General features: G+C 41.1%; 1 protein-coding gene and 1 long non-coding RNA gene across 2 annotated transcripts; both read right to left on the reverse strand.

Annotated features, from left to right (window-relative positions):
* Positions 1 to 47,537: 47,537 nt before the first annotated feature.
* Positions 47,538 to 92,230, reverse strand: CERK (ceramide kinase). Its single transcript, XM_042815967.1, has 13 exons — positions 92,092 to 92,230; positions 82,301 to 82,414; positions 81,086 to 81,208; positions 77,942 to 78,067; positions 77,487 to 77,550; positions 72,339 to 72,484; positions 64,450 to 64,524; positions 62,975 to 63,127; positions 61,371 to 61,476; positions 58,533 to 58,603; positions 53,181 to 53,386; positions 51,012 to 51,220; positions 47,538 to 50,232 (listed from the first exon to the last, which is right to left on the reverse strand). Exons 1-13 carry the CDS (start codon positions 92,228 to 92,230, stop codon positions 50,133 to 50,135), a joined length of 1,632 nt encoding a protein of 543 aa, XP_042671901.1. The 3' UTR covers positions 47,538 to 50,132.
* Positions 92,231 to 96,763: 4,533 nt separating this feature from the next.
* LOC122158912 lies at positions 96,764 to 100,569 on the reverse strand. The gene is made up of 3 exons (XR_006168343.1): positions 100,509 to 100,569; positions 99,608 to 99,663; positions 96,764 to 98,251 (listed from the first exon to the last, which is right to left on the reverse strand). It is a non-coding gene; the product is annotated as an uncharacterized LOC122158912 (long non-coding RNA).
* Positions 100,570 to 107,869: the final 7,300 nt, after the last annotated feature.

Below are 107,869 nucleotides of genomic sequence, written 5' to 3' on the forward strand. Positions count from 1 at the left end.
CTTCCCTTCCCTTCCCTTCCCTTCCCTTCCCTTCCCTTCCCTTCCCTCTTTTTGTGCAGGGAAGGAGAGATTATGCTTTACATTTGTTTGTTGTATTTGAGTGCTAAGATCTGTGTTCAGTGTTCCTGTGTGAGCCTGTAAAGTCTGTTCAATATTTCTCTACCAGTAAGTGGTGCTAGCAGCCCAGTTTTGCACAGCTTTGCAGCCCTTCCATGCAAATTAAAGCTAAAGCTAGAGCAGCTCCCATTTTAAAGGGTTATGTTCTTTGATGAAAATATGCAAATATAAACTGTTTGAACAACACAGCTTGGGAAATCATCCTCTGATCATTTTAGAGCTGCGATAGGCACGTTTGACTGAGCACTGCCTGATTCTTTGGTCATTTTAAACATCCCTGGCCATGGCATGCGTGCAGGCTCTAAACATGAAGGGCAGTTTCACCAGCATTTACCTAACTCGTGCAGATATCTGCTGAGCAAGCACACACTGCTGTTATGTAGACTTATGTAGAAGTGCCCCGATGTTTCCTGCATAGACACCAAGCACTGCAGCTCTGAATTCAGGTGGGAACACCCCGTTACTATGGGGATGGGCTCCGTGGGGCTCTGTGACAGCCATGCAAAGGGACACATCCACTGGGCAGGGGAGGGTTAAGAGACAGAAATCTGTCAGGATGGGGGGAAGCTCAGAACCACCATATTCACCTGCATGCTTGAGCGGCTCCGAAATAGGGAGAAATATTAATCCCATCACCTGAGTGGCACTTATCAACCGAGGAGTCGCTTAAGAAGATTTTCTGCCTTGGCCTTTTGGAGTGGGGTGAAGCTGCACTGCTAGCAGGGAGAAATGGAAGTGGAGCTCAGCTCTGAGAAAGCTGTGAGCCAACAGCCCTAACACTGGTGCCCAGGTGGGGATGCACATTCCAGCACACTCTGCCTGCATGGGGGTGGGCACTTGTGTCTGGTTTGAGTTGGAAGGTGTTACAACAGGGATGAAGGGCATGGAGGACTACACGAGGTGGTAATCTGCATGTTTTGAACCATTCACTTCAGTGTACTCCTCACCACAGCAGGAGAGGGAGCAGTGCTAGGGTCCATGGCGCTCTTTAGTATGGCAGGATCATAGTTTTTCTTCCCAGCAATAGAAGGAAGCCACTACAAAAGCAAAATTTACCTGAGTTTTATGTAATCAAATCTCACACCTATATTCTTTGTGTCTCTTTCTCTTGTGCTACAGTTTGATGTTCTCCACAGATGGATCTATCTCTCTGGACCTGATCCTATAAGGGGACAGCCAAGACTAAATCCTGGTCTCCTAGCCACTAAATCCTGGCCACCTCCTCCACTCAGTGCTCTGCTGCAACACAGGGACAGCCACAGAGCAGGCTGAGCACTGCTGAGTCAGCCAGCAAGGTGCATTTAGAGGGCTGTGGCCTTGAGGCTTCTTCCTACAACCTGAAAGCATTTCTATGGGGTAGTGGCTGCTGAAAAGATCTAGGGCAGAACCTACCAGGGCCCAGGCAGGGCAGTTCTTGGACAGTGTTGGGAGGAAAGCTTTGGGAAAGAGCCTTCCTGTCCCATGTTGCCTGGGATTCAAGTTCCAAAATTTCTGATTTCTACTGCAGAGAATGGGGGAAATAACCAAAAGGGAGAGGAGTCGTCCTCTGCAGAGCAATCCCCAGGGGTTCTCTGTTCAAGGCTGATTTTGGGAAAGATGAGGGAGGAGTCATCGCAGCAGGAGTGAATTTTTAATTAGAGCTACTCTGGCCCTGGAGAGTTGCTTACAAGGAGCAGGTGGAACAGGCTTTTAACCACTGCAATTGAACCGCCTTAATCAGAACAGCTGGTGGTTCTCTGGAGGATGGGAAGGTGCTTTTGAAGGCAAAAGAAGGATTCTTCTTTCTCTGCTGCTGCTTTTCCCGAGCACTAAATGTGAGGCAGCAGTCCTAGAGCCCCAGCATGCAGGTGCTGTGTGGAGCAAGAAAAGGAGCAAGTGCTCAACAGCAGCAAAAGCCTGAAAGGTTGCCCAAGGAAAGGGACAAAAGACTCAGGAAATTCAGGAAAACCTCCTTAAGGGTTTGACACCAGAAATCTCATCTTTTGTCATGCTTGCAATAGAAACTGCTTTTTTAGTGTTGTGTGGTTTCTTTGGTAGGAGCAGCTCTGGTTCCCTGGGCTTCAGATGGGCCAGGCCTGGCTGGGGCTTGTCCTGCATGGGCATCTTTGGCATTTCAACAGCAGTGTTTTCTTTTATGCTCGTTCCCAGCATAATGTGCATTTATGAAGGTGGCTGAAAAATGGGCTGTGCAAAATGATTAGCAACATTGATTCTCATTACTATAGCATATGCCGGTGCAAAAACGTCCTGTGTCCATAAGACGGATGGGTTGCACCAGCATAATTAGTTAAAATACACAGCACCATAAATGCCAGCATTGACAGTTGTGGCCCTGCAGTGTCAGCGTGGTGAGCTGTGTTCATCTCTGCTGACATCGGATCGCTCCCTGCATGCGGGTGCCAAATCCTCGCTCTGTGCTACGTGCTGAGGGCTGTGCCAGCCCAGGGCAGTGCATGTTTGTGCAAAGCACGTTAAAGTTGTGGTGGCAGGGAGAGGCAGGAGAGCTGCATCAGGGGCAGAAAAGGCACATAGGTGCTGCGGGAAGCTGGCTGAGTGCTGCAACATCCCTTCTTCTTGGCCTCCATCACCCCCAGAGCTGTGGGGACACGCTGGCTGGGACCCCTGCTGCTTGCAATGCAGCTCTCCTAGCAAGGGGAAGGTCGGCTCTGCCTTCTGGTTGCAATTAAAAGCCAAGATGAAGATTCAGTGTGAATACATGAAGTGCATGTATGTATCAGCACACCGCATCCCCTTGCTACACTGAGCTCCTCTGCAGTCGTGCATCCTGACATCAGGCACCAGGCTGGGGGGTGCTGCCCCTGGTGCCCCCCAGCTGCTCTCCTGCTTCCCAGTGCTGTCAGTGGAACCTCTGCCAGGCAGAGCCAGCCGTGGCTCAAAGGGCACCGTGCCAGCTGATCTGTGAACAATTTAACCGATTTTTCATTAACCAGCAGCTTATGGAGAAGTTGCTAAATTTTATGGGCCATTAGCAGCTTCTGATGCTGCAAATGACTATGAAATTCAGGGTCTTGCAGTTCTGAATCTTGTACACTTGATAAATAGCCCTCATTGCCAGTGTAGCAATGTGAAGAAATGCGCTCCGTCAGTATGGTCCCATTTCTGCAAGCTGTCACAGCGTGGGGAACCAGGTGGATAGGGAGTGACTGCACCAATGTACAGAACTGGCTGTGCCTCCCCCCAAAATGGGGAGCTTGCATTTTTGGAAAGCTGATTCTGAGATGCATTATCCTGGAAAGACGATCCACAGCAGCACTGGAGAGTGGGAATGAGGCAGAGGAACAAATGTAGACACAGCCATTAAAACACATGTTAATCATCATGATGGCCAGTAACGCTGAGTGCTATTTATGTGCATGCAGCAGGATACTAGCAAAAATGTCATTTATCCTTATGTTGTGGCTAGAAAAATCTCTTACAGAGAGGCAAAATAAGGATCCCATGACCCCACGCTGACCATGAGCTGAGCAGGTTTGGGTCCCATGGTGCAGGGCCGCACTCTGCACTGCAGCAAGGTGATTTTCCCACCTTGCCCAAGGTTGTTAGAGACCAAATCCATGGAAACTGGGAGGGTGTGCCATGAGTGGAGCTCAGCCACCACAATAGGTAAAATAGTGTTCTACCCAAAGAGCACTGTTAGCATTTGACCAGCCTCTGTGACCACCTGAAAGCAAATACCTTTCCAGCCCAGTTTATTCCAAATTTGGATGTGAGGAGATGGGTATGGATAGGAATATGGGGAAGGGGGAGCTTTAATTGCATTCAAGGCAAATGCTGAACCAGAATCTTTACGGCTTGTACAGAGTGAGTCTGGTTTGGGTGCTCTGAAGAAGCACCTGCCCCAGGCTTTTTGAGCAGCACTGATGGCGATGGCTCCTGACAAAGCTTGGCTGGTGACACGGATGGGTGGTGATGTGGAGAGACAGACGGCGGCACATTTCTGAGGGGATGTGGCATGGGCAGGAGCTCCCCAGGAGCATGAGGAAAGCCAGGGCTGGCCCTAGTGCAGGTGGCGCCGGGTGAAAGCTGAGCTTACTCTCACATGTTCAATCTGTTCGGTGCATGCCTGTGGTCTCCAGCTTGCCACTCACTGTGCTGCAAGGGGCTTAGGTTTGTTTCCGCTCCTCAGTATTGTACAGAACTTGCCATCAGCAGCCCAAGTGTATGTAATGAAGCACTGGAGAGACCTGAAAAATGGGGCACCTGAGCCACAATGGATTGCCACCACAACCTTGAACTATTGGTGATCCTAGAGAGATAATTAGAAAAGAAGGAAAGGAAGAGCTGAAAGTGCAAAGAGATGGATGCTGGGACTCCATTTGCTTACAGGGAAATCAAATTTACAGAAAAATGCAGCTGGCCAGAAAATTAAAGGAAGCTTAGGTAAGAGTGAATGCGGGTCAATAACAGTGGTAGTATGCAGTCATTGTTTATATGTGGTGAGGACTTTACTCACGAGTGAAGATTCACTTCTACCCCACATTGGTGCTGCTATCTGATATTGATATTTCAGTATCTAAAAAACAGAGAACTATTAGTGCCTGTGTTCTTCATGATCCCCCTCAAAATACAATGGTCCAGAGTAGTGAGCCCAATTTATTAAATGGCTGAATTGTAAACCTACTCATGTAGAGTGAATAGGGGGCGGACACGAGGCAAGCCTGTTCTGATGGGAGCACGCAGCCATCAAGTCCTCCGTCTCTAGGTCTGATGAGCTCAGGGTCTTTCAAGTACAGTGAATGCAACCTCAAGATTGGTTGGGAAAAAAAAGGATGTATTTAGTGGAGAAAGAGTAGGGGAAGATCAGATTTGGTGACCTGAAAGGATGTACTTGTATGTATCTGATCTACTCAAAGCACAAGAGTGCACTCAGCACATAATGTGCGTGCTGGAGGTTCAGAAGGAGATTGTTGAGGATATTGTTACATACATTTATCTGTGCTTCTTTGATCCATTTTTCTTTTTATGTTTCCTGACTCAAAAAAATATTTAGGGAAAGTATTTCTCTCTGTATTTTCATACTTGTGCTTCTAAACAGTTATTAAATGTGCTGGTTTGTGAAATATGAGGACTGAACTTCACCATCCACGCACACTTGTGATGAGCCACATTTGCACTGCCCATGTTTCCTGTTTCTTCTTTAGTGCAGGTTTAAGGGGGTGGTAATAGAGGACCCTTTAAGAGAAGTAAAGGCCTGGAGAGACAACATAGCCTGGGACAAATGTATTCTGCATTTGTGACAGCACTGATATGTGTGTCTCTCACCAGGCTGCCACGTCCCAGTGCAGCTGTGGACGTGAGCAAAAGCTTAAATGGCAGCAGTATGCCTTTGGGCATCACAGTACACGTAGATCTGCAGTCAATATCAAAATGCCCATGGGGGAAGCGATGCAGCACCTTGGTTTGGTAAGTATTGTCACTTGCTTTGCCCTACAGCTGTTTCTTGTATCCACAGATCTCTTCAGCGCCCACTGGCAAGTATCGCGCTATGCCGAACTCCGTGCCGCCTTGCAGATAGCATAGGTGCAGTAAATTGAACAGAGTTAAGCCTGTACAACAATGTGCTCCTCTCAAAGTTTATCTATTATCATGCAATATTAATAAGCCGGTTCCAGCCTGGCCGCCGGCAGCACGAAATACTTCTGAATCATCAGAGGAATGTGATTTACAAAACGCTCATCTCCCGAGGACAGCCTCAGAAGAAGGAGCACTGTATTTCTTTCATGTTCTTAAAAAATGATGGTATGGAATTTTCATTACTTTAATGTCCAATATTTCCCCCTCTTTGGGCTCTACTGTATTATTTTCACAGCAAGTTTCTCTCTATTTTTATTTATTATGAAGAAGCGCTAGGTGAGGTTAATTATTCATGAAAACATGGGACAGTTTTGAAGCAACAGGTCTTTCTAGGCTTAAAATACACTTAAATGATGTACAAAAAATCCCACAGAAACACAATACTGCAGAAAGCTGGAAAGCAAACAATTGGAGCAAAACTTTGTATGCATTGTTGGGACTATCCACCATAACCTGCTTTTACAATTTGCCTTTGAGCAGCCAGAGATTTAAAGGGCTTGATGGGTAATCGGAGTGTAAAAGGACTTTCATTCAGGGTGATGACGCAGCAGAAGAGCGAAATGGATTATTTCATCAGTTTCCTATGGAAGGGGATGGAGAGGTTCCCATAGAAGAACTTTTCCTCATTCTTTCTCTTTTTAAAACTAGATAATTGTCTCACATTGAAATGCTAATCGAGGTGATTTTGAACGAAGCTGGCAGAATTAGTGGCAGCAAATCACCAGGATCACAAAGTGCTTGTCCAAGAGTTGTGCAGTAACTGTAACAAATCGTCCATTGTACAGGAGAACGAAAATGCAGCAAATATGTTAAAGGCTCTGGGTCTTTAGAACAACCAAATCTCATTTCGCTACCAAAGAAAACCCTCTGTGAAAAACATCAAATGAGGCATGATAAAACCCAAGCTGCTCAAATTTGTTCCAGTAAACACTGACAAAAGACACCTGTATGCTTCCTTTCACATCCATTCTATGCTTTATATGAAATATCCAACACTGATATAAATCTAACGCTGTTGCTAAGTGTTAGAATGTTAGATAAACGACATGACTGCCTTACCTAATGACCTTATTATGATAATTCTGTAAGCATCTAGTTTTTCTTTGAACGAAACCAGGAGCAAATGAATGCCCACACGCATGATACTAATGGGCTAGGGTGAAATCCATGAATCCTACTGTCTCGCCGAGTGCAGGATCTGGTCCATCATCACAATCTCTGCTTACTGCCTTTAGGCAGAGCTGGAAACGGAGTGCTGCAATGCTGTCTTCTCAAATCAGAGTGCTACACGTTAAGCCTGAATTAGAGATATTTTAATCAAGCTTTGCAATGCTTCAAACATTCAGTTTTTTGTTGCCCACATAAAGCAAATAAAGCAAATCAGAATTACAACAGGGCACAAGTGACACTAATCCAGTGATGTGGTTTAGTGGGCATGGTGCTGATGGGTTGAAGGTGGTCTTCGTGGTTTTTTCCAACCCTAATGATTCTGTGATTCTGTTTCACAGAGCTGGGACTCAAGACATGTCTTACCCAGTTTCCATATCAGAAAGATTTAGTTTAAGATTTTCTTAAGAAAACATTAGATTTGGCCTCTGCCTCCATTGCCAGGGCTCTGGATTTTCCCAGTTCTTTACTGCTCTCTTCTTTTCAGATCTCCTTCCCAGATACGGTCTCCCCATGATCTCCCCAGTGGACTTTCTCCCTTTGCTGAGTGTCCTTAGCTTTGGCCAAACTTCTGGTCTGCATAGATGAGATCAAGCCACATCAATTAAATAGAATCATGTGTTGCTTCAATTGTGATGACTAATACAGAGGTTTCTGAAGGCAAGTTAAAGCATTTTGGGGCTAAAATTAAAGGAAAAGAGCCAAAACAGTACTGGAGATGTTTGTGGCAGATTACACTAACAGCACTTAGCTTTTGTTTACTGTCATCTTCAGCAGGTCTTTTTTTTTCTTCTTTTTAAATTACATCTCTTCTACAAAGTCTTAAAAGTATTTAAACCCTAATAGAATAGAGCCCCTTTGGAGTAATTATTATCACTTCTGTATAACTATCACTATTATCTCTTCCCTGGAGTATGATTTAATTACTGCCATATCACATGCATTGTATTTTGTCTAAAGTGAAATGACTGCTGTTGATGAGCAGGCATTGAAAGCCGATAATGAGTTCGGCATCTGAAATCTCACCCAAACAGAGGTTAGGAATTGGTGCTGGTGGTGATGATTAGCTGGTCTTTATTTCACAACTATGAATAAAACTCTACTTTCTAATTGTCATCTTGCAGAATGTGCTTTCACTGTCTTTCAGATTTAGAATAATCAGCGTTTCTGTGGGTCTGTGGGTTTTTAGTGCAAGAAAGCAGTTTGCAGAAGTGTTTGGATGGGAAGCAGTATGTGCACCTGAGCAGGCAATTCCAGCACAGATGTTTTTGTAAGATTAATCTGTCACGTGATTCAAAGCCGCCTCGAGTACACTTTGCAGGGTTGGGTATTTGGGGTGGAGAAATCATGTGAACTGCATTTGTGAAGAGAATATTTAGTGTATGCCACAAGGAGCAGCACTGAAAACATCACAATAACTCAGAGAGGCCCCACTGTGGCTGAACTTTAGGAAATGAAAGACTTGAGTAAGCGCTTGGGGCATGGATGACCTGATGTCCTAATCCAGCTGCCATTTGTTATTAGAAAACAAAAGTCATTGCTTGTCATGATTATTCCTCCCTGGTTTTGAGAAGGTTTTATTTAGAACTTCTCTTTTACTCGTGCCACAAATGCTTGTATTCCTGGATCTTGCAAAGTCAAAACATTTCCACTTGTCTTATTCCGAAAGAAAGAAAACATACAGAAATTCCACAGAAATCAGAGCTTCTGGTGGCTACAAACCAGTGATTGGCAAGTATATATATGTATATATGAGAGAGTCACCACTGAAGAAAACTTCCATCTCTATTCAATCTGAAGTGAATATTCAGCATGTCTTCTTCAGAATCCCAAACGAGATGATACCTCTGCTAGAGGGGATATCCCAACACATTTTGCAAAGGCAGGTGAATAAAAAGTCCCCATGTGTCCCTCTTTTCTTTTTGGTGTTGGAACTTCTCCTGAGGTCATTTAAAATTCATTAGCCATAAAATTATAATGACGTTCTTTTTTCCTGAGAGGTTTGGTTACAATAGATAGATTTTGTTCTGTGCTTACTGCAAGCACATGTGTGAAATGAACACTTGCTCAGGAAATGAGTAGGCTTTGATGAGAAGGGAAATAGTGAATGAGCATAAGCAATACCCAAGCTGTGCTTCTGCCTGACATTAAACAACACATGCTCAGCGTTTCATGACAAACTGATGTACAGCAGAAAGTTACCGAACAAAATCCTCCTGTGTGAGATACTTGCCAGAGTCACCCTCATGCCAGAAGGTGCACTGGTAGAGATACTAAGAAATCATCCTGTGAGGTTGTGTCATTGGTAGATATTGCAAAAAGTCATGAAAAATGAAGTTTCATTTTGAGCTTTGTGACCCTAAAGATTGCTTTTCCTGCGATGTCCTGGTAAGTATTGATACTCAGCCACCGTCAGGGCCAGCCCTGCTTGTGGAACAGAGAAAAGGAATGATGTTGACACAGCTGGGAACAACCATGGGATCAGCCAGCACCAGCAGGGGTCCTTGGTACCTTCCCTAAATGAAAAGTGTTCCCTCATCTCTAAGGCGACCTCCGTCACTGTCCTGTTGAGAGCTCTGCCAGGCAGAATGCAGCAGCAGCCAACACCTTGCTCTGGTCCTGACAGATGGACACAGGAAAGGATGGCAGCAGGAACGTGGTGTGGTCCGCTCAGACTCGTCTGAGCCTCCTGCGCTTCCCCAGTTGACATCCAGAGCTTGTCAAGGATCTCTCTGCCATCTTTTTGGGCAATCATAACAAAGCGTCCTTCAATACATAAACAGAAATTAAAATGTGGAGAAATTATGAGCTGTGGTGAGTTTCGAGGAAACAGATAGGAAGATGACATCAAAAAGTGAAAAGCTATTTGGAAGGAGGAAGTTTGGTTGTTCTCCACCCCAATTAAAGAAATGCAGCATTCAGGTGATGAGACCTTGGCACCACCTCACCCAGTTGTGCCTGCGTCCAACACAACAGACCTGCTGGCAGCCTTTCCAGCCCAGATGTTACGCACAGTCATGAAACTTCCTCTTATTTTAAGCCTGTGTAGTTAGACAGCAGGCAAGATCATTACAGAAAAACGGCAGAGTGAAAAAGCAACGTTGAAAGCACTCCGTCCTTCATAGCATCTCTCTGTGCCTGCAACTTCTACCGCAATAAAATAGAAACAAAACAGATTCCTACTTGTCACCATCCACCTCTGGGGTCAGGACAAAGTTCAGCTGAGCTCCCGATAGCCGGCACCATCCCCATGGTGCTAGCTGGGTCCAGCAGCTCCTTATTTCCTTGGAGAAATCAGACGTTTGTGGCCATTTGGGGCTGTGCACTGCTGGCTGTCACTGCAAGGAAGCCTGAAGCATGCATCTCAGCAGTGTCTGCCTGTGTGCCTCTGTCCTGCCTCGTGAGCTCAGAGGTGGGGTGTCCCACCACCCCCACCCACCCTGCTCACAGCTGGCTGGCCAAACACTCCCAGCCCCAAATGAATTGAGGCTCTCACTTCAGCCATAGGTTTTATCCGAACGCTTGCCCTAAATACATGAAAATATATAGCTTCATTTCTATCTGCTTGTCCTCAAGCCTTCTAGCAAACTGACATAGATCGAGAAATCAAGATGGCGTTTTGCCATCTTCTTACCAGCCAGGAGAATCACATCATATTTTAAAACTACCTTTCAGCAAAACAATAGCCAAGTGTACCCAGCAAGGCAGCAATGTCTCTGTGGCTTTGTCCGTGCAGTGCCCAGCACAGTGGGGCTCTGCTTCCAGCCAGCCCTGAGCACTTCGGGAACAAACAGGACAACGGGTGGCTGCAACCTTTGCTTAGAAATGTTTGTGAATGGCTCTGTAAGTATCATAAAGCTGCACAGAAAGCCTGCTGCTATCGGGGAGGTAGGCTGAGCTCTGAGCAATTCTGACATTCAGATTTACAGCAGACTTTTGGCATCCTCTCTCATTTAGAAATGAATAAACCACCTTCGTGCATTTGAATGAAGCTGTTGTTTTGTTATCTTCAGCCTCTGCCATGCTATGTTTCCTTCAGGTGTAAGAAGTGACTGCACAAAAGGCAGGCGGGCTGGGGAAATGCTAAATGCTATGATTCCCCAAACAGCCACTCTCTTTCTCTGAGCAATGTACTGCAGAGAGAATGTTCTGCAGAAGGAACAAGGCAAAGATGGTGGTGATTTTGAAGACTGTAAAATATCCATGCAACAAATCTGCTAATAATTTCAATGGAGAACAGCTGAAAAAACAAAGGCAGGTGTTTGTCCCCCAACACTGATCTGGTCCAGCTGCTTAATTACTACTTTTAATTAGAACAGCTGAAATATTATTGTTGTCTATAATGTCAACAAAGCCATCCTCATCAATGTGCAAATCTCTTTTAACCTTTGCTTGTTTTTTTGTCTCTTTGGCTTTTGGGGTCCCACCTTCCACCCATGTGTCAGACCCAAAGACCTGAGTCAGCCAGGTAACATTGCTGTGGCTCTGTATGGGCAAGACAGTCGTGGCTGTCTCCTGTGGCATCATCTCAAGGCACCACAGCCCTTAAGGACACTACAGGGCAGGCAACAATTGCAAAAAACTCAGTCTTAGGCAACAGTTATCTCTTGCCTACACTATGGTGATGCCTATCACTGTGATATCGGAATGCCTTCCTGAAAAACAGTGCATGATATAATCAGCATCAGTCTATCATGGATTTCCCAGTGTCTCCAAACAAGCATTTGGTCATGGCACAAACCCAGAGTTACTTTAAATCACTTGAAACCTTAAATAGCTTTGGAGTGAAGAGAGTAGATTATGGTTTACCACAAATGGCCAAGAGCAGAAATTTGCCATGACTTCATTTCCCAGAATCACATAATAATTAAGATTGGAAAAGACTACCAAGATCTTCTAGTCCAACCATCCACCTACCACCAATATTGCCCACTAACCACGTTTCTCAGTGCCACATCTCTGCATTTCTTGAACACCTCTGGGGACAGTGACTTCACCACCTTCCTGGGCAGCCTGTGCCAGCGCCTCACCACTCTTTCTGAGAAGGAATGTTTCCTAATATCCAACCTGAAACTCCCCTGGTACAACTTAAGGTCATTAACTTTTATCCTATTGCTGCTACCTGGGAGTACAGGCCTACCCCCAGCTCTCCACAATGTTCTTTCAGGCAATTGTAGAGAGTGATAAGGCCTCCCCTGAGCCTCCTCTTCTCCAGGCTGATCCACCCCGGTTCCCTCAGCTGCTCCCCATCAGACCTGTGCTCCACACCCCTCACAGTTTTGTTGCCCTTCTCTGGACACGCTCCAGAGCCCCAAACCAAACACGGCGCTTGAGGTGCAGCCGCACCAGTGCCGAATTTGGAGGGATAATTTTGGAGTTGGAAGGGCAGAATTAAAGTCAGAAACTTGAAGCTGTAACACAAGGAGCATCTCACCAAAGTAACTGCTGTTGACTAAGAGGTGAGATGGAGGGAGGGAATGTGTGGGCTGAGAGCTGAGCAGAATGCAGCAGTTTCAGCTGATGATCTGCCTGAGCGATGTGTTTGCAGTGTCTCATAATTAACACCTAGCAGTTTTTAAGCTGATAGTAGGCGCTAGTATCGATTAGGACAATTTACTAATTCTATGTCTGTGTCAGCTATCTTTCCCTAAAAAAACAGGATAAAACATTTACTAAAAGACTATAATTAATGTGCCTGAATGCTCTGAATCTTTGCAGCCTTCGTGATGTCTGGAACACTGCTCAGCGTTCTACAGACAGCCATCAGACACACCGTGACACTCTGAGATATCCACCATAGACCACCAGCTGCCTCCACAGAGGGTCACAAATCTGTATGGGAAAGGAGATCCTATGCCAACTCCATGAACACCATACAAACATTCCTCAGACCCATAGGTTTTCTATGTGGTGCTGGCTACCCGTGTTTGGGCAGCCATAATGATTCACTCAACTTTCAGACTTCACCTTTGGTACTCTTTCTTCAGTGTGGGATGGTTTTCTTCACTCTGTGGACAGTGGTCTTTGTGGACAGGCTGACATTCATATGAGCAGCAGTAAGAGCTCAGGTTCCAGAGACAATTTGCTGCTGCACACGCCATGCTTAGATACCAAAGCTTAGCTGACCTCTCAGTCACAACTTTGTTTCAATCCATCGCCAACGTACCTGGGCTTGGAATATATTTCTACAGGTGAAAAAAATCCTTGAAAACTAAAAACAGTTAATTACAGAATACACTAAGGTTATGAAGAGAATGATATAGGAGCTCAGCTTTTCCTTGGAGAAACTTGCACGCGCTCTGAATTTACAGGAAAGTCACTGATGTCATGGAAGCAGGGCACATTCATCATTTGTGAACTACACATCTTGGTTCCTGTCCTTTCGTTAACCAAACGACATTTTGCCATATGCTTTAAAAAGCATATATTTTATTTTGTTTAGGAAGTAGGACTCATTTTTGAAACACTAAAGGAGTAATCTTTCCTTTTTTCTTTTTTGCCAGTTGAGAGCAACCCTGTCTGAAAATCAGGTGCTTAGAATGAACTTTCAAAATCAATTTTCAAAGTCTCGAATTACTTTATGAAAGTTAATATGTATTGATGCATGCCAGATGATTTTGATTTCGCTTTTAGAATAAAGTTCTAATTAGAGAGAGAGTAAGCTTAGTAGTGTTTCTGTAGAGCAAGTAAGGAACAGCTGCTGGTCAGCCCCAACGCTCTGTCCTTCTGCATTAGAAATGCAGTTGCAAATGATGAATTTGAGAAATGGTTATAATTTTCTATCTCAATTCATCTGTTCTAACCTCAGTCAGAGACCAAAGTAGTAATTGTTGTTATTCCTAGTTGAATGATAGAGATTGCTGTGCTCTAATTCCTACCAGCATCATAATTGCCCAGAGATAATAATGATGAAGAATTATAGATTTTGTTCAAACGTTATCAGAATGGGCCGAGGGATCACACAGTTGCAGTACATATATAACACACATTGGAAACACTAGAAAACAAAACCACAAACAAAGAAAGCAACAAAAAAACCCCAAACAAACAAAAAAAAAACCCAGACATTCTAAATGAAATCAGTTATTAATTGGCTGCTTGCGTTTGCCCTTAATGTGTGAAGCCATTTGTGGCAATTCTGCTAGAGTAACACTGTGGTAGGTTTAATTTACATGTCATAAGGAAACATATGCTATGAGCGTTTGTCTAACCCTGCCCAGCACATTTCAGTTACAGAGAAATGAATTAAATTGTCATTTTTCATTTCTTTGTTATTTACTTTGGTAATAATATATTTTAAATTTTAAAACGGCACAAATGATGTGGGTAAAATGACTTAGGCCTCCCTGCAATTACATCTATGGAGGCCAAGAAATCTATAATGTTTTCTTATGAAGAGGGATTTTTAGCAGAGCATTTATAGCATAATAAAGGTTTCCCTTTTTCTTTTTTGACTGTGTAATTGACTTGGCTCCTAACGGTCTTTGGCAAAAGCGACATTAATTAAATTTACAATGTACAGATCAGGCTAAATTGTGAGGTGTTGCGAAATCCAAGATAGCAAAATAATAAAAAGAAAGCCACAGAATTTAGAGATATAAGTACGTAGTAAAATGAGATTCAATCTGGAAAAGAAGCAGGTAGGGAACAATGAAAGCAAAATTCAGAAATGTACAGCAATAAGCTACATGGAAAGCAGGAACGAGATTAAAGGCTGGCCCTCCACCACCACCACCCCCCTCAAAACAAACAAAGACAAAAAAACTCACCAAACCACAGCTTGTTGGATGTGAGGTTAGAAACTGCAGATGTCATCTGTAAGTAATAACATGAGTACAAATCCATTGATACTTGGGCAATTGTAGTTCAACCTAAGATCCATTTCATTAATTGTATCATTCTTTATTGCCACATATATTGCTGCAGTGCCTTAAATATGCTGAATATAAACACTGTTCTTTCTGAAGTAGCTGGCTCCATAAAAAAAGGTACAAGAAATAATGACTGTAGACTGTGAAGGCCACTGCAAATGAAGACTACATAAAGAAAATGGGAAAAAATACACAGTATCATCAATAGAAGAAGATTAGAAAGTTTAATATCAGCAGCATGTACTGTTATAAATAAGAATGTACAGTTAGATGAAGGCACCAGGCTTATGGCTCAGCTTGAGAAAATGGAGACAAATATCTGCACCAAGAAGATGAAGGGATCAGAGCAGCTCTCCTGTGAGGAGAGACTGGGAACTGAGCCTGGTCAGCCTGGAGAAGAAGGGGCTCAGGGGGAAATTCACCAATATATACCTGAAGGGAGAGTATACGGGTGTTGGAGCCATGCACCCAGCAGTGGTGCCCATTGCCACGACAACAGGCTGCAGGCTCACACAGGAACATAGAGGTGCTGTCTGAACTGGGACACAAAGGCAGCACTTCTGCGCTATGCAGGTGGCTGAGCACTGGCACAGAAGCTGCCTGGCCATGGCCCTGGGCACCCTGCTCTGGGTATCCCTGCTGGAGCAGGGATTGGGCAGAGTGACACAGAGGGCACTGCCAGCCTCAGCTATGCTGTGATTCTGTAACAGGAGGATGGGTACCACACAGTGCTGTACTCACAGTGCTGGACTGTATTTAGAGGTCACACATCAATTAAAATACTACTATTGATGTAACTTTTAACATTCAGTCACAAGATGTGATCTCTGAGTCGCCTGATTTTCAAATATTTCTGCTAAAGCTCTCATTAAAAAGAGGTGTTTATATGTGTGTTTTGAATATCAAATTTTTAATCACAAAAAGTAGCCAGAGCAGGATTATCTTTCTTATCCATATCCAGGATACCATGAATACAGTGAAGAAATGCCCACCATTTATTCCAAGCACAACACGGAGGCTATTTTTAAGGATTATTCAAGTAATCTCAGATACATTCTCTATATATATAGGGAATCAGGGTCCATTCAGATTAGTGTATTTTGCTACCGTACCATTTTTTCATACACAGATAGCTATCATCCTCATAAATGCCTGAAAATAGATTTCTTTAAACCTCTGCATATCCAGTTTCACCAAGCATTTCAATCCTCTGATAAACTTTATCCAAGCTTCCTTCCATTCCTATTAGAGGAAGATTGCAGTATATCCATCTTTGGGGGGGAAAAAAAAGTAATTTTTATTTTATACTGCACCATAAAATTTCGTCAGTAAATTTCTTCTGTGTCTGGGAAATATGCTGATTGCACACACTGTGCTAACCGCTTTTTGCTCTGTGTCTGAAGGGCTCTGTGCTGCAAGCTGGGATCTGCTCCATTTGGGGAGATGGTAGGTGGCCCCAGCTGCCTCCCAGCCTCTGCCTTACCCCGCACCGAGCATCCCCTGGGAGCCCTGAAGCTTCAGTAACACCACTGCTGCTTAAATAGCAGCCATTTATTTCTCACTTTCCTTGCCAGCTGATGTTTTAAGAAGCAGGAATGAGGAGAGCTGTAGAGTTTTATAGCATTAAGTAAATTGAAAGACAGATAGATTTACCTTTCCTACAGTACAATGTTTCAGTCTTTTCAAATCAGAATAAATTTCCCTCTTAAGAACTGTTTTAAGGAGTCAAGCAGGAGTAGTATAGCATAGTGTTCCTCAGAAAATGTACTCATTGAAATGATCGCTCTCTTTGTACTGTCTGGCGTATATCATTAATTTTTTTATGAACAGCAGAAACATATAAATAGAACTCATACCCAGAAGTCTTTGGATTGCCTTCAAAATTATGACAGCGGAATAAACCAGAACCTAAAAAGGCTCAAAACCAAAATGTGTGCGCTTCAGCTGTAGACCACTTCAGCAAAATCTCAAAAATCTTCAGAACAAAACTCTTAAAATCCAAAATCACATCTAGATTTATTCTTCCAGGAACTTTATTTTTTCTTTCCAGCAAAATGAAACGCAATGAGCCTCCATTTCATCTAGAGAGAAAAGAAGTGTTTCTTCTACATGATGGAAAACATAAAAAATAACAAAAAACTACAAAGGACAACTTCTTCAAAAATGTATTTCTCATCCCAGTTCATTTGGTTCATTTTGAGAGAATGTAAGTCAGCAATGTGCCCTTGCCACAAAGAAGGCTGATGGTATCCTGCTCTGCATTAGGCAAAATTTTGCAGTGGGTTGAGGGAGGTGATCCTTCCCTTCCACTCAGCCCTGGTGAGGCCACATCTGGAGCGCTGTGTGCATTTCTGGACTCCCCAGTACAAAGAGACACGGAGCTCCTGGAGGCAATCCAGCAAAGGGCCACCAAGATGATGAAGGGACTGAAGCATCTCTCCTGTAGGAGATTCTGAGAAGACTGGAACTGTTCAGTCTGGAGAAGAAGCAGCTCCATGGACACATTAATGCAGGCTTTCAGTACATAAAGGAGTCATGAAAGAACAAAAGAAAGTCTTTTTACATGGGCGTGTAGTGATAGGATGACAGGTAATGGTTTCAAACTGAAAGAGATTAGGCTGAGATTAGATATAAGGAAGAAATTCTTCACAGAGAGAGTGGTGAGGCCCTGGCACAGGCTGCCCAGAGAAGCTGTGGAAATCCCACCCTTGGCAGTGTTCAAGGCCAGGTTGGATTGTACCCTGGATAACCTGATCTGGTGGTGATGTCACTGCACATGGCCAATAGGTAGAAAGAGATGGCCTTTAAAGTCCCTTCCAAAACAAACCATTCTGTGATTTTATGATTTCTCACAGTATGTCATGGAAAATAGTATTGCAAACCTCCCTGACAAGAGGCAGCAGAGGATGAGAGCCGCTAACGTCTACATCTCCCCCTCCTGCCAGAGAAAGGGAAAGATGTTTTCCAAACCTGAATGTTCTCTCTGAAGGATGAGGTGCTTCCAAGCACAGCACCACTGCTGAGGCACATGCATCAGACCAGACAGTGGAAAGCCCTCCTTGAGAATCTGTCTGGCTAGAGTCTACAAGTGAACACGCTGAGTTCTGTTTGCTCCCAACTTCTATAAATGAAACTGCAGCTATCGTAATCCGTGACGTGCGGGTGTCAGGCAGTGTCTCATCTCCGCAGGGGGAACAGGCATGCAAGGCAAATTCTTAAGCGTTTGTGGAAATTATGTACGTACATCATCCACACACCGGTGGGAGAAACATCCCACCTTCCTCCTTCCTGCAATCACTCACACAAATGCTTCCTAGGGCTCATAGTCACTGTAATTAATATTAAGGCATCACCAAGGAAAGAACAACTGAAAAGTGGACAGAAACCTTAAAATAAAGACAAATTTGAGATGTAGCAACACATACTGCAATTCATTTTCACTGAACGAAGAAAAAAATATTGCTCATTCTTTTTTTGCTGTAGGTCTGGACGGTGCCCCTACATAAATCACTTCTTCTGAGGAGCAGCCTGGAGTAAAAGAGCAGACTGGACAAAGTGTGGCTCTGCTCCATGTTTTGGTACATCACTGTGTTGTAATCGCTTCACACAGGCTGCTAAAGCCAGTCCTGCAGATTGCCAGATAGCAGAATAGAGATTAGCTCACCATTATTAGTAGATAACATTATTTTTCCAAATTAGCTTCTACATGGGTGAACAGAGAATAGCAGGAGGGGGAGAGAGTCATTTTTATAGATGTCATTTTTGGAATATACCTGCTGACACTTCAATAGAGGCTTGAGGCAGTGCAGGCTTAATTTAAAGAAACAGCGAGTTAAAGTCTCCTTTGAGGCTTGAAGTGGATTTGTTCATTTCATTAAGCGACAGAGCTTGTGTGACAAAAAAGTGAAGTCTATCTACAGTATCAGCTAATCAGGATTATTGTGGTCCCGGGGAGAAGGCTCAGGTTGAGCTGAAAGCTATTTTCCTGGTGTTTGTGTCTATGTGCACTTAAAGACATATGTTGGGTAATGGGCAGGACCTTTGAGACAGCCCCACTTATGACAATAATGAGGAGTGCTTTATTGCTTTGCCGTATGTCAGACCCAGTGTAGGAATTACAGTTTTCCAAATCACAGTAGTTACCCTCCAGGGCAGAGTATAACCAGAGCCATGTAATACTGCTGTTAAACATACCCCTGGCACGTGGCAGATTAGTGCTTAGCAGGACAAAAAACATGAGGACAGCAGCGGTGGGAGATGCTGTGCACAAAACAAGCCCCAGGGTCCTCAGATCCATCAACATTCGCCACACCGCACGCTGCCCATGCTCTGGCGATGCTCTGTGAGTAAAGTCGAAGGCAGTTGGCCAAGGAAGAGAGATTTGTCATTTTGTATGCAAAGTTCTTCCTCAGCACGGACAGCCAAGCAGCTGCTCTGCTGCACCCTGGAGGTTGTTTGTTGGTGATGCTGAGCTGGAATGCTGCTGGCAGAGCACAGTCTGGGCTTTGCAGCTCTGTCCACATCTCTGTGACTTCCTGATGGCTGTTGGCTTCAGCACTTTGCCCTCCCAGCTCAGAGCAGCCCTGCTCATTAGCAGTGACAACATTTATCTGTCAAGCATTTTTGCATCTCTCTCGCTCTGAGCAACTGTGGCTCTGGAAGGATTGACTCTTGGAGTTGATGTCAACTGCGTCAGCTGCTCTGAGATAAGAGCTACTGCCAGGCTGTCTATGCTCCCTTTTCCTTGGTCACTTCCGCTAACTCAGTAAAAAAGAGAACCACCCACTGATGATGACTTCCGCCCGCAACTGTGCATGCTGACTGGATTTGAAATACATGACGTGTTTGATGAGGGCTGGGCCTTACTCCTCGCTAACAGCTCTGAACTTCCATGGGCAGCAATGGGCTCAGCATCAGCTCCAAAGTAGTCATTACTGTGCATGCACACTGATGGGAGCTGCACACCCCATCGCACAGGTACAACACAATGTTCCTGGGCACGTCTGTTAGAGGAAGACTGCTGCCAGAACATCTCCTTGACAAAATCCCAGAAATAGACCTTTTTTGGGGGAGAAAAATCATTGTGGAGGTGGCCACACAACTTGCTTCCTGGTTTATCCATTCCTTGGACTCATGGCAGTACCAAATACTGAACTCGATAACAGGATTTTTCTGAGAACCAGTCAAAATTGGTAGCCAGATTTAATCCAAAACTTATGCTAAAGTAAGAGAGAAAACAGAGCTAGGAAATGTTTTTGCTTTTTTTTTTTTTGTGTGGGCTCTCAACAGCCACAGAAAGGGCACCTCTAAGAAATGGAGAAAACACAGTCAGGTATCAATGCAGATACACACCAATCAAATGCAGATACACACCAACAGCTAATTGTAGGGCTCCTGCCATCCTGCTACGTAAATAAAGCATCCACTCTGCCAAATAGAACCTGAAGGTTTTGAAGGGAAATGAGAGTGATTTTAATGAAAACAAAGGAAAAAAAAAAAGAGGGAACTGAGAATGTAGAGTCCTCTTAACTAGCTGTAATTGAGCATACACGATGAATTACAGGTTAATTCATTTCCTGAATTAATGCTTATTATTTTTTAAATGTCCATCTGGGTGAATTATGAGGCTTTTCTCTGGTGCCTAATTTTTCTGTGGTAAAAATTAGGATGTAGGCAGTGTTGGAAAGAATGCAAACTGCTTATTAGAAAACTTTACATCAGAGCAGTTTCATTTTAGTTTTCATTGATAGATTCACAATTTCCTCAGCTTGTAAGATAAACAAGACTATAGTGAGCTTTCTTGAATACCAGTCTTGCACTAAATCCAAGGGACCAAACCCTCAGTGGCTTTTCAGAATAGGTTACTTTATTCTATTCTAAGTATATGAACTTTTCAGATTTCAGTTTCAATCTGTGCAGTGTTGGAGTTGATTCCTGATCACCGTGACACTGGCTTGGACCTGTGCAGCATATAAATCTGTTACAAAAACACTACCATGAGATAGTAGCTGCTGCTAAGAATTCAGTGAAATTTGGGACCCTTTAGAGGTGTGGAACAGAAACCAGAGTCTAGGCACTGACAGGAGGTCTCTTAACCCCAGTGTATGGGGAAGGAACATCCCTGACCATCCCAGGGCCTCCAAGGACATGTATGTGCTGTGTGTGCAGAGCACTGCAGATATATTTCCCTGGAGAAAGACAGAGCAAACGTGCCAGAGAGAGCAATCAAATTGCTTCATGCACTGTGTTAAGGCTTTGGATTTTACAACACTAAGTAAGATGCAAAGCCTGATATAGAACAATATATTTATTGAAATGTACTGACTGAGCAGTCACAGCTGGTTTGATAAATGGAAAGTGCACAGAAAGCACAGGGAAATGGGAATTCTGCCAAAGTAAATTCACTCAAATATGATGTAAAGAATTTCTATGGAAAAAAACCCCACACAATTCGATATCTTCCATCCATAGGAATGGCTGAATCTTTATCTCTTTTAGATCAGACAGTCCAAGTATAGAGGAACACCAGATTCCACCAAGATCCAGTCCTGTGGTGCATTACTATAGAAAAACAGTAGAATTGCAGGATAGTTGCATCCAGCACTACACCAAGAGTTGTCTGCAATGTCCTGTGCACGATACAAATCAAGGGTGATTCTCATTAACAAGTTTCTTGTAGCGTTCAGAAGTATCAAAAGAAACATCCAGAAAAAGGCAATCAGGTAAAAATCTCCTGCAGAAGACACCTGTACTGGGCCATTCAGTGCCCTTAAGTTGCACCAGGGGATGCTCAGATTGGATGATGGGAAAAATTTACTCTCAGCAAGAGTGGTGAGGCAGTGGCACAGGCTGCCCAGGGAGGTGTGGAGTCACTGCCCCTGGAGGTGTTCAAGAACGTGTGATGTGGCTCTGAGGGATGTGGTTAGTCAGCAGTATTAGTGGGGATGGGTTGATGGTTGGACTAGACGATCTCAGTAGTCCTTTCCAACCTTAACAGTTCTATGATTCAGATGTCTGCCTTTTCAAGTAGAGATTCTGGTAGTTTGGCAGATGTGATCCATGCGTGATAGTCATTCAAAAGGAAATGGCAGAGGCAGGTTTGTTTTGTAATGTACTTTGAAGATGCAGCATCCATGAACATCTTCTCATACTTATGAGATATGGCCCTATGGCATTATTTTTCCTATCCAAAAACATAAAGAATTAAAAAAATAACTTTTTTTTTTTTTGTGCTTGAGAGAAAAAAGATTATCCTTTTCTTCTTTAAACTCACTGTCACCTCTCACCTTACCTCTCCCAATTTAGTAGTTCTTGTCCAGTCAGGTGCACCAACAAGCATCAAAATGGAGATGAAAAGTTCCTCCGTTTTAACTGGACATTCCCTTGAAATTGCAACCATAGTGCTCATTTTCCCACAGAAGTCACATGCACAGCCAGGCAGTCCACAGCCAGCTCCCACTGCGTAACACATGGCTTATTCACTGAACTGCCGAAGAAGATTTCAGTCTATGGGACTGGCAAGCCTTCCTCTGTGACCTGCTTCATTCACATGAAAAAGAGCTTGGTGAAGGTTACTGCATTAATACAGATCAGCAGCTCTAAGTGAGCTGGAATTGGCAGACAGTGGTTTTAGATTTTGGCGTGTCAATCAGCAGCAGCCTCTCAACAAGACAGAAACCAGACTCTGGGAAATTAATACGGAGGAGACTAAAATGTTGCTGGTAGGGGCAGAGGTGGGAATATCCTCAAGTAGAAAGGGGTAATAAAGAGATGCCTTTCAAAACTTTGGTTCTACCATGGTTTTTGTAAAACATATCATCTATGGTTTCATATATTTTTTCCTCACATAGTTGTTCATATTTTTTTTATCTCACTGTACTGAACAAGAGGAGAAGATGGATATAATGCCAGCCACGCTTAGAGCACTTCAAAAATGCTGCTCATCCCAAGAGAAAAAAGAAAAGCTGTTCTTTCTGTTAGGAATTGGAGAGTCCAGGTGGTAGCTATGTGACAGTGATTTTGTATTTGTTTGGCACAATGGAGCACAAGTCTTGTCTTATGCTTCTGAAGAATTTTGTTTTGATTATCATCGTTGTTACTATTATTGCATTAATCATCATCATTATTAATAACTGTATATCATCATACAAGGCTATTTTGACCCTGCCACAAATCATCCCAAAGACCATAGAGCATTGACGTTGCTCATTTTTAGCGCAATGACGTTCATTTCCACAATTCAGATCTGGAAATAGATCGCTTTTGTTGTTGTTGTTGTTTTCCCCATGCAGTTTTTCACACTCCTGTGAAGAAATTACAATCGGTTGTTCTTATCACTTCATGTAAGCATAATTTCTTTTTTTCAAATAAAATGTATCAGTTATGAATTCCCAGATAGAATTTTCTGCAAAAATATTATAACAAAAAGCATCTATGTACTCTCTGTGCAGTATGTTATGCAGAAAGAACTTCTACCATGCAGTGACACCGAATGTTCTGAATATCAGCAGACAGTATTCTGCATGTGACATCTGATTGTCATGTTGTCATGAAAAATATCAGGATGGTACTATGAATACATTTATGTGGGGTTTATTTGAGGAGTTAGGATGACAAACCCATGTTCCTATTTTACACTGTGAAATGAGCAGTTCTGTGCTCTAAGAAAACAAATGGAGGAAAATATTTTAATATCCTACACAGATTTTCTTCTGTTTAATAGGCAAAACATGTTTATTTTTCTTTCTGGTTCTGTGGAACCCAGGAAAATCTTTTAACCTTGCAGTTCTTTACAGCACTGCATATTAAAGCTGTCAAAAACCAGACTAATTAAACCGAAAAGCTGCTTACTTCTCCTTCTGTATAAGGTTAAAAAAAAAAAGATATAGTTACTGGTGAAATTAGGGCGCTGAGCAGATTTTGGAACTATGTGCAGCCTAGAAACATTATGAACATGGAATCTTTGTTGTACAAATTACAGCTTGCATGCAGGCCTGGACACCATCCCACCAAGGAAGTTACGAGAAATTAGAAGGAACTTTACGGAGAATAAAATGTCAAACATAAAGGCTACAGCGAATGATTTATGGAAAATGTAGCTGCTAAGTATTTCAAGATGCCCCATACAGTGACCAAAAATGCTATGACTGTTTACATGTCTTGAATGATATAAACCATGAGGCATTAGGGAGATTGTTTAGAGTGCTTCTAAGGAGCATAATTGCACATAAAGTTAGGAGACTGAGCAAAGGGAGATTCGAGTTGACTATCCAGACAAAATTTTAACAAGAGGTCTAATAGACTGTGAAATAGCTTCCCAAGAAAAGTGCTAGGAGTCACATCTCTAAAATAATTTAAAAGCAGACTGGACAGATCATGTGATAACCTAATAGGAAGAGAATACAAAAGCGGCTCAGGGTCTGTTTCTGGCTTTCAGTTTATGTGATCCCTGCAGCTTTGATATTTGTGGCACTCATCAGGTGAGTGAGTAACTCAGTTATATGGGTGACAAACTTCCTGTCTGGCTTCACTTAAATGATGGCAAGTCCTTGAAAATCATTCCGAACCTTCCCCTCACAATGCTTTAATCCTAAGTCTACTGCGGCTCCACTGCCATTATACTGCTATGGAGTGGGCTCCACTTTATATGAATAGTCAAATGCTTCCTGTCCAAAGATGATGACTGTTTTTCACAAGTATGGGGCAACAGAGTGGAATATGGGAAATTCTCTGTGTAAGGGGAGCTTGTGCATCTCATTCAAGGCTGGGTAGTGCCAAGGAGGGCAGTGCCTATATTTTCGCCTAAATGCAGTAGGACCCAAATAGGATCTGGTCCTGCCTGTCTCAATGGTTGTTCTGGTGGCTGATGGATGTCTCCCATCTGTGAGGAACCACGGTGTGACTTCTTGTTTCCTCTTATAACTTCCCCACTCATTAAAATGACTGTAGGTGGATATGTACACAGAAAGCAAAAAATGAATCCTGGAAAATCAGTAAGAACATGTCAGTTTGAAGTTTTCTGTCAATTCTCTTTGTTAACATTTCTTATATGTCACTCCTGCAAATAGTCTGCTATCCAGAAGTTTCTTCAGTGGAAACGTGTAGGGAAATATCACATGGAATGAGGGTTACAGAAATGAAAGCTTGTCATTGTGAATGCTAGGTGGATTGTGTTATACATTTTTGGGACAGGTGCTCTTCAACGTCTTTATTAATGACATAGACGATGGCATCGAGTGCATCATCAGCAAGTCTGCAGACAGCAAGCTGAGTGGTGCAGTTGATAAATTGAAAGGAAAGGAAGCCATCCAGAGGGACCTGGACAGGTTGGAGAAGTGGGCCCATGAAAACCTAATGAGGTTCAACAAGGCCAAGTGGGTGCAGGGTGCAATAACTTGGGTCGGGGCAATCCCAGGTATTTATACAGACTGGGGGATGAGCCCCTTGAGAGCAGCCCTGCGGAGAAGGACTTGGGGGTCCTGGTGGACGAGAAGCTGGACATGAGCCAGCAGTGTGCGCCTGCAGCCTAGAAGGCCAACTGTGTTCTGGGCTGCATTAAAGAAGGGGTGGGCAGCAGGGAGAGGGATGTGATCGTCCCCCTCTACTCGGCTGTTGTGAGGCCCCACCTGCAGTACTGCGTGCAGGCCTGGGGCCCCCAGTACAAGAAGGATGCAGAGAATGAGTCCAGAGGAGGGCAGCTAAGATGATCAGAGGGCTGGAGCATCTCTCCTGTGAGGAAAGGTTGAAGGAACTGGGATTGTTGAGCCTAGAGAAGAGAAGGCTCTGGAGAGACTCTCTGTGGCCTTCCAGTGCTTGAAGGGAGCATATAAACAGGAGGGGGTACAGTTGTTTATGAGGGTGGATAGTGATAGGACCAGGGATAGTACTTTTACCTCCAAAAATTCTTTCCATTACATTGTACAGAACAGAAAGCAAAAGATTTGCAGACAGACCACTTTGGAATCTCAGGAACTTAAGAAGTGCATCAGTTGAAATAATGCTATTGGCAGCAGTATTAGCAATACAAATAAATCTTCGAAATAAATGGAAACGATCAGTCTATCAATAAGAGACAAAGTAGGGACACCAGAAGATTCACAATTTCCCCTTATGATATTTTGCATAAGATTTTGTTTGAATTTCTTACTTCCATCTAGTTTTGTACTCTTTGATCTGTAAAACAGGGATAGGAGGAAAACCCATTTACTGTATTGGACTGTCATGAGTCTGCAGTGATTTCCCACTTGCTTGACCTCAGCAGAGAAGGCTGAATATCTGAAGAGAGGAGCCATGACTGGTTGTTAGTGTAGGTATGATGCTGGACCTGATAAATCATACTGAAAAGTAAATTTTCATCCTTGAAAGCAGCAGATACTCATGGTAAGAAGTGTTCAGGTGATAGAAATTTGGTCCTGCTGTGTTCACTGACATGCAGCTAAAAATGAAATTAACAAAAAAATTATTAAGTAGTTAGTCTTAAAACCTTAGAATAATCATTGTCACACAGAATAGTTATCTCATTTCACTGAAACTCTCTGGATCTAAACATGTGAAAAGCATGAAGTGCCGTATTTGAAACAGAAAAGCAAATTAATGATAGTAGCAGTTGAGGAAAGCAAATAGCATGACTATTTTTTGTTATGAAGCTGCGAAAGTGAGGCCTGGTGAGTTTTGTTTAAAAACAGAAATACAAAACCAATTTTCAATTCACTTACAAAAATGAACTGCACCCTCACTTCAGCCAGCCAGAAAATATGAAAAAATGCTGAGAAATTCTCTACAGATGATCAATACTTGGCTCCACTTGATAAATATGCTCAGACATTGGAAATAATTGCCTAAGCTCTACAGTGCTATTATGTGTTTGAAAAACTAGCTATAGAAAATGTAAACTAGTGGGAGAACAAATTAGGGAGTACATCATCATTAAGAGCAGTATGCTTACGTAGGAGAAAGTAAAGCATCAAGAACTTGGCTGTGAAGTACAGCATGTGCAGAAGTCAGGAGAAATGACTGGTCGGTGTTTTATACTCTCACTCTACATGTCGACTTATTTTATACAGCTACAATTCAGTAATCTAAGTACCCAATGTTAAAAACCTAGACATATTATGCATGTATTTATTGCTCAAAATATAAATTTCACAAAAACAAACAAACAAAAAAACCCTCTCCCATTCCTCTCTGGCTCTCATCAAAAAACCGCATCAGACAATCAGTAAGAAAGCCCAAATGGGCTATTCCCCTCCCCTTCACAGTGGAAGCACATAGTTGCAGGGTAAAGAAATAAGAAATAAAGCAATGGATTTCTCTTGAGTGTGACTTGGAGCAGGGGCTGTGTAGTTCAATAAACTCTCCAAGCACTTCAGTGGTGCTTAGTGAACAGCTGTTGGTCACAGGAGCTCCTCTCCAAACAAGTACTCACCACCCAACCAGGAGCTCATGGGGCAGCTTCATCTAGTTTAAGATGCTCCATGATCACCTTCTTGGCTGCTTCAGATTCATCTGCCATAACTGTCCACTGTTAACTTCTTCCTTAACCTTTGCCCATGTGGAAGACCTGACCAACTTGAAAGAGTTCTGTGTCCCATCCTTCTGCTCTCACAGTAACCAAGCTGTACTGACATGGGAGCCAGTCCCAAAGTGTTTAGCATATTCTGCCTCTCCCATTTCCTTGAAAATTGATCAACTGAGCTCACACAGAAACCTGACTGATGGCACAGAATGGTGCATTCAGAGATGGGGTGTTCAATTATAGTGATTTATTGTATGTGAATTTATCATACACCTTTGACCACTTCATCTGCTTGTCAAATCCTATCACCTAGGATTTATCTCAACGGTGTCCAAAAGGGAACAGCTCCTTGTAGCTAGTACTTCTTCTTTTTTCATTGCAGACATGGAGTTTCTCCCAGAATGACACCTGTGTGAGCTATTGGAAAGGTAAAAATCCATGCTTCTACAGTAACAAATTTTCTATGTCTAGAAATGCCAGAACTGTAATGCCCCATATATAGTTTATTGGGTATGACTAGAAATTGAAGTCTTTACAGAAAGGAAACACTTCCAGTCTCCCAGGTTTAGAAAGCTTAGAGATATCTTGACTGTTAAAGTATGAATTATTTTTAACAAATATAAAACCTATTTTTGAAATGTTAGAGCTCTTTCTAGGCTCAAAATATCTGGACTAGCTGGAAGGTGCTTGCCTCTTAAAATGGGATAGAAAATATACCTTCTAGTCTATCAAAATCCCACCAAAACTTTCTTGGTAGATTGTTCTAAGTTTGTTTTCTCACTGATGATTTCTTTGTAACAAGCTCGTGGGCTTACCTAGTTCTCATAACCAGAGGAACAAAACTTAGGAGGAACTTCCTGATTTTTCCTGAAGAATGTAAGTAAGAGAAAATACACTGATGTTTCTTCCTCAGACAACAGGAAATCTCCAAGCTTCTTTTCTAGACTTCCTGTTCTTGTTCCAGATAAAGTGGAACAAGTAACAACCCACAATGCTCTTAATTTCAATTTCTGCATTGTGGATACACAAAAACACAAAAACCTGGTAAACTTGCTATAAAGATGTACATGCCTTTCTGCTTCCCAGAATCCCTTAATCCACTTATAGTAGATAGCAGTTGGAAAATATTTCATCCTGCTGTATGTTAGAATCACAGATGAACCGATCAAACTGATGAGGTTTTGCTATTTATTTATTTATTCATTTTCAGCAATGTGATGTTTAGTCTACCAGTATCTCATTAGTGACCTCCTTATCAGTGTATGGCCACGTCTTGTTTTTATGCTCTAGCTGCACAGCACAAATATGGTTTCAGGATCTTTCACCCATGGAACACTTTCATTGTTCTGCCTTCCTTGTGCCCTGCAACAAAAATTAGGCCAGTTCATCCTATACACTGGAGGCAAAGTAGAGTGATATTAAAACAAACATTTCTACACAAAACAAAAATGGGAAAATACATTGGTGCACGCTGGCAGATCGTTACGTTGTGATTTATCTGGAATAGGAAGCACCGTGCTGGCACACCTTGCAGTTTCACACCATGGCAGCCATCAGCTCGTCCCGCATGCTTCAGCTGCGTAATGAAGCACGAGCCCATGGGCCCCCTGGGGCAGCCTGGTCACGCACAGGAAGGGGAGCACTTCAGCAGTAGGGCGGTTAGATAGCAGTGCACCCAATATCTTCCCACTGCCACCAGGCCCGCTGCAGCACGGAGCCCATCACAGCACCTGAGTGACACGCACCCGCCTGCACAGCTCCTGCATTTGAAGGAAGTCTTCTGTGACAGAAAGGGGCTGTTTACTTGGGTGCTTCTGCTGCACGTTGTTACACTTTGCACGTCTTGCCACATATCTGTGATGTCCCAAATGACAGGTACACGTCTTACCAAGTTCTACCGGGGGCAGAGATTCATAGATGAGGGAGCCCACAGCAGTGGAAGCATCTGGTAGGATGGAAAAATGCTGTCTTGTAGTCTGTCATGTGTAATTAGAGCTGCCGGTTGTCATCGCTGCTGGCATTTGGTTAAGTAAGTTTCTCTGATGAGAAACTATCTGACAAAAGCCAAAGCCAACTGAAGTTATGAGCAATATAATTACAGAGTATCTTTTACAGTCTTATTATTTAAGTTTTATCTCTAGTCCTACTAAAGATGTGAGGGTTTCAGCAAGTTGCATAAAGTTCTGTTAAAAGTCAACTCAAAATTACTTGCTTCAAAATCAAGCACTGGGGGTGGTTGGTGATGAGTTTTCTGCAGTCTAATTAAGAAGGATAAATATTTTATGTTTTTAATCGTGTCTGGCAACCTATTAAATTTCTCCTTTCCTGGAGCACAGCACAGGGGAACTGTCCACACTTGGGCATCCTCTGAAGATCTCCTTTTGCCAAAACTTTGCTTCTGAAGCGGAGTTTTGTGCCTCCCTGTTACTTCTCAGGGAGCAATCCTGAAATGGGGTCCATCTTCCAGAGCCATCCTGAGAGCTGCAGCAGGTGAGAGCTGGGTTTGCTGGCAGCACATTCTGCACTCACACCTTATTGGCTCATTTTAAGTCAGACTTCTGGGTGCCTGTGACAGAGCCAACCACAGACCAACCAGAGCTGCCAGGCCAAGGGCATCACTACAGCCAGCCTGCACAGCTGCTGGCACCAGCACTTCAGCTTTGGCTTTGAATGACCTCTATACTCTAATCCTTCCTTTGTTATTTTCCATTATTTACAAATATTTGTTGCTTTGTTTTTAAAATAGCGTGGTATTTTATAATTATTGCTTTATTTCATGACCTTCTTAATGTGGATGTATTCTCAGTATGGCTCATAGTGCCATACTATGAAGACTTAAGCTTGCTGCAAAATGAAGCAGCTCTTCCTGAAATCAGTAGATACACTACACAACCATATTATGGCTGAATCTTGTCCCTCCATCTATTTGTGAATTGAGCTTCTCCCTATCATTAACTGCATTGTGTGTGTTTGTTAATTAACTGCTAATGGGCTCTCTGCTCTATCTGCACAGTAGGTACCAGTACATAAAGCAGCTAAGCTTAAAGTTTCCTACTGGAGATATTACAGAAATAAACAAATATCTATATGCCTCAGCTTTTTTTTCCTTCTCATGTACCAAATACCCACCATATGCTATATGCTTTAAATGACACAAATCTCTGTGCTTCCAAGATAAAGATGGAAATCAAGGATCTGAAATTCATGTAAGTGTAAATGCCTATTCAAAGCTGTATTTTGTACCACATAGCAGCAAAGTATCCAATAAGCTTGCACTATCAAAATAATAAGATACAGACATTTTGATGACGCATTTTTTGGTATCAAGAAATCAAGAGATATCAAGAGATGCTGGGCAGTCTCAGGAGGCTCTCCTTGATATTCATTTAGGTTATGAACAAATTGGATCTGCCAAGTTCAGGAAGGCAAAAGAACAACCACCTCTGAAGACAACATTCTTTGAGCTACAGGAATAACTTGAAGGTTCTCAGAATAGAACCCCATGGTCTCATGAGGAATTGGGGTAGGAAGTATTCAACTACATGCTGTCAGTAACTGTTGGGATGTTTGCACCCCATCAGTGGCAAGAAAGGCACATGCACAGGGAATAATTTAATTAGGCCATACCTTCTTTTGGACTCAGCAGGGGACCTTGCTTGAGTGAGCAAATATTAACTTCTGACCTACAGGCAGCACTTTCTGCTCAGACCTGCAACTGGTCAGAGAAGAGCACCTGAAGAAAAAAGGCCTCTGTTTTCTCTTAATGATGAGGTTAATTCTCCTCCTGTTCTTCCTCAGAGCTGTGGGGAAGGCACAAAGCACACACATGCAGCTGCTCGAACACCCTTGCAGCACTGTCCATTGCCCAGCTCTTAGCCTTCCCTTCCTGACCTCACCAGCACCTGTTGGCTCAGCAGAGGCAAGGGAAGCACTTAAAAGGTTCAGGGACAATTATTGTGAACTCAATGTTTGTGTGCAACAACTGAACAAGCGGAGGGATGAAAGAGGGGGTTCATGGCTAAGGAGCATACTTGGCTTACTGCACAACACAGCTCAAAGCAGGAACCAGATCACAAGTAATCAGAGCAAAAAATATTAAAGAAGCATAAAAAATGAATAAAGAAAGGTGAAGTAGTGAATGCTAACCAAATAGCATAGACGGTAAAGAGGAATAGTAAGTTTTTTAACACGCAGGAGCTCATCCGGTGCCAGTACTGAGGCATATAAGGCTTTGAAACAAGTTCAGATCTTCTGTTAAGACCCAGGGAATATTTTTGAAGGGTAAAGGAGTTGTCAGTTTTTAACCAAAGAAAAGTTGGTAGCGCAGTCTTGAAGATTCTTCACTTCCTTGTCCAGAGAGCAATTTACTAATCACATGGAAAGAACAGAGAACAGAAAGATATATACCTGCATATATATATAAGTAAAGTAAGACAGTACAGTAGGATAAAGGCTTTGTTTCATAAGTGTGTACTGAGTAATGGCTGAGCATGTATTCCCATCCCTTGGGAACTCTGCTCCCATCTGCCAGCTGACAGCTCATGGAGATGGAGCACAGAGCCCCTCAGAACTGCTCTGTTGTGCACAGGTACTCACAGAGATGAAATTGGATTGCAGGGTACTGCTGAGGGCTATGGGAGAGGAAGGTACTTCCCCAGGCAAGCTGGGAATTAGGGAGACATAAGCCTCAGTATGTGAAGGCTTAATTATCATTGTAATAGAACTAAAATTGTGATTGAGGCAGCAAAATCAGCTCTCTGTCTTTGTGTATGAACAGATATATCTTGGGAGAGAGAGATTTAGAGTAACACGGTATGTACATCCACAGAAAAAAAACGGTATTATCCATTTTAAAAGCTATTGTGTGAAATGCTTTGGGAAGAGTAGAGCCAACTCCTGCAGGAACGTCACTGATCCCTCAGTGCCCTTGGGAGCATTGGGGTCACAGATGCCATAGGACACAGCCTCATGGTGCTTACAGGAGAGATTTCCAAAAAGAGAAAGCAAAGTCTTGTATCAGGACATCATAGGAAATAACTTCATAGACCGTCCACGCCTGAACTTTAGCTTGCAATACAGCACATGCAGACATCCTTGACAGTCTTTGGTGAAAAAAATAACAAAAATAGAAAAATGCATTTTCCACTTTCTTGACTAATTTCAGTAACTGTTCTTACTCAACACAACCCAAAGTTGGAGATCTGTATGTTCAGCAGAGTCCACTGGGTTCCTGTCTGACTTTTGAGAACTGGCCTGAACAGCAATTGTGAAACAGAAGGCACGGAAAGAAACCCCTGAGCACACTGCTTAGGGAAGGGGAACCCTGACACATTTAAAGCATGCTTTGGAAGTGGTAGCCATGGAGTGAAATTTGCATTGGCCAGATGTGTACTCAAGTAATAAACTTTCACAATAATTACAGAAAGCGGTTCCCCTCCACCCACCTCTGAAGCCACAGGGAGTAATGCAGGCCCCTGTTTATGAGGTCAAAACACTCACCCAAAACGTTTTTAAACAACAGATACAAAGTTGTGGAAGTTAATGAGTGAAAATGACATAATACTCCCAAAACAGGGAGCAAAATACTGACCCTTTTGCCTTCAAATGACCAAGTGCTCTCAGACATCACAGGTAGTACAAGGAAGTGACTTCTTTGCCAGCCTTATAAGAACTTACAGAATCAATCAAAGGCTGAAGAATTTGTAATTTTTAAAGGGAATATAATTCTACCTCTCCTAAGGGCAGGCAAAGTGCATGCCAGGCAGATACCAGCAGCTTCCTATGGCACCAGAGCTGCATGCTCAGCATCAAGCTGCTCCTGGAGCTAGAGGCTGCCTTTATGGAAATTCCATCAAGCCAGATCGACAGTGAGAACATAGCAGAAGCAACTGACTCTCTACATGAAGTAATTTTAAAGTAAGATAAGAAAATGAATAAAATAATAAAAATATCTGTTCTGGAATGAAAGACACAGAGAGAAATGGCCTAATTGCATTGCAGATATCATTCACTGTCTATAGACTCTATGGCTGAATTTAATCTGCTCTAGTTTAGGCTTCCAAAATAGAGTATACTTCTCCCTCTGGGTATGAGTCTGCATTTAGTCAGAGTGCAATTGCCCCAGACCGCAGAGCCTAATTCCCCTGGATTGCTAATAGCCCCCTGTATGTCTGGGCACTCCCTTCAGGCAGCTCAGCTCCATTTAGGCTCATTTGCTGCCCAGCACCCTCCTGAGAGGTGATCACTGGGCGCACTCAGCCCTAGCAGAAGGACAGGAGGCACTGGGAAGAAGCTGGATTAAGTGTGTGTGCAGTACAGACGCTCACGGTGACTGGCCAGTGCCTAATGGTGGGAACAACACCGTGGGGGCAGCTCACAGGTACCTCCCAGCCCTTGGCCTCAGGTTAATGGGAACAGAAGGATCTCATGGGCTAATTTTGGCCTCATGTTAGAACATAAGCTAACAAATTAATTGCTTGATGTTCTTGCAAAACACGTTCACAAATTCCCCTGGAGACTCCAGTGTAGCTGATCCTAGTCATTAGCCTGGGCACACACAGAAAAGAGCCAGTGGCCAGAATGCTTACAGTAGGTTTCACAGAACTCTCAGGAGAGGTTATGACAGTAATTCTGCTGACAGCCTGCCCAAAGATCATTGCAAAGGTATTGCATAATGCACATGCTATGCTTGGCCTCAGGTATTTGATGCAGGCCTTTGTGTGTGACAGTTAGATGCTGGACTGCAGATGAAAGTCAAAGGATTTAGAAGGAAGCCAGGTTAACTCCACAGATACAATTAATTTAATTTGCTCAGAATATTTGTTTTTATATTTTCTCCAATACTTTCTAATCCAGGTGACCTGAACAGATCAGGAGAACAGCAACTGAGACTTCATCTGTGCACAGGACTCAAAGCAGCAGCAGTAGTTAAGGCTGTGGACTGCAGTGCTGTATCTTCTACCTGGCTATGCCTCTGCGCCTGAGCAGCCAGGCTCCGCAGAGCTTACGCTGATCTGCAGTACTGCTGAAGCATGCGGAGACAACAAATTGATTTGCAACAGAGTGCAAACCATTTATGTTGACTCTAGATGGTGGTCATGTGTTTTGTTTGAAAAATCTAAGAACCTAAGAATGACCCGGATGGTAAGCATCACTATTTTTTGCTTTGTCATTGTTTTTCATTCTGTTTTGTTTTGGTTTAGTTTTGGTAAATGTTGTCATGAGAATATGGCAGTAGCACAGTCTTACTCAATTCCATTTTGTGGATGATATTCATCTACACTCTTTGCTTCCAGCAGAAGGAATATATTAATTATTCAGAATGGCAAGAATTGAGTGTTCAAATGCCTCTGGTGAATGTATGAATTATAGATTGATCTGGCTATATGCATGTTTTGTTCTTATGAGATGGGCTTTTAAGACTGTCTCTTAGTGGACTGTTTGTCAATATGAACCTGATGCATGCCAGTAATAAACTAATAGTGCAGGTGCAAGCACTCCTTTTAATGAGGCATCCTGCCTTCAGCTCTGTGGTCCTGCTCCCTTTGTTCCAGCGTCAAGGACTAGTCCTGCTCAGGAATATATATGTACAACTGACACAGCTGCTGTGGCCATCTATGGTGTGGCTCCTTAAAGTCTCCTGGTTCTAACGCTCCTGCTCAGCCCAGAGTACCAAGAGGGGAGCTGGTAGCATCTCAGTCTCCTCAGAAGGTTAGAGAAACTTGGTCTTGGGCAAAACGATGTGTGGGGAGCCTGAACACATTCTTGCTGCTTGTACTTTTCCATCAGGGCATGACTCAGCTGTGGAGGAAGGGCATTATGACAATAATAGAGAACAGCAAGCAGAACTGTGATGCTGCTGCCTTGTACTGATCCAAACTTTGTCTGCTGGTGGTGGTGAGATGAGAAATGGGGTGTCTGGTGTGGTTGTTTTCATGCAGCCAAGTGTATCCCTTGGCAATGTCACGTGAGCACTAAGACTTTCTTAGGAAAGCCCAAGGATATATGGAGATGGTAAGCAGTCTGAGTTGGGAAGCACATAACAGAGGATGGGCTCTTGCGTCCAGAGAGGACTTTTGCCTTAATCTGCCTTCTCCTGAGGTCAAGAGATCTTCAATCACAGAAAAGCTGAGTTTATGCACACCAGCCATCAGCTTGACCCTTAGACCAAAACCCCAGAGAGCTCCTTTTCAATTATTGTCCTGTACAACAGCTTTTCCAAACAAGGTCCTGCTGCCTAAATGACGGCATCATGACCATTTGTGTTCATCTCCCACTTCAACTGACTATATCAGACCCCAGCTGGATGTGCATTTTCCCAAAAGTGTTAGAGATAAGTGGTGACGTGCTTCTGAGGCTGTGCGGGTGAGAACCACAGAGAAGTTAGTTCAGGAGTCCTTTAGAGACAGTGTTTCTCAAATCCAAGAAACCATAACAGACTTTTAAACATCAGGCGCTTGATATAGCTGAAAGTAATTGCTCTGGTGCTGAAAAACAAAATTGTTCCCTAAGGATGATAGTGTACTTTAGTTAAAATACCAGGCAAATAAATAACTTACTTTTCTAAAAGAAATCCAAAAAAATGTCACTTATAGCTGAGCACTCATTCTTAAAAGGCAGCATTTGTCGGACACAGCTACAGAAGCAGCGCTCTTCGCAGGAAGGAGTGTGTGGTTATTATTGTAATTTGTGCTGGTCCGGCTGCCTTGCCAGCAGAATGCAGAGCAGCTTTAATCACAGCTTTAAACTAATGTGGCAGATATTTATAATAAGAACAGTGGTGTCAGCAATGTCAGATACTGTAAAAAAAACTCAAAACAATCAGCTGTCAGACTGACTTATAAAGAAGTAGTTTCCTCTCAAAGAGCTGAGGTAATTTAAAAAATATAGAAAGTTCAAAATTAAATTTAATCAAACCACTGCAATGATAAATTGCAGTCAGGGAAGTCTCCAGAGGATGTAAAGAACATGTTTATAATGTCAAGTAGGTCAAAAGGAGGATTAGAAGGAGACATTGTAGTGACAGACAAAAAGCATGGACGCTCCTTCTCCCCACATCTCTGACACTGTACTGACCCAGAAGCACCATCTCCAATGTGACGTGGCCCAGTGATGTCCCCTGGCTGCCTTCTGTCCCTCTCAAATTTGCTGCAATGAGAATACTTATTACAGAATCACAGAATCATGTGGAAAGACCAATAAGATCATCTAGTGCAACAGTCAACCCACGTCTGTGACTACTCTAGACCATGTCACCCAATGTGACATCCACCCTTTTCTTGAACACATCCAGGGATGGTGACTCCACCACCTCCCTGGGCAGCCTGTGCCAGTGCCTCACCACTCTTGCTGAGAATAAATGTTTCCTAATATCCAACCCGAACCTCCTCCGGCACAACTTAAAGCCATTTCCTCTCATCATATCGCTGTTACCTGGGAGCAGAAGCCAACCCTCATGTCACCACAACCACCTTTCAGGCAGCTGTAGAGAGTGATAAGGCCTTCCCTGAGCCTCCTCTTCTCCGTACTGACCCATCCCAGTTCCCTCTGACCCAGCCGCTCCCCATCACACCTGTGCTCCAGAACCTTCACAGCCGCCCTTCTCTGGACGTGCATTCTGCAGAAATGGATTAAAGAAAGCATAAAGTCACCTGGTTTCTGGCCTCTGAAAGCCTGCCCCCATCAGACAGCTGTGGGCACAGCGCTGCCTGTCCTGTTCTGGGGCTGCAGGGCAGCGTGCAGCTGAAGGATCGGTAGATTGAAAAGGATGTGTAGGGAGATGATCACAAAGCCCCCTGCAATGGTTTTAAATAAATAAATAAATAAACACCTTAAATTAATCTCCTTTGCTGTTTCTGTAATTTTTAATGGCAAGATTAATACGGGAAAGCAGTAAATGAAATAGGCCAATCATTTAGTGCCATGCATTACCTGCTATCATTCAAGAAAAGTGTTGTACGCAGAGGACAGCATATATCACAGACATGTCAGGGAAGATTCAATGTAACGGAAATAACCAGAGAACATAAGCTCCCCTTCACACTGCCAGAGGAGCCAGAAGTGTTTGATTCAGCTCATGCTGCCGCGCAGTGCCGCTCTGCTTTATAAGTCCGCACTTTTTCTGTTAACTCCTCAATTCAACCTTACAATTGGGAATTCAGATAACACAGCCCTTCACTTCTGATCTTCGCTGAATACCAATGCCATAATTTTATGCTTCCCTGCCTTCTCTACTTCCTGACCTTTCATGTTTCTTGAGGGACGTCTCATTTCCTCCAGCTTTCAAACACCTCCACGTTTATTTCTTCTTATTGGTGATACAATTAAGTACACACCCTTAATTGAGTTACAAGCAAATACATAGAATAATAGCAGGGTGTTTATCTTTGTCAACCCCAGACAGGTAATTAAATAGTCTCCTTCACACTCTTCTAAGCAAACAGAACCCTTTAAACCGATATGCCTCCTTTACATAATGTCAATAGACTGTCTTCTCCTTGCTGTTTAGATGAGCTTGTGTATTCACTAGAAAATGCAAATTTTCCTTATTCAACACTCGTCTGGAAATGAACCTCATGCTTTATTAGTCTGGTTCATCAGGTACAGAGTATATTAAAGTAGACAAAAAAGGTAGTACCACAGGCACAATGCCTGCTCACAGTTCTGGTGAAACGCGTGCTGGGATGTGCCTAAGTTAAGCACATATATTGGCAGAGCAGAGCAGCAGGTTTTCCCCTGTGGCTTCTTCGCCCTCAGCATTGCTGTGCTTTTGCCAAACTCCAGGAGCTCTGCTGACTTTCAAAATGCGACATGAGGTTGTTCAAGTGGAATGGCCACAAGCCAAAGGCAGCTGGTTTGGATTTAGTAATCAGTGTGCTGCTGGTGGAGCCTTCAGTACAGGCTGGGATCACAGAATAATTGGATCATAGAATCATTAAGGTTGGAAAAGACCTCTAAGGTCAGCCCGACCAACCATCTACTACCAATACTGCCCACTGAAGCACGTCCACACGGTTCTTGAACACCCCCAGAGTCAGCGACTCCACTGCCTCACCACTCCTTCTGGGAAGAATTTGTTCCTAATTCCTGATATCCACATGAACCTCCCCTGGTGCAACTCACAGCCATTCTCTCTCATCCTATCACTACTACTTGGGAGAAGAGGCTGACATCCACCTTGATACAACCTCCTTTCAGGTCATTGTAGAGAGTGATAAGGTCTCTCCTGAGCCTCCTCTTCTCCAGGCTACACAAATAGACAGAGGCCTGGCTTTTGGCTTGAACTGCTCTGTTTTATATCATTCCCCATTCTGTATCATCTCTCCCAAGGGCAGAGGGATTGGTACCTCTCCTGTCACCTTTTTGATAGTGCCGTGTTCTCTCTCATCATTTTCCACTGACAGCCCCAGGGATCTTAATACTCCTGAATTTAAAAGATGACCACAGCCAGCACAGAACACACAACCCTTTTGGCTGTAGAAACAGGCATTTTCCTTTCTGCAGCTTATAGTTTCTGATGAAATCCAGTTACAAACATTAGGATGCACTTCAATCAAGTGTTGTTTGGATTATGGATCCCATTGTAAACAAGCCAGCTCATAGCAATAAATGCTAAGAACATTTGCACTGAAATCGTTCTATCCTATTTTCTGCAAAATTGCTTTTACACATATATCATCGCTCTGCTATACAGGAGAAAATATGTAGGGCATGAATATTGACATTCCTATCGTCCATACCTGTACACGCTAAAGAAATCATTACTTTTTTTGAGGCTTCCGATAAAGATGGCTGTTGGAAGGTTAAAAGAGGGAACAAACATCTTAGCAGTGCCACACAGTACTTCTGTTTCCTTGGAGACCCCTTTTAATGTAGAAATAAGTACGAGAAGCTCACTGCTCACAGCGGCACGGTGTATTTTAACGGTCTTTTAGAAAAGTCTGAGCAAGGCAGCGGATTGCTGTGATGGTGCTGTATGAACCCTCGTCAGTGATACGCAGTATTTAAATGCTTCTTTTGTGAGTGTGTGCCTATTGGTAACTGAATTTCAAACAATGAATAAGAATTTCACATTGCTGTTGTCATTCATTTGTGATACATCAATATTTTCCCTTAATAAAAGCAATTTTGAAGAATTTTCAAATAGACAGAAAGACTCACAGAGCCAGAAATCCAGAGCTGAGCAGTATGGCCTGAATTTGCCCTAACATAAAGCTCCTGGATGCCCAAGGCTGCGTCCAGGCACCAAACAACTTCTTGGTGATATAGAAGTCACAGAATTGCAGAATCACAGGGGTTGAAGGGACGTCAGGAGATCATCGAGTACAACCTTGCTAAAGCGGGTACCCTACAATAGGTCACACAGGTCCAGATGAATCTTGAATATCTCCGTAGAAGGAGACTCCACAACTTCTCTGGCAGTCTGTTCCTGTGTTCCATCACCCTTATCATAAAGAAGTTCCACTGCATGTTAGTATGGAATTTCCTGTGTTCAAGTTTTAGGCCACTGCTCCTAATGGCCACGCACTGAGAAGAGCCTGGCCTTACCCACTTGCCTCCTACCTCCCTTTAGGTATTTATAAACATTCATCAGATCCCCTCTTCTTTTACCCATGCTAAACATACTCAGGTTACTCAGCCTTTCCACATATGGGAGATGCTCCAGGCCCTTTATCATCTTGGTGGCCCTCTGCTGGACTCCCTCTAGGAGATCTCTGTCTTTTTCGAACTGAGGAGCCCAGAACTGGGCACAGTAGTCTAAACGTGGCCTCACCAAGGCAAAGAAGAGGGGGATGATCACCTCCCTTAACCTGCTGGCCATGTTCTTTTTAATGCACTCCAGGATGCCATTGGCTTTCTTGGCCACAAGGTCACACTGCTGACTCATGGCCAAACTATTGTCTGCCAGGACCCCCAGGTTCACAGAATCAAGCAGAAAAGTTCCAGAAGAGAACTCACACAGACTAGAGCTCGAAGGTCTCCATCACTCAAGCAGTGAGCAGCCAGACCCAGGGAATATCAAAGGCCAACCAAGGGAGATCAAAGGATAGTACTGCAGAATCCACAGCTCCACTTGGAAAGGACATGGTAAAAGAAAGCAATGTGAATAGTGAAAGGATAGCAGTGAGGAAGAGAAGGAAGAAGAAACTGGGAGAGGTGATAGCATGTATGCCTGGGTGTGCTGGTGAGCAAGGGGAAAAGCTAGGGTAGAACAGAGTACCTAGAAATGCTGATATGGCATAAAGGATCAAATGGACTGAGCTTGGAACTAAGGACTGAGATGGGGAGGAGAAGCAGCACCAACCTACTGAGTCATGCCTCAGCCTCTACTGCACCACTTACTGACAATACAGGACAGAGTGAGGTGGTTGTTTTCTGGATTTGTTCTTGTAGACTGCCATCTTAACATATGTGGACGCCTATTTTCATTGTTTATGCTGCAGCTGACATTCTTCCTTAGCACAGAGAAGCACAGTGAATCCTTATTCACCAAGAACTAGATCTAAGAGCCGAGGGAGAAGAAACTTTAAGACACATTTATTTGTATGATCAACAGTCTTATATTGCAGAGAAATCATGGGCTTAAAAAGTTGGTAGCTCAACAGGAATTCAAGGATCCCAGACCTTAACTGTTATATTTTCCCTTTTCTTTCACATTCTTTTTTTAATGAAGACACTGTCCAAATTATTCAATTATAAGGACAAAAAAGCAACACTGCAGCATCTATCTCTGTTTGAACACGATGAATCCTGCAAAGCAAATTAAAAGTAGAAATTGCCACTGTGAAAAAACAGGAAACTTGAACTGAAGCATGTTACTGCAGATCTCACCAGGAGAGAACCCACAGGAAATAGATTTGCCAGACTACCTTAAAAATGAATGCTGCATGTTGAAATGCAGCTATTTTCAAGAGAAATAATTTTCAGTAGAGGGAGCTGGAGGACTGTTGAACTGAAAACACTGAACAGCAGTTACCGCAGTAAGGCAGATAACTAAGTATTTACAGTAACACATAGAATTATTAAACAATGGACTATGAAGTTCAGTGTCATAACATGATTTAAACACTAGACCTCTCCACTTCAGCTCAGAGTGTGGAGAAAAAAAGTGACATGTATATAACTGCATGCAAAGGCACTGCCTGATAGATTGCTGAAAGATATTATTTTCCTTTCCTGGATTGGAAACTCTGATTTGTGATACAAAGGCTCTACAAACAAAACAGACATATTTCTTTCCTCGTTGGAAGTCAATGGCAATATGTCTAAGATGGTGACTTTGGACTGCAGGTTCAGAGATTCAAACAACATATGCACCAGAAAACAACAGGCAGAGTTATCTATGCTGTCTCCATCCCACTATATTTGTATGCAAAATAATCTGCTTCTACCCAAAGGCAAATCTCGTGTGTGTGCAGTCTTCTCTAGATGTGTTATTTTCAAACTCAGCATGCACTAAGCTTCTTTTCTTTTTTTTCTTTTTTTTTTTTTAATTGAGGCTGCACACCAGCACAGGCCAGTTAGCAACATTTGAAGCACTGTTTCACATACAGCTGTATAGAGCCCCTCAGTGCTGGTGAGCCTTTCTGTACTGACACCACTGTGTAAGCAATGCCAGTGAATGCTGAAAAACAAGACTTTGACAGGTGTCTGAAACGAGGAAAATGAGGTTGCAGTGAAATATCTGATGTTATTTACAGGTCTTAATACATTCATGAATGTGAGATTTTTTTTGGAGATGATGGTTTCTCTGCAGCCTCTGCTGCCAGTTGCCTCAGGCCTGCGAGCTCCATTCATGTTCACAGCAAGACGTCAGGAGTCCCCTGCATGCCATATCCATGCCACCAGGCATATGGCATAAGCCCAAACAACACCATGCTCTTCTCCATCTTAACTTTACACATCATATAGACTCTGCTGACCTCTATAGCAGGTCTCAGTGAGGTAATCTCTCACAGAACCACAACACGGCAGGGGACATCTGGGTCCCTCTGCCCAGCCCCAGCAGAGTGACCCAGAGCAGGGTGTCCAGGGCTACGGTCAGGTGGCTTCTGGAGATCTCCAAGGAGGAGATATGCAGCCTTTGGCCAGCTATGTCAGCACTCAGCCACCCTTTGTGACAATCTTCCTCCTGTTCATCAGTCTGTTGGTACAGGTTGATACTCATGAGAGAAGGGCAAAAGAACAAGCAGGAGGCTGCAGAGAGCTTTAAGTAGGAGTCACCATGCCTAGTGCACAGTGTATCTCCAGACAAACTGCATTAGCTATGTTCTAAACAAGGGATGATGGCTCAAGTCCTAAGGCCATCACTCATGAGAGCAGGCTTGCCATACTCTAAAGACCTGGGACTTGTGTCAGGACCTTAAAATCTTCTTGGCATAGCATAACCACCTGCAACTGGACAACTCTTAGGCAGCTGGCCAAGAGCTGCCACAAGATGTGCAGTGCCAACGCACTTGTCCCAGGCCCTCGCTCTCTCCTCAGTGTGTGGGTATCACCTTCAGTCAGGTAGCTCCGCTCAACCCCTGCAGCTCTGTAGCTTGGCAGTTCATAGTCAGCAAGTAAGAAAACCACATGGTTATCAACACTCCTGCTAAAATGCCTGCGGTCTTATCCCAGAGATAATGGCAACGTCAATTTCATGATATAGGTCTTCTGATTTCACCTGCACATGGGCCAAACCTGGTTGTAAGACATCAGTTTGATGTCAGTAGAAGTCACAGAATATCCCAGGTCAGAAAGGACCCACAAGGATCACTGAGTCCAACTCCTGGCTCCACACAGGACCACCAAAAATTCAAGCCCTGCATCTGAAAGTGTTACTCAAACATTCCTTGAACTCCAGCAGCTCAGTGCTGTGCCCACTGCCCTGCGCAGCCTGTTCCATATCCACCACCCATATATATCAGTGCTGTGCCCACCGCCCCCTGGTGCAGACCCTTTCGCTCACCCCCAGCTTCCCCTCCCCTGACGCAGCTCCATGCCGTTCCCTCGGGCCCTCTCGCTGTCACACAGCAGAGCTCAGCGCTGCCCCTCCGCTCCCTGTGAGGAGCTGCAGCCACCATCAGGCCTCCCCTCGGCTCCTCAGCTCTGGGCTGAGCAAACACAGGGAGCTCAGCTGCTCCTCACACACCCTGCCCTCCAGACCCTTCCCCATCTTCATATCCCTCCTCTGGACGCTGTCTAATAGCTTTATGTCCCTCTAAAGCTGGGGCACCCACACTGCACCCAGTGCAGGAGATGAGGCCGCGCAGTGCAGAGCAGAGCAGGACAAGCGCTCCTCTTGCCTGCTGGCAGTGCTGGGCCTGCTGCAGCCCAGGGTATGGTTGGCCTTTTGGGCTGCCAGGGCACACTGCCGACTCAGATTCAACTTGCTGTCAACCAGAATCCCCAGATCCCTTTCTGCAGGGCTGCTCTCCAGCCCCTCATCTCCTAGCTTGTACGTTTGTCCAGGGTTGACCCCATCCTGGGTGCAGAATCAGGTTCTTGCTCTTGCTAATCTTCACGCAGCTGCTGGTTGATCACCACACAAATTTGTGAAGACCTCTCAGTGAAGAACCTTTTCCTAACCCCTGACATTGCTCCACGCCATTCCATCAGGCCCTTACTGTCACCAGAGAACAGAGTTCAGTGCTGCCCCTCCACTCCTCTTGTGGGGGACATTCCAGAAGTCATTGAGACTTTATGTGTGCTTCCCAGTGGAGACCTAAGCCCACCTGAGTAGCATCAGGGGAAGCATTAAAAACACAGTAAGTGTGGTGCATTTCAGTCAATGCTTTCCACTTAAGAGAGCAAGGAGGCCCAGGAAGCTTTGGCCATCATCACTGAGAGATGGGACTGAAAAGCATTCAAAGTACAGAGATCTGTGCTTTTAAAATGGTATAGCATTAATTTCCTTAGCCGTCAACTATGTCTCAGCAATAGTTAAAGTTGGACATTGGAAATCTCTGTAGAAATCTCTAATAGTACCAATAGTGTCCTATCCTCCTTGCATTTCTAACATCAGATGCACCAAATCAGACTGTCAGTTCAGGATGGGCTGTCAGCAAACCTTTTCATCTGCTTTACCCTCTTTAAATTCAGGTGATAAAACTGAGCACAATCCACTTTGCTAACAAAGTCCTGCTGTGTGATTTTACAGCAGCGTTGCTGAATTTATCCAAGACCAGCAAGGTTTACCTGGTCCAGCACATGGAGCCACAACAGCCAGCAATGGCCTTCCGTCCCAAAACTTGAGCAATTTAGAGGTGTGGGCAACATTTTCGTTGACTGTGAGGATGAGAATGGACTGCTGAGTGTGCACAGCCACCCATCTTTCAATGTGTGGTCGTCTTACCCTCCCCTTCTGCTCTATGCCACTCATGGGAGGACTTACAATGAAGCACAGCCCCTGCCTGCTGCTCCCATTCAGAGCCTGGGGACAGATCCCTCAGCACAGACGGCAGCAGGTGTCTGCTTTCTGCTTCCTCCCTGCCTGGCTTTCCTCCACTGAATCTGTACAAACTTCTATCTAGGAAAAAAATACATATTCTTCTGTTAGCCCAAAGCTTTGCCTACGCACAGAGGAAAGAACAAACAGCACAATCTGCCATTCCAGAGAGCGAATATGCCCATGTTTACTCTTTCCTGGTCCCCGCTACCAATGACCAGAGGATTTTCTGAAAATCTGATAGGAACTTGCACCTAAACCAACAGCATGGTGTTGGTTGTGATGTCCAGCATTACAAGACAAAATGAAAAAGAGAAGCACCTGAGAGATGTTTTATTGGGTTGATTCTTCTTAGGTTGGGCCTTGCAACTCTCAGAGTAGTTCTTTCTTTGATAGGTATTGCTAAGGGGAGATACCTGTCCTAAATACATCCATCACAGCTTCTGACAGCATTCTATGAAGACATGATCTCTAGGAACTAACAGTACCGACTTTGATTGAAGACTATGCAGATACGTGTTGCTTTTCCAGAGTGAGCCTGCCAGTTCTGCCTTTCTACAGTCACTTCTTTGGTGGTAAACAGAAATCAGCTTCAAGCCTTTTTTCTTGATATCGCTATTTTGCTCAAACATCGTTCTTTTCCTGCTCTGTCTGCATATTAATCCTGGCTAAGCAGAAAACAGCAGACTGAGAGGGAGCACAGCAACATATGCATGGGAACTCCCTTGGAGGGAACAAGTCCCTATGTCCACTCTGAGCAGAACCAGCTTACAGTAACAGTACTTCAGAACAGTGCAGTAACGCTACTTCAGTTAAGCAAGTAGCCGAAGATTTTTAGCTACAAAAATCTTTAACCAATCTGTTCTAACAGCTAAGCTACTTCACAGAACTCCCATCACTGAATGCTTTTAAGAACAGCTTACATAAATACTCAGGCATAACACAGGGCTTTATGTATGCAGTCATTTTCTGTGGGAACTTTGCCCACAGAAATTACACAGTTTATGGATCAGCCCCTTAGCTGTGCAAGTTGCTGTCCTACAGCTTTAACCTCAGCATCACTGCCATGCTAACACAGCTCCCCTCCTTGCTTGCTGCCCAATGCCCCCCTTTCCTAAAATAAAGTTACTAAATATTAAAATGAAAAATAAATATTCAGCAGATTAAACTCATCAGCCATTTCAGATTACTACACATTGCTACACGGAGTTGCTTTTACAGTCGTCCTTTAGCACCTCTCTTTGAGATGCTCCTCTTCTGCTGAAGTTTGCAAATATAGAGTACAACTTTTCAGGATTATGTCTTCTCAAGAGCAATAAACCTTTTATTCTGTCTGCCAGTCATAAATATTCAGCTTCTGGTAATCTATCCAGGTCTTTATTGCCCACTTCTCTCCGCAGTTAAAGTACAAATGACCAGGCAATGCTTTCCAGAAAAAAAAAAAAAAAAAAAAAACAACCCTAAAGACCTTGCCATATCTGTATTTTGTATTTTTCTTCTACAAACTTTTTTGCATTTTCTTTTTCACCCTTTCCAGGATTGGTCCCTCTCCTTTTTTTTTTTTTTTTTTTTTTTTTTTTTTTTATTTAAATTTGCATCACCTCTCTTATTCCTTCAGTACTTTTCCTTTATGGATTATCAGTTATTTCTTTTTTTTTTTTTCACCTTGTTATACACTATGAAAATCTTTTATTACCAAAAGAAAACCAAACAAATCAACCCCACACCTTAGGTGAAACAGAAGCAAGCTCTTCTCATGCAAGAGTCTTGAAGAAGCAAACACCTTCTGAAGACAACCTCTTGTTGGCAAGTCAATACGTGCTTGCTAGGAACTATTTCTAAACAGTGGGAAAATGAATGAAAAAATTGTTCATCCTCTCATAGCAGAGCATCTGACAGGACTAAAAACAGACCAAATGCCCCACCTCCTTTAAAGCAATGGGACTAGTCACATGTTAATTGAGAATATGCATAAGCCCTGGCAAGATGTATGCTGCATGCACATCAGTGGGCGAGACATGCCTGAGGAAACTGCTGCTACATTGTGGGCAGAATTCACTTGCTAGAAATTAAACACCAGCTAGAATCTATTGAATGTACTTAACAATCTGCTAAAAATTTGAAATAAGCAATGTGACTGATGAGAAAGATAAAATCCTATCATACATATTAAGGCAGGAGTTCAGCAAGGAAACAGCAAGACAAGTGCTGGGAGAAATCTCTGATTCTAGATACATCTTTGTGTTCACAAATACAAGAGTGATATGGTGACATTCTTGCAAACACTGACTTGCTGCATAACTTCAAAAGTGAAATCTGTGAAGTGCTGAAAAGCCTACTCTTACTGTGCCCACCATTTACATACAAAGAATGTGTTTTACTTCTTAGTAGGAAGAGTACTGTATCAATAATTTCTGCAATTAAAGTCTGAAAAGCACCTTTTTGGCATATAGTAGGTATTAATTTAGTATAATACATAGTCCATGCTTCTTACAACGGCAGTTGTCTTTGACATTTTGTAGTTTACAATTTTCCAAAGCCAATAACTCCAAATACTTACAACCAAGATTTTCCTTCCCCTTCGATCTTTACTTTCTCTTAATGGGATTAGTAGTTCTAGGGGCAATCCAGCCTCGGGAGCTGCTTTTCTTCACTCTCAGTACTGCCTGCACTCACGCTGCCTATAAAGTAGTGGTCAGTGCTAATGAAAGCTTATAAATTACTTCTCTGCCACTTTAACCTACCCACATCCATTACAGCGTGTGCATTTTCTACGAAAGGCAAAGATCTCAGAACAGATATTTTCTTTCAAATCAATTTGTAAAAAGAAGAAAACCACAGTATCGCTGTACATCATCATTTTATTATTACTTTTTTTTTTTTTCCAGTGAATTCCTTTAGCCTCATAAAACAGAGCACATTTTCTAATCTTGAAGCCAGCAAGATTGGGAAATAAAAAACAAAACAGGGAATCAAACTTGGTTTTCCCACACATGATTTTCATTCCGAGACTACATTCAGGGAAAAATACTAGAATTAAAATGAAAGCATATACTGCTTACACAGCTCTCTTCTTAAAAATGAACTGGATGTCGTACAGCTCACCTTCGCTAATACAATATGCTACAAATAGAATTATTCAATTCAACTATGCAGCTTTCCTATTTTCTAAGATATTTATTTAATATGTTGCAATACCTTCGGCATTAACTTAACACTTCATTACGATACTACTGAATGATCTTTTCCTCCTCCTTTTCTGGCAGTTCTCTTTCAGAATGGAGGCCTTCCCAGTGGCCTTTTTTTGGAAACACCAGGCACAGTTTCAGACATTACAAGTACTCAAAGCACTTCAACATCACAACCAGATTAATCTACCATTTTTTAAGTAACAGTCTTACTAGCAAACTAATGGAAAAAAGCTGGTTAGCATTTCTGCTGTTCTCACAAATGAGAAGTTGATCTGGATAGCTGTAACACTTCATCTGTTGGTGAGTGGAGTTTACACTGTCATACCCTGGCCAAGAATTACAGTAATTTGAAATCTCAGTTCTTTTACAATATTCAGCATAGACCAAGCTTTAGCACTTTTTAAACTACTTATACTTTCAGAAGGTATCTGCATTTGTATGACTGCATCATCTCATTTTCAATAGGGTTCTTTATTCAAATGTACCATTTCCCTTGCTAAACATGGCTTTAAAAATATACAGCATATTTAACATTTTCGTATTACAAATGTTGAAAAGTTGATTTACCCAATGTTTTTCAGACTCAGTACAATATTGAGAAAAGTAAACAGTACTACTTTTGGAAAAGTATTCAAGTATCTCCCTGACATTTTATATAATGAAAAACAGATCCTAAACTTTGTATGACTGTACTTAAGTAATTATCACTCACAAAATCTTTTTGGTTTTCTGTCATACGCAATGGTATGAATAATACTTGTAGCAACAATATAGCACAACTTCTGATATTACAGGAAATTGGAATGTTTCAGCAGAAAAGAAAATAAATCAGCCATATAAAAGAAACTTCAAGTGCTTCAGAAATAAACTGACCGATCACCATGGCTTACACAGAGCAAATATACACGAAACCAGTAGAAGCTGAATGACAGAAATACCAATAAATATACATGAATAGAGAATAATTAGCTGTTCAAACACACACACACAAAATCTGAGATGCAGTAAGCATTAACAAATGGAGGTTAAGTTCTGATCCTTACCAAACAGGAAGTAACCTGCTTGACAAGTGGAAAATTTTGCCCCAAGACTACACACTGCATGTGTGTGAGCCACAATACATAAATTCAAGTATAACTTAAATAATCGCTCCGTAGTCGTACTTGATAGTCTAAGGTACTTGCTGTAAAAATAAGCACAGTGATTTGTGATTTATCAGATGCCAGTTTCTTCCTTTGACTTCACATCACACATTACTCTGCTTCCTATTTAGTTAAATAAAACACTGTTTAAAAGACATTCAATCATCAAATAATATTTTCAAACTTAATATTCCAACATCTTACTTTGCAAAGACATTTTAACATATCTCATAGAGTCTTCAAAGAATCCTGTACTGAAGAGGAAAGCTTTTCATATGTTAATTTTAACCATTTTTAGAAATGTAAAATTTGCTGGTGTTTTATAAGATATTTTTATTTTCCCCTGCCTATGCTTTCCTGGTATCACACATCCCTGTGAGTTGCTTGCAAGACATTTCAATGCAGTACACAGTATTTGGTATAATCCAAACAGTCATTAGATGCTTTATAATCCCAAACAGCAGCATGCAAGGAAGCACTTATAAATAGAATATATAGAAGTTATGATCTGTCTACAGATGTGCTTTTGTTTTTAAAAATATTTCTAGACTGTTATTGTTATTACTTAAAGCCAGGAATGTGTATCTGAATTGCATTGATAAGTTGCAAGGTATTGTCAGAACTACAAAGGAAAGATTTAAAAAAAAAATATGCCAAGGACAACACTGTTGTCCAGCACTTAAGCCACATGCAATACTTCACACTCCCAGCAGAACACATTCTCTCAGATACTGAAAATATCTTGTCTTTGTATCTTGGTTTGATGGCAATATAAAGTTCAACGTTTTATAACAATTACATATTATTGCAACACAACTGCTAAATCAGCTCTCTAAAAAAGCACAGTATTTTTCAGTTGTTGTGAATACATACACATACGCCAATTCTCTCTTCTCTAACATAACTTAGATGACATTACTCCAAGACATATTTTAATGACTACAATGTAAAAAAAAAAAATAGTGAAATAAAAATCTAAAATTATACTGAAACTATCACAAAAAAAATCCTAAAACTTTAAAATACTTGTCAATTTGACTAAAATGCATATATACTCAATTTCCTTGAGCATTTACTTTTTTCTTCTCCTCATCGGAGGAACAGTACTTATAGTAATTGTTCAATGCTACTGTGGCTGTAGGCAGCTTCATCTTTACTGTTTTCCTCAATTCCCCTTGCAAACAGTTTCATTAACTGGCAGTGAACCCTGAAAAAGATGGAAGTCAATTAATCATACTTTAAAAACAAAAAAAAAAGGAAGAAATGATAATGTATATTTAGTTCTAACGATCTGTGAATCTTGGGCACTTGAGCAAAAGTTCCTAACTTCAGACTACAAAAACAGCCTTCATTTCCCATACAATCTTTCCCTGCAGAGAAGGCTGGTTGCTTTCACCCTTCCATCATTCCTGCTAGTGATTTATTCCACACATTAAGTTATTAAATTAAGAGAAGCTGACCTTATACATTATACACTGTATACACCAAAGAAACTTAAATACAAATATTTCGTTTTGTATTTTTGCTTCTCTTTGATCTGAAACAGAAAAACACACAAACCATACAAAAAAAGCACTTCAAAACAAGATACTCTTGTCTTCTAATTTGATTATCTGTAGAACTACAAACTGCTTTCTCCATCTGCTAAGGCTTAAGACAATACTGGACTTATCAGACATAAAAAACATACAGGAATACTGAGCATGTGCCATATTTTGTAATACCAAGATGTTAGGTGAGAACTAAGCAGGACTTCAGGGGTTGGGTTCTCTCTCCTTCTCTCAAAGAGATCATTTATGAGAGATGGTTGAACTATTTACTGGAAAGGACCAAAACAGCAAAACCAAAGACAAATTAAGTTTATTATCAAAACACTCAAATATGCTATGTGGGGATGTGTCTTGAAAATATCTTTAGGAGCACAATTAAATCAATGAAAAGGCTCAATACCTTTTATGGTACACACAGGGAAAAATTGATGCTCACCTCACTTCAATTGCTGAACTATCCAGAGTTTCTCCATCACAGTTCCAAGTGCTATTAGCAATATTGCAGCAGCAGGCTGGATGATCTCTGCAAAATTGGCCAAAACGTTTCTTTCCTATGTCTGTGACACTGCTTTCATTGTCTTCTGAAAGCTTTGATGTAAATTGAAAACTCTTCACCCGATAAACATCTACAAATGAGAAGTCAAACTACAAAGAAAAAATAACCAGAAAAGGCAATTACAATTATTTAAATATGCTTGATGCGTAAAGCAGCTCAGCATGTAGTATTCTGCATTCAAGAAAGTCTGTCATTTCCAACTTTTTTTTAGAGAAGATTACCTGAGGCACTGAATGACTTATCTTTTCTGATTTGCGCAGCTTTTTAAAACGAAAAGCAAAACTGGAATCTTACTTTCCAATGGTGTTCTTCAAGTAGCAGCAAACAGCCACTTTTTGGATAATGAGGTAAAAGGTTCTGAGATTAGAAGGAGATATAAGAACTATAAAAAAACCCTATAAAAATAGATTATAACGTGGAATCTAAGTCAAAAAGGTTTGGCTTGGATCCCTGTACCATCCTTAGGAATTATTCAACTACAACTCTAAAGATGAGCTTTTCTGAGCCTTATCATAGAATAATGAGGATAATCATAGAATAAGCAACGTTGGAAAAGACATCCAAGATTATCTAGCCCAACCATGTACCTACCACCAATATTTCCCTCATTAAACCATGTCCCTCAGTGCCACATCTCCATGTTTCTTGAACATCTCCACAGATGGTGACTCCATCACCTCCCTGTTCCAATACCTCACCACTTTTCCTGAGAAGAAATTTTTCCTAATAGCCAACCTGAACCTCCTGTAGATCAACTTGAGGCCATTCCTTCTAGCTACACCAGAGCTGACCCCCAGCTCACCATAACCTCCTTTCAGTCAGCTGTAGAGAGCAATAAGGTCTCCCGTGAGCCTCCTCTTCTCCAGATTGAACAATTCCAATACCCATAGCCACTCCCCAGAAGGCTTGTGCTCCAGACCCCTCACAGCTCCATTACTGTTCTCTGGACACAATCCAGGCCCTCAATGTCTTCCTTGTAGTGAGGGACCCAAAACTGAAAACAGTACTCAAGCAGCAGCAGCACAAGAGTTGAGTACAGGAAGTTGATCTCCTCCCTGCTCCTGCTGGCAACACTATTTGCCATTGGCCTTCTTGGTCACCTGGGCACACTGCTGGCTCATGTTAAGCCAAGTGTCAACAGACACTCTTGGGTCTCTCTCTTCCACACAGTCTTCCAGCCACTCTGCCTCTAGCATTGCCTGGGGTTGTTGTGGCCAAAGTACGAGACCCAGCACTTGGTCTTGTAGAAATTCACTGGGCCTTACCTCAGTGATTCAGAATGCAGCTGAGAAACACAAAGCACTGCCTTGATCAAAGAATTCCAGATTACATTACAGAAGTGGGTGTAGAGGAAAACAAGAGTAAAGAGAGATATTAAACGCCAACAAAACAATTTCAGATAGAAATAAGTAGGATCAGTTTGAGACCAGTTCTATTTGATTTTTTTTTTATATATATATAAATAATCTGATTTCAAGATTCAAATGCATACTAAGTTAGGAAGAACTTCGACTCTTTCAAAGATAGAGAAGTACTGCACTGAGGTCTTGACAGATTAGAGGGTTGATCAATCACCAACTATATGAAGTTTAACAGGAGCAAGTGCAAAGTTCTGCAACCAGGACAGGGTTAATCCTGAATATATGTACAGACTGGGAGCCGAGAGTGTGGGACACTGTGGGACTGAGAGCAGTCCCACAGAAAAGAATCCGGGGTTCTGGTTGATGGCAAGTTGAATCTGAGTCAGCAGTGTGCCTTGGCAGCCAAAAGAGTTTAAATATCATCCAAATATTAAATATATGGAAAATGTTATAAGACAGAATTCAATTAGCATAAGTGGAATTTGGTTAGAACGCTACGGCCCAAGACTTGGTTTAGCTTAAGTGATTTTTGTGATGATACACATATTCAGGTTAAGTCATACAAAATGCATAAGCTTTTTTTTTTTTTTAATATATTTTGTAGGTATTCTTTTTTGTCATGTATAAATATAAGCATTCACACCTCAAAACTTATTCTGGAGAGTTCACTGCCAAAGGGAATACATACCTGGTCATGTTGGTTTGTATGTCTGACAAGATAACGCAGAAAATCAAATCTGGAGCATTTACGAACTAGAATGAGGTCAGCTGAACCATCTGCTAAATGAGCTGCTGGTGAAAGACCTTTTGGACTTCGTGGACAGGCACAGCTCATGTTTACTACATTGATGGCTAGAAATTTTCCTTTAATAACCTTCCATTCTTCTTCATCTTCTGAAACAATCAATAAACACATGGATATCGGATATTACTTGATCTACATATAAGAACAGTAAGAAGCAATCTTTATTGGCATTGTACAATATTTTACTAGGCACGTTTATGCACTGTCAATACATATCTAAACAAAAAAAAGACTCCTAGATCTCATATATTAACAGAAGAAGTTGCTTCCCCCTGCACACACCATCATTATAGTGCTGCTAGTGCTGCTTACCATTTCTGAGATAACATATCAAATTCAGGATCAATGTTCTGGAGGTAAAATCACTAAGTTTCAGGCAAGGAAAAGACACAGGCAGGTTATAACTCTTGCAGGTTAAAAAATTCAGGGGTTAAAACATTTTATTCTTACTGTTCAACATGTTATTCTTAAGCAAGCAATGATGCAGAGACAGTGGCTTAGTGTCTGCTTTCCAACCCACTCCTCTGTCAGCCTCAATGCCACAAACTATATTGAAAAACAAACAAAACCAAACTAAAACAAAAAAAAGATCAAAAGAGAGAAGATGACTCTGCAGGCAGGAATGGCCAGCATGCAGCAGATCAGCAGCCTGTTAGGAACTCCTAAAAAACACGTCTGCAGATGAACAGTAGTAACAAAGATACTGCAAAAATATTCAGGGACTGCTGGGAAGAAAAAGAGTTTTCAGTAATATAAAACTGTTCTATTAGACCTAAACTGACTTTAAATGTGTGATGAAGTAGATACTAACAGGAAGCAGAGGAAATTTCTGGAATGAAAATTGTTTATACTGGCACCGCTTCTTGTATGAGGATAAAAATAGATCAGAAAAGCCTTTGCATTTTTACATTAAACATGATTGCCTTCCTTACTACAATAATAAAAAAAAGCCATAAAGCAGCTATACCATTATGCTTCATAAGTGAGCTCAGATATATCAAATGAAAAACTCCACAGAACTAATGATCTAGAATAGTCTGTGCAGATGCACAGTTTGAAAACTGTAGTCCAAGTGCCACTGTAGATGATGGGGGTAAAAATTAAGGAACAAACAAACAAGATAAACTTTGTTTATGAAAGTCTGTTTAACCAATTTGATCATCAAACCACAGCCAGGCAGTTTTTGAGCCACATTAAATAATTAATAGCAACTTAGAAATCTAATATTATTCAGTTGCTCATGTTGGGGTTAATTTGTAATTAATTATTCAAGGTGGTTCATTATTGAGACGATGGATGATTTGTATATAGATATTTCATGTCCTGCAATTTCCACTATTCCTTACTATCTTAGTTCTTAAATCTCAGCATCTCATCTGTTACATTTACTTTACAGAGTCATTACCACCTCCGCCCAGGTAAATGGTGGACGTAAATTCTATAACACACTTATTTTGAATTGACCTCTTCAAAGCTTTATACACCAGAAGAAGGAAAAAAATTAACGTAGATGGAGAAGTTGAAAGAACAAAGATGAGCTTCTTGAACTTTTCTTTTTAATTATTTTTAAAAATTCTTTGCAACTTCTTGCCATTCCCCCTTTTTTAGCACTTAGAAAAATTCAACACCAGGAAAACCAGAGTAGGATTGTGATATGACAATATGAGAAGTCTCAAAGCAAACTAAAAACAACTTTGTATTTTTTCCATTTAGACTATCCTCCATATGTTCTGATAAACAAATCAGTAATAAAAGAAATGCAGCTCTGTTAGATTCAACATTTTTGCATCATTTGCCAGAGTGGTTTTAGTATCAGTTGTGTTTGCTTTACTGCTGATCATTTTTTACGTGCTTTCAAAAAGGACATTACAGAGAGAAATCATTTAAATTAGTTTTAAAATGTGTATTTTAAGAGAAAAGAAAGACATAAATCAAACTACAGAATGACTTTGTTCAGGCTGCAGGCAAATGATGAGCCTGTTCTGAAACTAAGGCAGCCAAACAGAATGTAAGAAACTACTGGAAACATGAGATACTGTGCGACCCAGCAGTTCTCAGTGTGCAAAAGTGAGAAAAGTTACAGACTGCATCACGTAGAATGTCTGAATTTCACAGGTGGTAAAGGGAGTTACTGGAAGGACTGTAAAGAGAACTGAGGGAGACCACCTTTAGGGGTGATGAACCTTGAAAAGCCAACAGCATCTACTTAATCAGATGACCTATGCAATACTGGTACAATCAGCAATAATCCAGGGCACTGATGTAGCAAAACTGGAAACAGTGAAATTCAGCTAGAAACAGCTGTTTATTTGGGAGAAGAAAAGGCTGGAGAAAGGGAAGAAGTGGATTAAGGAAGGACAAGCATGGAGAGATAGCAGGGCGTCACTTGAGCATGAGCACGAACTGACCAGAAACCTCCCTGATGTGCATGTCACCTGCTGAAAACTTCAAGTCACACTAACCAGAACTTAATTTGTAAAAACTCCCAGTCAGAGCTGGAAGCTAGCTAACAGTGCTTGGGGTCTGGATTCTGGATGTGCCAGAGTGTGAAGGACCCCCCCCTTTCCCCCCCCACACACAGAGATCACAGTTCGATAACTAAGAGTATCTGTAGGTTTTGTTGTAAACTAGGCAGAAGACCCAGGATCTGGGCACTGATAGTAGAGAGACTTAAAGTACACACTAATATTTGAGGGATCCCTGAATACAGGCATCACTGTGAATCAAGACAGTAAGGGATGTGTATGTTCTATTAGCAAACTTCAATCCTGATGAGGAGAGAAAGCAGGATTGGGATAGTTACAGTGCTCATGTTCTGTGTGGTCAGTATCTATGAAGATACTGACATCCTGTCTGCATTGATCTCTCTGTGTCCAGCCACAACTGTGCTGCGTCCATGTCTATATCTGCATAGGAAAACATGTTCAGTGTTGTTTCCTGGCTTCATCTGGGTACCTGCACACTGAGGGGGGAAGAATGTTCCTGAATCTGAAAGTCCACAAACTGTAATAGATGTAACAGACCATATTAATCACTTCAGAATCTCAACTAATGCTAATACTGAATTTTACTTCACACACAATGCTTATCAGTCATCTGTGTCCAGAGCTTTACAAGCACTTACTTTAAAAGAAAAACAGACCTTCTCTTGATATAGAAGCAACAAAACAGAAAACAAAACAAAACAAACCCCCCCTTTAACGATGCAACTTTTAGCTGTTTATCTGAGAAGTATTAATAACTTGGTCCTGAATGCATCTAGATGTATTAACTTTTTAAGTAAGCTCACTGTAATAATCAAGTCTCAGTAGAGGGTAGAGTGCCTATATACATTTTTACCTGGTGGAAAAGCACTGTTCAGTAAAAATTGAAGCATGTCACTCTCTAAAGAAGCTTACCTGCTCAGTAACAACAAAATCTGGGTATTTATCACATCTTAAATAACCAGCTGTTCTCCTAACCATTCTGCAGAGTGCCTCCTGTAGTATCGCAACATACCTAGGCTACCTTTTATACAGTAGGGCAATCATAAACAAGGAAGAAGGTAAATGGCACTCATTTCAACTGCCTATGGTGTACACATACTGCCAGTTGCTGAAATCAGCCTGAAGTGCTAGCACTGAAAATTTGCTCAGCAATACACAGACTTTATCACAACTGTAATGAAATGTTAAGCGATGGTCAATGCAAGCATCCTTCTAAACTCATCTGAACTGTACACAAACCAAGTATGCAAATGAAAGAGTTAGCTAATACATCTCACGAGTAAAAGCCTACACAAAGAGGTAGTTTGAAATCCTTCTTAGTGCAAATCAGGAATAACAAATTGTTCCTGTTCACTTACCAGTACTACATGGAGAAGAGATACACGGCAAAGAAAAGCAGCTACTGAAAGTAAAATCTAGGACAATGTCCTACAAAATCATTTGCATGTCTCATGCTAAGCAGACTAAAGCAGTCAGTTGTTCACTAATGTATGTATTTCACTTTCTTCAGCCCTTGCTCCTTTGCTGGATCAAAGCTATTAAGAACAAAAATCATGAACAAAAAAAAAAAAAAAAAAAAGACAAAAGGCAACTTCTAACTACAATTATTTCCTCCTACTCATGAGATTTTCTTACTGAAAAGAATCTTGGTATCACATTTAAATCCTAAAACGATATTACGTCAAGTCATTTATTTATGCTTTGATTCAGTTATACAGGCTTACAGGCTATCAATGAAGCTCTACAGCACGATGATGCTCTTTGCAAACAAATGGCTAGAAGCACACACAGAAACTGTGCAAAGTAATTGTGATTACAAGACAAACTAGGTCATAAGAACCAACTGTTGTGTTAAGAAAATTATAATATTATGCACTGGGCTCTGCAAGAAAAAAAAGAAAGGATAAATAAGCCCTCAAAGTAAAGGATGTTTGAGAGCGGATATTCAAGAAGACAAACTGAGACCAGAGGCTAAAGTCAGGCAATTAAAGTTCCATATTTTCTTTCTGCAAAGTTAGAAGTGCATCAATGCCAGTGCTTCCTACTAGGAGGCAGTAATTAGGCATAAAGAGATAGGAAGACTACTGCATAGCATCCAGCGTGTAAATTGTTGCTTTAACAAAACAAAGGAAAAGGTGTGCCCATATGAAAGTGTAAACACAGGGCCTGAATGAGGAGAAGAGGATATATATGAGGTAACATATGTTACACAATATATATATGTATAACAACGAGAGAAAAATGAGAAAAATCTCATTTAAATTAGATTTATTCCTCCATGTACTTAGAAATACTTAAATTTGCTAGCTAGGCTAGTATTTTCCATATTCACTGTCTCACATGTATTTAGCAACTTAAAGAACTTGTGACTTGTGTGTAAACAAACACTAAGCTGAATTCTCATCTATTCCAGAAGTTCTCTCACTAAACTTCTTCCCATACTGACTCACAGTTTATCACTCAAATCCTACTCACAAAAGCAAGACAAAGTCCCAGCTCACCGAACATATCTTTCTTAAGGAAGCCCAACACATCAAAATATGTAAGTAATTAATACAATTCCACCAGAATTGTCTGAGGCTTGGGTGGAAGTGATGCCTTAACATGCTTTTCATTTATCTTTTTTTTTTTAACCTTAAAAGAAACATCATTCTAGCAACCTGTAGCAACAAACACACCTGAGCTGATATACACAGAAAAACAGTAAGTTCCACAATACTCCATCATTTTACTTCTTATGATAAGTTACCTTCATGTTTGAATCCACTCTTCTTGCGTTGTTCTGCCAGCTGTTGCTCACTTTCCTTGCAAACGTAACATCTGAAAACAGAAATGCTATTCAGTGCCTGAAAACAAAAATACTCAGTTATGTGCTTTACCTAATAACTGTAAGAACTTCCCCCTCTATAAGATGGAGCATGGCACCAACAGCCTTGATGTGGCACAAATCACTATAGCCCTGGAGACCCTACAGGTACTTAAAAACATTGCTGAAGATTATCAGAGGTAAGAAATAACAACCTAACTCCAGGTTCCCACTCCTTCTCCCGGACTTCACAGTGTTCCTGTCAACCATTTCTTCAACCTGCCAAGATGCACCTCAGCAGCAGCCTTGACATTCAACACACTGACCACTCCTCCCAACTTGCTACCATCCATAAAACCACTGTCAGCTCACTCTGTACCACCATCTCAGTCTTAAATAAAGGTGCTGCACAGTACTGGCCTCACAATTGTTTTCTGAGGCACACCATTAGTAATTAGCTATCTGTTGGACACAGCACTCAAAACATTTCCATATAGCCTAACCAGTTTTACACCTATCTCCTAATGTACTATACACCTCACTGACTGAATTTTAAGAATACCACAGAAAACACTATTAAAGGCCTTGCTAAAATTAAGATATTTAACACCCACTGTTTCTCTCTCATCCACAGGCAAAGGAGGCATTTCCCCTATCTTCTGTCAGTGGGTCTGCTGCACTGCTAAGCAGTAGGTCCTCATTTCCTTCCATCTTTTATGATCAACATCCATAAATAATCCCTTTTACGACGTAACGCTCTTCATATCCCTCACTCATTTCAACTCTACCCATACTCTGGCTTTCTCAGTGGCATCCCCACACGTTGAGCCAATGTGTCTGCGCTCCTCTGAGGCAACCCATTCCACCTCTACCTTCTGTTTACTTCTCAGTTACATTTCGGTTTTGGCCAAGAAAGATCTTGGATTATCACACTGCTCTTTTTGCATATTTACTCAAGTTTCTGCATATGAACAGAATGGTCTGTTCATGTACTACATACATCCTTAAAAACCAATGAACTCTTCTAGACCTCTTTGTCCTCCAATGTTGCATGGGATCTTGCCAAGATTCCTGAATAAACCAACATCTGTTCTTCTGAAATTCAGGGCTGTAATTCAACACTTTGCCTTGCTTGTTTCTCTGGGGATTTTAACCTTTGTAAGCTCACAGTCACTGCTGCCAAGACTACCATCAACCACCACATCCCCATCTTCATTTCCTCCAGGTGTCTAAAGGCATGGAACAGCTTGGGTCAGAAGGGACTTTAAAGTCCATCCATTTCCAAACCACCTGCTGTAGGCAAGGCTGTCACCCACTAGATAAGACTGCCTCAAGTCCAGAGAGTTCACATGCATACAGTACTCACATGGGCAATCTTACCCTTTCTATGCAACCTCAAGGAGACACTAGCTCTGCAATTATGCACTCAGCAATTGTGCTGAGGCACTTGAAATAGACACTCAGTCAGGTTGGTATGACAGGGGGGAAGCTCTCACTCTCAATGTAGTTTCTGCACACTTTCTCAGTACCTATTATGGCCTTTTTTTCTTTCCAAGTTATAGAAAGCCTCTTCATACCTATAATCTGACCCTCTTTACAAGGCTAGCCATTCTGTTTGCAGAGGTTGCTCCAACTTGACAGATGGGTGCCACTCCTCCACAAAATTTATGTTTTATAAAGAATGTTCTTTAGTCATAAAAAAACATCAGTCAGTTTTGCAGGTGGTTTCCTCTGTCTCCTGTAGGAAGCAGTCTTCAGTGACTATCACACACTTCATTCATTCCTTGCATTGAAGGATTTGGGCTCCTGCCTCTGGAAAGATATTTTCAATCTCACGTTAATCTTCTCAGTTGCTAGATAGCTTGCTCACCTCTATACTCTGATGGCAGTTCAGTGTTTTACCGAAACCTTTTTTTACTGGTGAAGCCACTGTTGCCCATAAACCCAGGTTCAGGGAGACACATCAGGCACTTTTCCATACTGAGACCTGGATGCCAGTTTTCTCCATCTGGAGCACTGCTAGCATCAAGGCACCTCATATCAGAACTGTAGCTCTAGCTAGTTCCCGGAGACCAGGTACTGTATTCCACGTACTTTCACAGTTTCTGACTCCTCTGTACCCTGATGTGCTGTTAGCTACTGTGACAACTGCTATATCTCTGTTAGCTGCAATCATATATCAAGAATAATAAATAATAACACAACTTGAAGCAGGAGAAAGCAAAGAGAAAGGAAGTGAGAAGATTTAGTTAGGCCCCCTGACTGAATAAACAACTGAAGAATATCACACTAAATTAACAGAGGGTAATATTCTACAAAAAAAAAAGACTAAATAGATAGCAGTTCATTAAATGACCTATCCTCACAAGTTGTTGTCATGAGACTGAAACAATTTATAAAATATTGTTAGTTCAAATTACAGTGTGAACATTTGAGAATTTCTGAGTAATTATTCCCATTTTCAGAAGCTATGAGGCATCTAGAATTGGCATTTATTAGCAGCAACAAAGTATAGTGCCCTCAGTATCTTTTTAACAGCATGCTGTTAAGCTTTGTTTAATCTAAAACCGGGAGTGGGAGGACACTAACAAAAAACTTACTTTTTTTTCTAACCTGAAAAAAATACGGTATTCCCTTCAATGAGGAAACAACTTTTTTTTTTTTTTTTAAAAAGCACATCTCTTCAGAGCAAGAGTTTTGATATCAAATAGCAACACTGCCCTAACCTCAGTTTACATACAGACATTTGCAAAGAGTATCCAGAGATAAACAGTAGCCTACCCTGTTCTGCAGCTATCTTTATCTCGTGGAGATCCCAGTGTGTGTTTTGCTGGTTGAAAGGAAATTGTTCCTTCATAGTAATGATGAGAAAGAAAAGTCTTGAAGCCTACATAAAAGAGGTATTAAGCAGCATTAAGCCTTTACAAAGCCACATTGCAAACATCTCTGCTTACATCCTTTGATTGTTGTTCTCCTTCCTTCTCTAAGGACCACCAAAAATAGCTTTTCTCCCCAAGCTCACAGCTTTTTATGTTCTGATGTCTTAGACTGGAAGAGGACATGTTCTCCTCTCCCCCACAAAGACTTCAACGTTTCCATGAGGGGCTCTTACTTTGATTGATGTCTTCAAAAGAAAACAGAAAATTTTAGTCATATTGTAAATCAAAAAAGGCAACAAATACTTTCCAGTAGCATAAGATCCGCCCAAATATTAGTTACCTGGGCTAAATCACTCAGCTCCATCCATAAAACTGAAAGATACAAGCAATTCATGAGCTGAATGTCCAGAACAGAAGAGAGCCTCTTTCCAACTAAGAAAGTCAAAATGATTAACACCAAAAACATATTAATTTTGGGCAGCAATCACTAGGCAAGACGTATCAACACATTTCTATGAATGATATAGAACAGTGCTGAAGTGCTAGCAATTTTACTACTAAAGAAGATAATCAAATTTTAGTTAGGGTTGCTTTCAACATAATTCATGACAGTTCAAAATTTTTTGTTTCTTTATAAGATCATAAAATATGACAGTATTAGGTACAAGTTAATCTTCTAACTGTGCTATTTTGTCAAATTCATACTTTAATAAGCAAACTCTTAACGTTATTCCTCAAGTTACACAGTTTTGCAGAACACAGTATCATAGAACAGCTTGGGCTGCAAGGAAACTTGAAGATCATTTAGTTCCAACCCTCTGCCGTGGCAGGGATGCCTCCCACCACACCAGGTTGCCTGGAAACCCATCCAACCTGGCCTTGAATGCCACAAGAGATGCGATATCCACAACTTCTTCGGGCAACTTGTTTCAGTGCCTAAACATCCTCCGAGTCCAAAATTTTCTCCTGATATATAATCTAAATCTCTTTTACTTTAAAACCATTCCTCCTTTTCCTATCACTAAGAGACCATGCAAAAAGTTGGTCTCCGTCTTGTTTATAAACTCCTTTTAAGCACTAGAAGGTCCCACTGAGGGCTTATCTCCCTGAAGCCTTCTCTCCCCCAGCACAAAGAAACTCAAATCCCTTGGGCTTTCTTCTTGGAAAGGTGCTTCACTTCTCTGAGCATCCTTGGGGCCTCCTCTGGGCCTGCTCCAACAGCTCTGCATCTAGAGTCCCAGGCCTGGATGCAGCACTCCAGGTAGGGCCTCACAATGAAAAAGCAGAAGGGACAATCACCTTCCTCACCCAGCTGGCCACTCCTCTTTCAATGCAGCTCAGAATATGGTCGGCCTTCTGAGACAACATGATTCAACGTAATTGACATCATAAGAAATTTAAAATCAAGTTCCTTACGTTTATAAGGTACAGAGAAGCTTGGTTCAAGGAAGGGGCATCAACTGCTCCAATATGCTTACGTAAGAACATAATAATTATTCAAGTTACCTGAATAGTCGTATCTCATCGGACCCATCCACCGCTTCTTTTCACTGTCTTTCAAAACGTCTCCATAAAAACCGTAACCCAACAATGACACAGCATACTTCAAAAACGTGTTGTTATGATGCACAGATGAGACATCCAAAGGCTGACAGTCACCTAGAAAAGTGCAAGGTTCTATTAAGGCTCCTTTTGTTTCAAGATGCAGATGTCATAATAGCTTTAATGTTACAGACTTATACAATAAAAAAAAAAAATGTAACCTATATTTATACACATCATTTACACTTTTTTTTAATATTTGCACAAGGAGAAAATATTTTTGGAGGACCGATTTCTTTCAATATTTAAAAACCATTTAGTACTAAGTGAAAAGAATGGCCAGTATTCTAGAAATACATAAAGACGACTTCCCTCATGCTATGTAGGAGTGGGAGGGTACATCATACAAGAGGTCAAAGCTGCATCTGTACATCTAACGAATACTAGATCCTGTATTTCATAGTAACAAGAGGACTCTGAATGTCTGTGTAATGGAAGCTTTGGGAGTGGTTTAATGTGATTTTCTTTTGCCTTGTATTTTACTTATTTTAAAAAGTCTGACTGTATGCTGTTTAACTCTATGCCCATTGTCTCTCACCCTTTCAGCACAGATCACTGTGAAGTCCTTTCCACATAATTAAGAAACATACATAGAAATTTAAATAACTATATTGACATGCCCAGTTAAAATATTGTGATATACTAAGTACATATTGGAAACAGCTTTTCAATCCTAGTCCAGTGGTGCTAAACTCCAGATGTGCTGAACAGTAATCATAAGTAAGCAGAGAAGCACAAGTGTAAGTCTTTGCAACAACAGCTCCTAAGCTTGCAACTGTTATGCAATCAGTAAGCAGGTGAAGTAACAATCACCTGGAAATCCCATCCTTATACAACATGGATTTAACTATCTTGTACAATTTCTCAAACGAAGAATAAAGAACTATACGACTATGATTCTTCAGTATGTGGCAGATGGGACTGACATCACTAGTTACAACACAGTGAATGCACAAGCTATCTCCTCCTCCTTTAATCCCAACACAACTCAGGGACCCTATTACTTGACGACTTTGAGAGTGGCAGTGTCAGTATCTCCACTTACTGATGGGAACGTATCAAACAAGCATTTATAGACAAATAGTTGTCTTCCTCCCTACCTTTTTCTCAAATATATGATTTTCAGATTACAAAGCGGCAATTATAAGTAACTCCAATCGAACAGAAGTCACACTTGTAACCTGGCATGAAAGTATTACATTGCACAAGATTACTTACATGAACAGTGTTTTCTAAAACATACATGCTACTCATGATAGCTTTCTATAAGAGAGATTTATCATCCAATAATTTACACTGCTTATTCTATTTTTCTGCTGTTTTAATATCGTGCCAGAGAGCATGATAATATTTTCAAACAGTGAAGTGTGATCACTCACCTATAATAATATGAAGAGCTGACGTTACTGGATCAGAAATACCAACAGTTGAATAGCATACGCAATCTGTTGAGCCTGAAAAATGAAGACCAAGAGATTACTTTATATCTTTTCAAAGCAAGCACTACTGGTATGGTCCTCCAAACACAAAGCTTTGTGTTATTGCAGCCTGCCTGTTTGTATTTTATGGAATGAAGTAAATACATGATACAAAAATTATGATTTATATTGGAACAGTAACTTTCCTCCTGCAGAAAATAGAACCTATTTGCTCTTGTACAAAGGCTCTCCAATATGTATGAAATTAATGTATAGCAGTTAGTGAAGGAAAATCAGAAAATTAAGGATGTTGTTACAAGCTTTTGCATTAGTTATAGAAGGGGGTGAAGGAAGGTGTATGCTGATCTCAAGAAGAGATACCAGTCTCCCACTTTCTGGGGGAATGCTCTAAGTCCCAGGCTGTCAACATCCCCTCCTTCCTCCGCTGCATCTTAAAAACACAAAGTTGTGCGTTGTTTGATTATTTGAAAGTTAATATTTGCTTTCAGGAGTTGATTTACTGATAGGAGAGCAAACTAGGCAGAAATATGCTTTTACAGTCTTCAGCAAAATATCTAAAAGCATTAAACATAAGATTTAGGTTTCACCTGCATTCTTTTTTTTCCTAACTACTTCAGGCCACTCCTCACTCAGTATGCCCACTCAGTATTATTAGCTGCCATTTAGAGCTACACAACACTCTCTCAAGTTCTATAAGAACTATCTAAGAGCTGACTGGAGAATTCTGAACTCTATTCTGCAGCAAGCACTTGGAAGTCAGAGTCAGATATACCAATGCATATAATTTGTTACAGCAACTGACTCCAAGTCTACCTTGTGGTTTCTCTACTGCCTTTCCTCAAAAGGAATTCCCTGAAAGGGAAGGCTGGGAACAGAAAAACAAAAACTTACTTTGTTTACATATCTGATCTTAGATTTGCTACTGATTCACAACCAGATAGAGAGCACTTGATTTCTAAATTGAAGTAAAATAGAAAATTAGAAATGGAAGAATGCCCACTGTCTAAAAATTCACTTATGGTTCTTTCTCGCTTTGAAAGCAATGAGAACATGTACCATCATAAACAGGAACACCAAAAAAATCCTTCTGCCTCTGACTCATTTCTCAGTTAACAGACATAATTTCCCCTATCACTTAAGTGCACAGAAGAAGCTTCTATCAAGCAAATATTATGCAGAAGGCAGCCACAGTGAGCAAGGAGCAGCTGCAGGAGCCATTTAAAAAAAAAAACAGAGCTGCAGAACAAAAGAAACACTGTGATTAAGATATCCTTCCTCAAAGATGGAGGTTTGCGATGCTGCAAGCGTACCAATGCAAGCATATGTATTTGAAGAGGAAACAACTCCAATTTCTTTCAATATCACATTAGATAAGGTACACAGAAAATGTTACTTGTGCCTCATATTGTTATGTATACTCATTAATTCCACTTAGGCAAAAAATAAAACTCATTGCTTTTTAAAAGATTCAAACAAACGTCAAAAACAGCCACAAGAAGAAATGACCCGTTCTCATTCTGCTAAATGTACACGCCTAGTACTTTGAATCATAGAATTGCTAAGGTTGGAAACGACCTTCAAGATCATCAAGTCCAACCCCAACCTAGCCATACCTATCCAGCCTTTCAACTTTCTTCAAGCTGTTTTCTGCTACGAGGATTAGCCTGAAGTCCCATTCAGCACCTTGAACCATTTGAAGGCCCAGAAAATAAGAATGCAAAATACTGCCAGTTACAACACAAGATTGACAGGCTCCTCTGACTGTAGTGTTTAGGCACCCCCCCGATTATAACATGAATTTAGGCGTCCACCAAACATGCAGACAGTCAAGCATAACGATCAAGATCTGAGAATCGATTTCACTTCTAAACTTCTCCTAAGGAGATTAATCCTGTTACCTAAACAACAGCAGCCACCAGTGTTGAAGTGCTACAGATGATTCTGCTTGGCTTCCAACTGCTCCTGTAGTACACTAGACATAGGGGACCAGTACATTTCCAAGGGCACCACGCCACCATACATAAACAGCTGAATCCCAGACTAAATACCTAAAGTATCTCAGCTAAAGGAAGTTCTCATCCTGAACATTTTAATACTAAGAACCTACTGAGAATGGGGTGCAGAGGGCAGAACAACTCTTTGGCCTTAGCTTAGCTGGTCCATGACAAAATGGGTCTAATTGCTTTGAATCTTTACCACATACCATGTACGATATCATTTTCCCCAGAGGATTTATTAGGGGGGTTTATATAACCACACAACTGTTATCTAGGCAAATTCTTCTACGTTCTATCCTTCTACAAATTTAAAACATTTAACATAGTAATGATATAAAAATGAATCAAGTTAACTTTCATTTAACTGTAAAGAAGAAGTGATTAATATCTATTTATTTAGGTAAGACAGCTAGTAACTCATATTCTCCATAAAACATTTTTGGTAGAAAGTAAGGGTCTGCATTACAGAAGATGCAGTACAGTCAAATAACCAGATTTGTAATCAGATAGCCACTTCCCACTGTGTGCACATGTAAATATTATTGAACAGTTGTGAGTAGACAAATTGTCCAGACCAGTGAATCAAAGAATGGCCTGGGTCAGAAAGGACCCCAACGATCATCAAGCTCCAACACTCCCCGCCAAGGCAGAGCCGCCAACCTCCCCATTTAACACTAGACCAGGCTGCCCAGGGCCTCATCCAACCTGGCCTTGAACACCTCCAGGGATGGAGCACCCACCACATCTCTGGGCAGCCTGTTCCAGCACCTCACCACTCTCTCTGTAAAGAACTTCCCCCTGACATCCGACCTAAATCTTCCCTCCTTCAAGGTGCTCAGATACCACTTAACAAGCTTTAGATCAGTCACAGAAACTACCACAGTGATGAGTAACAACATGGCATTCTTACTTGTTGTATGGAAGAATTCGTGCCATAAGATTCTATGGATAAAAATCAACAATTAACAGCCAAAATAAATGAGAGAAAAGCAAAGTATTCAAACTAATCTTTTGAAAAAATTATCAAGACTACTAAGTTACCACTAATTTGCTCAAAACAAAACATGCTGTTGGGGCTATGACTATTCATTTCTGCACTTTCATTGACAGAAATGTGAAGAAATCCCAAAGAACCAGAAGACTGTGACTACAGTACTAAACTAAGCAGATGACAGAAGCAACAGTCAGATGCTGACCCTAGGGTAAGTAATGAATTTAATAACAAAACAGAAGCACTCATTGCTTCATGCAAGAAGCCCACACAAACTGGTCATGAGGAAGGCACTTATACAGCACTTGCAGGATTCTCAAAGAAAAATTAGCATGGTAACAGAATTTTACACTGCAAATAAACAGAATAACAGCTTCAGTGTGGTTCCTGTTAATTTTTCTTAAGTCAGCCTAATAACAAAATCTTAAGTGAGTCACTTTAATGGCAGAGTAGCTGCATATTCCTGGTTGACTGGCCTGGTGTTTTGAAATACCTAGACGGTGACTTTTCTGGGAAGTGATTTTCAAATGACGAGGGCCCAACATGTTCAAAAGTAAGCAAAGTTACTGTTGTTGGGAGACATAAATGATCTGGGCATTCAGAAACCAAGAAAACAATTTCACACCTCTGGAACAACAGGCTGGCTTAAACAGAAACACCTCCAAAGGATCAGGGACATTTTTCTTGTCTGTACGCTTCATTTTTGGTAGATAACCACTTCAGCAGACGTTAAATACCACAGCACAACAAAAATAACAACAACGGCAAATTTAAAAGCTGAAATTTATCTCATCTGACTAGTCCTCACAGCAGTCCCACGTTCAATGTAGTATTTAGCTCTGTCATTTCCACAAGTATAACTGATTTAGAATTACAAAGGTGCAACATAAAACACTGGACTTCAGCCTCCAAACTGAATGTATTCAACCTTGAAATGAGATGCTAACTAAACTGCAAAGACCATTAAATATTACAAACATTATAACAGGGAAGGCTGTGGATACACCGGAATCTTTAAAAAAATATTTACAGCCCAGAGGACTGTAGCATAGGGATCCAGTCACACTCCATGATTTCATTTCTATCTCCTTTAGAAACTTGTGAACGAATCCTCCACGATTTTTCATGCAAGAAGCCTTTTTTAGCAGTTTTTAGCATTACTTTGCACAGTTACACATCAATATGCTGATTACATTCAGCACATACGCTTTAATCCTAGACATTAGGTCATACCTCTGACTGAAGGCAAAACAAGAAGAAACTGGATATGCAAGAAGCTTCAATTATGACAGCAATTAACACTTTGTTTCTGCATGTTATACAATCCTCCCTAGCACTTGGAAGATTCTTCCTCTGCTCCCAGGGTAGGCCATCAGCTTCCGTAAGGAGTGAAACCACATTAATATTGTGCCATAACACAGAGTGCAGCAAGATTTTTTTACCTGCTGAGCTCACAAAGGCATTTAATCTGATCTTTTTTTTACTAGAGGAGCTTCCAACAGCAGTTGATGGCTTTGTCTCCTTCTTCTATGCCAGGTTTAGTAAAAAAAAAAAAAAAAAAAAAAAAAAAAAATCACTGGCTTACTCTAGAGCATATAATTTTAAAAGTAAAGCATCTGGACAAAACCTCAATGTCACATTTAAAATATAAAAGGTTCTCTCTGGTTTTAAGTTTGATGTAGGCATACTATCATCACTCTGGATATACTGAAAAACCACAGCTGAATTTACTTTAAGGCTAGCTGGCACTGGCAGGAAATAGTAAGTAAAGAGAAGTTGCTGTAGGTGCACTGCCTTTTAGTTACCACCCTACAGTGTGGAACTGTCTGGTTGCTACAACTTCTGAGTACTTTCAACAGGAAATACAGTCAACTGGCAGATTTAAAAAATGGCTGCAACTAATATAGAAATTTTGAAATTAAAGAAGATATTTGAATAGAAGCCTTTATTCATGTAAACTAAAATACAAGTTATTTCATAAAAATACACAAGAAATCATAAAACAGCTTTATTTTTCTTAAACAAAAGACACATAAAGGAATCAGAACAGTCTACTGCCAGCTATCCTGAAAGGGCCAAGAAAAGACTTTTTTCAGAAACAAATGCCTTACAAGAACTATTAACTTTTAAGAAGTTAACGGAGAATAGGATTCTGCCCATGAAATAAAGCTAATTCCTCAAAAAAAGATCAGAGATTTCTGCATTGAAAGACTTTAATATTTGTTGCATTTGCAGTTTCAAACCTTCAATTAATTGCCAGTCTCTGAACTAAGATCAAGTCTGCTGAATTGAGTGCTAGTTTCAATACAGTCTCTACACAACAAAAGCACAGCAATATGCCATGTTAATACAGCAAACCCACAGAGATGCTGTCACCTTACCCCAGGCTCCTGTCAACACTGAATAAACCACACAAAATAAACTAGACTTTAGAACTTAATCTCTGGGTAATGGTCACCTTCAATATCCACTGACATGTTCGTTCTTAAGGTTTTAAGAAAATGTTGGCTGTAATGAACTGAAAAAGCACTATGGATAAAGCCTTCCTCTATTTATGATTTGCTCTGCATTACCCCTTTTCACTTTTTATTTTAGGACTGTCAGTTCAGCCGGAAAAACAAAACAAAACCCAAAAAATACAACCACCTCTTTTTAAGGATTTCAATTATCTGGCAACAAACTCTACTTTCTTTGGGAATCAAGGGATCTGCTGGAGTCAATACATGCTCAGAGCTCCATCACATCAAGCAAAGCACACTGCCTGCCAGCAGTCACATAAGCAGCACTGAAGACAGCTTCACTAAAACTTCCAGCAGAAGCTGGAGGAAAAAAAAAAATATAAATAAATCATGCTGCCTTCCCAAGCACACTGCATTGCACAGCCCTGGTTATTTCATACAATTTCAGGTCTCTACAACAGCTATGTATGTTATGAAAGGGTGAAGATTTGTTCAATGAGTTTGATAAGCAGACCAAATTCCTATAACAATCTTCTTGTATTTTCATTAACTAAAGCATTTTAAGTATTGCACAAGATACAAACAGATCAAGACAAGAATCATCTTCAGTGCTTCTAAAATTCAAAAGCTAATTAACAGAACTTCAAGCTTCCTTATACACCACTGTAAAGAATAATGACTTGAAAACGTTTGAGCCTTAGCACTGATTACAAGGCCATACCTCATGTTAGTTTGGGAACAACACAGCATATAGTATGCACTCAAACAGCAAACAGCTACAACACAACAATATTGACAAAAGCACTAAAGCACATCAGAGAAGAAAATAACTTGATACATGTTAGCAATGCTAAATCCTCAGTGAAGCTCATACATTTTGGTTGCAACGGGAAAAAACACATGAAGAAACTGCTGAAAAAGCAAGGTTAATCTTTCAGTTTTATGATGCTTCTAGTTCATTTCCTTTTCCCATGGGCAAAGAAATAGCTTTCAATAATAATGTTCTCTTCTTTTTTCCTAAATGTCTACTTACTGTCAGTAATATCACCAAGAACCAAATTTTTCTGAAACCAAAACTCTTATCTAATAAGCAAAACTAAGTAAAGGAGATGAAGGGTGGAGCACTTCACATTCTACTGCTTTAATTTACATCTGATTTTAATACTAAGGTTCAACAAATAAGATCAGAGTATGCCTATATATAGTAAGTCCCACACAGAACTTTTAACGTGTTAGCTAGCAGGAATGAAATAATATAAAGCTATATTCACATTACAACCTGCAGGTAACTAATCCTGATTGTACTGCTAATATAAGTTAACCTTCTTTCAAGCCACAATGCAGACATTTAGATTTAGATGCATTCTTCACAAAGGTACGAGGCACATAAAAAAGTCACCTAATGCTTGAGGGTAGAAATATTCCGTTTCACCTGATGTATTTTTATTGCTGATGTTAAATTTTCTCATAAAGTCTGTATTTTAGTTCTAGTCAGATGCTCGTAACATTTATTTTGCATCTCAGTTCTTTAATTCAAATCTCAAGTGTCTGGCAAGCAAAAGAGAACAGCATACCAACAGCACTGAAAAGTGCATTGCCTTTTCATACAGTCCTTCAACTTGCAGATAGCACTGAACAGCTGCAAGAATGAATATAATTTTGGGTGGCACTGTCATGCATGTATCCTGCAAAGTGGAGGAGTGAGATAACATGTGGGCCACTCATTTAACAGTAAAATTGATCCAAAGCTTACCGTGATCAATGAAGAAGTTACCATCAAAAAAGTGAATAATGAGAGTTTTTACAAATGCCTTTCAACAACAGTAGTCAGGATTGCCTGAAAATGTGGTTGAACTGTGAAGTTACAGTACCTTGCACCTCTTAAAAAATAGCCAGGGCAGAAAGTGTAACTCTGTCTGGAACCTGGGGACTGTTTGTTCCTCAGCTACAGTTGCTGAATGCTTTCTGTAATAACAACCAAGGTGATAAAAAAAAACAACACAACATAACAGAATCAAACTGCTATCAGAACACCATGAGGCTCTCACAGCAATTCTAACTAACCCTGTGGAGCACGTGCAACTCAGAAACTATTCTTCTCCAGGTAAGTCTCTGTTCAATAAAGTTCACTCATTAATGTGTTCAGATGAACGAAAGCATTACTATCACATCTTATCTTGTATTAACATAAGACATAAATTAAAAGAGAAAGGAAGAAACAATAAATTTCTCTAGAACTACCCATATAAGACTTCATTTTGGTGCTTTTATGTAATACTATTGCTTGTTTCTCAAGCTTAGCTCTAATTCTGAGAAGTTATGAATAAGAAAAAATTTCAGGTAGAAATCAAAGAAGTAATCTGAAAGTTAACCCTTTCTTACCAGCAGGAATTATGCCAATCCTTATATTGCACTGGACTAACGGTGCTTTGGGATTATTTTGGTCTATGCCAGAGTCCTTCTGCATTCTTCCAATGAGACCATGCATCACTTCACTGAACATGCCGTCCCCACCAACACAAACAACACTGCCAGGAAACACAAATTAGAATGCACACTAACAGTCAATAAACAACACGGCAAATGTTCTACTTACGGCATGCAATGCACATCAAAATTGTCTTCTCCTCATCCACTTCTACAGACTATAATAGCCCACATAGTCAACTTGGCATTAAACAAAACGCAGAAAAAAAATTCAAGCTACACAACCATAAATGCACCTAGACAGTTCTGTAATGCTTGAAAAATATTGGAATGCAACCTAAAAAGCCCTCTATCCTCTATTGCTGTATGCAGACAGACAGGTATCAGTGGAAAATAATAATACAATGAAAACACTGAACAAGACTGTACATTTAGCTTCTGAAGTAAGCAAAATGGCAATTAGGTTTTCACAAAAAAAAGGAAAAAGTATTTATAAATTACAAAAAAGGAAAGTTAGTATTTATAGATGCAGACAGAAGTGATTTAACACTGCACATTTAATAGGGGCACACATTACATGAAGGTCAGAAACAGAAAAGCACACGCTTGCATGCTCTTTTGACCATGCTGCTAGCCCAGACAGACAGAAGTCAGGTATATCTAAATAACCACTCGTAACAAAGCGGAGCTCTAAATGTTACCAGAAGCAAAGCTTTGGTTTACAAAATTAATTCAAGTCAGAGATGGTGCCGCAGCTACACAGATCTTCAGAAGTTAAAGCTCAGCAGAGTTCACACCCAAGCAAATACTAGGAAATAAAAAACTATTTTACAGCAGTATACATTTCATGCACATTTATAAAACGCCCACTCTGGTTAAAGAATGTTTACGATTTTGGAGTTCCAGAGACTGCAGTTCAAATACACTTTGAATAGAGATGAGACGAATCAAAAGTTACGCATATATGATTTGGAACATTTTCTGTTTTCCACAGCAATTATTTCCAATGCAGAAACTAACACTCTTCCATAGTCAGCAACAGATACTGCAGAATGAGCACATATCCCACTGGACAAGCTAGCTGATTTACATTTAAGAACTGATGATTTACATTTACTTATTGCTGTTTTTTCAGCATGAGGGAATCCTGAGAAACCAGTCATTTTTTATTTCACGAATGGAGAAGATAGTCTTATAAATACACTGCCCAGCTCTAAGCCAAGACCTAAAAGACTGAGAGAAGGGAGAAAAGGATTTTTGTTTTTCATTTTCATAATGAATTTATCTTTTCAAAACTTAGCTACTTTACTTCTCAGCTTCAGAAACCTGTCTCATCTTTCTGAGTAGCCTCTAAGAGGAAGTAGGCAAAAGTTTCCACGTGAATTTAAGATCTATGCCGTGCTGGTAGTGTTCTTTATGTAACACACAGTACGTGCAGGCTTAGTGATGACAGAATAATAGGAACCTGTATTCCTAACGAGGGTAAATATTGACAGCTGAAAAGAAATAAATCACATACACAAAATTAGCGTGATCAAACTCACTGCGAGCATCAGGTCATCAATGTGCGAGACACACGTATGAAGGTACCCATGGAGGACTACTCTAAGAGAGACCTTCTTGGCATGCTTCTTCCATTTTGGATTTATTTTTCTAATGGAACAGCACTTCACTTGTTAAGGTAATATCAGTAAACTGTAAGGACTGATCTGAAATTAATGTTCCCTATTTTGTTGTGCTGGCCCATGACCTCAGAAGGCAGATGTTGATGGTACGGCAATAGGTTTGAACCTTCCCTCCAATATACCACTACGTTTTGCAGCTGTGTGACAAATGGCAGCAGAGAAGCAGTCTTACAGAATGGTGTGTGACACAGAAATGCATGTGAAGTAAAGGTGTGTCACTGAATTCCTCTGTGTGGAAAAAATGACACCCACTGACATTCATCTATGCTTGCTGATTATTTGTGGAGAACAAACAGTGGATGCTGGCACAGTGAGTGGAGTGATATGTTTTAGCAGTGGTGACAGCAGTGAAAACAAGCCACACTAGGGACATCCTTGAAGCTTGTTTTTTTTTTTCATGCAGGCATTACTGGTGAAAACACAGATTATAATGGTGACCATGTTGAAAATCTGTTTTGTAGCTGACAGTGTGCTCTTTGTAGTCGTTGTAGTTTCCATGGAAATAAATAGCAGGCATTACTTTCAGAGTGACTCAGGTAGATATGGTAAAGGTCATGAGTAGCAAGCCCATGAGACAAATGAGTTTTAAATGATCTATGGTCCCTTCCAACCTCAAACTCTCTGAACTAATTCAAAAACTAGAAAAAAAATGAAACAATTTTCCATGGGCTTGTTCCAGTATCATCCTTACCCGTATCAGGTTCATTCCACACACAGTCATTATTTGCACAGTATTACAGCATGTAAAACAGTTACGTTCTACATAACAACGTACAAGAACCTGTACTGCGTTAATGCATGAATGGTGCTTTAAATAATCATCTGCAAGGGGAAGCCACACTACCACTGAGCTGTTAGAATAGTACACTCACTGCAGGAAATCTGTATTAGAAGAGATGGGAAGAACAAACAGAAAACACACATAAAAGGTTTAAGCATAGACACTGAGAAGGCAAGGAAGCAATTATCATTAGGAATCTCTATCTACTTCCAAAAAATTCAAGTACATCTTTTCTAAATAGAGAATCTGAAGAGACTGAATAAAGAATCTAAACACTCAAGGAAAAGTCACTTAATAGAAGTGATCTGCAAGGACAGGTGAACAACCATTGGATGCAGGAATCCAAAAAGACTTTTCCTATATGTGAGAAGAGTCTACTGAACTTGAAGATAAAACACATTTACATGATTTATTTCTTTATTTATTTATTTTTAGTTTTCAGTTAACCGCATGATCTGCTGCTTAAAAAGTAGCATGAGTAGAAGAATTGCTTCCTAATGTCATTGTTCACCACAGAAACATACTTGTACATAATGATCAAAAGCCAGGCTTAGAAACACGGCTGCAGTTCCCAGGCTGCCATTGAGGCCTATTCTGGGAATGGAAGAGTCAAGAGATTCTAAGAACTTGCGCTACTTTGGGCAATTTTTTATCTCAATCAGATTAAAGAAAGTAAAAGCAATCCCCACCACAAGATTTAAAGTGGAACTATCAAAGAGAGATTCAGAAATCCTTGAAAGACACACTAGGCATTGTTCGAATATGTGAAAAAAGTGTTTCAAGTACCACTACACTCAGTGACATTTGCTGTAAAAGCAAGTTGCCAGGAGGAGATTCTATTTAGAGATTAACTTTGGAACAGGGAAAACTCATTCTCCTTTTAATTTTGCTATATAGCCCAAGATAGTAGAACCTCCTCTGTCTGGAACTAAACACCTCAACATCTTATTCTTTCAGATTCTGCTCTTATTCCTAAACTTAGAACATGCAACTATCGCAGTTCAATGCAGACACACCGCATGGTAAGAATCAGTAGTTTGTTTTTGTGGGTTTTTGCTTGTTTGTTTTTAACTCAGAGAGTTAAAAATCTTTTCAGAGAAGCAATGGTTCCCTCTGCTTGTCTTCACAGTTGATATTACAACATCACTTATAGCCTTCCTTCTTTCCTTAGAAGTCCCAAAATTTGGTTAATAACTTGTTCTCCTGTACTTCCTAAAAAATATTCACTTTTACTTTCCTGATGAAATGGTAAATGGACTTAATGAGAAACATAAACATGCACAGCTAGCAACAACACATAGTTCACCTCAATAGTAATTTACACCAATATAAAGTGTTAGAACTTCCATGCTGAACTACTAAATACTTTACTAGACTAAATCTATAAAGACTATAACGTTGCAGTAGAGATGGAGTCCTCCCCTTTAAACTAACAAGATCAGCTATAGATTCTAAATCTCTCATGAAAGTAGACTAGTTAGGCAGCTGCTGACCCTGCAGGCCAGAACAATTACCATTGTGGGAACCTCTTCTTACAATAACCAATTCTACATATTGACTTGCTTAATTTTCTTCCCCATTCTGTACTGAAACTGCATCAACCTTCAGTATTATATACTTCATATACTTAATTCAAATGAAATAGTTAAGAATACTAACTTTTAAGTTACTTCCTTTGAATGTTTGCAAAATTGAGGAAACTGTCAGTAGTACAAAAAACAAACCAAACCAAAACAAAAAACACCTGTTCATTTTAAAGCAAGTCTAGGATCTTGCTTTAAAGTCAAGGAACTCAATTTGCAAATGTAGTTTTTAACTGTAACAATTTGCCAACATTATGCACTTACTTGATTTACAACCATGCATACAGATTTGCAAGAATACTCTGAAGAGATAGGAGATTTTTTATTTTTGTAATTTACCAGCTTAAAAGCACCTGCCTCCAAGCATAGGAAGACCTAACTTTAAAATACTGTAGATATGAGTTTATTTACATAGGTTCTGCATACATTTTCATTATTATATCACTACATAATTCACTTCATGTCATGAAACACAACTAGAATGACTAGTTTATTTACTAAAATATTTTGCTCCTATAGCAGACATAATAACAGAATGCAATTTTACTGTTCAGCTGGGTCTTCTTCTGAACCAGTAACTTCACAAACAGAAGAAATACAGGTGAAAAATATAAAGCTGAATAACCCAGCAGTTATCTGCACTTGACAAGAGTGGTTTTACACATAGTCAAGATGCCACTAAAGCAATTTTTTGGACTCATGTATGTGTCAAAGTCATCTGCACTACAAAACAATTCATGATACCTTCCAGGCTGCCACAGAACGCTCAGGTTCTGGACCAGCAAAAGTAATCTTACATTGATCTGCACAACAGCCTCATGCAAACACCATTATATTTCATTTGAATATATTATGTGTCAAACACGTTTACTGAAATGGTGCAGTTTTCCTTTGACACTCCTAAAAGTGCACATCCTACTGTGGAAAAGAACACATCCTGGATCTTTGATTTGTTGCAAAAAACACATCATCATTAACACATCATTTTAAGTTAGAGATGAGAACACATATCAGCTAACTTAAAAAAACCACAACACCAAATGAAGTTACTTACCCATCATATTTATTAATATTAACTTCAAATAAGTTCTCCTTAGCATGGTTAGCATGTTCAGTTACTATGAAGAAATGAAAAAATACACACTTAAAAATTACAAAATATTGTTATAAAAAGGTATATGCATTTGTTAAAATTGTTATTAATTTATTAATAAGGATAACTCTACTGCCAGTATGACATAAAATCAACTCGCCCATAAGCCGTGCTTCAAATAATTTTATGCCAAAGAAAGAATTGAAAAATAGGGTAAAAGTAAAAAAAAATTTCACTAAGAACTGTGCAAGTGAACAATTGTTTTTAAACAGTAAAACTGAAAAAGTATTTAATAAATGGAGAAATTCAGTAGTACCAAAACTTAAAAAAGTAAATAAAGGAAAGAACTAAACTACACAGAGATGCTTCAAAATCTATGTAATGTCTATCAAGGTACTAAAACATTCTTTACTCACCGACAACATCAGTAGAAATAGAAGCCAAACTGAAAAGTGGAGCAACTTTCTGTTCATAAATCCTCTTCCCTTGTCGCTTTCCTCCATATGGATTAATATACACAAGCAACTGCTTTGGTCTACACTCTGGTATAGAACACAGTTATCTATTAGAACATTTCCACTTCCTCAGACAACATTCTAAATATGTTCTAAATTTTTATTTTAATGGAATACACAAGTATTAGGTCAATACACTTACATAATAAATCCAGCTAAATAAAGCTAGACTTGTTTGGATGGTTTAAAGTTACCAAAGGCCCAAAGCACTATCTTTTCTGAGAATGTCACTTTTTAAGAAAGTTACCAATAGAAAAAACATTTGGAGATAACTGCCCAGGCCATATGTCTCTCAGATCCAATTAGTAGGCACATAAAATCCATTTCTTAAATGACTTTATTGGAAGTCAGGCCCCACACGTTCGGAAAAGAAAATCAGTAGTAAGAGGCACACACTCAATGCCTATGCAAACAAACATTTTTTGTTAAATATCTATTTTTGCCCTCTGAGCCTTAAGTCCTTACCTGAATCATATTTTAGCTGTACCTGTCTCCAGTCTCTTCTCTGGCTTTCAAATGGAACTCAGACCTATACTGCAGTTATCTTTCCTCTGTCCTGCCTCCACCCACCTTCTGCTGCTCCTGCCTGGCCCCCTGGATAGTCAGCATCACTTTGCATTGTCTAGACTGTAGATAGGACCTGTTGCTATCCTTCATCCTGCTCAGACACAGCTGAGGCTGTTCTACTGTTACCCTTGGCTTGCCTTCTGTTGTGGAGTTATTTCCTTCTTACTATTTCCTGACAGATATCGACACAGGTAATTCCTTCTAAACTATACCTAGCCTTCCATAAAGTAAATGCCCAAGAGTTTCAGAAATTATTACTCAGAACTCTTTCCACAAAAGGTAAGTATATTATCCTGAAAGTAATGCCTCCTATTTATTTATTAGAACAGATACAAGGAACACAGTAACACTATTCGATAGAGCAAATTCTCACCTACAGAACACTTTTTCAATGCAGGAACCATCATTAACTATGCATTTTCATCACTGACAAACAAGAGCATGTATGTCACACTCAGAAATCTGCATGCCCATGCAGAATCACAGAATGGCCTGGGTTGAAAAGGACCACAATGATCACCTAGTTTCAATCCCCCTGCTATGTGCAGGGTTGCCAACCACCAGACCAGGCTGCCCAGAGCCACATCCAGCCTGGCCTTGAATGCCTCCAGGGATGGGGCATCCACAACCTCCTTGGGCAACCTGTTCCAGTGCGTCACCACTCTTTGTGTGAAAAACTTCACACTAATACCTAACGTAAACCTCCCCTGTCTCAGTTTAAAACCATTCCCCCTTGTCCTATCCACCCTCGTAAGCAGCCGCTCCATCTCCTGTTTATATGCTCCCTTCAAGCACTGGAAGGCCACAAAGAGCTCTCTCCACAGCCTTCTTTTCTCTAAGCTAAACAAGCCCAGTTCCTTCAACCTATCCTCACAGGAGAGATGCTCCAGCCCTCTGATCATCTTAGTTGCCCTCCTCTGGACTCATTCTCTGCATCTTTCTTGTACTGGGGGCCCCAGGCCTGCACGCAGTACTCCAGATGGGGCCTCACAACAGCCGAGTAGAGGGGGACGATCACATCCCTCTCCCTGCTGCCCACCCCTTCTTTAATGCAGCCCAGAACACAGTTGGCCTTCCGGGCTGCAGGCGCACACTGCTGGCTCATGTCCAGCTTCTCATCCACCAGGACCCCCAAGTCCTTCTCCGCAGGGCTGCTCTCAAGGGGCTCATCCCCCAGTCTGTATAAATACCTGGGATTGCCCCGACCCAAGTTACTGCACCCTGCACTTGGCCTTGTTGAACCTCATTAGGTTTTCACAGGCCCACTTCTCCGGCCTGTCCAGGTCTCTCTGGATGGCTTCCCTTCCTTCCAATGTATCAACTGCACCACTCAGCTTGATGTCATCTGCAGACTTGCTAAGGGTGCATTCGATGCCATTGTCTGTGTCACTGCTGAAGATGTTGAAGAGCACTGGTCCCAAGACCGACCCGAGGGATGCCTCTTGTGACGGGCCTCCTCCCTGACACCGAACCACTGATCACAACCCTCCAGCTGCATCCAGCCAGCCAATTCCTAATCCATCTAACAGTCCATCCTTCAAATCCACACCTCTCCAATTTAGAGAGAAGGATGTGGTGAGGGATCATGTCAAAGGCTTTGCAGAAGTCCAGGCAGATGACATCCACCGCCCTTCCCCCATCCACCGAAGCCATCACTCCATCATGGAAGGCCAGCACATTGGTCAGGCACAATCAGCACTGCTGACACACACCACCCTCTGCTTCACTGTGCTCACATCTACTTGTCAGTCTCCACAAATGGTCAGTAAGTGCAGATGAATGTCAGCAGGTGGGTCTTTTTTATTTATTTTATTTTTTTTGCATAGAGGAATTCCTTGACACACCTTTGCTTCATATGCACTTCGATGTCGAATGTCATTTTGTCAGACTGCCCCTCTGCTGCCATCTCTCGCACAGTAACAACATGTAACAGGATGCTGGTGGGGAGATTCAACTTCTACTGCCACCAACATCTGCCTATGACACTGTGGGCCAACATAATAAAATAGGAGACATTACTTTTGGAGCAGCCCTCACACACTGGTAAATACAAAGAGTGGATACGCAAAGCGGAAAAAGTCACCCACAAGTGTGACAATTACTATAATACTTGCCCTTGGATCTCCAGAGTACCTCAAATTTCCAATTTTAAACTTGCTCCTTCACAGAATCTTTTAAAATCTCTGCTAAGTTTCCAATGTGTCTCTATTTTGCAAAAAAAAGGAAAATTATATCCAGGGAAAAGGTGCAATTTTAGTCCTGACTGAGAGTAAAATACACATTTAGTACAGCTTAGAAAATACGCGTGATGCAAAGTAATGACAAGAGAAGTGAGACATTTCAATTCCCACCTCACTTACTTCATAAGCAGAAGCTAGCCTCAAGAGCTCAAAAAGATATCAGAGATCTCAGAATAATCTTAATTGACACACATTCATAAAATTGTGCTGCCAATGTTGGTGCTTCAGTTGAACTTACTCTGCATTTCAAGTAATTCTTTCAGTGCCTGTATCCACTGGTTACACAAGTACTCATCAGCACACCAAAACGTCACATCTCTGCACCGCCAGCGGTGATTTCGGGCTTTTTTCACGTAATAAACTAATAAAGAGAAATACATAAATAAGGGGAAACACAATGAGACTGTTCTGCAAAATGGGAAATGCATTTCAAACGCACCTCCGAAACATCTGCCTTTCTGAAGAAGCGGTAATTAACCCTCAGTACACATTTCTGCAAATGAAAGGATTCAAAGCATAAAAGGTAAAACTGCAAAAATAAGTGAAAATATCCGCTTCCAGGTCCTCACCTTACCTCATAGCAGGTACTCAACCACCAAATGCAATTCATTCTCCATAAACTGATACACAAGATGTACACAAGTTCACTAAGCATACACTGATTTTTTAAGCTATATCCAAGCCTGCATTATCTACCTGATATAAACGGCCATAAGCTTACAAGGGTTTGGGATATACTTGTATCAGGTCCCATGTAACCAACAGAACAGGGTGAATTTAATTTCATAAAGCTGAAACTTGAGAAAAAGTAGCTTAAAAAAAAATTGTAATAACAGAAAAAAAGTTTAAATCTTCTTGTGTATTTTGAACTAGGTTGATGAGAACATAAGTGTTCTTACTTTTCCATCTACAGTATCACCAAACAGTAATACTGAAGGACTGAATGTGAAGAAAGCATTCTATAAGATAAACCTTTGTTATGTGAGCAATCCCATTTGTCCCTGCTTTGCAGCACTGTTTCCCCAAAACAGTCTGAACATTTTTTGGCACTTCAAAATCACAGTCAGTAGCACAAACAACATTTATACGCACACATTCTGACAGTTAGGGATAATTAAAAAGAAAACAAACAAACAAACCCAAACACGTAGGGGTCATTTTTTTCAGCCTTCTGACTTCCTAGTGAAGCAGTATAAACCAAATGTTCTACTGCAGATCCATCCAGCAGCAGAAATACAACATTAGCTAGCACTTCACAACGTAACTCAAATGGCATGAGTTCCTAAAAGAAGGGTTTAATTTTTCAAAGAAAACATAAATGCATGCTGAAAGATATCTTATATACATCTTTTCCGTTAAAAATAATATTCATTCTGAAGATTCCTTTCCTGTCTGCCCTATGATATCTCCAACAAAATAATCAGTGTGCCTCCCGAGCCTCTATGTGCCTTACCTGTGAAAGCATGGGGCTTTGCCATTTTTTGCCATTTGCCAGTACTACGCTGTTTCTTGTTCAGTTCAGTTTCTTCTACAGCAATGATCTCAGAGGTTGGTACAAAACAGTTATCTGTATGAACACAAGGTTTTACACGTGTACATCTTAAAACAGCACCAGAATGATTATTTCTATACACAATACAGTAATACATTTAAAGCAACTCATTCTTAAACACAGTCAAGAATGTAAGTAGAAATCTGCTGAATATTTCCAATTTCCTCTTGCATTTACTCCAAGCACACCATCCATAATCACCTATGCATTATCTTCATTAATATTTAAAATGACTACAATTTCTGTGAAAAGTAGATATTCTGAGCATAAAAACGTTTTTCACATGAAGCCAAAATCCAGTAATGCTGCTTTCAGAGCAAAGAAATTGCCCCTTCAATGACCCCTAACCCAGATATGTGTCAATGAATAGCACAGGTTATTTCAAAGGACATGCAACTAAATCTAGTGGCAAAGACTACAAAGGCTATTTGCCACTCTCCAGTAAGTAGATGGCTTACAAAAGAAGGGCATTCATATGAATTCTTACATTTTTAAATCCCAATAGACTTTAAAACTTTCAGATCTCCTAAGAAGCAAATTCTAAATGTTATGTTTATGTATTTCCCTTTCATCAACATTAATTCTGAAAGACAGTGCTTCTAAAGACCTCTTTTTCTTACATTATGAAATTATTTTCTCCACCCACAACATTTTCCCCCCCTCTCTGATGCTCTCAAACACATTCTCAGTCTTCATGAGTCCTGTCAAACAGAGAAGTTAGTCTCATTTTCATTAGCACTTTCAAACTTCCCAGCCTTTATCTTGACTTAAAAAAAAAAACAAAAAACAAAAAACAAAAAACAAACAAAAAAAAAAAAACTGAGATGGAACTGAAAATTCTGTGTATTTATGTACAAGCAAGCAGCACGCATACAAATGTATACAGAAGCATAGAATCACTAAGGTTGGAAAAGACCACCAAGATCATCCAGTCAAACTGCTCACTTATCACCAATATTCCACACTAAACCATGTTCCTTAGTGCCACATCTAAATGTTTCTTGAGCAGTTCCAGGGACAGTGGCACCATCACCTCCCCAGCTGCCTGTACCAGCATCTGACTGCTTTTTTCGAGATGTTAAGAAAACATCCAACCTGAATCACCCCTGTTGCAACTTGAGGCCATTCCCTCTCCTCCTACTGCAAGTTACATGGGGGAAGACGCTGACCCCCACATCACCATAGCCTCCCTTCAGGTAGTTGGAGAGAGCTATAAAGTCACCCTGAGCGTCTTCTCCAGACTAAATAATCCCAATTACCCCAGCTGTTTTTAAGGCTTGTGTTCCAGACTCCTCACAGCTCAACTGCCCTTCTCTGGATACACTCCAGAGCCTTGGTGCCTTTCCTGTAGTGAGGGGCCCAAAACTGAACACAGTATTCAAGCTGCAACCTCACTAGAGCTGAGTACAGAGGGATGATCACTTCTCTGCTCCTGCTGGCAACACTATTTCTGATACAAGCCAGGATGCCTTTGGCCTTCTTAGTCACCTAGGCACACTGCAGGCTCATGTTCAGCCAAGCATCAACCACACCTTCAGGTCCATTTCTTCCACACAGTCTTCCAGCCACCCTGTCCCAAGCCTGTAGTGTTGTTTGGGGTTGTTGTGGCCAAAGCGCAGAACCTGGCACTTGATCTTGTTGAACCTCATCTCACTGGCCTCAATCCAGCCTTTCCAGATCACTGCAAACCCTCCCTACCCTCAAGCACATTGACATTTCCTGCCAGCTTGGTGTCATCTGCAACTCATAAATAATATGTAGTCGTAAGAGAATTATAATATCTATATATTGCTGTATGAGAAAGTAAGAGATATTAGACAAAAAGGAGCAATAGTTTTGTCACTGTACTCAACATTTCCTATAATTCTTGCTAATTTCAAGAAGTGCCATGTTGATAGTAAGGAATGTAAAATGAAAGATTTTTCATGACCTCTTCACAGTGGTGACAACAGCTCATTTGCTACTAATTGAGTTGCTTTTTTTTCCTCCTTCTGTCAGCAGCTCTTCTCAATTGTTGTATGCTGTCATACTCTATTGACAGCCAGAAATTACGCACGCATGATATATTGGATACTGTTTAGCTTCTATGATAGGAGTAGCAACAGAAGTTATTGTTCTATTAGGCATTTTCAGTATTAAAAAAAAGGAAAAAGTGAAAGCTTGCCAAACACACAAATAGCAAATCGATCAAGAGACGCTCTTCTGAAGAGCCAGGAGAATACACCCTACAAGGAGTGACTGAAGGAATGAGGTAGTTTACTCTGGGGAAAAGGAAGCTGAAGGAAGACCTTACTGCTCTCTTCAAATACCTGCAAGGTGATGGCAGCGAGAGTGGTGTCGGTCTCTTCTCACTGGTGACAAGATGAGGGGAAACGGCCTTAAGTTGCGCCAGGGAAGGTTTAGGTTGGATATCAGGAAAAAGTTTACAGAAAGGGTTGTTAAGCACGGAAATAGGCTCCTTGGGGAACTGCTTGAGTCACCATCCCTGGATGCATTTAAAAACAGTTTGGATGTGGCACTCAGGGACATGATTTAGTAATGGGGAGTTAGGATAGTATGGTTAGGTTGAAGTTGGACTTGATGATCTTTAAGCTCTTTTCCAACCTGAGCAATTCTAAGATTCCATGGTCCTATGAAAACCACTTCCAAATCAGTATGACAGGAAGCATTTACTTGGAGCATGCATTTTAGCACAGAATTACATTAACAACTTTGGACCCTGAAATCAGCTCTACTAAGCTCTCCTTGATCTTCAGATATATTCTCCCTCTGAGTACTACTGTGGAAGTCCTGCTTTTCTAGCAAATCTCTTCACAGGTGTGGCAAGAAAAAAACCCACTCAGAATAAGTACTTTAGTTTAATATGTGCAGAAGAATTACGTATCCCTGAAAAACACATTACTGAACAAAAACATGAGGGAGAAAAAAAAAAAACAAAACCAAAACAAACAACAACAACAAACTAGCCTGATCTCACCTCCCCTCTGTGAATCTGTGGGATCAGAATCTTTCAGAAACTTCTATAAACACCAGCTATGTCAATAATGCCCTTCAGCAGCTCCACTGCTCTGACAGAATTCACCAATCTACGGTATAGTCAAAAGCACACACTCCTTAATACAGCAGTTGCAGAGGGCCAGAAAGACGCAAAGCTCTCTCACATACAAACACGCTATTCAGAAATTCCCTACTTACGAAAACTAAGCTTTTGTGTTTGAATAGAGCTCAAGAATTTGTATCAGTACAAATCACAGCATGGCTGAGGCTGGCAGTGCCCTCTGCGTTCCTCTGCCCAAACCCACCCCAGCAGCGACCCCCAGAGCAGAGTGCCAAGGGCCACAGCCAGGCAGCTTCTGGAGATCTCCAAGGAGGAGACTTCACAGCCCCTGGGCAGCTGTGCCAGCGCTCAGCCACCCACACAGCGCTGAAGTGCTGCCTCATGTTTAGACAGCACCTCCTATGTTCCAGTCTGTGCCCATGGCCTCTTGTCCTGGCACCAGGCCTCTACCAAAAAAAGCCTGGCTCTATTTTCTTTGCACCTTCTCCTCAGGTATTTATAGACATTGATGAAATCCCTGCGAGACTCCTTTTCTCCACACCGGCCAAGCCCAGCTTTCTCAGCCTCTCCCCTCAAAGGACAGGCTCTCCAGGTCCCACGTCATCTTGGCGGCCCTGTGTTGGACTTTCCAGTACATCCATGGACTAGGCACAGCACACCAAGCGTGGCCTCACCAATTCTGAGCACAGAGAAAGGATGATCTCCTCAATCTGCTACTGTACTTTGCCTAACGCAGCTAAGAACACCATTAGCCTCCTCAGCAGCAAGGGCACACTGCAGCCTTGTGCTCAACTTGGCACCTACCAGGACTCCTATGTCCTTTTGTGCCAAAAAGAAGACATATAATTCTATCACTATATAACTTAGTGTTACAAAATCATAGAATAGCTTCATTTGGAAGGAACCAAAGACCATGCAGTTCCAACTCCTCTTCCACAGGCAGGGCTGTTCCCCACCAGCTCAGGCTGCACCAGGCCCCATCCGACCCTGCCTTAAGCTGCTCCAAGGATGGGGCACCCACAGCTTCTCTGGGCAGCTGTGCCAGGGCCTCACTGCCCCATCAGAGAAAACGCTCTCCAACATCTAATCTACATCTCTCCTCTTCTAGTTTGAAATCATTTCCCCTTGTCCTCCTCACTATCTACCTAAGCAAAATTCCACGCGAAATAACACGCTTCTTTCAACCTTTCTATCTCGATTCAAGAGACTGAATCTCAAGTGCAAAGATGCTGAAGTACAGGTCAAATTTCTTAAGCTTAAACTCAAACAACCTCACACGTTCATGTTTTCATGTCTTACCTTGTTCAATCTCTAGCATACAAAACACAATAAAGCCAGAGCAGCTGAATGTAGAGACATGGCAAATAACAAAGAAAAAAAGATAATCCAATCAACAATCTTCCCAGCACGATGGCTGTGCCACACATTGCTCATTCTGAGTCAGTGCAAACTGAGGTATCACCAAAATGACACCAGTGTTAAATGCCTACTACTTTTCCCCACATTAAGGAAGAAGAAAAAGCACACCACAAGGTGAACACTAACTGAGATTGCCTTCTGAATAAAGGAACTAAAGGCCGCTAAGCGCATTTTCTCTGTAGGAATGGGTTTTTAGTATATCATCTCTGTTTGCAACCCCCAAAGAACACTTCGCAAGCAAACCTGCTCAGAACCCAAGTCAAGATTTGTTCATTTATCACTGCCAACCATGTGTTCCACGGGCCAAATTCTCTATGAAATGCACTAGCTCAGCGTGCCAAAAGATAAAAACCAACTGTGATTACAACATTTAGTTTTCTGTTAAATAATCAGCTCAACCCCATAAGTACACTGGCATTCAGTTTTACCAGTATGACTACTTCCCTGACTTAAAAAATATTAAGGACTAAAAACAAAAGACGTTTTTTCAGTCACTCTGAAAACCAGCTTCCTGTTACAGACAGCACAAACACTAAGGGTTGGTTTTTTTTTTTGGTCCTAAGTTTAAACTTTCCTTCAGCTGGAGGCTAGAAAATAGTAAGAAAGCTCTCCATAAGGCATGTTAAATTATATTGATTACATACTACAAAAAGTAGTATCTAATAAAGACCAGGATAAGTGAAAATTCTACGTAAGGGTAGAAAGCATAACTACCAGAAGTAAAAAAAAAAAAAAACAAAACAAAACAAGAAATTTGTGACTAGCATATTTCACTGCTAAAACAAGAAGCTACTTAACAAGTTGCATGTTTTCCCCCTAAGGAAAAACTAAAAGAAAATACAATAAGCAGACAATCAAAACAACAGCAAAGCAACCAGGTACATGTAGAAAAACATGTACTGGTTAATTAACCATTCATCTATATTTGAATAATGCATGTTCCACGGGAAGAAGCAACTGCCTGGGTTGTTACTCCTCATATCCTACCAACTCAACACAGCCAGTGGAACCACCAAGACGTAAGTATGGATCAGATTTCCTTACCAGCCCTATGCCACTTGCAAGCAAGTGGAGAAAGGCCACCTTGATGAGGGTCGCATCAGCACAGTGCAGGTGCTGAACAGACCTTGGTGCCAAGCAAGCCCACCTCCTTCGTCTCTGTACTGTGTTTATTAAACTGAGCGTTCTCTACAATCCACACCACCAGAATGGCACTGGTCTTGTTAACGCTTGCCCTGAGGCTTCCTCAAGGGGTTGTTTTAAGGAGAAAGCAGGAAAAAAACAGGCTGAGGGAACAGAACTTTGAAGAACGAAAAAAGAAGGTTAAGAGCACACAACAAGCAAAAGTACACACTCCAGTGCCTAGTTTGATTATAGCCCTCTTGCCTGTACTTTACAATAACAACAACCACCAGAACAGGAAAGTGACAGAACAATCTCATTCTGTGTTTATAATGCCTTAGAACCAGGCACGGTCCTGTCTTAGCCAAGACTTACAAATTCCATTAAGTACACACACATAATACATAACCTACAGAATTTTGCACATACAGTTTTATCATGTTACTTGAAAAACAGAACGTGCCATCAACACAAGGAAATAACAGAACAATAGAGAACAACTGATCAATGCAGATTTGCTAAGCTACTTATGATTTACAACTCAATCTCATGTACAAGTGTTTCAAGGTTGAAAAAGAACGTTCTCCAGTGTACTTGAAGAGATGCCTAGGAAAAAAGGTGTATAACTAGAAGTGAATGAGAACCATTTGAAGAAATTCAGATAAAGGTTTTCACTCTGAGTTCATACAAATCCAACCAGAGAACAGGAAATGGGAACCTCAGCACTGAAGAGAGCTCTTGAAAATATGATACTGCTAAATAAGGACCAGTAGGATGAGGGAAAGTCAACAGTACCAAAGAGTTAAGGATATAAAAACATACCACAGCCTGAATAAGCAAGTTATGTTTTCATTATTACCTTCTCAGTGACAGAATTAGAAGTAATATTGCTGAATTAATATTTATTTCTTCACAAGTGGCATTTTAACAGTGTTTTTTTTTTTTTTTTTTAGTATTTTCGTTGTGCAAAGATGCAAAACGAGCAGATGTTCCCATATTTTACAGAACTACACTTGTCCTAAACACAACAGTCTCTGTTGCTTCCTATATGATCCTGAATTTGGATGTAGTAAGGAAGAGATGCTTATTTCAGTACTTCCACAGTACCTCTAACTAATAGCACTAGTTCCTTACCTGTAAAAGTCTGAAGACTTTGAGAAAATATGTACCAAACCACTTTAATTTGCACAACTAAGTGCAAGCCAATAAACAGAATATAGGCAACTCTGATTTGATATTTTTAAAGATTGTTTCACTGCAATGACTACCTACTCAACAACAAAAATACAGAATGCTTCTACTATATAATTAAGTCTCTATTTAGGCATTCTGTACAGTAGTCACGTAGTTAAACGCTAAATGGAGGAAAGATACCAATCTTGGTCAAGCTACACCTCTGAAATTATATGCTTCTAACTAACCACCTTCCATGTTACAAAACTTATTTATACCATCATGTACGATGCTCATGTTTCCAATATAATTGCAGGGAACACAATGAGCCATCCCAGGTCTTAAAGCTGAAAAACAGAAAGATGGCAGTAATATAAAACTGCCATCTGAAGCACAAGCTCAGAAAACACACAAATTAATCAGAGCTTTAAGCAGAGAAGTTACATCATTTATTGTATTTTCTCTACACCCATTACAGCTGTGCTTCCAGAACACTTAAGCATTTCTATTTCTTCTCCCACTTTCTCTTTCCTCCTCTGATTCTATATATCTCAAAATCCTGTAAGAACAGGAGAGCAGCCACACTCAGTAACCAGGCTTGCCACCTAAATAACCTCCAGCTGAGTACCACTTCAGAAACCACCTCAAAAAGGGCCTTGTTTATTATGTCCCACTCTGCCTCTACCACTTCCAGGATTCTGACATGCACCCTGGAAATGGCTTCAGGACAGGCTCATATTTGGCTTGCCTCAGCAGAATAAACAAGAAAACTTGCTTGTAAGCATCTGTAAACTTCAGAGGTGTAATAATAGAGCTTTAAAGCTCCACGGCATTCTTTCATGGTGTAAAGCATGGGTGTCTAATATTTTGGCTTGCTTGGGCCGCATTGAGTAAAGAACAATTATCTCTTGCTGCATATAAAATATGTAATATAATTAATATTCGTAACTAAACTTTTTATTTTTTATTAAAACATTAACAAAAGAAACAAAACCATCAAATGGTAGGTTGGGCACGTATAGTCTAAAGCGAGTTATCGTAAAGTAGAAAGGAGCTGCAACTGAACTTGCTCTAGCTTATCAGTCAACCAAGAAGTTCAGAAAAGGATTTTTAGAAGGATTTCACAGAATTCAACAAAATTTTCTACAAAGGAGGGGCCACTTCACCTAGTGGGAGCAATTGTCCCCAAAAGGCTTTGAAACTCCGTAAGTTCCTCTTACCTCCTTTTATATCATTTAACTAAGCAGATTTAATTTGTCTTTGCAGTTTTAAGTTCATTTAGTTGCACACCTAAAGTATCAAACTACACTTCCCAGCTATATTGCTGATAAAAACCTAGACTAAGTCAAACTGCATACACCCAACAGCAAGAGGACAACAACAAAGTATGGGTTTGATGTTATCATTATGAAGAGTACGTATTCAAAAAACGTATTCAAACCATGGCCAAGTTGCAGTCATGTAAACTGCAACAACAAATTCATACAGTCCTTTTCTTTGCCTCTTCTTTCTTTGAACATCACAAATAATTAAGAAATTCTGATTTAAAAAGAAAACAACAGGAAAATATTTAAATAAAGTATGTGGTAAGGGAAGAACTATTTTAGTAGTCAAGTTTGGGAACTTGCCTGGGACTGGAGATATCTACACCTCACCTTTCCACAACAACCTTCTAGTCAACCCTTCTATCGCTCATTTAGTTCCTTTCTTTCTCTGTCTCAGTTCCTCCATCTCTAAAGTGAAGATGACAGCAGTTATCCACACAACAGCAGCTGCTGTGAAAAGAAGTAGTACATGAAACATTTCCTGATGTTCCCATGCTAGTAGGGACATAAGAATAATGGAAGTAACAATTCTATAAAAACCAAGAGGTCAAACAACGTGATAAAATGCCACCTAAAAAATAGCAAAAAACTTGAGGCCGTTGGTACACAGGTATTTTCAGAAGCCATCCTACAATTCTGTCACATTGTTTTGGTAGTAAACTCTCCCATCTGCAGTTTTTAAAGTCAGTCCTACTGAAACCGCACAAATGGGAATCTACAAACAACTCTGTTAGCACATTATAGACTATTATAGTCTGTATTAAATATTCCCAGGACTGGAATGCATACAGGTTAAACCTTTTGTTCCATAGAGGCTTTCAGAAAGCAAAGTGCTTCAAGTATAACTACTTGAGAAAAAACAAAACAGCCCCAGCATGGAAGTGTTTTTTTAGCAGTATCAAAGTCACATCGATGAAATAAAGCCACTTTTAAAGTTCCCTGAGTGCGTCACGTCCTACTGTGATTAACGTAAATGTAACATCAAAAGCTGCAGGCTGCCACGTATGAACAAGAAACAATAGGGCGAAATTAAACAAGCCGGAGGTTTTCTCATCCAGCTGCAGGTCGGGTTCCTCCCTTTGTTATCAGAGCCTCATTCCCAGATGCTTAACAGCTCGCAGCGCTCGCATCGCGTGCCGGGCCCCTGGGACAGCTCTCGGCTCCGCATCGCGACAGCCGACAGCCCCGGAGCTGCTCTGCCCCCGGGCGGCCCGGCGCGGCCCTGAGGCTCCGCTGCCTGCCACGCTCCGAAGGGCCGCGTTTCCTTAAACCGCCATCTGCCTTCAGCGGCTGGACTCTGAACCCCAGACGCTGCGGGTTACACCGGCTGGCCCCTGACAGGGGAGAGCCCCCGACAATGCGGGAATCGCTCGGCTCGACAAAGCGCCTCGACAAAGCGCCCCGCGCGGGCAGGAAGCCGCGGGACCCGGCCGCGCTCAGGGTCACGCCGTCCCGAGGCGCCCCGAAGCCGCTGCTCTGCCGACCCCTGCGAGTTCGGGCCGATCCCGACGCGGGCGGCCCGGCCCGGCAGGTGCTCCGCGCCGCCCCCTCCCCTCCGCGGCCCAGGAGCGTTCCGCTCCCGCAGCTCCACTCACCGGCGCCGCGGCGCGGCGGACGCGGGTCGCACCAGGCCAGGAGCCCCCGCTCCTCGTCTAAGGTCACCTCCCAGCAGCGCTGCCCCAGCCCCAGCGAGGACGCGAGCCGGAGCCGCCGGCCGCCCGGGAGCCGCTCCATGGCCGCCGAGAGCCCGGGCGCGGCGCGTTCCGCTACCGCATGGCCTGCGGCGGGCCACCGCCGCGGGGCGACCCGGCAGCTAACGGCGCCCCTCGCCCGCCGCTACCCGGCCTGGCCCCGAGGCGGGACGCGGCGTCAGCGCCTACGCCAGCGCCGCCGGATCGGCCTCCGCCGCGCGGGGCGGGGCCTGTGGGCCGCGGGGTCGGCTCGGCTCGGCGCCGCCCGATTCCGGTTCGGTCCCGCTCTGCTCGGCCCGCGTGAAGCAGCGAGGCCTCGACGCTGGGAAGTGGCTTCAGGTGCTGCCGAGCTCTTACTGCTGTTGTGCTTCCTGTGGGAGGATCAAACACCTCTCAAAGCGACAGTGAAGCAATGAAAGTGTGATGTGTCTGCCTGAGTAAATCCACAAACCTCTCAGTGTAACCCTGCCTTCTCCTCTGTAAGCACATGTGTTTTCCTTTAGCACTGAATCAAATAGAATGGTTCAGTTGGAATACACCTACAGAGATCACCCAGTCCAACTGCCTGACCACCTCAGGGCTGAACCTCAGATAAACCTGTCATGAAGATCATCACCCAGATGCCTCTGGAACACTGCAGGCATGGGGCACCAACCACGTTTCCAGGAAGGCTATCCCAGTGTCTAAACACCCTCTCAGAAAAGAGGTTCTTCCTGATGTCCAACCCAAACCTCTCCAACACAGCTCTGAGCCATCCTTCCTATCTGCTGTTGGGTATCAGTGGGAAGGGAACACGCCTCTCTCCCCAGTGCCCCTCTGCAGGAAGCTCAGGGCAGGGCAGCCCTCAGTCTCCTTCCCTCCAGGCCTGACACATGGAGTGTATTTCCCACTTCCCACAGGATCAGGATATGCCTTCCAGACCAGAAGTAATTGTCTTGTACTTGGCAATAATTCTATGTGATTAAACTCTGGAGTCTTTGCTGCCCTTCAGGTCCTCCATGGCATTCCTGTAAATCACAGAATTGTGGGATGGCTCTGGTTGGAAGGTTCCTCTAACATCAAGTTCCAGCACCCCTGCCATGCGCAGGATTGCCAACCATTACATCAGATTCCCCATTAGATCCCACCCGGCTCTGAGTGCCTCTAGGGATGGGGCACCTACAGCTTCTCTGGGCAGCTGTGCCAGGGCCTCACTGCTCTCTGAGTAAAGAATTCCCTTCTAACATCTAACTTAAACCTCCCCTCTTTTGGTTTAGATCCACTCATCTCTGTAGGCACCAGAAGCCTACTTAAAATATAGGCCAGAGAGAGGCAATTCCTTTTCCTCTGACCTTTCTGGAGACATGATTCTGAATATTTTCTACAGTTTAGAAGAAAAAAATGCTAATCTGTTCTTATTTGTTTCCAGCCCTGGGCCTGGGCAAAAATCCCTGCTTCACAGAGGATGGCACAGAGCCCTCTGGCTTGCTTTGCTCAGAGCCAGCACAGGTCTAAATGCTTGAGTTTGCACAAGAGCACTTGAGTTCTGCTCTGAACCACTCAATGTACTCAGAGCGTGTTCTGAAAACAAATGACCTTGTAATTTTCACCTGAGCTATGTGTTTGGGATGGTCTTGAACAAGTATGTTTCATGTATTCTTGTCATCTTGTTTGTTGTTGCTTGCAACACACTTTCCTCTCGCCTTGAAAACCATGATGTTGTCATCTTTTTTTTGTCATATGCCTCGGTATCTCATGCTGCCACAGTTCCAAGGAACCTATCCTGTATTACTCAACTGTATTACTCTTTACACTTTGGAATCCGTCCTTCCCACAGACACCCAAACACCTGTAAAATTCTTCATACTGAGGCTTAAAGTAAAGCTCGTTTGTCCTGAAAGTCTGTTTTGAGCATTACTCAGCCAAATGCACTGCTTTGCAGCCATTAACGTCCTGCTGGTCCTTCACATTGTGCCAGCTACATCATCTGTTACTGTCTACATCATCTGTAACCATCTATATCTACTGTTACTACCTCTCCTCCTCTAGAACTCTAATACTCCAGGTCCAAGAAGGATCCTTTTATTCTGAATAGTTCCGTACTTAGCATGTTTCACCTCCATTGTGTATAACAATATTATTATTTCTGCAAGCCACAACAGTGACGTGGAAACCACAGTCTAACGCAGATGAAATGCAACAGAACCTCTTTCAGCGCTGACCTCTTCAGACACACTCTAGGTGCTGACAGCTGCAGTATCAAAAATATTATGTTGGGGTACTTAGTATCATTTTAACAGTGAGCAGATTAGATCTAATCTTTTATAGTCCACAGTCGCATTAATCAATATTCTTAAGCTGTGATCCATTCTAGCTGAAGAGGTAAAAGGTTCATTGTTTTTACATCTCTTCCCTATGATTATTTCTTTTCATTCTTATTAACCTGACAACACTTTTTGTCTTAGCTAAGGCTAAAACCTGTACGTTTTAAATACAGAACACTAGGAAAACACTACAGCATTCTACATTCAAAATTCCTGTTTATATAAGGAATCCTTCATTTCTTGCTTGCACACCATTTTAGCCTAGCAATGATTCAAGCTCCTTTGCAGTACCACAGGGTTTGTGGTGCTGGAACTTGTAACAGTGCTGTTTGCTGTGTGCTGACATCCTCTGACAGTCCCGTGAACATCAGTGCTTGCTTATGCCCTTAGAAAGTAACAGTTAACTTGGAGTCAGCACAATGATGGTTTCCTTTTCTCTCTTCCCGTCTCCATTTTCCCTTCCCTACCCTTTTTTTTCCTGTCAGTTTTAGTAGTTTATGATTTTCTTTCCTAACAACAATTGAGAAAGAACTACTTAAGGGTGACTGACTTGGTAAGCTAAAGCACACAAGTGTCAATTATTGTTTTACTGCTTATTATATTACCCTACAATTACCACTGAGGGGCTGGAGCTGCAGAGGCAGCGATGCTGCCAAACTGCAGGATTTATAGCCTAAAACCTTGGTCTGAAGACAGCTGATGACAGGGTTCCACCCCGAGAAATCGCATGGTTTCTAAAGCACCTCGCTTTGTTCACAGGTTTGTGGAGGCCACAGGAAGGGCTGCAGTTGCAGTTAATTCAGGAACTGTGATGCATTGCATAACAAGCACTATTCTCAATGTCAAATGGAAAAAAATGCAGGAAGGTAACACAACTTACAGGGTTTATATTGTCTCTACGACCCATTTACTTTATATAGAGAGCAAACAACATTTAAAGCTGCCTTTCTCTCCCCAGTGTCTGATTTTATAATAGGTCATTCATCTCTATAAAAAGTACTTACTCTGAGCAACTTTATGTTGCACTGAAGAGGATCATTACGTGACAATATAGGCAATCAATTAAGGAAGACTTCCAAGCAGGTACATCTTTCTAATTGACAGGAGCAGACAGGTGCTCTTCAGCACAACCTACATTAACAAAACATTGATTTTAATCATTTCAAATTTAAGCTAAATTGCAAACTAATTATCTGGCTTTCTTCCAACTCTTTAGGAGGTTTACTGACTCATTAGGTCCCTGCAACTAATTTTTTCCACAGTGAAAATCAAGCATGCCCTTTGTATACCTTGGCAGAAGTAGAAGGCACTGTGTATGCAAGCTTATCTTAGACAGGGGAAGGTCTAAAGTAAAAAAAAAAAAAAAAAAAAAAAAAAAGTAAAATATCATAACTGGAGTGAAAGTGGAATAACAGCCACACAGGTGCACCAGAGGTCAAAGAAGGATTGTATTTCACCATGTTTTCACTGCTCTACACAGTTCTTTGCTGGAAGTAAGAGGGAATCAGATTTTTATGGAGAACTCCAGGCCCCAGAAATCTTCGTGTCCCCAGGATCCTGCAGTGGTGCTTGGTCTCACTGAGGGAAGAGAAGTTCCACATCAGTGGAGATGTTCCTAATACCAACCCTTGAACCCATCTGAGAACCAGCTCCGGTCTATCCAAAGTGACTGCTGGAAAAGAAGTGTGGAACTGAAACTGTTATCTCACTGCTCAGGAATTTAAGGCTGGAACCAAAGTCAAGGAAAAGCTGTTGCTTTGCATATTTTTGTCGTGCATTGAAACCTATGAAATATTTCTTTTCTTCCGCAGAAAGAACTCCCCAAGAAGGTTTCAAGATAGCTGCTTGGAAGTTATCTTTTTATTATTATTATTATTATTATTATTGTATTTCATTGCATCTCGGGAAGATTAAAGTACTTACAATGAATCAAATTCCATTCTCAAGTATGCACACAAGTCCTGTCAGAACAGCACAAATACACTCAAAGGCCACATTTGGTTATTGAAAAACTAAAAGTCAAAGTTAATAGAAGATAGAAGAGTAATTCATTTTTAACATTAAAGTAATGGCTAATATTCTAATTCTCTTTCTACTTATCAGCAAACAAATACTAAAGAGTAAGAGGAATATTCTCGCCACTGATAGGAAGAATGACATCACTTTCTCTATAAAAATATCTAGTTATTTTAAAGCACTTCTGTGCTTATAAGTTTAAATTACAGTTATTATTGAAAATTATTTGGAAAAAGCTGTTTTAAAGGCATGTCAGAAAGGATGATTGCAGCCTTTTATTCACTCGAACTAAAAGGTAATTGAGAGAAAGTTGTTGATATACTGGAAGGAATGGATCCAGAAGATAATTTTTCTTGTGAAGGGAAATGTCACATTCTAATCCTGAGCTATGGAAATTTACAGATTCCTTCCTTTCTTCCAAAGCTCCAATCTATCTCTACATGCTCTGTATAAACTACCCATCTCTGTGAAAAATACTAACTACGGTTTGTTTCAAGCTGTTACAGCTGTGGCTTCCACTTACGGATAGACACAGAAGTACTTGACTGCCTGTGTTTCTTTGATGACATCCTATCTTAATTATTAGCCTCTAGTGGATTGCCTGTGGAGCTGTGAGATGCACACACACACCCCTCATCCAACTGCATCCTTTTAAGAAAGAAAAAAGAAAGTAGGTCCTTACCTGCAGTGCTTGTAGGCAAGGATAACTGAGGAGGCGAAACTGAAAGAATGCTGGTAATATCCAAATGTTTTTCTCTTCTGTTCACCCTTCAACTCTATCAGTTCTTCCAATACAAGAGCATGCTTCCCTCCGCTTTGCCAATGTCTCTGATCCCACAGAGCTGCTCTTAGGCCCAAGCAGACTTGCATGGAGCACGTCCATTTGTTCTTTTTCTTTTGCAGCTACACACAGACCCTTTCTACAGAACAGTTCTAACAGGCAGGAACTTTGGGCATGCAAACAGTTTTCTATAGTTCAGGTAGTAATAAATTACTATCAAACTACACACCAAGTTCAGCAGTAAACTCTTCTATATATACTCCTTCTTAGTATAAGAAAAATCAGATTTTTTGGAGGTTTTTAACTCTGCCTGAGTGGTTTTGGTTTTCCTTAGCACATTTACAGGACACGTGTGTGCAACCAGTGTCACACTTTGCAAATTTCAATAGAGGGCTCCAATCTCTGCAAACTGATGGACAATTAAAACAGCACATAAAAAGAGATATAACACTAGTACTTAAGCAAGCATAGAAGCGTCTCATATGATCTTTGTGATTTTCAGTAAAACAAAATAGAAATTATCTGAGCAGCAATGTCATTCAAGAAACTCAGATCACTTCTCACACTAAAAGAACCAGTGGACCAGTGTTAAAATGTTAATAACTGGAAAAAATATAAATTAGTTGGTAATTAGAATATATATATATAAATAAACTAGGTTTATTAAAAAGTATTTGACTCCTTAGAGATGCCAGGACTGAGACTGTACTTGATTCATATAGGCTAAGATGAAACATAAACCTAGTTTATACTTTTATTTTTTTCTGTTAGTCACTGGAATGACCCTGATGTGTTGTTTCTTATTGTCTTACCTGTGATCACAGGTGGGCTGGGTTCACCTAGGAGCTTGTGAAATGCTTAATCACCACTTACTTCTTCCTGCTCCCTTCTTGACTTCTTGCAGTCTTCTTCAGTGCTTCAATTATGTTTGGTTCTTGAGAACTTATCACCCACCAACTGTACTCTGAAATACAAAAACCCACACCAATCTCCTTGGAAGGCACTTTCTCCCGCTGTTGAAAAGCTCAAAGTTTGTTAAGCATCTCTAGAAGACTACAAATAATTACAGTTAAAAATGGGTGTAGAGGTTCATCTTAGAAGTGCAAGAGGTGCTCAAAGATGTAGCCTCTATTTGGAAGATAGGATAGGTACTTTATGAGGAATGAGGATGTTCAGAAGGGCAAAGACATTTGGCTGAACCAAAAAAATATGCATGAAACTCTTGTAGATACTGCCATTTTGGAGTAAGGTAAAGTAGATGACTCAGACCTGACTTTCCTGGAAATGGTGATAAATTCATGTGTTATACTTACAAAATTTTGTTTCATGTTTTCATTTCTTCGATCCCTCCATTTCAGTTTTGGCAGAAAACAAAAACCAAATCAAACAGCAAGAAAAAAAGAACTAAAAAATGAAATAAAAGGCTCCCACAGCCCCTCAATAACAATCCTTTTACATAACACCCTTATCGGAACAATCTTAATTCAGAAAAGGTAAGACTACATTTATATATAAATATAAGTACATACAAGTGTTCTCAGATTTATTAGTCTTTGGATACAATCTCATCAGTCTTATCATTCACTCATTATTTAATTGGAAATTCACAGGTGCATGGTCTTTTATTTAAACAGTATCCATCTTTGCAAAGACAAAGATTCTGGTTGTTGATTCTTTTAAAGCTGTCTGGGGATTTAAGGTAGAAGATGAAAGGTGTTGGTTTTTGTTTGTTTGTTTGCTTGTTTTTGCCTTCAAATGCTAGTGAGTAGCCTCCTAGAAACCGACGTGAATCATGTGATTTAATTAATGATGTTACTTTGGTTTGGTATGTAGGATATTTTAAAAATATAATATCAGCTTGAAGAAAACGCTTAGAAATAGAAGTAAAATTCTCTTTCAAAAACCGAGATTCTGAGTGATCAGATCAAAGATAGATTGAAGCACTTTATTTGAATAGTGTAATTTTCACTTTGATTGTTTTTCAAATGAATGCTGAAGCAAGGATGATGACAGCTGGTATGAAGTTGTCTGAATCAGTGATGCTGGAGCACAGATACTTGCCAATACTTTGCATAAAAAAACACAAAGCGGAGCGATTTGTGCACTGTGTCTTTTGACATCTCAGCATGCATGTTGACTTGAAATGGATTTCTCTCCTTCTGATATTCTGGTATCAAAATAAGATGGGAAGAGCAGAATATAAAATCAGACATAGCTATGGGGGAAAAAAAAGTGGGCAGCGGAGAACAGAGTATCTTTTCATCACTGAAATTAAATATTTAATTCTAGCAAATGAATACAATTAAGAGCTTTGCTGTACCTGACTTCATACTTGTTCAAAGGGAAGCCAATCATCCCGGGGGTAAATCGGAGTACCTTGAAAAGAAAATTCAGAGACTGAAGAGTAACCTGGTGAGTATTTGTAATCTGTTTGTCTTGCCTGACAAAAGGCTGCCAAGTTCATCTGTAATCCACCATCTTACAGGAAACATTTTTAGAGCTGACTAGTCTACATGTCATACTAAATATAATTTAGAAAAGTTGTATATTCTGATGAAAGTGATACATTTTCAAATGATTGCACAGGGTTTTACTCAACAAACACATTTTGTCAGAACTATGAATCAAATTTCACTGCAAAGCTTTGAAAAATCAATCATATCCAAGCTATCTCCAGACTGTCAGTGCACATAGTCTTGTGAAAGCCATGACTCAAAAACATAATTCTAAATCACTGTAACTAAGAAATGGTAATTAGGAGTAATCTGTGTTATGAAAAAGAACCTGAGTGCAAAGGAACCATTCAAGCCAATTGCTTTTATGGTTGTATCTATAACAACAAGCCATCAGGAAAAGAGATTACATTGTTAATAACAGATTCTTCGCTTTGATTAGAAAAGGCAATGCAATAATGAGACTTGAACTAATAACACATTCATAATAGATTTAGCTCTGAGAAACTTCCTCCTCTGTCACAGTAGGATGAGTGTAAAATAAATCTGTGCAGGGCCCAAACAGGAACTATAATAGAAACCAGAGAGGCATTGAGATGAAATAAATATTCAGTCTAAAATGGACTTGTACAACATTTCATTCCTCTTGCTGTTTTTAGCAGATTTTGAGACCGTGACTAGAATTTTTAGGACAGAAATGAATGTAATGCTATGTCTGCCTTTCACAGCCAGCAGCCACTGGCTACTGAGAAAACATGTATGACTTACCTGCTGCAACATATGGTTGATTATCTCAACATCACAAATCAATCCACCTTTGGAAGGAAGCATTTTGAGACACTGTGGGACAGAACACAAAGTGGACAGAGAGGAATAAAGAAGGGTTGTGTGGACTTTCTCAGTACAACCCAACAACTCAACCATAGGCTGAGCAGAAGCGGACAGCACCTGACTACAAACAGGGTAGGAGTAGGAGGTAAGAAAAATACATTTGCCTTTCTTTCTCAGCACAAAAACACCAAACTCATGCACTGTTTCAGAATGCAAGCAATGCTGCGCGCAGCTCCCAGGGGAAATACGCACTGCAGCACCGACAGCAGCTGGCTTGGAGTTGGCTTAGAAAATACAAACGGCTCCTATGTAACTGAATCAATGCCAACACATTTCTGAAAACTATCAGATAAAAAGCAACATGAGTAATGGCAAAGTAAAACTGAATAAAGACATTAATTTCTCTGAGAACACCATGGCTACAGATTGTATGTATGTGCAAGCGCATCTGCATGCATGGCCAACTAAAAAGAAAAACATTTACCTGAACCTCCACACTTGCCTGAACATCCCTTCCTCTGTAGGGAACCTGCAGGGCTCGATGACCTCTTGAGGTCCCTTCCAACCCCTGCAATTCTGTGATTCTGGGATTCACATGATGATAACAGTGTTATCACCTTGCCCGTTGCTTTGCACTTCAGAGTAATGAAAGGATAATGCAGCCAGACTTCTTTACCCTTGAAATTTAATTTGCTTATCCTAAAAATCTTAAAAGTTTCTCCTTCTAGTGTTCTGCTTACTGGTAATTATTTAACTGTGTGGAGGGTATGATATATCAGAATAAAAAAATGCTTGCTTCCGCATAAAGTATTGCCTCCTACAATTAGTTTCAAACATGTGAATAAATAACTTGCTCTTTAGACTGACACAAACACCAGTGGGTAAAACTGACTTAAAACAGTCCTCACCATCACTGCTAAAACCGATGTGACAAGTCAAGAGGCCTTTGGGTAGCCAAGATGTCTATGTGGGACAGTCAGATATGAAAAAATGCCTCAGAAAAGGCTCATGTCTTCTGAAACAGCAGCTGGTAGCAAGGGTGGATACATTACAGCATTTAACATGGTACTAAACGTCTAGATTTAGGCAACTGAATGCCACTCCCCATGTTGGATAGCACTGTTTAGCAGGGAGGCCTCAGGTTTTTGTCGTCAGAATCCTGGGATTAATGTCTTAAGTACAGCAACCACTAATCACTCATATACATTTTCTTCCCTACCGAAAGTGTGATCAGTAGATGAAAGTGACCGATGCTATGGCTCCTTGCTACTCTGGTGTGTGACCCTCAGGAGGCTCAGCCTGGTCGAGGTGTCAGCTAGTTTCCTGGGCCAACCATCTCTACTACATTGGTGGCTCAATGCCCAGGGAAAAATGGCAGCCACAGACTGGAAGATATTTTGGTGGCAGAATCCACAAGTAAGCTAGGAATCTTCTGTCCCTGAAGAAGCACTGCTCCTTTGGTGTAATATTCCTTATTTATTTTCCTGCTGAATAGCATTTGCTTCAGAAGTGCCACAACTGCCCCCAAAACTGAACTAAGACACAGCAGATGAGACAATTAAGGGATTTGCTTCAAAACTGAACTACCGTTCCATATCTAATTGCCAACGTAGAGCTGGTTACATTGCGCCTAGGAACATTAGATTGGCCCAGGGTGAAATAGCTTCCATTGCTTAGAAAGCATTATTTCTTAAAAAAAGCCCTGAACTCTCCAGCCTCTACTGGAGAGGGAGGTGATTGTCCTGCTCTGCTCGGCTCTTGTGAGGCCCCACCTGCAGTACTGAGTCCAGGCCTGGGGCCCCCGGTACAGGAAGGACGTGGAGCTCTTGGAGCAGGTCCAGAGGAGGGCCACTAAGATGATCAGAGGGCTGGAGCACCTCTCCTATGAAGAAAGGTTGATGTAACTGGGCTTGTTTAGCTTGGAGAAGAGAAGGCTCTGGGTGGACATCATTGTGGCCTTCCAGTATTTAAAAGGAGCATATAAACAAGAGGAGGGATGGCTGCTTATGAGGGTGGATAGTGATAGGACAAGGGGGAATTGTTTTAAACTGAGACAGGGGAGGTTTAGGTGTTAGATATTAGGAGGAAGCTTTTCACACAGAGGGTGGTGACGCACTGGAACAGGCTGCCCAAGGTGGCTGTGGATGCCCCATCCCTGGAGGCATTCAAGGCCAGGCTGGATGTGGCTCTGGGCAGCCTGGTCTGCTGGTTGGCGACCCTGCATACAGCAGGGGGTTGAAACTGGATGATCACTGTGGTCCTTTTCAACCCAGGCCATTCTAGGACATGATTTCCACTGGGCTTATAATTCCAAATGAATTTCCAGGCCTCAAATTTCCTGGGACATCTGGAAGAAGACATCAAAGGGGCTAGAGCAGCTCAGGAGTTGATGGCCACTACCTGATTTTTCATAGTTTCGTAACTATGTTTCGAGTTCCTGCTACAGTACAAGTATCCAGAAAAACAAACAGGTTTCAAGCAAAATGATGACCGAATTTTAACAGCCTTAAGTTGATGTAGATACATCACAGCCCCTTCAGGAGACACAGCAATTGTAGAAACACTGTGCTTACCATCAAATTGAAACATGCTGGCATTTAACAGTTTTGCAACAGTGAAGATGTTATCATGCCTAAATAAATCTTCTGATACTGTATATACTTTCAATCTTCAATTACTGTATATACTGCCCATCTGATACTGTATCTGCAGAGACACATAGCATTAGTATTTGGCTGTGTAACTTATTTCAGCTACTTATTGTAGCAATTTGTTCTTTCCCAGATCTACCTATAATGCAACACACTGCTGCTTATTTATGCACCCCTACCATAAATATTTACAAATAATCTTTTACAGCACCTTACATAAATCACACAGAATCTCAGATTCTTTTTTTTTTTTTTTTTTTTTTTTCTGGGCAGCTACTTAATTTAACTGACAGCTGGTGAAGTGGCAGTTCTGTGAAATCACAGTATTTTTCATCATTATTGTGGTCTCAGAACCAAAGATGTTGCTGACAGAGGGGGTAGGCACTAACATGTTAACATCTGTGCCCATGTTTAACCCTGTGCAGAAGACTCCACTTCTTGGTTTGAAGATTAGAAGCATGAGCTGGCAGGGTGCATTCAGTTTGTTGTGCTTCTAGAGTATCTTTGAAGTGCTATTACTCATCCTACTTTTCACAAATTCCAACTCACTGTATGAGAATTGCTTCAGCACTTACTGCTGTTTATCCAGACAACACCTCCCACTCAATGCTTCTGGCACAACAAGCATAAAGTTAATCTGGCTAAAAGCAAGAAGTGCCCACATGTATGTGGAATACCGTTGTCATTAAGAGCAGGTCCACAGAATCCTCCTCTGGCAATTTTCCATGAGTGGAAACACACTGTTCAATGTATTTCCTATGCAAATCTCTGACTCTTGCACGAGCATGGCATGAGTGGTAGTGCACCACTTTCATTTGGTCAAGAAGCTACTGTTAGATAGATGTAATAATGAAATTGCATAAGCACATCAAATTTCAAGTTTATGTCTATCAGTGAATTTGAATGTATATTTTCTTTAAGATATAATCTTTCATTGTCATGGAGTCATAAGCTGATGGAAAGCTGATGCAAAAAGCAGAAAAAATGCCTACAGACCCAATACCTTGTTTACAGCATACTACCAGAGAGTAATTGAATCCTACATGAGGCATTTTGTAGCCTGGAATAGTTCAGAAATGAATGCTATTGATTGTTTCAGTGCAGCACCTAGCACAAATGCACAAAATAGTACAGACCATGCGGTCTCTCAGATGCAATCATCTCATTTGTTACTATTCAGTGTGGAAAGAGAAGAAAAATATCTGTGGAATATCCATCAGTTTGATGAAAGCCTTTGACCACTCAGAAGTGAGCTGGGCATTAAGGCAGATTTTTTTTTTCTCTCAGATGCAAAACGGTGAAACTTTAAGAATGGTTCCTTGGCTCATCAGAATATTTTAATTACAGGCTTCATCACTTTATTACAACAGTCTAGATTCTAGGAAATTCTACATGAATGTTGTTTTTAATCATTCTACTTCTTCATTCTTCAAGCTGCACTGCAGTCTACCTTTATGGGGCACCAGTCTGAACTGCAGCAGTGTAGCTGCCATGAGAAACAGGGGATGCTGCTTTGGGCATACACATTAATTTCAGGCAAATGCAGAAAATGCTGGGCCTCCCAACTTAGCAATCTACCACCAACTTTTATACCCTTTACTGTCATTATCAGGTGCTAGTCCCTACAATGCAGCCTAGAAATAACAAATAATAGAAACACACAGCAGTTGAAAAATGAATTACTGTGATGGAAAGCAGGTTTTACTCAGGCTTTACAAACGGTTTTTTATTACTAGGTAGTAAGCAATTAGGCATGAATCAATAAGTAGCATTTCCCATACAAAGAGATTAAATAAAAATACATAAAAATACAATTCTCAGCTACAGATTTGTCTTCAGTCTGTTTCTGTAGGACCGTGAGATTAGAAATGGGAAGTTAAGACATGATATTTCTGAAAACTCTAATGTGAAAAAACAAGCATTCACAACCCTAATATTAAAAAATGTTGCAAAAAGGAACAGAAATGCAGCACATCACTCAGGGAAGATTACTTTTATATTGAAGCCCTGGGAAGGAAATTAATCATTGCCTTAAGTGGGCAGAACACAGCTGGGAGTGGCTGAATTGCGTTTGCAGCGGAGGAAAGCTGAGCAGCGCTCTGTGAAGCAGCTCAGCTGGATTCCTGAGCAGTGAGAGGCTGCGAACCACCAGTGCTTCAGAACACCACAGCAGTAAAAGCCCATGAAATGGCTGCAAGAAACTGTTTGGTAGCAGGCCCAGTGGGAATTTCCTCAGCTTTCAAATAGTGGGGGCTGTTTGCCAAGATCCCCGCAGCACTGCTTATCTTGAAAGTAAACAGCTGAATGTATTTGGCACGGTTGACTACTGCTGTTCAGGCAGCTTTTATATGGGTTTGTATGAGCACAATTATCATAGCGCTGGAGTTTGGAGAAGTCTTTTTCTGAGTCAACATTCTTTTGCTGAATTTCCAGCATGTATGTATAGGGAAGATACAAACTGGCAAAAATCTTATGAAATAGATCAAGAAACATGCAGGATTTTTAGTCCTCTCAAGCCAAAATCTCCACTTCCTTGCATTACCCACCTACAGCCAAGTGCAGCACTACTGGTACAGTAGAATGGGCTTTTCAAACTTCAGGAAGGATCATTTTTTTCTTTTTGTGGATTATCTTTTTTCTGTGATAATCTTAAAGCAGTCAGCGTTGTAGTGACTGCAAGAAAACAGACTTTGTCTCCTAAAGCACTAATGCTACTCTCAAAGTAGACAGGTTCCAAAAATGCCAGATTCACATTAACTGCCCAATGGTCATGCTGACATGAAAACGAGTCATGTTCAAACAGCAGGCCAGAATGCTTTGATCTTCAGCTGGCTGACACCTGGGCATGCTGCAAATGGTAATTGGCTTGATTCTGGAGAACGAGATTACCAAACCATTATAGCACTGAGCAGAACCAACCCCTCTACTCAACACTGTTTTGCTGACAGACTCCAGGACACCTCTTATTGCAACCTCATAAAGAGGTATTAAAAGCAACCTCAGGAGACACTTGCTCTATCTTCAAGAGGCATTATTAGTAATACAAATGTCATTTATTATGGTGTAATGGATGGAAACACTGTTGACAAAGGGGGCAATCCCTGAGTTCTCCTCTGCAGGTAAGAAGACACTCCTGAGCTATGTGCTTCCTTCCTGCAGGAGAAATCACACACTGAATGTACAATACTTGATCAACAGAGAACTAAAATCAAGGCAGTCAGTTCTGATGGTACTTTGTATGAGGGATACTAGATGGAATTATTGTTTTGGTCTGTTTTGGTGGGAAAAAGCATTGATGCCCCAGGATACAGGAGTGAGAGCCACTTACATAAACAGCGATGCTACAGTGAGTTCATTTGATTACAGGACAGAGGATAAACAAAGTAGGCTAATTGTACTAGAAAAGAACCAAATCATGAAGCCCAAACCTCCCACAAAAGAAATAAGGCTATTATTGTTGCTGCTATAAAAGTTCTTGGACTATTTCAGAGTCCAAAATGTCTTTGATGAAGTTTACAATCCTTAGAATCCATAGTGTCTGTACGTGGACCAGTGTTTCTTAGAGCAGTGTGAAATCCCAACCCGTAGGTTCAGTTTCTTCCAGGCCTTGTGTATGCATACACTGAGCTGCACCTGTCAGGGAAAAATCTATAGCAGCACAGTGTAGATGAGCATCAGAAAGGAAGGCTGTGTGGAAAGGGAAATATTCAGAGCACCAAAGTGCCTAATGCTGGCTCATGTCCCCAGGACTCCTAGGCCTATAAGAGATCTCTCAGGTATTGATCCTTATTCCTTGGGATGAAAGGGATGAGCGATTCCCCTGAAGTTCACAGGAGTTGATGGATGCTACAAAAGGCTTTTCAGAACAGCTCTGACAAAGTTGCTTTCTTGTTTCTTCTGTCAGAGGAAAAGATCATACAGCTTCACTGTTGAAATAAACAAAATAGCAAACTAACACTGAGCAATTCTCTTCAGGTGAAATGAATGCTCAGGTTGCTCTTGCACCACAGAAGTGGAGAACCCAATCTTCCCATGTGAAAAGTGGGTTCTGCTTTGTTTGGGTTTAAAGAAAAAAGTTAGAGAGGATTTTTCACAGATGATTCAGAAGCTTTTAGAATTCAAATGCTATAATACACAGTATCAGTATATAAAAGCTAATCTAGAATGTATGTGAACTCTTCAAGCTATGCAGCACCCCAGAACACAAGGATGAAACAGGGAACATTTTTGATAGATTTGAGCTGAAGAAATGTGATAGAAGCTTGACATTGTTGAGCTTGCCTCTTCCCAAGGGATATATGCTTCCTATGATAACATCAATAAGCAACTTCTACTGCAACAATTGAAATAAGTTCAAAACTGCACAAAGTACGGTGGTTTTATCAACCAGATCATAAGCAGACAAATAATGCCAAAAGTGGCATACATGTCAGCAGAACATGAAGGGATGCAGAACCCTCTCTTTTCCCTCTTTTTTTTATTTTTATTGAAGCTTATTGGAGTCATTATTTTCCTCCTCAATTACAAAAGGAAACAACTTTACAGAAATAACTGCCTTTGGGTACCTAAATCCTCAAATTGGATGATACAGGATGTGGGCCAACTTCTGCTGAAGCCAACACTGACTGCAGGAGAGGACACAAACAG

Source organism: Centrocercus urophasianus, unplaced genomic scaffold (assembly GCF_019232065.1).
Source record: "Centrocercus urophasianus isolate 14NV4802_14NV808 unplaced genomic scaffold, USGS_Curo_1.0 seq_15, whole genome shotgun sequence".
NCBI lineage: Eukaryota > Metazoa > Chordata > Aves > Galliformes > Phasianidae > Centrocercus > Centrocercus urophasianus.

Excerpts from the sequence above, each read along its gene's own strand:
- CERK (XM_042815967.1), bottom strand. The coding sequence starts at position 92,230 with ATGGAGCGGCTCCCGGGCGGCCGGCGGCTCCGGCTCGCGTCCTCGCTG. Across the intron at positions 72,485-77,486 it reads AATATTAATAAATATGATGG|TGTTGTTTGTGTTGGTGGGG; the intron begins GTAAGTAACTTC and ends GTTTCCTGGCAG. Across the intron at positions 63,128-64,449 it reads AGCTCTTCATATTATTATAG|GTGACTGTCAGCCTTTGGAT; the intron begins GTGAGTGATCAC and ends GCACTTTTCTAG.